Below are 144,179 nucleotides of genomic sequence, written 5' to 3' on the forward strand. Positions count from 1 at the left end.
AGCTTGCACCAGCCTCCTGACAGGCTTTGAGGTAAGTAATAAAAATTTGTGAAATTACCATCTGTAGGTAGTAGCCCCTGATACTCTTTTTGGTGTTCGGAAAGAAAAACCAAACGGAGGGTCAATTATAATCCGCAGGAGTCTAATAATAAGTGTGAATGTGAATAAGTAGGCTGTGCTGCTTGCCGCTGCTGTCCGCGTAGCCGAGATCGCCAGGCTAAAGCGGGATCTGGAGCAGGCGCAGGGAGAGCTCGACCTCACGAAGAGGCAGCTCGAAGAGAGGAAAGGTGAGTGATTCCCCGCTCTCAAATAATGAAGGGTATATAAAATTGGTTATTCTAATGACGAAGCATCGTGATTTTGTAATAGGGGCCACCATCGAAGTGGCCTCTCTAAGGAAAGCACTGTCCGAGGCCGAAGACAAGGTGGCCTTGGATCGCACAAAGCGCGAGAAGCAAGATGCCGGAGTCGGCGAGGTACAACAAGAGCTCCAAGAGCTCGACAAAAAGTTCGAGTCCGTGGAGCATGAGCTTAAGGCGAAAGAGGCCGAGCTTGTGAAGGCCCTTGCTAGTGTAAAAGACGCCAAGGCCGAAGCCGAGAAGGCACAACAGGAGGTCCAGGAGGCCAAAAATATAGCGGCGGGTAAGAAATTCTTTATGCTAAGCAAACATGTGGAGGAGGCGTTTCTTTTACTTACCTGAGTTCGGAGCTCTCCAGAGGCATTCATAGATCTGCCATGCAACATATCAGATGTCGCGGAGTTCTACCATGCCCAGGAGGGGAGCTCAATGGAGAAGCTGTTCTAGTCTCAGTATGCTGGGGCCGAACATCCAATGACTCTGAGTGACCAACTGAAGCAGTTGGTCGAACTCCACAGGGCGGCCGAAGCGGCTATGAAAGATTTCATAGTCCGGATGTGGCCTGGTGAGCCCCTGCCGGCTAGCTACTTCGGCCTGATCAAGCGGATGGTGAATGCCTGTCTGCAGCTCGAAGTCATCAAGCGATCTGTTTGCATTGAAGGTGCCCGCCGGGCCTTTCCCCGCGCGAAGGTGCATTGGGGCAAGCTGGATGCGGAGAAGCTGGTGAAGGACGGGCCGCCGGAGGGCAAGGCGCATCGCTATCCGGAGAAGTATTATGATGACGTTATGAAGGGCGCTTGTCTCGTGGCCGATGAATGTACCAAGGACACCATTTTAGAATTCACTTATGTCATGTTTGTAATTTAAGGACGAAGTTACTTGTGCTATGTAGCGCTTTTGTTATTTAAAATATTACCTTCTGTGCGGCTGTTTATAAAATTCTGAAAGTAGGCCAGTCGTCGGCTTCCGCCCCCACGTAACTAGTACTGGGGTGTTCGTGGAAAAGCCAAACACTCTTTATCCAAATGTTTGGTTCCTTAAGGAGGTGTCTGGCGTAGCGAACAAGGCAATCGGACTATGCGGCTTTATAACTTTCACTTAGCCATAGAAGTCTACAATTTTAAGTTTCCACGAAGCCCCTAGAATCCGGAAGGCCGAATTGGGGCGCTATATACGCCTAGATCGGACGAAGCCGATTTATCGCCTAAAGCGGAAAATTCTTTAAGGATTTTAAGACCTCTCGAACAGCGACCAGCTCTCGCCACATCATGCCGGTCATTTTTCGGCTTTCTCTACTGAGGTGCTCGTCCGGAAGAACCGGGACACAATCGCAGTAGTTCTCCCTGCGCTACCTTAGCCGATATAACATAACGTAAGGTACCAAAACAAGGGAGCCGGGCTAACCCAACTGTAGACCCAAGACATGATTCGGAGCTGATGCATATAGTGCTATAAGTTCGGGGTGCCACACTGTTGAAAGTGTTCGGACTTGTATTGCCATATTATGGGGCGCCATAGGAAGCCCCTGGTAGACTGAATGTACCAAGGTGTACGGATGCTATATCAAATAAACATTTGTGAGAAAAAAAAATTCTCAAATAAGACTGATAAGCTGACGCTATATGTGATCTCCCATTGATGAATAATACGTTTAAGCGTATGGTTACAATGAATGCATTAAGCGGAGATAAATAGGACTATTTGACATGTCCTATCCAGGGGCAGGTCGCGTATAGATAGATAAAACAGGTGTAACGATCGTAAATAGATTCCACCTGGGTGTGTCCTTCTGTGCGCAAAGCCTGTTGCCTCCTTGGTTTTCTCTCCTATGTAAGTCCGGCAATCCGGCCCTTCTGAAGAGGCTGCACTAAAGCAATATCCTGACAGGTAAAAGGGAAAGATTATGAAGGTATGTTGCGGTGATACCGCACTGTTGACTGAGTCACTGATGCGCCTCCGCCTGTGCCCATGGTATTTTGAGTGTGTAATTGTGTACGCGTGGCACGAATGCTGCTTTAATGGGGTTCGAGCGGAGACCGGACTGCTAATCGCGCTCTTGGCGTGCCTGATGATCCTGTTGCGGGGTGCTCCGGACTCGCTTGACAGTGCTTGAGGTTGTCATTGCCGGATTGGTGGTTTGCCGGAGGAGGCCGCATTGTACTTCTGCCGCGAGGGCTGCAATATGCTATTCTGTACGGAGAGAGCGGTCCATGTTTCCGTTGACTGTTATGACCCCGCGCGGGCCTAGCATCTTGAGCTTGAGGTATGCATAGTGTGGCACCGCACTGAATCTAGCGAATGCGGTTCGTCTGAGCAGTCCGTGGTAACCACTACGGAAAGGGACGATATCGAAGATTAACTCTTCGCTTCGGAAGTTGTCCGGAGATCCGAAGACCACTTCCAATGTTATAGAGCCCGTATAGCGGGCCTCTACTCCAGGAATTACACCTTTAAAGGTGATTTTGGTGGGCTTGATCCTTGAGGGGTCGATGCCCATTTTGCGCACTGTGTCCTGATAAAGCAGGTTCAGGCTACTACCGCAATCCATAAGGACTCGCGTGAGGTGAAATCCATCGATGATTGGGTCTAAGACCAATGTGGTTGAGCTGCCGTGACGGATGCTAGTAGGATGATCCCTACGATCAAAGGTGATCGGACAAGATGACCATGGGTTGAACTTGGGGGCGACTAGCTCCATCGCGTAGATGTCCCATAGTGCTCGCTTCCGTTCCCGCTTGGGGATGTGAGTGGCGTAGATCTTGTTGACCGTTTTCACATGGGGAGGAAATTTCTTCTGTCCTCCCGTGTTCGCACGCCGAGGCTCCTCGTCATCGTCGCTGTTCAGTCCCTTGTCCTTATTTTTGGTGTTTATTTTGCCGGCCTATTTGAATACCCAGCAGTTTCTGTTGGTATGGTTGGCTGGCTTGTCCGGGGTGCCATGAATTTGGCACGAGCGCTCCAGTATACGGTCCAGACTGGATGGTCCCTGATTGTTTCTTTTGAATGGCTTCTTCCGCTAACCGGACTTGTGTCCACTGAATCCGGCGTTTACTGCCGTGTCTTTAGTGTTGTCGCCATTGTTCCGTCGCTTATGTCTGTTGCGTCGTGGCTTGCCGTTATTGTCGTGCATATCCGAAGTGCCGGAATGTGGAGTGGTGCTGCTGCGAGCCAACCAGCTGTCCTCGCCTACGCAAAAGCGGGTCATTAGTGTTGTGAGGGCTGCCACGGACTTGGGTTTTTCCTGGCCGAGGTGTCGAGCGAGCCACTCGTCACGGATATTATGCTTAAAAGCCGCCAGGGCTTTGGCGTCTGGACAGTCGACTATTTGGTTCTTTTTAGTTAGGAACTGAGTCCAGAACTTCCTAGCTGACTCTCCGGGCTGTTGAGTAATGTGGCTCAAATCATCGGCGTCCGGTGGTCGCACATATGTGCCCTGGAAGTTATCGAGGAATGCATCTTCCGGGTTTTCCCAACTGCCAATGGAATTTGCTGGCAGGGTGTTTAGCCAGTGCCGGGCTGGCCCTTTGAGCTTAAGGGGAAGATACTTGATGGCGTGTAGATTGTCCACTCGAGCCATGTGAATGTGGAGAAGGAAATCTTCGATCCATACTGCGGGATCTGTTGTGCCATCGTATGATTCGATGTTTACGGGTTTGAACCCTTCTGGGAATTCATGATCCATCACTTCGTCAGTGAAGCAGAGGGGGTGTGTGGCGCCTCTGTGCCGGGCTATGTGGCCACACAGTTCGAATTGGTCTGGGTTGCTGTGTTCGGCCCGGCCAGACTTGTTGATGATGTATCCGGCGTGACGGTCATCGTCGCGCGCTAGGGAGCGTCCCCGCAATCTGTAGATCGATCTTGGCTGTCCTGCTTTGTATTCCAGAAATCTTGCGGGTCCTGCCTGTTGCCCCGGGCCGTAGTGTATTGGCATGCGGGTGCGGGCTGGTATTCGGGCTGATATCCCATTTTACCCCGGCCACGGGGTGGCCGGTCAGCCGTTTGGCGCTCAAGTCCGTATTCCTTGGCTGCCAGGACTTCAGTCCATCTATCTGTGAGCAGGTCTTGATCAGCCTGGAGTTGCTGCTGTTTCTTCTTCAGGCTCCTCGCTGTGGCAATAAGCCGGCGCTTGAAGCCCTTCTGCTCCACGGGATCCTCAGACACGCCGAACTCGTCGTCGCCGAGGCTAATCTCGTCTTCGGAGGGGGCATATAGTTGTACTCCTCCGGATATCCGTCAGTCGCCTGTTCGTTTGGGCTGACCTGCTCATCTTCCTGTTCAGCCTGCTCTAAGGCGGGCTGGTCAGGGTTGTATTCCTCTTCGGCACCATCCGGATTGTTTTCATCTCCGGGGCCGGTATTGCTGTGGCGGGGCTTGCAGCGGCACCGACGACGCCCATGCTTTGCTTTTCTCCCTGAGGGGTTATCCTCCGTTGCCTCGTCACCATTGGTTTCCTTCGGAGTGTTCACCATGTATATATCGTATGAGGAGGTGGCCGCCCACCGCCCTGTGAGCGGTGGCTCATGTAATTCTCCTGCATCGTCGTCCATACCGTCGATGTCTTCAGAGTCGAAGTCAAGCACGTCGGTTAAATCATCAACCGTGGCAATGAAGTGGGTGGTGGGTGGGCAGCGAATTCCTTCGTCGCCTACTTGCCACTCAAGCCGGACATAGTTCGGCCCAGAGCCTCCTGACAAAGAGATAGACTTTAATGAGTTTAGCATGTCGCCAAAGGGCGAGTGCTGAAAGATGTCCGCAGCAGTAAACTCCATTACCGGAGCCCAACCTGGCTCGGCTGGCTCAAGGGTGTGCGGACCGGAACCAACAACCGAATACGAGTCCGGGGGCCCGGGGTTATAGGCTTCCACAGAGGTGAGACCTGTGTTTGATTCCACCATCGATGAGTGTGCGGCCTGCAGGGCGGGGTCCATCCCTCCGTCCTTGGGCAACACAACTTGCTCCGGATTTAGATCCGAGACTACTACAGGGGTGATATCCCGAGCTTTGTCCGACAGTAGGTCTAAGTCGTGCTCATCATGACTATTCGGTGCTCCTGGCGCAAGCCCAAATCCGTCGAAGATTAAGTCTCCGCGAATATCCGCTGTGTAGTTCAAGTTTCCGAACCTGACCTTGTGGCCGGGGGCGTAGCTATCGATCTGCTCCAGATGGCCAAGCGAATTGGCCCGCAGTGCGAAGCCGTCAAACACGAAGAACTGTCCGGGGAGAAAAGTCTCCCCCTGGACCATGTTGTTGACGATTGAAGGCGCCATCAAGCCCTGCAGTAACGACACAGAGGAACTCTCAATGAAAGCAGCAATGTCGGTGTCAAAACCGGCGGATCTTGGGTAGGGGGTCCCGATCTGTGCGTCTTAGGCTAATGGTTACAGGAAGCGAGGGACACAATGTTTACCCAGGTTCGGGCCCTCTCGATGGAGGTAAAACCCTACTTCCTATTTGATTAATATTGAAGATATGAGTAGTACAAGAGTAGATCTACCACGAGATCATAGATGCTAAACCCTAGGAGCTAGCCTATGGTGGTATGATTGTAATTGTGATCGGCCTTCTAAGGACCAACCTCTCCGGTTTATATAGGGTTTACATGGAGTCGGTTACAAGGAAGGAAACACAATATCTGGATCGCCAAGCTTGTCTTCCACGCAAAGGAGAGTCCCATCCAGACACGGGCCAAAGTCTTGAGTCTTGTATCTTCATGCTCCAATGGTCCGGACGATGTATACAGTCCGGCTGTCTAGATACCCCCTAATCCAGGACTCCCTCAGAGAGAAAGGCCCCAAAGGGTGGCCGCACCCCTCCCCATGGACTAGTCCAAATTGGACTAGGGAAGGCGCCCCCTTCCTTCCTTCTCCTTCTCCCTTCCCTTTCCTTCTCTCCTACTCCTTCTACTTGGAAGGGCTCCTAGTTCTACTAGGAAAGGGGGAATCCTACTCCCGGTGGGAGTAGGACTCCCCTAGGGCGTGACATAAAGAGAGGACCGGCCCTCCCCCTCCTCCACTCGTTTATATACGGGGAGGGGGCACCCCTTGGAGACACAACAATTGATCTCTTGATCTCTTAGCCGTGTGCGGTGCCCCCCTCCACCATAGTCCTCCTCGATAATATTGTAGCAGTGCTTAGGAGAAGCCCTGCGACGGTAGAACATCAAGATCGTCACCACGCCGTCGTGCTGACGGAAATCTCCCTCGACACTCGGCTGGATCGGAGTTCGAGGGACGTCATCGAGCTGAACATGTGCTAGAACTCGGAGGTGCCGTAGTTTCGGTGCTTTATCGGCCGGGCCGTGAAGACATACGACTACATCAACCGCGTTGTTCTAATGCTTCCGCTTTTTGTCTACGAGGGTACGTGGACAACACTCTCCCCTCTCGTTGCTATGCATCACCATGATCTTGCGTGTGCGTAGGAAATTTTTTGAACACAAGTGGCATCCGAGCCAGGTTTTATGCGTAGATGTTATATGCATGAGTAGAACACAAGTGAGTTGTGGGCGATACAAGTCATACTGTTTACCAGCATGTCATACTTTGGTTCGGCGGTATTGTTGGATGAAGTGGCCCGGACTGACATTACGCGTACGCTTACACGAGACTGGTTCTACCGACGTGCTTTGCACATAGGTGGCTGGAGGGTGTCAGTTTCTCCAACTTTAGTTGAACTGAGTGTGGGTATGCCTTGTCCTTGCGAAGGTTAAAACAACACTAACTTGATGAACTATCGTTGTGGTTTTGATGCGTAGGTAAGAACGGTTCTTGCTCAGCCCGTAGCAGCCACGTAAAATTTGCAACAACAAAGTAGAGGACGTCTAACTTGTTTTTGCAGGGCATGTTGTGATGTGATATGGTCAAGACGTGATGCTATATTTTATTGTATGAGATGATCATGTTTTGTAACCGAGTTATCGACAACTGGCAGGAGCCATATGGTTGTCGCTTTATTGTATGAAATGCAAGCACACTGTAATTGCTTTACTTTATCACTAAGCGGTAGCGATAGTCGTATAAGCAATAGATGGCGAAACGACAACGATGCTACGATGGAGATTAAGGTGTCGCGCCGGTGACGATGGTGATCATGACAGTGCTTCGGAGATGGAGATCACAAGCACAAGATGATGATGGCCATATCATATCACTTATATTGATTGCATGTGATGTTTATCCTTTATGCATCTTATCTTGCTTTGATCGACGGTAGCATTTTAAGATGATCTCTCACTAAATTATCAAGAAGTGTTCTCCCTGTGTATGCACCGTTGCGAACGTTCTTCGTGCTGAGACACCACATGATGATCGGGTGTGATAGGTTCTACGTTCAAATACAACGGGTGCAAAACAGTTGCACACGCGGAATACTCAGGTTAAACTTGATGAGCCTAGCATATACAGATATGGCCTCGGAACACAGAGACCGAAAGGTCGAGCATGAATCATATAGTAGATATGATCAACATAGTGATGTTCACCATTGAAAACTACTCCATCTCACGTGTTGATCGGACATGGTTTAGTTGATTTGGATCACGTGATCACTTAGATGACTAGAGAGATGTCTGTCTAAGTGGGAGTTCTTAAGTAATATGATTAATTGAACTTAAATTTATCATGAACTTAGTCCTGGTAGTATTTTGCAAATTATGTTGTAGATCAATAGCTCGCGTTGTTGCTTTCATATGTTTATTTTGATATATTCCTAGAGAAAAATTGTGTTGAACGATGTTAGTAGCAATGATGCGGATTGGATCCGTGATATGAGATTTATCCTCATTGCTGCACAGAAGAATTATGTCCTCAATGCACTACTAGGTGACAGACCTATTGCAGAGCAAATGCAGACGTTATGAACGTTTGGCTAGCTCAATATGATGACTACTTGATAGTTTAGTGCACCATGCTTAACGGCTTAGAATCGGGACTTCAAAGATGTTTTGAACGTCATGGACCATATGAGATGTTCCAGGAATTGAGGTTAATATTTCAAGCAAATACCCGAGTTGTGAGATATGAAGTCTCCAACAAGTTCTATAGCTAAAAGATGGAGGAGAATCGCTCAACTAGTGAGCATGTGCTCAGATTGTCTGGTTACTACAATCGCTTGAATCAAGTGGGAGTTAATCTTCCAGATAGATAGTGATTGACAGAGTTCTCTAGTCACCATCACCAAGTTACTAGAACTTCGTGATGAACTATAGTATGCAAGGGATGACGAAAACAATTCCCGAGCTCTTCGTGATGTTGAAATCGACGAAGGTAGAAATCAAGAAAGAGCATCAAGTGTTGATGATTGACAAGACCACTAGTTTCAAGAGAAGGGAAAAGGGAAAGAAAGGGAACTTCAAGTAGAATGACAAGCAAGTTGTCACTCCCGCAAAGAAGCCCAAAGCTAGACCAAAGCTTAAAAGCGAGTGCTTACGCTGCAAAGGAAATGGTCACTAGAAACGGAAATGCCCTGAATATTTGGTGGATAAGAAGGATGGAAAAGTGAACAAGGGTATATTTGATATACAGGTTATTGATGTGTGCCTTACTAGTGTTTATAGTAGCCCCTGAGTATTTGATACTTGTTCGGTTGCTAGGATTAGTAACTTGAAACAGGAGTTACAGAATAAACAGAGACTAGTTGAAGGGGAAGTGACGATGAGTGTTGGAAGTAGTTCCAAGATTGATATGATCATCATGACACACACCCTATATTTTCGAGATTAGTGTTAAACCTAAATAAATGTTATTTGGTGTTTGCTTTGAGCATAAATATGATAGGATCATGTTTATTGCAATACGATTATTCATCTAAGATAGAGAATAAATTGTTATTCTGTTTACATGAATAAAACCTTCTATGGTCATACACCCAATGGTGATGGTTTATTGAATCTTGATCATAGTGACACACATATTCATAATGTTGATCCCAAAAGATGCAAAGTTAATAATGATAGTGCAACTTATTTGTGGCACTGCCGTTTGGGTCATATCGGTGTAAAGCGCATGAAGAAACTCCATAAAGATGGATTTTCGGAATCACTTGGTTATGAATCATTTGATGCTTGCGAACCGTGCCTTTTGGGCAAGATGACTAAAACTCCGTTCTCCGGAACAATGGAACGAGCTACTAACTTGTTGGAAATAATACATACCGATGTATGCGGTCCAATGAGTGTTGATGCTCGTGGCGGGTATCGTTATTTTCTGACCTTCACAGATGATTTGAGCAGATATGCGTATATCTACTTAATGAAGCACATGTCTGAAACATTTGAAAAGTTCAAAGAATTTCAGAGTGAAGTGGAGAATCAATGTAACAAGAAAATAAAGTTTCTACAATCTGATCGTAGAGAAGAATATTTGAGTTACGAGTTTGGCCTTCATTTTTAAACAATGTGGAATAGTTTCACAGCTCACACCACATGGAACACCATAGCATAATGGTGTGTCCGAACGTCGTAACCGCACTTTATTGGATATGGTGCGATCTATGATGTATCTTACCGATTTACCACTATCGTTTTGGGGTTATGCATTAGAGATAGCTGCATTCACTTTAAATAGGGCACCATCTAAATCCGTTGAGACGACACCGTATGAACTATGGTTTAGCAGTAAACCTAAGCTGTCGTTTCTTAAAGTTTGGAGTTGTGATGCTTACGTGAAAAAGGTTTCAACCTGATATGCTCAAACCCAAATCGGAGAAGTGCGTCTTCACAGAATACCCAAAGGAAACTATTGGGTACACCTTCTATCACAAATCCGAAGGCAAAACATTCGTTGCTAAGAATGGATCCTTTCTAGAGAAGGAGTTTCTCTCGAAAGAACTGAGTGGGAGGAAAGTAGAGCTTGATAAGGTAATTTGTACCTTCTCCCGAATTGGAAAGTAGTTCATCACAGAAATCAGTTCTAGTGATTCCTACACCAATTAGTGAGGAAGCTAATGATGATCATCATGAAACTTCAGATTAAGTTACTACAAAACCTCATAGGTCTTCCAAAGTACAGCCCGCACCAGAGTGGTACGGTAATCCTGTTTTGGAAGTCATGTTAATAGACCATGATGAATCTACGAACTATGAGGAAGCGATGATGAGCCCAGATTCCGCGAAATGGCTTGAGGCCATGAAATCTGAGATGGGATCCATGTATGAGAACAAAGTGTGGACTTTGGTGGAGTTGCCCGATGATCGGGAAGCCATATTGTATAAATGGATTTTCAAGAGGAACACAGATGCTGATAGTAGTGTTACTATCTACAAAGCTCGACTTGTCGCAAAAAGGTTTTCGACAAATTCAAGGTGTCGACTACAATCTGTCCGAATCATGTTAGCAATTGTCACATTTTATGAAATCTGGCAAATGGATGTCAAAACTGCATTCCTTAATGGTTTTCTTAAAGAAGAGTTGTATACGATGCAACCAAAAAGTTTTGTCAATCCTAAAGGTGCTAACAAAATGTGCACGCTCCAGCAATCCATCTATGGATTGGTGCAAGCATCTAAGAGTTGGAATATACGCTTTGATAAGTTGATCAAAGCATATAGTTTTATACAGACTTGCAGTGAAGCCTATATTTATAATAAAGTGAGTGGGAACACTACCGCCTTTCTGATAAATATATGTGAGTAACATATTGTTGATCAGAAATGTTGTAGAATTTTTCTAGAAAGCATAAAGGAGTATTTGAAAGGAAGACCTCAGTAAAGCTACTTACATATGGAGCATCAAGATCTATTGAGATAGATCAAGACGCTTGATAAGTTTTTCAATAAGTACACACCTTGTCAAGTTTTTGAAGTAGTTCAAAATGGAACAGTCAAAGAAAGAGTTCTTGCCTGTGTCGCAAAGGTGTGAAATTGAGTAAGACTCAAATCTCGACCACGGCAGAAAATAGAAAAGAGAATGAAAGTCATTCCCTAGGCCTCAGTCATAGGTTCTATAAAGTAAGCTATGCTATGTAGCATACCTATTGTATACCTTGCTTTGAATTTGGCAAGGGAGTACAATAGTGATTTAGAAGTAGATCACTGAACATTGGTCAAGAATATCCTTAGTAAGGACTAAGGAAATATTTCTCGATTATGGAGGTGATAAAAGAGCCCGTCGTAAAGACTTACATCGGTGCAAGCTTTTACACCGATCCAGATGACTCTAAGTCTCAATCTGGATACATATTGAAAGTGGGAGCAATTAGCTATAGTAGCTCCGTGCAGAGCATTATAGACATAGAATATTTGCAAAATACATACGGCTCTGAATGTGACAGACCCGTTGACTAAACTTCTCTCACGAGCAAAACAAGATCATACCTTAGTACTCCTTGGGTGTTAATCACATAGAGATGTGAACTAGATTATTGACTCTAGTAAGCCCTTTGGATGTTGATCACATAACGAAGTGAACTATGGGTATTAATCATATACAGATATGAATGTTGGTGTTAAATCACATGATGATGTGAACTAGATTATTGACTCTAGTGCAAGTGGGAGACTGAAGGAAATATGCCCTAGAGGCAATAATAAAGTTATTATTTATTTCCTTATTTCATGATAAATGTTTATTATTCATGCTAGAATTGTATTAACCGGAAACATGATACATGTGTGAATACATAGACAAACATAATGTCACCAGTATTCCTCTACTTGACTAGCTCATTAATCAAAGATGGTTATGTTTCCCAACCACCTAAGTTGTCATTTGATTAACGGGATCACATCATTAGTAGAATGATGTGATTGACATGGCCCATTCCGTTAGCTTAGCACTTGATCGTTTAGTATGTTGATATTGCTTTCTTCATGACTTATACATGTTCCTTCAACTATGAGATTATGCAACTCCCGTTTACCGAAGGAACACTTTGTGTGCTACCAAACGTCACAACATAACTGGGTGATTATAAAGGAGCTCTACAGGTGTCTCCAAAGGTACATGTTGAGTTGGCGTATTTCGAGATTAGGTTTTGTCACTCCGATTGTTGGAGAGGTATCTCCGGGCCCTCTCGGTAATGCACATCACTATAAGCCTTGGAAGCAATGTGATAAATGAGTTACTTGCAGGATGATGCATTACATAACGAGTAAAGAGACTTGCCGGTAACGAGATTGAACTAGGTATTGAGATACTGACGACCGAATCTCGGGCAAGTAACATACCGATGACAAAGGGAACAACATATGTTGTTATGCGGTTTGACCGATAAAGATCTTCATAGAATACATAGGAGCCAATATGAGCATCCAGGTTCCGCTATTGGTTATTGACCGGAGACGTGTCTCGGTCATGTCTACATAGTTCTCGAACCCGTAGGGTCCGCACGCTTAAGGTTTCGATGACAGTTATATTATGAGTTTATGAGTTTTGATGTACCGAAGGAGTTCAGAGTCCCGGATGAGATCGGGGACATGACGAGGAGTCTCGAAATGGTCGAGACATAAAGATCGATATATTGGACGACTATATTCGGACATCAGAAAGGTTCCGAGTGATTCGGGTATTTTTCAGAGTAGCGGAGAGTTACGGGAATTCGTATTGGCCTTAATGGGCCATACGGGAAAGGAGAGAAAGGCCCCAAAGGGTGGCTGCACCCCTCACCATGGACTAGTCCGAATTGGATTAGGGAAGGGGGCGCCCCCTTCCTTCCTTCTCCTTCTCCCAACCCTTTCCTTCTCTCCGACTCCTTCTACTTGGAAGGGCTCCTAGTTCTACTAGGAAAGGGGGAATCCTACTCCCGGTGGGAGTAGGACTCCCATAGGGTGCGCCATAGAGAGAGGGCCGGCCCTCCCCCTCCTCCACTCCTTTATATATGGGGAGGGGGGCTCCCCTTGGAGACACAACAATTCATCTCTTGATCTCTTAGCCGTGTTCGGTGCCCCCCTCCACCATAGTCCTCCTCGATAATATTGTAGCGGTGCTTAGGCGAAGCCCTACGATGGTAGAACATCAAGATTGTCACCGCGCCGTCGTGCTGACGGAACTCTCCCTCGACACTTGGCTGAATCGGAGTTCGAGGGACATCATCGAGCTGAACGTGTGCTAGAACTCGGATGTGCCGTAGTTTCGGTGCCTCATCGGTCGGGTCGTGAAGACGTACGACTACATCAAGCGCGTTGTTCTAACGCTTCCGCTTTCAGTCTACGAGGGTACGTGGACAACACTCTCCCCTCTCGTTGCTATGCATCACCATGAACTTGCGTGTGCGTAGGATTTTTTTTGAAATTACTACGTTCCCAACAATTATTATACCCAGACTTTTTGAGTATATGTTCACTGACAGAACTATTCTCCTCCGTCTTGCAGCTATAGAACTTATTGGAGACTTCATATCTCTCAATCCGGGCATTTGCTTGAAATATTTACTTCAACTCCTGGAACATCTCATATGCTCCATGACGTTCAAAACGTCGTTGAAGTCCCGGTTCCAAGTCGTAAAGCATGGCACACTGAACTATCGAGTAGTCATCAGCTTTGCTCTGCCAGACGTTCTTAACATCGTCAGTTGCATCTGCAGCAGGCCTGGCACCCAATGGTGCTTCCAGGACATAATTCTTCTGTGCAACAATGAGGATAATTCTCAAGTTACGGACCCAGTCCGTGTAATTGCTACCATCATCTTTCAACTTAGCTTTCTCAAGGAACGCATTAAAATTCAACGGAACAACAGCACGAGCCATCTATCTACAACAAACATAGACAAGCAAAATACTATCAGGTACTAAGTTCATGATAAATTTAAGTTCAATTAATCATATTACTAAAGAACTCCCACTTAGACAGACATCTCTCTAGTCATCTAAGTGATCACGTGATCCAAATCAACTAAACCATGTCCGATCATCATGTGAGATGGAGTAGTTTTCAATGGTGAACATCACTATGTTGATCATATCTACTATATGATTCATGTTCGACCTTTCGGTCTCCGTGTTCCGAGGCTATATCTGTATATGCTAAGCTTGTCAAGTTTAACCTGAGTATTCAGCGTGTGCAATTGTTTTGCACCCGTTGTATTTGAACGTAGATCCTATCACACCCGATCATCACATGGTGTCTCAGCACGAAGAACTTTCGCAATAGTGCATACTCAGGGAGAACACTTCTTGATAATTATTGAGAGATCATCTTATAATGCTACCGTCAATCAAAGCAAGATAAGATGCATAAAGGATAAACATCACATGCAATCAATATAAGTGATATGATATGGCCATCATCATCTTGTGCTTGTGATCTCCATCTCCGAAGCACCGTCGTGATCACCATCATCACCGGCGTGACACCTTGATCTCCATCATAGCATCGTTGTGATTTTGCCATCTATTGCTTCTACGACTATCGCTACCGCTTAGTGATAAAGTAAAGCAATTACAGGGCGCTCGCATTTCATACAATGAAGCGACAACCATATGGCTCCTGCCAGTTGCCGATAACTCGGTTAGAAAACATGATCATCTCATACAATAAAATATAGCATCACGTCTTGACCATATCACATCACAACATGCCCTGCAAAAACAAGTTAGACGTCCTCTACTTTGTTATTGCAAATTTTACGTGGCTGCTATGGGCTGAGCAAGAACCGTTCTTAAGTACGCATCAAAACCACAATGATAGTTCGTCAAGTTGCTATTTTAACCTTCACAAGGACCGGGCGTAGCCACACTAGGTTCAACTAAAGTTGGAGAAACTGACACCCGCCAGCCACCTATGTGCAAAGCACGTCGGTAGAACCAGTCTCGCGTAAGCGTATGCGTAATGTCGGTCCGGGCCGCTTCATCCAACAATATCGCTGAACCAAAGTATGACATGCTGGTAAGCAGTATGACTTGTATCACCCACAACTCACTTGTGTACTACTCGTGCATATAACATCTACGCATAAAACCTGGCCCTGATACCACTGTTGGGGAACGTAGTAATTTCAAAAAAATTCCTACGCACACGCAAGATCATGGTGATGCATAGCAATGAGAGGGGAGAGTGTTGTCCACGTACCCTCGTAGACCAAAGGCGGAAGCATTAGAAAAACACGGTTGATGTAGTCGTACGTTTTCACGGCCTGACCGATCAAGCACCGAAACTATGGCACCTCCGAGTTCTAGCACATGTTCAGCTCGATGACGTCCCTCGTACTCCGATCCAGCCGAGTGTTGAGGGAGAGTTCCGTCAGCACGACAGCATGGTGACGATCTTGATGTTCTACCTTTGCCTAAGCACCGCTACAATATTATCGAGGAGGACTATGGTGGAGGGGGGCACCGCACACGGCTAAGAGATCAAGATATCAATTGTTGTGTCTAGAGGTGCCCCCCTGCCCCCGTATATAAAGGAGCAAGGGGAGAGGGGCGGCCGGCCTAGGAGGTGGTGCACCATGGGGAGTCCTACTCCCACCGGGAGTAGGACTCCCTCCTTTCCTTGTTGGACTTTGAGAAGGGGGGAAAGAGGAGGGAGAGAGAGGAAGGAAAGGGGGGGGGGGGGCGCCGCCCCCTCTCCCTATCCTATTCAGACTAGGGGGGAGGGGCGCGCGGCCCAGCCCTGGCCGCCTCTCCTCTCTTCCACTAAGGCCCATGTAGGCCCATTAAGCCCCCGGGGGGTTCCGGTAACCCCCCGGTACTCCGGTAAAATCCCGATTTCACCCGGAACCTTTTCAATATCCAAATATAAGCTTCCAATATATCAATATTCATGTCTCGACCATTTAGAAAATCCTCGTCATGTTCGTAATCACATCTGGGACTCCGAACAACCTTCGGTACATCAAAACTCATAAACTCATAATATAACTGTCATCGAAACCTTAAGCGTGCGGACCCTACGGGTTCAAGAACTATGTAGACATGACCAAGACACGTTTCCGGTCAATAAAAAATAGCGGAACCTAGATGCTCATATTGGGTCCTACATATTCTACGAAGATCTTTATCGGTCAAACCGCATAACAACATACGTTGTTCCCTTTGTCATCGGTATGTTACTTGCCCGAGATTCGATCGTCGGTATCTCAATACCTAGTTCAATCTCGTTACCAGCAAGTCTCTTTACTGGTTATGTAATGCATCATTCCGTAACTAACTCATTAGTTATAGTGCTTGTAAGGCTTATAGTGATGTGCATTACCGAGAGGGCCCAGAGATACCTCTCCAACAATCGGAGTGACAAAACCTAATCTCGAAATGCGCCAACTCAACATGTACCTTTGGAGACACCTGTAGAGCTCCTTTATAATCACCCAGTTACGTTGTGACGTTTGGTAGTACACAAAGTGTTCCTCCGGTAAACGGGAGTTTCATAATCTCATAGTTGTAGGAACATGTATAAGTCATGAAGAAAGCAATAGCAACATACTAAATGATCAAGTGCTAAGCTAACGGAATGGGTCATGTCAATCACATCATTCTCCTAATGATGTGATCCCGTTAATCAAATGACAACTCATGTCTATGGTTAGGAAACATAACCATCTTTGATTAATGAGCTAGTCAAGTAGAGGCATACTAGTGACTTTAAGTTTGTCTATGTATTCACACATGTATCATGTTTCCGGTTAATACAATTCTAGCATGAATAATAAACATTTATCATGATATAAAGAAATATATAATAACTTTATTATTGCCTCTAGGACATATTTCCTTCACTTGCCGACTTCAAATTTGTCGGTGAGGTGCAACAGGAGGAGGTGCTCGACATCATTGCAAAAAGCATCTCCTCTATGTTGGAATCATCTGACTCTGATGACGAGGACGAACTCCAAATATCATCCATTTACAAAAATGAATTCGGGACTACATCAAAATCCGCCCATCGGCCGGTTTGAAAAATGGTCGAAAAGCAGCAAATCTTACCTTTCACCAAAATCAAATCCGGTGCAAAGCAGTCACAGCCCCCTTCTCCCCCACCATTGGCCAAAAGTGTAACCCCCTTCTTCTCCATCATTGCCTCTCCCCCTACTTCGCCTCGCCTCTCTACGGCAGGTGCGGATGACAGCTGCTCAATCATGCTCGGAGCAGCCGGATCCGCCCGCAACGTGGCAACCATCAAAGCTTCAAGTTGGATCCATGGCGATGGCGGCTGCAGCCGCCCACGACAAGAAAAGGTGCCCCCGAGATTGAATCTTGGTGGAGGAGATGCATTCGAGGACGGACGAAGCTCTCCATGGTGCGGGGTGGCCGGAGGATGCAAGATTTGTCAGAGATTTGGGGAGGGGCGGCGGCGGAATGGCGGGCGCGCATGGAACTTTCCCTCCTGCCGAAATGAGTGTGGGATAGACGAAACCACAAAGAAGGAGGGGAAAACACAAGATTTGACAGCCGAAGGACGATTTTTAGAGCTCGCCGTAAAAAAATTGCGGGACAACCGGATATACGTTACCTGTTCGGGAAGTTTTTCGGCCCGGTACCATATATCGGTAGTTAATTTACGGGTCGGGAGGATATAGCGGCTTTGATGCTCTTAAGGCAACTCCAATGTGACCAAAACGGACACACTGTGTCTGTGGACAACGGATATACGGTTGTCCAACTTGATGCACCAAATGCGCGCACAAGTTTAAATAGACTATTCAAAAATACAGATGAAATTCATGTACACATGATTATATTTGTTGAATTTCATTATATTTATAAAAAAGAAAAAAAAATTAAAATTTTAATTAGACCAAGGAAATTCAAACTAAATCTAATAAAGTAACTAAAAGGGGTATTGGGCGGTGACCTCGTAGGCATGCCCTCAAGGCAGTTGGCACCTGCGTCGTCGTTCCTTCCGCTGTTGCCACTAAAAATTTAATCTAGGACGTGTATATGCTGCAACCCAAGGGTTTTGTCTATCCAAAGAATTATGACTTTAAAGGATGCTAGAGTACCCGCCTCCTGAAGATCATCTGCGTTTGCACCACCGGATGTAACATTGTAGATGTGTTGAACATCAGATCCATCGTGGGTCATTTTTTACAGTGTTCACTGTCGGGTGATTGATTCTGAGCCACGGGAAATCCTTCAAAACCTCGGTTCGAGATCTGAGGGCTTAGTTCACATCTATGAAGATTCGAGCTAGGCAAGTCAAAAACAGAGCAAGATACTCAGGTTCGGGCGACCGTGCGGTGTAAAACCCTGCTCCTGCTTGGTCGGATTTCTTGTAGATAGTGCTCTTGGAGCTACAAGATGAGCTAGAGCTCTTGGGGGTCTTCAATGGTGCAAAGAGTTGATCATATGCTACAGTGGCTGCACTCCCCCTTTTATAGGTGCCTTGGGCATCTTCCTTGAAAATATGAGCGGGCAAGGGCTACCGAAGGGCGTCAATTTTGAAAGGGGACAGGCGCTGGTGCTTATCCTTACAAAAGGCGATCTTCGCCTACTAAAGTGTTATCCATGATGCGTAGGGGGCTCCATGATGATCTCCGTCCTACCACACCACTGTCTTGGTCTTCTTTCACCAAAGCGGAAGGCTTTGGGACTTGCTTTGGGGGCAGGTAGGCGCAACTGCTCCCTTAGCATGAAAGGGGAAACTGCCTCGGCCGCACAGGTTGGCGCTTGCCATGATGACGTTACCCATGTGATGGACACGTGACTCGCGCCGCACGGACCCCTCGGGAGGCCTCGCAGAATGGCGCCTCACAAGGGGGGCTTCACGAGGCCACTCAATGTGGTGGTGGTCTTGATGAAGTCCTTCGATGGGAAGCCCCTCGCGGGGCTGCTGGCTTCGCGGCGCCCGCTGGTGGGCAGCCACCTGAGTTGGGCCAAGGGGCCCTTCCTAGATCATAGGTAGATGGACCATGGTACCCTGGTTCCCACTGGGCCGACAGTAGCCCCCGGGCCCGCGACACGCATCTTCCGCCCGTTGAATAACGAAACAACACGGGGCCTAAGACTATTGGGCCAAGGCAAAGACGCGTGGCAGCACGACAGGACGGGGACACCCCCACATCCCCACGATGTCTCGGTAACTGTGGCTCTACCATAAAACTGCCCGCGCGGGACGCCGGTGCCATCATTGCCTTCTCGCATGCCTCGCCTCCTTGTGCACTGCTCCTCTGCTCCTTCTTCCTCCTGCGCCCAATCTGCCTCATCTTTCCCCCATCGCCATGGCTCCCAAAGCAGCCAAGAAGTCCACCGATGTGAAGGGCAAGGGGCCGGCAGAGCCGGCGCTGATGAGGTCCTCCATCCAGGACGAGCAGGGCTTGGCCATGGCGTGCCCGATGGTGGCCGGTGCTCATAACGAATGGGGGAGGGGGGCACGCGCATCTAGCCAGCTTGGCTGCCGCTGGAGGAGATGGAGGAATCGATGATCCTCACCTTCTTCCGCTCCATCTTTGCGAGCCTGGTGCCGCCCTTCCCTGACTTCCTCTACGCCATCCTCAGCCATTATGGGATTCATCTCCTGCACCTGCAGACCAACTCTGTTCTCCTCCTCTCCATCTTCATCTACCTTTATGAGGGATTCCTTGGAGTGCTGGCATCAGTGGCGCTCTTCAAGAACTTCTACAGCATGCGGATCACCGCGGGCTACCAGCGCTCGGGGTGCGCCTCATTCCATCTTAACGACAAGATGGCCGACAACATTATCGACATGAAGATTCTAAAGAAGGTTGAGGGCTACAGGTCACGTTGGGTCTATGTGGATGCCAAGCTGTTCAACCCTCTCTTATAGATCCCAACCACGGTTGCCGAGAAGGGTCCCGGGTGGGAGCACTACGAGATCGTCTACATGAGGTTGAGGTCGCTCATGAAGAGGATGGCGAAGGTGAAGGCCCCCAAAGTGACGACGACGATAGTGGCAAAGGAGTTCCTGCGCCGGTGCATCGCGCCCCTCCAAGCACGCTCATGTACGGCGTGGGAGAGCTCTAGCGTCGAGGACCGGATGCGGCCGGCCAAGGTAAACCATGAGACATCGGAGCTGCATGAGATCGTGAGGGTCTTGTTCCCCACAGATGTGAACAACCTCCCCAAGGATATGTACTCGGTGTACCACTTTACGAACAGGCACAAGTTCATCGCGGGCATGCCGCAGTTTGACCAATGGGGGTTGGTTTCGCCGAACCGCGACGGGCCTCGTAAGAACCCAGCCGTGGTGCTGTTTGATATGTCCATTTTGCATCATGTTTTCCTACTGCTATTTATAGTGTTTTAATCAACATAACACTTTTTGGAGTAATTCTAATGCCTTTTCTCTCTTAATATGCAAGATTTACATGAAGAGGGAGATTGCCGGCAGCTGGAATTCTGGACCTGAAAAAGCTATGTCAGAGATACCTATTCTGCACATCTCCAAATGAGCTGAAATTTCACGAAGATTTATTTTGAATAAGTAAAAAATATTAGAGAAAAGAAGTACCAGAGGGGGCCACCCAGGTGCCCACGAGGCACCAGGGCATGCCCACCCCCAAGGCGCGCCTTGGTGTCTTGTGTGGCCCCTGGCCAGCCCTCGGTGCCCATCTTTTGGTATATAAGCCCATTTGCCCTAGAAAAAATAAAGGAAGAGAGGACTATCGGGAGAAAGCACCATCATCTCGAGGTGGAACTTGGGCCAGAGCACTTTTGCTCTCCGGCAGAGCGATTCCGCCGGGGATACTTCCCTCCGGGAGGGGGAAATCAAAGCCATCATCATCACCAACAACCCTCTCATCATGGGAGGACCAATCTTCATCAACATCTTCACCAACACCATATCATGTCAAACCCTAGTTCATCTCTTGTATTCAATCTTTGTATCAAAACCTCAGATTGGTACCCGTGGGTTGCTAGTAGTGTTGATTACATCTTGTAGTTGATGCTAGTTGGTTTATTTGGTGGAAGATTATATGTTCAAATCCATTATGTTATTCAATACCCCTCTGATATTGGACATGAATATGATGTGTGAGTAGTCACTTTTGTTCATGAGGACATGGGAGAAGTCTTGTCATAAGTAATCATGTAAATTTGGTGTTCATTCGATATGTTGATGGTATGTATGTTGTTGATTCCCTTAATGGTGTTATGTGAACATCGACTACACGACACTTCACCACCTTTGGGCCTAAGGGAATGCATTGTGGAGTAGTAATTAGATGGTGGGTTGCTAGAGTGACATAAGCTTAAACCCTAGTTTATGCGCTATTCCGTAAGGGGCTGATTTGGATCCATATGTTTCATGCTATGGTTAGATTTATCTTAATTCTTCTTTCGTAGTTGCGGATGCTTGCGAGAGGGGTTAATCATAAGTGGGAGGCTTGTTCAAGTAAGAATAGAACCCAAGCACTGGTCCATCCACATATCAAATTATCAAAGTAGCAAACGCGAATCAAACAAACATGATGAAAGTGACTAGATGAAATTCCCATTGTCCTCAAGAATGCTTAGCTTATTATAAGAGACCATTCCATCATATCCTTTGTAACAAAAAGGATTGGGATACCTTGCTACACTTTAGTTACTATTGCTACTTGTCACTTGTTACAAATTCTCTTGGTATCAAACTACTCGTTAGCAATAATTTCAGTGCTTGTAGAAAATACCTTGCTGAAAACTGCTTTTCATTTCCTTCTGCTCCTCGTTGGGTTCGACACTCTTATTATCATAAGGACTATGATTGATCCCCTATACTTGTGGGTCATCAAGGCTCTTTTCTGGCACTGTTGCCGAGGAGTGAAGCGCTTTCGGTAAGGAAACATTTATATTACGTGCTGAAATTTACTGTTACTTGCTACTATGGAAAACAATCCTTTGAGGGGTTTGTTCGAGGTATCTTCACGTCGACTGGAAGCACAAAGAGTTGCTCCTCAACCTACTGCACCTACTGAAAATATTTATTGTGAGATTCCTTCGGCTTCGGGTATGATAAAGAAACTGCTAGCTGGTCCTTATGCAGGAGATTGAACACTACATCCTGATATGGACCTAATCTATGTGGATGAAGTTTGTGGATTATTTAAGTTTGCAGGTTTACCTAGAGATGAAGTTAAGAAGAAGGTTTTCGCTTTATCTTTGAAGGAAAGGCATTGACATGATATTGGAATGTGGGATTGGAATTGGAATTTCATCAAAAGTTTTATCCTACGCATCTGGTTCATCGTGATCGGAATTATATATATATATATATATATATATATATATATATATATATAATTTATGTCCTCATGAAGGAGAAAGCATCGCTCAAACTTGGTGGAGGCTTAAGTACATGATGTACACATGCCCCAGTCATGACCTCCCGAAAGAAATTATCTTACATGATTTTTATGCTCGGCTTTCTCATGATGATTAAACCATCAGTACAAAAAAAAGACACATCCGTGACATTATGGCGTGAATGAAAACTTTTTCTGTCATGGTTATGGCACTTCTATGATAATAATTGTGACAAAAACACGTACCATCACAGATGTGGTGGGCTCCTTCTTCTGTGACAAAAAATCATGACATAAATTGGGCTTTTCATCCTGGGCGGGCCGAAGACGCACCTGCATGACATTCTTTGGGCCATCCATGACGGAAAAAAAATTCACGAGTTCCCGGCTATGATGGGTGGTCGGGCTGAGCGATGCAGTGTGGTTTGCATGTTTCTCTCGTATGTAGGCGTGTGTGTGTGCGAGGCATTGGTCCTAACTAAACACGAGCGAGGCATTCACTTACTAAACCCGAGCAATTGCAGTAGCTACATTACTGAACCTGAGTGATCGATCCCTTGGCTGTAAATTGAGCCCGAATATTCCTACGCTGCTGACTGAACCCGAGCGATTCCTTCGCTGCTGCTGCTAACTGAACCCGAGCGATCGATCGCTGCTGCTGCTTACTGAAGCCGATCAAGGCGCTATGCAAGACATAGCCAGCCGGTGTTGGGTCGCCTCTCGATGAAGAGTGACCATTGTACCGCGCGCACGATACATAGAATGAGTCGAGACATGGTGGTTCGAGTCGGTTGGTTGGTTGTGGATAAACAGTTCCTGGTGGGGGTTGGATGAATAGGACCCCGTGGTAGTATAGGCGGTTACCGTTGGATGAACATGAAGGAAATATGCCTTAGAGGCAATAATAAAGTTGTTATTTATATTTCCTTATATCTTGATAAATTTTTATTATTCATGCTAGAATTGTATTAAATGGAAACTTAGTACATGTGTGAATACATAGACAAACAGAGTGTCCCTAGTAATCCTCTACTTGACTAGCTCGTTAATCAAAGATGGTTAAGTTTCCTAGCCATAGACATATGTTGTCATTTGATGAACAGGATCACATCATTAGAGAATGGTGTGATGGACAAGACCCATCCATTAGCTTAGCATTATGATCGTTTAGTTTATTGCTATTGCTTTCTTCATGACTTATACATGTTCCTCTAACTATGAGATTATGAAACTCCCGAATACCGAAGGAACACCTTGTGTGCTATCAAACGTCACAATGTAACTGGGTGATTATAAAGATGCTCTACAGGTGTCTCCGAAGGTGTTTGTTGGGTTGGCATAGATCAAGATTAGGATTTTTCACTCCGTGTATCAAAGAGGTATCTCTAAGCCCTCTCGGTAATGCTCATCACTATAAGCCTTGCAAGCAATGTGACTAATGAGTTATTTACGGGATGATGCATTACGAGACGAGTAAAGAGACTTGTCGGTAACGAGATTGAACTAGGTATGATGATACCGACGGTCGAATCTCGAGCAAGTAACATACCGATGACAAAGGGAACAACGTATGTTGTTATGTGGGTTGATCGATAAAGATCTTCGTAGAATATATAGGATCCAATATAAGCATCCAGGTTCCGCTATTGGTTATTGACCAGAAATGTGTCTCGGTCATCAACACATAGTTCTCGAACCCGTACGGTCTGCACGCCTAATGTTCGATGACGATTTATATTATGAGTTATGTGATTTGATGAACCGAAGTTTGTTTAGTGTCCTGGATGAGATCATGGATGTGACGAGGAGTCTTGAAATGGTCGAGACATAAAGATTGCTATATTGGAAGGTTGCATTTGGACATTGAAATGGTTTCGGGATGTTAGGGCATTTTTCTGGAGTACCGGGAGGTTACCGGAACCGCCCGAGGAGTTAATGGGCCTTCATGGGCCCTAGTGGAGAGAGGAGGCAGCGGCCAGGTGGAGGCGCCCCCCCAAGCCCAAAATGAATTGGACTAGGGTTGGGGGGGCGCCCCCCTTTCCTTCTCCCCTCTTCTCCCTTCCCTCCTTCTCCTAGGTGGAATAGGAAAGGGGGGGGGGGCGAATCCTACTTGGACCGGGAGTCCAAGTAGGACTCCCCTCTAGGGCCGACCTCCTCTCCCCCTCCTTTATATATGTGGTAAGGGGGCACCCCAGAGGCACACAAAAGTTTCTCTTAGTCGTGTGCGGTGTCCCCCTCCACAGTTACACACCTCGGTCATATCGTCGTAGTGCTTAGGCAAGGCCCTACGCCGGTAACTTCATCATCACCGTCGCCACACCGTCGTGCTGACGGAACTCCCCCCTCGCCCTCAACTGGATCAAGAGCTCGAGGGACGTCATCGCGCTGAACATGTGCTGAACACGGAGGTGCCGTATGTTTGGTACTTGGATCGGTTGGATTGCAAAGACGTTCGACTACGTCAACCGCGTTACTAAAAGCTTCCACTTTCAGTCTACGAGGGTACATGGACACACTCTCCCCGCTCATTGCTATGCTTCTCCTAGATAGATCTTGCGTGATAGTAGGATTTTTTTTGAATTACTATGTTCCCCAACAGTGGCATCAGAGCCAAGTTTATGCGTAGATGTTATATGCACGAGTAGAACACAAAGAGTTGTGAGCGATAATAGTCATACTACTTACCAGCAACATCTTACTTTGATTCGGCGGTATTATTGGATGAAGCGGCCTGGACCGACATTACATGACCGCATTCATGAGACTGGTCCTATCGACGTGCCTTGCACACAGGTGGCTAACAGGTGTCGGTTTCTCCAACTTTAGTTGAATCAAGTTTGACTACGCCCGGTCCTTGTTGAAGGTTAAAACATCACACTTCACGAAAAATCGTTGTGGTTTTGATGCATAGGTAAGACCGGTTCTTGCTAGAAGCCTTTAACAGCCACGTAAAACTTACAACAACAAAGTAGAGGACATCTAACTTGTTTTTGCAGGGCATGTTGTGATGTGAGATGGTCAAGACGTGATGAGATATAAATTGTTGTATGAGATGATCATGTTTTGTAAGCATTATCAGCAACTGGCAGGAGCCTTATGGTTGTTGCTTTATTGTATGAAATGCAATCGCCATGTAATTGCTTTACTTTATCACTAAGCGGCAGCGATAGTCGTAGAAGCAATAGTTGGCGAGACGACAACGATGCTACGATGGAGATCAAGGTGTCAAGCCGGTGACGATGGAGGTCATGACGGTGCTTTGGAGATGGAGATCAAAGGCACAAGTTGATGATGGCCATATCATGTCACATATTTTGATTGCATGTGATGTTTATCTTTTATGCATCTTATTTTGCTTAGTTCGGCGGTAGCATTATAAGATGATCCCTCACTAAATTTCAAGGTATAAGTGTTCTCCCTGAGTATGCACCGTTGCTACAGTTCGTCGTGCCGAGACACCACATGATGATCGGGTGTGATAAGCTCTACGTTCACATACAATGTTCCCAAATTCTACATCCCCGATGATAAGCCAAGAAATTGTTTCATACTTAAATAATCTCAAACTTTTTCAACTTTCACACAATACATGAGCGTGAGCCATGGATATAGCACTATGGGTGGAATAGAATATTATGATGGGTATTGTGTGGAGAAGGCAAAAAAGGAGAAAGCTCACATTGACGAGGATAATCAACAGGCTATGGAGATGCCCATCAATTGATGTCAACATGAGGAGTAGGGATTGCCATGCAACAGATGCACTAGAGCTATAAATGAATGAAAGCTCGACAAAAGAAAACTAGTGGGTGTGCATCCAACTTGCTTGCTCACGAAGACCTAGGGCATTCGAGGAAGCCCATCGTAGGAATATACAAGACAAGTTCTATAATGAAAAATTCCCACTAGTATATGAAAGTGACAACATATGAGACTCACTATATGAAAAATATGGTGCTACTTTGAAGCACAATATATGAGACTCGCTATATGAAGAACATGGTGCTACTTTGAAGCACAAGTGAGGAAAAAGAGATAGTAACATTGCCCCTTTTTATTTATTCTCTTTTATTTCTTTTTTCTTTCTTTTTCTTTTCTTTTTTTCTTTGGCCTTTCTTTTTTTCTTTTGGCCTTTCTTTTTTTTTCTTTGGGACAATGTTCTAATAATGATGATCATCACACTTTTTATTGATTACAACACATGAATTACAACTCGAAACGAGAATAAGATATGACTCTATGTGAATGCCTCCGATGGTGTACCGGGATGGTGCAATGAATCAAGAGTGACATGTATGAAAAATTATGCATGGTGGCCTTGCCACAAATACGATGTCAACTACATGATCATGCAATGGCAATATGACAATAGTAATGTATGTCATGCTGATAAACGGAACAGTGGAAAGTTGCATGGCAATATATCTCGGAATGGCTATGGAAATGGCATAATAGGTAGGTATGGTGGCTGTTTTGAGGAAGATATAAGGAGGTTTATGTGTGATAGAGCGTATCGTATGACGGGGTTTGGATGCAACGGCGAAGTTTGCACCAACTCTCAAGGTGAGAAAGGGCAATGCATGGTACCAAAGAGGCTAGCAATAATGGAAAGGTAAAAGTGCGTATAATCCCTGGGCTCAACATTAGTCATAAGAACTCATATACTTATTGCAAAAATTTAGAAGTCATCAAAAACCAAGCACTATGTGCATGATCCTAGAGGGATAGATTGGTAGGAAAAGACGGTCGCTCGTCCCTGACCGCCACTCATAAGGATGCACAATCCAAGTACACTTCATGTTTCAAATTTGTTACACAACTTTAACCATATGTGCATGCTACGGGACTTGCTAACTTAAACACAAGCATTCTTTAAATCCATAACCACCCAACTAGCATGACTTTAATATCACTACCTCCATATCTCAAAACAATTATCAAGTATCAAATTGATCATAGCATCCAATTCACTTCCTATGATAGTTTTTATTATACCCAACTTGGATGCCTACCATTATAGGACCAATTTTATAACCATAGCAAATACCATGTTGTTCTAAAGGACTCTCAAAATGATATAAGTGAAGCATGAGGGACTAGCAATTTCTACAAAATTAAGCCACCGCTGTGCTCTAAAAGATATAAGTGAAGCACTAGAGCAAAAAATTATCAAGCTCAAAAGATATAAGTGAAGCACATAGCATATTCTAATAAATTTCAATCAAGTAGGCTTCTCCCAAAAGGTGTGTACAGCAAGGACGATTGTGGAAAATTAAAAAGCAAATATAAATATCATACACGACGCTCCAAGCAAAACACATATCATGTGGCGAATAAAAAAATAGCTCCACGTAAAGTTACCGATGAACGAAGACGAAAGAGGGGTTGCCTTTCCGGGGCATCCCCAAGCTTAGGCTTTTGGCTACTCTTTAACATCTTGGGGTGCCATGGGCATCCCCAAGCTTAGGATTTTGCCACTCCTTATTCCATAGTCCATCAAATCTTTACCCAAAACTTGAAAACTTCACAACACAAAACTCAACAGGAAATCTCATAATCTCTGTTAGTGAAAGAAAACAAAACCACCACATAAGGTACTGTAATGAACTCATTATTTATTTATTTTTGTGTTAAACCTACTGTGTTCCAAGTTCTCTATGGTTTATAAACTATTTACTAGCCATAGATGCATCAAAATAAGCAAACAACACACGAAAGGCAGAATCTGTCAAAAACAGAACAATCAGTAGCAATCTGTAACTAACGCGAACTTCTGGAACTCTAAAATTCCTACCAAAATAGGAAGTCCTGCAAAATTTGTCTATTGATCAGCAACAAAAAGAATCAACGCAAAAACACGTTTCTGTGATTTAACAAAACTAATTTCATGCGTGCAAAGTTTCTGTTTTTCAGCAGAATCAAATTAACTATCATCAGAGGTTATCCTATAGGTTCTATTTGGCACAAACACTAATTAAAACATAAAAACACATCTAAACAGAAGGTAGATGCAAAATTTATTACTAAACAGAAACAAAAACAAAAAACACAAATAAAATTGGGTGCCTCCCAACTAGCGCTATCGTTTAACGCCCCTAGCTAGGCATAAAAGCGAAGATAGATCTAAGTAGTGCCATAATAATAAGATAGATCTTGAAAACTCATCTCATATTCTCTACGTTCAGCAGCAAGTTTTCTTTGAGGCAAGAAAAATTAATCAAAAGGGCTAAAATTGGCGGGACAAAAGTCCCCAAGAACAATCACAGGAGGAACGGGTTCCTCCTTTGGCCCTTCATAATGAACAACTAATTCATCACTATAAGCATTCTTTTGGCAAAATCTCGTGAGCCTATACTCAAGAGAGTATCCTAGCTCACTATTTCGAAAAGCAAAATCATTATTAAGTTCGGAAATTCTATCAACTAGTACATTGGTAGGAACCTTTTTTCTAAGGTTTTCATTGAAAGCAACATAGTCCGAAGATTGAAAACGCCTAATTTCCTCTTGATCGAAGAGGACCGCCTCTATGGGAGGACGACCGGCGTCCACCCTATAGTGCGCAAAGATTTATTTGGCCTCTCTTATTATAAATCTAGACTCATGAGCCAAAAAATAGTAACAGCGTGCTTAACAGAAGAATGCTCAATATTGGAAAATTCTAGGAAAATTCTTTGTATGCAAGGATGCATATGCATAAATTGTCTTTCAAGTTCAACTGCAAGCATAGTGATAGCATCCACAAGACTACTAGTTCTATGAAGAATGGAACCACCCATGGAAGGTAAAGCACCGGCATAAGTAAAGAAATCTTGAATAACACCTTTTCCAATAGTGTTACCAGTACCGATTTGAAACTTTTTAGTATGCAAGATAGGGGGTTCTTCAGCCGGAGCCTCAGAATTTTCCATGTTATCATTATTTTCCATATCAACAATAATCTCCCCAATTTCAGACATAACGGCAAACAAAAGCGAGGGAGAAGAAGAAGGCTAATGAAAGAGAGAGAGAAGGTTGGGAAAGAGAGGGCAAATAAAACGGCAAGGGTGAAGTGGGGGAGAGGAAAACGAGAGGCAAATGGCAAATAATGTAAATGCGAGGGAGATGAGTTTGTGATGGGTACTTGGTATGTCTTGACTTGAGCGAAGACCTCCCCGGCAATGGCGCCAGAAATCCTTCTTGCTATGTCTTGAGCTTGCGTTGGTTTTCCTTGAAGAGGAAAGGGTGATGCAGCAATAGTAGCGTAAGTATTTCCCTCAGTTTTTGAGAACCAAGGTATCAATCCAGTAGGAGGATCCTCAAAAGTCCCACACACCTACACAAACAAACAAAGAACTCGCAACCACCGCAATAAAGGGGTTGTCAATCCCTTCACGACCACTTGCGAAAATGAGATCTGATAGAGATAGTATGATAAGATAAATATATGTTTGGTATTTTATAATATAGTGCTACGTCTTGAGCTTGCGTTGGTTTTGCTCGAAGAGGAGAGGGTGATGCAGCAAATTGTAGCGTAAGTATTTCCCTCAGTTTTGAGAACCAAGGTATCAATCCAGTAGGAGGCTCCTCAAAAGCCCCACGCACCTACACAAACAAACTGAGAACTCGCAACCAACGCAATAAAGGGGTTGTCAATCCCTTCTCGGCCAATTGCGAAAGTGAGATCTAATAAAGATAGTATGATAAGATAAATATATTTTTGGTATTTTGTAATATAGATGCAAAAAGTAAAGATGCAAAGAAAGTAGATGGAAAACAAATATGATAAGAGATAGACCCGGGGCCATAGGTTTCACAAGAGGCTTCTCTCAAGATAGCATAAGTATTACAGTGGATGAACAAATTACTATCGAGCAATTGATAGAAAAGCACATAGTTATGAGATTATCTAGGCATGATCATGTATATAGGCATCACGTCCATAAAAAGTAGACCGACTCCTGCCTGCATCTACTACTATTACTCCACACATCGACCGACTCCTGCCTGCATCTAGAGTATTAAGTTCATAAGAACAGAGTAACACATTAAGCATGATGACATGATATAGAGGGATAAACACATGCAATATGATATAAACCCCATCTTGTTATCCTCGATGGCAACAATACAATACGTGTCTTGCAACGCTTTCTGTCACTGGGTAAGAACACCGCAAGATTGAACCCAAAGCTAAGCACTTCTCCCATGGCAACAAAAGACCAATCTAGTAGGCCAAACCAAACTGATAATTCGAAGAGATTTGCAAAGATAACTCAATCATACATAAAAGAATTCAGAGAAGATTCAAATACTATTCATAGATAAACTTGATCATAAACCCACAATTCATCGGATCTCGAAAAACACACCTCAAAAATAGTTTACATCGAATAGATCTCCACAAGAGAGGGGGAGAACATTGTATTGAGATCCAAAAAGAGAGAAGAAGCCATCTAGCTAATAACTATGGACACATAGGTCTAATGTAAACTACTCACAACTCATCAGAGGGGCAAGGATGTTGATGTAGAGGCCCTCCATGGTTGATCCCCCTCCGGCAGAGTGCCGGCGAAGGCTCCAAGATGGGATCTCGCAAATACAGAAGGTTACGGCGGTGGAAATTGTGTTTCGTGGTGCTCCTGGATGTTTTTGGGGTACATAGGTATATATAGGAGGAAGAAGTACGTCGGTGGCCGCCCGAGGGGCCCACGAGAGAGGGGGGCGCACCTTACAGGGGGGCACGGCCCCCTATCTCGTGGGGCCCTCGGGAGCTTCTTGACTTGCACTCCAAGCTCTTTGGATCATGTTCGTTCCAAAAATCACCCTCCCGAAGGTTTCATTCCGTTTGGACTCCGTTTGATATTCCTTTTCTTCGAAATACTGAAATAGGCAAAAAAAAACAGCAATATGGGTTGGGCCTCCGGTTAGTAGGTTAGTCCGAAAAATGATATAAATGTGTAAAATAAAGCCCATAAACATCCAAAAGGGGTAATATAATAGCATGGAACAATAAAAAATTATAGATACTTTGGAGACGTATAAAGCATCCCCAAGCTTAATTCCTGCTCGTCCTCGAGTAGGTAAATGATAAAAAAGAAATTTTTGATGTGGAATGCTACCTAGCATATTTCTTAATGTAATTTTCTTTATTGTGGCATGAATGTTCAGACCCAAATGAATACAAAATAAAAGTTCATATTGACATAAGAAATAGTAATACTTCAAGCATACTAATCAAAGTAATCATGTCTTCTCAAATTAACATGGCTAAAGAAAGTTATCCCTACAAAATCATATAGTCTGGCTATGCTCTATCTTCGTAACATAAAGTATTTAATCATGCACAACCCCGATGACAAGCCAAGCAATTGTTTCATACTTCAATAATCACAAACTTTTTCAACTTTCACGCAATACATGAGCATGAGCCATGGACATAGCACTATATGTGGAATAGAATGGTGGTTGTGGAGAAGACAAAAAGGGAGAAGATAGTCTCAGATCAACTAGGCGTATCAACGGGCTATGGAGATGCCCATTAATAGATATCAATGTGAGTGAGTAGGGATTGCCATGCAACGGATGCACTAGAGCTATAAACATATGAAAGCTCAATAAAAGAAACTAAGTGGGGTGCATCCAACTTGCTTGCTCACGAAGACCTAGGGCACTTCGAGGAAGCCCATCATTGGAATATACAAGCCAAGTTCTATAATGAAAAATTTCCAGTAGTATATGAAAGTGACAACATATGAGACTCTCTATCATGAAGATCATGGTGCTATTTTGAAGCACAAGTGTGGAAAAAGAGATAGTGGCATTGTCCCTTCTCTCTTTTTCTCTCATTTTATTTTTTCTTTTTTCTTCTTTTCTCTTTTTTTCTTTGGCCTATCTTTTTTTTCTTTTTGGCCTTTGTCCTTTTTTTTGTAAAGTCCGAAGTCTCATCCCGACTCGTGGGGGAATCATAGTCTTCATAATCCTTTCCTCACTAGGACAATGCTCTAATAATGAAGATCATCACACTTTTATGGATTTACAACTCAAAGCTAGAACAAGATATGACTCTATATGAATGCCTCCAGCGGTGTACCGGGATATGCAATGAATCAAGAGTGACATGTATGAAAATTATGAAGGTGGCCTTGCCACAAATACAATGTCAACTACATGATCATGCAAAAAGCAATATGACAAAAGTAATGTGTGTCATATGAACGGAATGGTGGAAAATTGCATGGCAATATATCTCGGAATGGCTATGGAAATGCCATAATAGGTAGGTGTGGTGGCTGTTTTGAGGAAGGTAAATGGTGGGTGTATGGTACCGGCAAAATTTGCACAATACAAGAGAGGCTAGCAATGGTGGAAGGGTGAAAGAGTGCGTATAATCCATGGACTCAACATTAATCAAAAGAACTCATATACTTGTTGCAAAAATTTAGAAGTCTTCAAAAACCAAAGTACTACGCATATGCTCCTAGGGGGATAGATTGGTAGGAAAAGACCATCGCTCGTCCCCGACCGCCACTCATAAGGAAGACAATCAATAAATAAAATTGTGCTCCAACTTCATCACAAAGCGGTTCACCATACGTGCATGCTACGGGAATCACAAGCTTCAACACAAGCATTCTTTAAATTCATAATCACCCAGCTAGCATGAATTTAATATTACTACCTCCATATCTCAAAACAATTATCAAGCATCAAATTGATCATAGCATCCAATTCACTTTCTATGATAGTTTTTATTATACCCAACTTGGATGCTCATCATTCTAGGACCAACTTTATGATCATAGCAAATACCATGCTGTTCTAAAAGACTCTCAAAATGATATAAGTGAAGCATGAGAGACTAGCAATTTCTTCAAAATTAAGACACCACCGTGCTCTAAAAGATATAAGTGAAGCACTAGAGCAAAAACTATCAAACTCAAAAGATATAAGTGAAGCACATAGAGTATTCTAGCAAATTCTAATCAAATAGGCTTCTCCCAAAAAGTGTCTACAGCAAGGATGATTGTGGTAAACTAAAAAGCAAAGACTAATATAATGCATGACGCTCCAAGCAAAACACATATCATGTGGCGAATAAAAATATAGCTCCTAGTAAAGTTACCAATGAACGAAGACGAAAGAGGGGATGCCTTCTCGGGGCATCCCCAAGCTTAGGCTTTTGGCCATCCTTGAATATCTTGGGGTGCCATGAGCATCCCCAAGCTTAGGCTCTTGCCACTCCTTATTCCATAGTCCATAAAAGCTTTACCCAAAACTTGAAAACTTCACAACACAAAACTCAACAGGAAATCTTATAAGCTACGTTAGTGAAAGAAAACAAAACCACCACATAAGGTACTGCAATGAACTCATTCTTTATTTATATTGGTGTTAAACCTACTGTATTACAACTTCTTTATGGTTTATAAACTAATTTACTAGCCATAGATGCATTGGAATAAGCAAACAACACACGAAAAACAGAATCTGTCAAAAACAGAACAGTCTGTAGCAATCTGTAACTAACGCAAACTTCTGGAACTCTAAAACTCCTACCAAAATAGGAAGTCCTGGACAATTTGTTTATTGAACAGAATCAAAAAGAATCAACGCAAAAGCACGTTCCTGTGATTTAATAAAATTATATTCGTGCGTGCAAAGTTTCTGTTTTTCAGCAGAATCAAATCAACTATGATCGTAGGTTATCCTATAGGTTCTACTTGGCACAAACACTAATTAAAAATAAAAACACATCTAAATAGTAGGTAGATGCAAGATTTATTACTAAACAGGAGCAAAAACAAAAAAACATAAAGAAAATTGGGTTGCCTCCCAACTAGCGCTATTGTTTAACGCCCTTAGCTAGGCATAAAAGCAAGGATCGATCTAATGAGTGTCATCTTTGGCACTAAATTCATAAGTAGCACGCATGATAGATTCATAAGGTAATTTGAATTTCTTTCTTGGAAAGTGCTCGATGCCTTCCTTTAAGGGAAATTGGAATCTAATGTTCCCTTCCTTCATATCAATAATCGCACCAATCGTTCTAAGGAAAGGTCTACCAAGAATAATAGGGCAAGAAAGATTGAAATCTATATCAAGAACGATAAAACCTACGGGCACCAAATTTCTATTTGCAACAATAAGAACATCATTGATCCTTCCCATAGGCTTTTTAATGGTGGAATCCGCAAGGTGCAAATTTAAAGAGCAATCATCAAGATCATGGAAACCTAGAATATCACATAAAGTTTTCGGAATCGTGGAAACACTAGCACCCAAATCACACAAAGCAAAACACTCATAATCTTTAATTCTAATTTTTATAGTAGGTTACCACTCATCATTAAGTTTTCTAGGTATAGAAACTTCCAAATTAAGTTTTTCATCATAAGACTGCATCAAGGCATCAACAATATGTTTGGTAAAAGCTTTATTTTTACTATAAGCATGAGGAGAATTAACAACAAATTGTAACAAGGAAATACAACCTTTTAAAGAGCAATTATCATAATCAAATTCCTTGAAATCCGAGATAGTAGGTTCAATATTATTAGAAGTTGAGGATTCTCCAATCTCACTTTTACCAAATTTAGCATCAAGATCTAAAGACTCCGAATTTTTGGGACGCCTTCTAGGCAAAGTGGATTCATCATCACTCCCATAATCATCAAAATTCATATTGCAAAACATAGATCTAATCAGAGACGCATCAATAACTTTAAGATCCTCATCATTATTTTCATGTAATTTTTCTGGTTTAGCGGCCATCTTATTGACTAAGGTGGCTTGCTTGTCAGAAATTTTGGCTATAGCATTTTCAAGCCGGGTAATTTGAGCGTTAACTCCATAGAGTTCTTTGTTCATATCATCAAGCTCTTTATTCATAAAACCCAAAAAACTCTTTTGTTCCTTAAGCTCTTTTCTAAAGAAATTATTATGCTCAAATTGCAAATTCATAAAGCTTCTAATATTTGATTCAATCTCATCCATCCTTCTGAGAAGGTGGTCAGGACCCTTAGGCGCGGCCATAAGGTCAAACAAGCAAACGAGCACACAAAAGAAGGGAAGCGAAAAGAGAGGAGGAGATTGGGAAAGAGAGGTTAAATAAAACGGCAATGGTGAAGTGGGGGAGAGGAAAACGAGAGGCAAATGGCAAATAATGTAAATGCGAGGGAGATGGGTTTGTGATGGGTACTTGGTATGTCTTGACTTGAGCGAAGACCTCCCTGGCAATGGTGCCAGAAATCCTTCTTGCTACGTCTTGAGCTTGCGTTGGTTTTCCTCGAAGAGGAGAGGGTGATGCAGCAAAGTGTAGCGTAAGTATTTCCCTCAGTTTTGAGAACCAAGGTATCAATCCAGTAGGAGGCTCCTCAAAAGTCCCACGCACCTACACAAACAAACTGAGAACTCGCAACCAACGCAATAAAGGGGTTGTCAATCCCTTCACAGCCACTTGCGAAAGTGAGATCTAATAAAGATAGTATGATAAGATAAATATATTTTTGGTATTTTGTAATATAGATGCAAAAAGTAAAGATGCAAATAAAGTAGATGGAAAACAAATATGATAAGAGATAGATCCGGGGGCCATAGGTTTCACTAGAGGCTTCTCTCAAGATAGCATAAGTATTACAGTGGGTGAACAAATTACTGTCGAGCAATTGATAGAAAAGCGCGTAGTTATGAGATTATCTAGGCATGATCATGTATATAGGCATCACGTCCATAACAAGTAGACCGACTCCTGCCTGCATCTACTACTATTACTCCACACATCGACCGACTCCTGCCTGCATCTAGAGTATTAAGTTCATAAGAATAGAGTAACGCATTAAGCAAGATGGCATGATGTAGAGGGATAAACACATGCAATATGATATAAACCCCATCTTGTTATCCTCAATGGCAACAATACAATACGTGTCTTGCAACCCTTTCTGTCACTGGGTAAGAGCACCACAAGATTGAACCCAAAGCTAAGCACTTCTCCCATGGCAAGAAAGACCAATCTAGTAGGCCAAACCAAGCTGATAATTCGAAGAGACTTGCAAAGATAACTCAATCATACATAAAAGAATTCAGAGAAGATTCAAATATTATTCATAGATAAACTTGATCATAAACCCATAATTCATCGGATCTCGAAAAACACACCACAAAAAGAGTTTACATCAAATAGATCTCCACAAGAGAGGGGGAGAACATTGTATTGAGATCCAAAAAGAGATAAGAAGCCATCTAGCTAATAACTATGGACCCGTAGGTCTGTGGTAAACTACTCACAACTCATCAGGGGGGCAAGGATGTTGATGTAGATGCCCTCCGTGGTTGATCCCCCCTCCGATAGACTGCCGGCGAAGGCTCCAAGATGGGATCTCATGGATACAGAAGGTTACGATGGTGGAAATTGTGTTTTGTGGTGCTCCTGGATGTTTTCGGGGTACGTAGGTATATATAGGAGGAAGAAGTACGTCGGTGGCCGCCCGAGGGGCCCACGAGATTGGGGGCGGCCCCCTATCTCGTGGGGCCCTCGAGACCTTCTTGACTTGCACTCCAAGCTCTCCGAATCATGTTCGTTCCAAAAAATCACGCTCCCGAAGGTTTCATTCCGTTTGGACTCCGTTTGATATTCCTTTTCTTCGAAATACTGAAATAGGCAAAAAAACAGCAATATGGGCTGGGCCTCCGGTTAGTAAGTTAGTCCCAAAAATGATATAAATGTGTAAAATAAAGCCCATAAACATCCAAAAGGGGTAATATAATAGCATGGAACAATAAAAAATGGGACAATTGCATTTTTGTCCCTAGTTGGTTCCTACCCACGGGTTTTGCCCTTACTTTTTGAGTCTGCTCAGTTTTGCCCTTAGTTTTTTCTACGAGGTCATCTGAATACCCTTCCGTCATGGCTCCATTCGGTCAACGCCGTTTGACCACGGCGGAGTGCCGTTTTGGACATTTGTGCCCCTGTCTTGTGGGTCATCAAGGCTCTTTTCTGGCACTGTTGCCGAGGAGTGAAGCGCTTTCGGTAAGGAAACATTTATATTACGTGCTGAAATTTACTGTTACTTGCTACTATGGAAAACAATCCTTTGAGGGGTTTGTTCGAGGTATCTTCACGTCGACTAGAAGCACAAAGAGTTGCTCCTCAACCTACTGCACCTACTGAAAATATTTATTGTGAGATTCCTTCGGCTTCGGGTATGATAAAGAAACTGCTAGCTGGTCCTTATGCAGGAGATTGAACACTACATCCTGATATGGACCTAATCTATGTGGATGAAGTTTGTGGATTATTTAAGTTTGCAGGTTTACCTAGAGATGAAGTTAAGAAGAAGGTTTTCGCTTTATCTTTGAAGGAAAGGCATTGACATGATATTGGAATGTGGGATTGGAATTGGAATTTCATCAAAAGTTTTATCCTACGCATCTGGTTCATCGTGATCGGAATTATATATATATATATATATATATATATATATATATATATAATTTATGTCCTCGTGAAGGAGAAAGCATTGCTCAAACTTGGTGGAGGCTTAAGTACATGATGTACACATGCCCCAGTCATGACCTCCCGAAAGAAATTATCTTACATGATTTTTATGCTCGGCTTTCTCATGATGATTAAACCATCAGTACAAAAAAAAGACACATCCGTGACATTATGGCGTGAATGAAAACTTTTTCTATCATGGTTATGGCACTTCTATGATAATAATTGTGACAAAAACACGTACCATCACAGATGTGGTGGGCTCCTTCTTCTGTGACAAAAAATCATGACATAAATTGGGCTTTTCATCCTGGGCGGGCCGAAGACGCACCTGCATGACATTCTTTGGGCCATCCATGACGGAAAAAAAATTCACGAGTTCCCGGCTATGATGGGTGGTCGGGCTGAGCGATGCAGTGTGGTTTGCATGTTTCTCTCGTATGTAGGCGTGTGTGTGTGCGAGGCATTGGTCCTAACTAAACACGAGCGAGGCATTCACTTACTAAACCCGAGCAATTGCAGTAGCTACATTACTGAACCTGAGTGATCGATCCCTTGGCTGTAAATTGAGCCCGAATATTCCTACGCTGCTGACTGAACCCGAGCGATTCCTTCGCTGCTGCTGCTAACTGAACCCGAGCGATCGATCGCTGCTGCTGCTTACTGAAGCCGATCAAGGCGCTATGCAAGACATAGCCAGCCGGTGTTGGGTCGCCTCTCGACGAAGAGTGACCATTGTACCGCGCGCACGATACATAGAATGAGTCGAGACATGGTGGTTCGAGTCGGTTGGTTGGTTGTGGATAAACAGTTCCTGGTGGGGGTTGGATGAATAGGACCCCGTGGTAGTATAGGCGGTTACCGTTGGATGAACATGAAGGAAATATGCCTTAGAGGCAATAATAAAGTTGTTATTTATATTTCCTTATATCTTGATAAATTTTTATTATTCATGCTAGAATTGTATTAAATGGAAACTTAGTACATGTGTGAATACATAGACAAACAGAGTGTCCCTAGTAATCCTCTACTTGACTAGCTCGTTAATCAAAGATGGTTAAGTTTCCTAGCCATAGACATATGTTGTCATTTGATGAACAGGATCACATCATTAGAGAATGGTGTGATGGACAAGACCCATCCATTAGCTTAGCATTATGATCGTTTAGTTTATTGCTATTGCTTTCTTCATGACTTATACATGTTCCTCTAACTATGAGATTATGAAACTCCCGAATACCGAAGGAACACCTTGTGTGCTATCAAACGTCACAATGTAACTGGGTGATTATAAAGATGCTCTACAGGTGTCTCCGAAGGTGTTTGTTGGGTTGGCATAGATCAAGATTAGGATTTTTCACTCCGTGTATCAAAGAGGTATCTCTAAGCCCTCTCGGTAATGCTCATCACTATAAGCCTTGCAAGCAATGTGACTAATGAGTTATTTACGGGATGATGCATTACGAGACGAGTAAAGAGACTTGTCGGTAACGAGATTGAACTAGGTATGATGATACCGACGGTCGAATCTCGAGCAAGTAACATACCGATGACAAAGGGAACAACGTATGTTGTTATGTGGGTTGATCGATAAAGATCTTCGTAGAATATATAGGATCCAATATAAGCATCCAGGTTCCGCTATTGGTTATTGACCAGAAATGTGTCTCGGTCATCAACACATAGTTCTCGAACCCGTACGGTCTGCACGCCTAATGTTCGATGACGATTTATATTATGAGTTATGTGATTTGATGAACCGAAGTTTGTTTAGTGTCCTGGATGAGATCATGGATGTGACGAGGAGTCTTGAAATGGTCGAGACATAAAGATTGCTATATTGGAAGGTTGCATTTGGACATTGAAATGGTTTCGGGATGTTAGGGCATTTTTCTGGAGTACCGGGAGGTTACCGGAACCGCCCGAGGAGTTAATGGGTCTTCATGGGCCCTAGTGGAGAGAGGAGGCAGCGGCCAGGTGGAGGCGCCCCCCCAAGCCCAAAATGAATTGGACTAGGGTTGGGGGGGCGCCCCCCTTTCCTTCTCCCCTCTTCTCCCTTCCCTCCTTCTCCTAGTTGGAATAGGAAAGGGGGGGGGCGAATCCTACTTGGACCGGGAGTCCAAGTAGGACTCCCCTCTAGGGCCGACCTCCTCTCCCCCTCCTTTATATATGTGGTAAGGGGGCACCCCAGAGGCACACAAAAGTTTCTCTTAGCCGTGTGCGGTGTCCCCCTCCACAGTTACACACCTCGGTCATATCGTCGTAGTGCTTAGGCAAGGCCCTACGCAGGTAACTTCATCATCACCGTCGCCACACCGTCGTGCTGACGGAACTCCCCCCTCGCCCTCAACTGGATCAAGAGCTCGAGGGACGTCATCGCGCTGAACATGTGCTGAACACGGAGGTGCCGTATGTTTGGTACTTGGATCGGTTGGATTGCAAAGACGTTCGACTACGTCAACCGCGTTACTAAAAGCTTCCACTTTCAGTCTACGAGGGTACGTGGACACACTCTCCCCGCTCATTGCTATGCTTCTCCTAGATAGATCTTGCGTGATAGTAGGATTTTTTTTGAATTACTATGTTCCCCAACAGTGGCATCAGAGCCAAGTTTATGCGTAGATGTTATATGCACGAGTAGAACACAAAGAGTTGTGAGCGATAATAGTCATACTACTTACCAGCAACATCTTACTTTGATTCGGCGGTATTATTGGATGAAGCGGCCTGGACCGACATTACATGACCGCATTCATGAGACTGGTCCTATCGACGTGCCTTGCACACAGGTGGCTAACAGGTGTCGGTTTCTCCAACTTTAGTTGAATCAAGTTTGACTACGCCCGGTCCTTGTTGAAGGTTAAAACATCACACTTCACGAAAAATCGTTGTGGTTTTGATGCATAGGTAAGACCGGTTCTTGCTAGAAGCCTTTAACAGCCACGTAAAACTTACAACAACAAAGTAGAGGACATCTAACTTGTTTTTGCAGGGCATGTTGTGATGTGAGATGGTCAAGACGTGATGAGATATAAATTGTTGTATGAGATGATCATGTTTTGTAAGCATTATCAGCAACTGGCAGGAGCCTTATGGTTGTTGCTTTATTGTATGAAATGCAATCGCCATGTAATTGCTTTACTTTATCACTAAGCGGCAGCGATAGTCGTAGAAGCAATAGTTGGCGAGACGACAACGATGCTACGATGGAGATCAAGGTGTCAAGCCGGTGACGATGGAGGTCATGACGGTGCTTTGGAGATGGAGATCAAAGGCACAAGTTGATGATGGCCATATCATGTCACATATTTTGATTGCATGTGATGTTTATCTTTTATGCATCTTATTTTGCTTAGTTCGGCGGTAGCATTATAAGATGATCCCTCACTAAATTTCAAGGTATAAGTGTTCTCCCTGAGTATGCACCGTTGCTACAGTTCGTCGTGCCGAGACACCACATGATGATCGGGTGTGATAAGCTCTACGTTCACATACAATGTTCCCAAATTCTACATCCCCGATGATAAGCCAAGAAATTGTTTCATACTTAAATAATCTCAAACTTTTTCAACTTTCACACAATACATGAGCGTGAGCCATGGATATAGCACTATGGGTGGAATAGAATATTATGATGGGTATTGTGTGGAGAAGGCAAAAAAGGAGAAAGCTCACATTGACGAGGATAATCAACAGGCTATGGAGATGCCCATCAATTGATGTCAACATGAGGAGTAGGGATTGCCATGCAACGGATGCACTAGAGCTATAAATGAATGAAAGCTCAACAAAAGAAAACTAGTGGGTGTGCATCCAACTTGCTTGCTCACGAAGACCTAGGGCATTCGAGGAAGCCCATCATAGGAATATACAAGACAAGTTCTATAATGAAAAATTCCCACTAGTATATGAAAGTGACAACATATGAGACTCACTATATGAAAAATATGGTGCTACTTTGAAGCACAATATATGAGACTCGCTATATGAAGAACATGGTGCTACTTTGAAGCACAAGTGAGGAAAAAGAGATAGTAACATTGCCCCTTTTTATTTATTCTCTTTTATTTCTTTTTTCTTTCTTTTTCTTTTCTTTTTTTCTTTGGCCTTTCTTTTTTTCTTTTGGCCTTTCTTTTTTTTTCTTTGGGACAATGTTCTAATAATGATGATCATCACACTTTTTATTGATTACAACACATGAATTACAACTCGAAACGAGAATAAGATATGACTCTATGTGAATGCCTCCGATGGTGTACCGGGATGGTGCAATGAATCAAGAGTGACATGTATGAAAAATTATGCATGGTGGCCTTGCCACAAATACGATGTCAACTACATGATCATGCAATGGCAATATGACAATAGTAATGTATGTCATGCTGATAAACGGAACAGTGGAAAGTTGCATGGCAATATATCTCGGAATGGCTATGGAAATGGCATAATAGGTAGGTATGGTGGCTGTTTTGAGGAAGATATAAGGAGGTTTATGTGTGATAGAGCGTATCGTATGACGGGGTTTGGATGCAACGGCGAAGTTTGCACCAACTCTCAAGGTGAGAAAGGGCAATGCATGGTACCAAAGAGGCTAGCAATAATGGAAAGGTAAAAGTGCGTATAATCCCTGGGCTCAACATTAGTCATAAGAACTCATATACTTATTGCAAAAAATTAGAAGTCATCAAAAACCAAGCACTATGTGCATGATCCTAGAGGGATAGATTGGTAGGAAAAGACGGTCGCTCGTCCCTGACCGCCACTCATAAGGATGCACAATCCAAGTACACTTCATGTTTCAAATTTGTTACACAACTTTAACCATATGTGCATGCTACGGGACTTGCTAACTTAAACACAAGCATTCTTTAAATCCATAACCACCCAACTAGCATGACTTTAATATCACTACCTCCATATCTCAAAACAATTATCAAGTATCAAATTGATCATAGCATCCAATTCACTTCCTATGATAGTTTTTATTATACCCAACTTGGATGCCTACCATTATAGGACCAATTTTATAACCATAGCAAATACCATGTTGTTCTAAAGGACTCTCAAAATGATATAAGTGAAGCATGAGGGACTAGCAATTTCTACAAAATTAAGCCACCGCTGTGCTCTAAAAGATATAAGTGAAGCACTAGAGCAAAAAATTATCAAGCTCAAAAGATATAAGTGAAGCACATAGCATATTCTAATAAATTTCAATCAAGTAGGCTTCTCCCAAAAGGTGTGTACAGCAAGGACGATTGTGGAAAATTAAAAAGCAAATATAAATATCATACACGACGCTCCAAGCAAAACACATATCATGTGGCGAATAAAAAAATAGCTCCACGTAAAGTTACCGATGAACGAAGACGAAAGAGGAGTTGCCTTTCCGGGGCATCCCCAAGCTTAGGCTTTTGGCTACTCTTTAACATCTTGGGGTGCCATGGGCATCCCCAAGCTTAGGATTTTGCCACTCCTTATTCCATAGTCCATCAAATCTTTACCCAAAACTTGAAAACTTCACAACACAAAACTCAACAGGAAATCTCATAATCTCTGTTAGTGAAAGAAAACAAAACCACCACATAAGGTACTGTAATGAACTCATTATTTATTTATTTTTGTGTTAAACCTACTGTGTTCCAAGTTCTCTATGGTTTATAAACTATTTACTAGCCATAGATGCATCAAAATAAGCAAACAACACACGAAAGGCAGAATCTGTCAAAAACAGAACAATCAGTAGCAATCTGTAACTAACGCGAACTTCTGGAACTCTAAAATTCCTACCAAAATAGGAAGTCCTGCAAAATTTGTCTATTGATCAGCAACAAAAAGAATCAACGCAAAAACACGTTTCTGTGATTTAACAAAACTAATTTCATGCGTGCAAAGTTTCTGTTTTTCAGCAGAATCAAATTAACTATCATCAGAGGTTATCCTATAGGTTCTATTTGGCACAAACACTAATTAAAACATAAAAACACATCTAAACAGAAGGTAGATGCAAAATTTATTACTAAACAGAAACAAAAACAAAAAACACAAATAAAATTGGGTGCCTCCCAACTAGCGCTATCGTTTAACGCCCCTAGCTAGGCATAAAAGCGAAGATAGATCTAAGTAGTGCCATAATAATAAGATAGATCTTGAAAACTCATCTCATATTCTCTACGTTCAGCAGCAAGTTTTCTTTGAGGCAAGAAAAATTAATCAAAAGGGCTAAAATTGGCGGGACAAAAGTCCCCAAGAACAATCACAGGAGGAACGGGTTCCTCCTTTGGCCCTTCATAATGAACAACTAATTCATCACTATAAGCATTCTTTTGGCAAAATCTCGTGAGCCTATACTCAAGAGAGTATCCTAGCTCACTATTTCGAAAAGCAAAATCATTATTAAGTTCGGAAATTCTATCAACTAGTACATTGGTAGGAACCTTTTTTCTAAGGTTTTCATTGAAAGCAACATAGTCCGAAGATTGAAAACGCCTAATTTCCTCTTGATCGAAGAGGACCGCCTCTATGGGAGGACGACCGGCGTCCACCCTATAGTGCGCAAAGATTTATTTGGCCTCTCTTATTATAAATCTAGACTCATGAGCCAAAAAAATAGTAACAGCGTGCTTAACAGAAGAATGCTCAATATTGGAAAATTCTAGGAAAATTCTTTGTATGCAAGGATGCATATGCATAAATTGTCTTTCAAGTTCAACTGCAAGCATAGTGATAGCATCCACAAGACTACTAGTTCTATGAAGAATGGAACCACCCATGGAAGGTAAAGCACCGGCATAAGTAAAGAAATCTTGAATAACAGCTTTTCCAATAGTGTTACCAGTACCGATTTGAAACTTTTTAGTATGCAAGATAGGGGGTTCTTCAGCCGGAGCCTCAGAATTTTCCATGTTATCATTATTTTCCATATCAACAATAATCTCCCCAATTTCAGACATAACGGCAAACAAAAGCGAGGGAGAAGAAGAAGGCTAATGAAAGAGAGAGAGAAGGTTGGGAAAGAGAGGGCAAATAAAACGGCAAGGGTGAAGTGGGGGAGAGGAAAACGAGAGGCAAATGGCAAATAATGTAAATGCGAGGGAGATGAGTTTGTGATGGCTACTTGGTATGTCTTGACTTGAGCGAAGACCTCCCCGGCAATGGCGCCAGAAATCCTTCTTGCTATGTCTTGAGCTTGCGTTGGTTTTCCTTGAAGAGGAAAGGGTGATGCAGCAATAGTAGCGTAAGTATTTCCCTCAGTTTTTGAGAACCAAGGTATCAATCCAGTAGGAGGATCCTCAAAAGTCCCACACACCTACACAAACAAACAAAGAACTCGCAACCACCGCAATAAAGGGGTTGTCAATCCCTTCACGACCACTTGCGAAAATGAGATCTGATAGAGATAGTATGATAAGATAAATATATGTTTGGTATTTTATAATATAGTGCTACGTCTTGAGCTTGCGTTGGTTTTGCTCGAAGAGGAGAGGGTGATGCAGCAAATTGTAGCGTAAGTATTTCCCTCAGTTTTGAGAACCAAGGTATCAATCCAGTAGGAGGCTCCTCAAAAGCCCCACGCACCTACACAAACAAACTGAGAACTCGCAACCAACGCAATAAAGGGGTTGTCAATCCCTTCTCGGCCAATTGCGAAAGTGAGATCTAATAAAGATAGTATGATAAGATAAATATATTTTTGGTATTTTGTAATATAGATGCAAAAAGTAAAGATGCAAAGAAAGTAGATGGAAAACAAATATGATAAGAGATAGACCCGGGGCCATAGGTTTCACAAGAGGCTTCTCTCAAGATAGCATAAGTATTACAGTGGATGAACAAATTACTATCGAGCAATTGATAGAAAAGCACATAGTTATGAGATTATCTAGGCATGATCATGTATATAGGCATCACGTCCATAAAAAGTAGACCGACTCCTGCCTGCATCTACTACTATTACTCCACACATCGACCGACTCCTGCCTGCATCTAGAGTATTAAGTTCATAAGAACAGAGTAACACATTAAGCAAGATGACATGATATAGAGGGATAAACACATGCAATATGATATAAACCCCATCTTGTTATCCTCGATGGCAACAATACAATACGTGTCTTGCAACGCTTTCTGTCACTGGGTAAGAACACCGCAAGATTGAACCCAAAGCTAAGCACTTCTCCCATGGCAACAAAAGACCAATCTAGTAGGCCAAACCAAACTGATAATTCGAAGAGATTTGCAAAGATAACTCAATCATACATAAAAGAATTCAGAGAAGATTCAAATACTATTCATAGATAAACTTGATCATAAACCCACAATTCATCGGATCTCGAAAAACACACCTCAAAAATAGTTTACATCGAATAGATCTCCACAAGAGAGGGGGAGAACATTGTATTGAGACCCAAAAAGAGAGAAGAAGCCATCTAGATAATAACTATGGACACGTAGGTCTAATGTAAACTACTCACAACTCATCAGAGGGGCAAGGATGTTGATGTAGAGGCCCTCCATGGTTGATCCCCCCTCCGGCAGAGTGCCGGCGAAGGCTCCAAGATGGGATCTCGCAAATACAGAAGGTTACGGCGGTGGAAATTGTGTTTCGTGGTGCTCCTGGATGTTTTTGGGGTACATAGGTATATATAGGAGGAAGAAGTACGTCGGTGGCCGCCCGAGGGGCCCACGAGACAGGGGGGCGCACCTTACAAGGGGGCATGGCCCCCTATCTCGTGGGGCCCTCGGGAGCTTCTTGACTTGCACTCCAAGCTCTTTGGATCATGTTCGTTCCAAAAATCACCCTCCCGAAGGTTTCATTCCGTTTGGACTCCGTTTGATATTCCTTTTCTTCGAAATACTGAAATAGGCAAAAAAAACAGCAATATGGGTTGGGCCTCCGGTTAGTAGGTTAGTCCGAAAAATGATATAAATGTGTAAAATAAAGCCCATAAACATCCAAAAGGGGTAATATAATAGCATGGAACAATCAAAAATTATAGATACTTTGGAGACGTATAAAGCATCCCCAAGCTTAATTCCTGCTCGTCCTCGAGTAGGTAAATGATAAAAAAGAAATTTTTGATGTGGAATGCTACCTAGCATATTTCTTAATGTAATTTTCTTTATTGTGGCATGAATGTTCAGACCCAAATGAGTACAAAATAAAAGTTCATATTGACATAAGAAATAGTAATACTTCAAGCATACTAATCAAAGTAATCATGTCTTCTCAAATTAACATGGCTAAAGAAAGTTATCCCTACAAAATCATATAGTCTGGCTATGCTCTATCTTCGTAACATAAAGTATTTAATCATGCACAACCCCGATGACAAGCTAAGCAATTGTTTCATACTTCAATAATCACAAACTTTTTCAACTTTCACGCAATACATGAGCATGAGCCATGGACATAGCACTATATGTGGAATAGAATGGTGGTTGTGGAGAAGACAAAAAGGGAGAAGATAGTCTCAGATCAACTAGGCGTATCAACGGGCTATGGAGATGCCCATTAATAGATATCAATGTGAGTGAGTAGGGATTGCCATGCAACGGATGCACTAGAGCTATAAACATATGAAAGCTCAATAAAAGAAACTAAGTGGGGTGCATCCAACTTGCTTGCTCACGAAGACCTAGGGCACTTTGAGGAAGCCCATCATTGGAATATACAAGCCAAGTTCTATAATGAAAAATTTCCACTAGTATATGAAAGTGACAACATATGAGACTCTCTATCATGAAGATCATGGTGCTATTTTGAAGCACAAGTGTGGAAAAAGAGATAGTGGCATTGTCCCTTCTCTCTTTTTCTCTCATTTTATTTTTTCTTTTTTCTTCTTTTCTCTTTTTTTCTTTGGCCTATCTTTTTTTTCTTTTTGGCCTTTGTCCTTTTTTTTGTAAAGTCCGAAGTCTCATCCCGACTCGTGGGGGAATCATAGTCTTCATAATCCTTTCCTCACTAGGACAATGCTCTAATAATGAAGATCATCACACTTTTATGGATTTACAACTCAAAGCTAGAACAAGATATGACTCTATATGAATGCCTCCAGCGGTGTACCGGGATATGCAATGAATCAAGAGTGACATGTATGAAAATTATGAAGGTGGCCTTGCCACAAATACAATGTCAACTACATGATCATGCAAAAAGCAATGACAAAAGTAATGTGTGTCATATGAACGGAATGGTGGAAAATTGCATGGCAATATATCTCGGAATGGCTATGGAAATGCCATAATAGGTAGGTGTGGTGGCTGTTTTGAGGAAGGTAAATGGTGGGTGTATGGTACCGGCAAAATTTGCACAATACAAGAGAGGCTAGCAATGGTGGAAGGGTGAAAGAGTGCGTATAATCCATGGACTCAACATTAATCAAAAGAACTCATATACTTGTTGCAAAAATTTAGAAGTCTTCAAAAACCAAAGTACTACGCATATGCTCCTAGGGGGATAGATTGGTAGGAAAAGACCATCGCTCGTCCCCGACCGCCACTCATAAGGAAGACAATAAATAAATAAAATTGTGCTCCAACTTCATCACAAAGCGGTTCACCATACGTGCATGCTACGGGAATCACAAGCTTCAACACAAGCATTCTTTAAATTCATAATCACCCAGCTAGCATGAATTTAATATTACTACCTCCATATCTCAAAACAATTATCAAGCATCAAATTGATCATAGCATCCAATTCACTTTTCTATGATAGTTTTTATTATACCCAACTTGGATGCTCATCATTCTAGGACCAACTTTATGATCATAGCAAATACCATGCTGTTCTAAAAGACTCTCAAAATGATATAAGTGAAGCATGAGAGACTAGCAATTTCTTCAAAATTAAGACACCACCGTGCTCTAAAAGATATAAGTGAAGCACTAGAGCAAAAACTATCAAACTCAAAAGATATAAGTGAAGCACATAGAGTATTCTAGCAAATTCTAATCAAATAGGCTTCTCCCAAAAAGTGTCTACAGCAAGGATGATTGTGGTAAACTAAAAAGCAAAGACTAATATAATGCACGACGCTCCAAGCAAAACACATATCATGTGGCGAATAAAAATATAGCTCCTAGTAAAGTTACCAATGAACGAAGACGAAAGAGGGGATGCCTTCTCGGGGCATCCCCAAGCTTAGGCTTTTGGCCATCCTTGAATATCTTGGGGTGCCATGAGCATCCCCAAGCTTAGGCTCTTGCCACTCCTTATTCCATAGTCCATAAAAGCTTTACCCAAAACTTGAAAACTTCACAACACAAAACTCAACAGGAAATCTTATAAGCTACGTTAGTGAAAGAAAACAAAACCACCACATAAGGTACTGCAATGAACTCATTCTTTATTTATATTGTGTTAAACCTACTGTATTACAACTTCTTTATGGTTTATAAACTAATTTACTAGCCATAGATGCATTGGAATAAGCAAACAACACACGAAAAACAGAATCTGTCAAAAACAGAACAGTCTGTAGCAATCTGTAACTAACGCAAACTTCTGGAACTCTAAAACTCCTACCAAAATAGTAAGTCCTGGACAATTTGTTTATTGAACAGAATCAAAAAGAATCAACGCAAAAGCACGTTCCTGTGATTTAATAAAATTATATTCGTGCGTGCAAAGTTTCTGTTTTTCAGCAGAATCAAATCAACTATGATCGTAGGTTATCCTATAGGTTCTACTTGGCACAAACACTAATTAAAAAATAAAAACACATCTAAATAGTAGGTAGATGCAAGATTTATTACTAAACAGGAGCAAAAACAAAAAAACATAAAGAAAATTGGGTTGCCTCCCAACTAGCGCTATTGTTTAACGCCCTTAGCTAGGCATAAAAGCAAGGATCGATCTAATGAGTGTCATCTTTGGCACTAAATTCATAAGTAGCACGCATGATAGATTCATAAGGTAATTTGAATTTCTTTCTTGGAAAGTGCTCGATGCCTTCCTTTAAGGGAAATTGGAATCTAATGTTCCCTTCCTTCATATCAATAATCGCACCAATCGTTCTAAGGAAAGGTCTACCAAGAATAATAGGGCAAGAAAGATTGCAATCTATATCAAGAACGATAAAACCTACGGGCACCAAATTTCTATTTGCAACAATAAGAACATCATTGATCCTTCCCATAGGCTTTTTAATGGTGGAATCCGCAAGGTGCAAATTTAAAGAGCAATCATCAAGATCATGGAAACCTAGAATATCACATAAAGTTTTCGGAATCGTGGAAACACTAGCACCCAAATCACACAAAGCAAAACACTCATAATCTTTAATTCTAATTTTTATAGTAGGTTCCCACTCATCATTAAGTTTTCTAGGTATAGAAACTTCCAAATTAAGTTTTTCATCATAAGACTGCATCAAGGCATCAACAATATGTTTGGTAAAAGCTTTATTTTTACTATAAGCATGAGGAGAATTAACAACAATTGTAACAAGGAAATACAACCTTTTAAAGAGCAATTATCATAATCAAATTCCTTGAAATCCGAGATAGTAGGTTCAATATTATTAGAAGTTGAGGATTCTCCAATCTCACTTTTACCAAATTTAGCATCAAGATCTAAAGACTCCGAATTTTTGGGACGCCTTCTAGGCAAAGTGGATTCATCATCACTCCCATAATCATCAAAATTCATATTGCAAAACATAGATCTAATCAGAGACGCATCAATAACTTTAAGATCCTCATCATTATTTTCATGTAATTTTTCTGGTTTAGCGGCCATCTTATTGACTAAGGTGGCTTGCTTGTCAGAAATTTTGGCTATAGCATTTTCAAGCCGGGTAATTTGAGCGTTAACTCCATAGAGTTCTTTGTTCATATCATCAAGCTCTTTATTCATAAAACCCAAAAACTCTTTTGTTCCTTAAGCTCTTTTCTAAAGAAATTATTATGCTCAAATTGCAAATTCATAAAGCTTCTAATATTTGATTCAATCTCATCCATCCTTCTGAGAAGGTGGTCAGGACCCTTAGGCGCGGCCATAAGGTCAAACAAGCAAACGAGCACACAAAAGAAGGGAAGCGAAAAGAGAGGAGGAGATTGGGAAAGAGAGGTTAAATAAAACGGCAATGGTGAAGTGGGGGAGAGGAAAACGAGAGGCAAATGGCAAATAATGTAAATGCGAGGGAGATGGGTTTGTGATGGGTACTTGGTATGTCTTGACTTGAGCGAAGACCTCCCTGGCAATGGTGCCAGAAATCCTTCTTGCTACGTCTTGAGCTTGCGTTGGTTTTCCTCGAAGAGGAGAGGGTGATGCAGCAAAGTGTAGCGTAAGTATTTCCCTCAGTTTTGAGAACCAAGGTATCAATCCAGTAGGAGGCTCCTCAAAAGTCCCACGCACCTACACAAACAAACTGAGAACTCGCAACCAACGCAATAAAGGGGTTGTCAATCCCTTCACAGCCACTTGCGAAAGTGAGATCTAATAAAGATAGTATGATAAGATAAATATATTTTTGGTATTTTGTAATATAGATGCAAAAAGTAAAGATGCAAATAAAGTAGATGGAAAACAAATATGATAAGAGATAGATCCGGGGGCCATAGGTTTCACTAGAGGCTTCTCTCAAGATAGCATAAGTATTACAGTGGGTGAACAAATTACTGTCGAGCAATTGATAGAAAAGCGCGTAGTTATGAGATTATCTAGGCATGATCATGTATATAGGCATCACGTCCATAACAAGTAGACCGACTCCTGCCTGCATCTACTACTATTACTCCACACATCGACCGACTCCTGCCTGCATCTAGAGTATTAAGTTCATAAGAATAGAGTAACGCATTAAGCAAGATGGCATGATGTAGAGGGATAAACACATGCAATATGATATAAACCCCATCTTGTTATCCTCAATGGCAACAATACAATACGTGTCTTGCAACCCTTTCTGTCACTGGGTAAGAGCACCACAAGATTGAACCCAAAGCTAAGCACTTCTCCCATGGCAAGAAAGACCAATCTAGTAGGCCAAACCAAGCTGATAATTCGAAGAGACTTGCAAAGATAACTCAATCATACATAAAAGAATTCAGAGAAGATTCAAATATTATTCATAGATAAACTTGATCATAAACCCATAATTCATCGGATCTCGAAAAACACACCACAAAAAGAGTTTACATCAAATAGATCTCCACAAGAGAGGGGGAGAACATTGTATTGAGATCCAAAAAGAGATAAGAAGCCATCTAGCTAATAACTATGGACCCGTAGGTCTGTGGTAAACTACTCACAACTCATCAGGGGGGCAAGGATGTTGATGTAGATGCCCTCCGTGGTTGATCCCCCCTCCGATAGAGTGCCGGCGAAGGCTCCAAGATGGGATCTCATGGATACAGAAGGTTACGACGGTGGAAATTGTGTTTTGTGGTGCTCCTGGATGTTTTCGGGGTACGTAGGTATATATAGGAGGAAGAAGTACGTCGGTGGCCGCCCGAGGGGCCCACGAGATTGGGGGCGGCCCCCTATCTCGTGGGGCCCTCGAGACCTTCTTGACTTGCACTCCAAGCTCTCCGAATCATGTTCGTTCCAAAAATCACGCTCCCGAAGGTTTCATTCCGTTTGGACTCCGTTTGATATTCCTTTTCTTCGAAATACTGAAATAGGCAAAAAAACAGCAATATGGGCCGGGCCTCCGGTTAGTAAGTTAGTCCCAAAAATGATATAAATGTGTAAAATAAAGCCCATAAACATCCAAAAGGGGTAATATAATAGCATGGAACAATAAAAAATGGGACAATTGCATTTTTGTCCCTAGTTGGTTCCTACCCACGGGTTTTGCCCTTACTTTTTGAGTCTGCTCAGTTTTGCCCTTAGTTTTTTCTATGAGGTCATCTGAATACCCTTCCGTCATGGCTCCATTCGGTCAACGCCGTTTGACCACGGCGGAGTGCCGTTTTGGACATTTGTGCCCCTGTCTTGATGCTCCAGTCAACAAGGACTAGTCAACATGAAGGCTGGGGTCCACATGTCATTGAAACTGGGCCATGCTAATGCTAGAACTAATTTAAACAACTTTTTTTGAGTAACTTTTCTGCTGACTAATTTAAACAACTAACCTAATACTAACGGAGGCCCACTTGGCAGTGGGCTATTAACCCTGCTAACTAAACTAAACACCTAACACTAACGGGCCCGCTTGGCATTGGGCTATTAGCCTAAACTAATTAGGCCGGCAAAACCATGACAAGGACACGATGGCGGCTCCGATATGGCCACCGCCGGCGTGCACGACCAATCGTGGGAGCTCGCCGGAGCTCGACCTGAGGGCCTGGAACCTCCCGCGCTGGAGGCGCACGGGATCCGCAGGGCGCACGTGTAGCGCGGTCGACGAGGCGCCACCGGAGCCACTACGAGGGCAGCCAGCGAGGCGCCACCGGAGCTCAGCGTGCGGCCGAAGAACTTCGCGCGAGGCTGCCGGGAGGAGCATGGGAACCGTGGGTCGCACGCATGGCCCAGTGGATGAACCTTAGGAGGGCGCGCGCGTGCACATCCAGGAGGGGGATCTCGCCGGAACTGCAGGCAAGTTGGTCGTCCGCGTGGCCAACGGCTTCCCCGTGCCCCCAATAAGGTGTCTCAGAGGTTCACAACCACTACATGAGTATCTCCGCAAAGAGAATCAACGAAGGGAGGCTGGAACCGCTGACCTAGTCATCATCTTCCCCACCTCCGATTGCCGGCGGTCGCCGCTCGATCTCCGTATCCTGCAAGCCCCCGCCGTCTTTGCGTACATCATGGGCTTCAGGACGTCCCCACAAAGCTTCTGGTGCCTCCCCATTGAGTTCCTTGACCTGGACATACCTCCCCTGCGTGGCCCATGCTTCGGCCATCGCCACCGAGCTCCGTCCCCTCGCTTTCGGACCTTACGGCCTCCCTTAACTCTCCATCGTATACATGGGGATCTCCTCGTGCGAGTCCCGGCCTCCCGGCCACTCCCCCGCAGCCCTTACGGAGCGCCGCCGGCCGCCGACCGTGAGACGCACTCCGGTGAGGTACATGTAGGAGATAGAGTGTGTTTTTTTTACTTTTTTTATTTACTCATGTTCCCCGCATGTAAGGAGAGAGAGAGTCTGTTTTTTCTTTTTTCTTTTTCTCAACGGGTCCCGCATGTAAGAGAGAGAGTGTGTGTATTTTTAACAGGGGTAAAAATGTCCAAAACAGCGCACCGCCGTGGTCAAACGGCATTGACCGGATGGAGCCGTGACAGAAGGGCATTTGGACGACCTCGAAGGAAAAAGTAAGGGTAAAACTGAGCAGGCTCGAAAAGTAAGGGCAAAACCCGTGGGTAGAAACCAACTAGGGACAAAAATGCAATTGTCCCATCAAAAATTATAGATACGTTGGAGACGTATCATATAGATGCAAAAGTAAAGACACAAATAAAAGTAGATTGAAAGCTTATATGATGAAAGATAGACCCGGGGGCTGTAGGTTTCACTAGTGGCTTCTCTCAAGATAGCATAAGCATTACGGTGGGTGAACAAATTACTGTCGAGCAATTGATAGAAAAGTGAATAATTATGAGATTATCTAGGCATGATCATGTATATAGGCATCACGTCCATAACAAGTAGACCGACTCCTGCCTGCATCTACTACTATTACTCCACACATCGACCGCTATCCAGCATGCATCTAGAGTATTAAGTTCATAAAAATAGAGTAACGCATTAAGAAAGATGACATGATGTAGAGGGATAAACTCATGCAATATGATATAAACCCCATCTTTTTGTCCTCGATGGCAACAATACAATACGTGCCTTGCAACCCCTGCTGTCACTGGGTAAGGACACCACAAGATTGAACCCAAAGCTAAGCACTTCTCCCATGGCAAGACAGATCAATCTAGTAGGCCAAACCAAACTGGTAATTCGAAGAGACTTGCAAAGATAACTCAATCATACATAAAAGAATTCAGAGAAGATTCAAATATTTCTCATAGATAAACTTGATCATAAACCCACAATTCATCGGATCTCGACAAACACACCGGAAAAAGAGTTTACATCGAATAGATCTCCACAAGAGAGGGGGAGAACATTGTATTGAGATCCAAAAAGAGAGAAGAAGCCATCTAGCTAATAACTATGGACCCGAAGGTCTGTGGTAAACTACTCACAACTCATCGGAGGGGCTATGGTGTTGATGTAGAAGCCCTCCATGGTCGATTCCCCCTCCGGCAGAGCGCCGGCGGAGGCTCGAAGATGGGATCTCGCGGATAAAGAAGGTTACGGCGGTGGAAATTGTTTTTCGTTGGCTCCCTGGATGTTTTCGGGGTACGTGGGTATATATAGGAGGAAGAAGTTCGTCGGTGGCCACCTGAGGGGCCCAGGAGACAGGGGGCACGCCTAGAGGGGGTGGGCGCGCCCTCCTATCTCCTGGCCGCCTCGATTGCTTCTTGACTTGCACTCCAAGTCCTCTGGATAATGTTCGTTCCAAAAATCACGCTCCCGAAGGTTTCATTCCGTTTGGACTCCGTTTGATATTCCTTTTCTTCAAAATACTGAAATAGGCAAAAAAACAGCAATACGGGTTGGGCCTCCGGTTAGTAGGTTAGTCCCAAAAATGATAAAAATGTGTAAAATAAAGCCCATAAACATCCAAAAAGGGTAATATAATAGCATGGAACAATCGAAAATTATAGATACGTTGGAGACGTATCAGGTGGCGCGCCCACTCTTACAGGGCACGCCCCCTGCCTCGTGGGCCCCCTGGTGGCCCTCCGGTGCCGATCTTGTGCTATATGAGGTCTTTTACCCTGGAAAAAATCATAAGCAAGCTTACGGGACGAAACTCCACCGCCACGAGGCGGAATCTTGGCGGAATCAATCTAGGGCTCCGACGGAGCTGTTCTGTCGGGAAACTTCCCTCCGGGAGGGGGAAATCATCACCATCCTCATCACCAACGATCCTCTCATCGGGAGGGGGTCAATCTCCATCATCATCTTCACTAGCACCATCTCCTCTCAAACCCTAGTTCATCTCTTGTATCCAATCTTTGTATTCAAAACCTTAGATTGGTACTTGTGGGTTGCTAGTAGTGTTGATTACTCCTTGTAGTTGATGCTAGTTGGTTTATCTGGTGGAAGATCATATGTTCAGATCCTTAATGCATATTAATACTCTTCTGATCATGAACATGAATATGCTTTGTGAGTAGTTACGTTTGTTCCTGAGGACATGGGTGAAGTCTTGCTATTAGTAGTCATGTGAATTTGGTATTCGTTCGATATATTGATGAGATGTATGTTGTCTCTCCTCTAGTGGTGTTATGTGAATGTCAACTACATGACACTTCACCATTATTTGGGCCTAGAGGAAGGAATTGGGAAGTAATAAGTAGATAATGGGTTGCTAGAGTGACAGAAGCTTAAACCCTAGTTTATGCGTTGCTTCGTAAGGGGCTGATTTGGATCACTAGTTTCATGCTATGGTTAGGTTTACCTTAATACGTATTTTGTAGTTGCGGATGCTTGAAATAGGGGTTAATCATAAATGGGATGCATGTCCAAGAAAGGGCATCACCCAAGCACCGGTCCACCCACATATCAAATTATCAAAGTAACGAACGCGAATCATGAGCATGATGAAAACTAGCTTGACGATAATTCCCATGTGTCCCCGGGAGCGCTTTTCTCATTATAAGAAATTGTCCAGGCTTGTCCTTTGCTACAAAAAGGATTGGGACACCTTGCTGCACCTTATTTACTTTCATTGCTTGTTACCCGTTACAAATTATCCTATCACAAAACTATCTTTTACCTACAATTTTAGTGCTTATAGAGAATACCTTACTGAAAACCGCTTGTCATTTCCTTCTGCTCCTTGTTGGGTTCGACACTCTTACTTATTGAAAGGACTATGATAGATCCCCTATACTTGTGGGTCATCAAGACTCTTTTCTGGCGCCGTTGCCGAGGATTGAAACACCTTTGGTGAGTGGAACCTGCTAAGGAAAGATTTATATAGTGTGCTAAAATTTACTGTCACTTGTTACTATGGAAACTAATCCTTTGAGGGGCTTGTTTGGGGCATCTTAACCCCAACCAATAGAGCAAAGAGTTGCTCCTCAACCTATTGAACCTACTCAAAATGTTTACTTTGAAATTCCTTCGGGTATGATAGAGAAACTGCTAGCTAATCCCTTTGCAGGAGATGGAACATTGAATCCCGATTTACACCTTATCTATGTGGATGAAGTTTGTGGATTATTTAAGCTTGCAGGTATTCCCGATGATGTTGTTAAGAGGAAGGTCTTCCCTTTATCTTTGAAGGGAGACGCATTGACATGGTATAGGCTATGTGATGATACGGGATCTTGGGACTATAAACGATTGAAATTGGAATTTCACCAGAAGTTTTATCCTATGCATCTTGTTCATCGTGATCGTAATTATATATATAATTTTTGGCCTCGCGAAGGAGAAAGTATCGCTCAATCTTGGGGGAGGCTTAAATCAATGTTGTATTCATGCCCCAATCATGAGCTCTCAAGAGAAATGATTATTCAAAAATTTTATGCTCGGCTTTCTCTCAATGATCGCACCATGCTCGATACTTCTTATGCTGGTTCTTATATGCTGAAGACTATTGAATTCAAGTGGGACTTATTGGAAAGAATTAAACACAACTCTGAAGATTGGGGTTCAGACGATGGTAAGGAGTTAGGTATGGCACCTAAGTTTGATTGTGTTAAGTCTTTTATGGATACCGATGCTTTTCGTGGATTTAGCACTAAATATGGACTTAACTCTGAGATAGTAGCTTCTTTCTGTGAATCATTTGCTACTCACGTTGATCTCCCTAAGGAGAAGTGGTTTAAATATAATCCTCCCACAGAAGTAAAATTAGTTTCACCTATTACAGCTGAAGAAAAGACTATCACTTATAATGATCCTATTGTTCCTTCTACTTATATTGAGAAACCACCTTTCCCTGTTAGGATAAAGGATCATGCTAAAGCTTCAACTATGGTTTGTAAGAGTAATACTAGAACATATACACCTCCTGAGCAAATTAAAGTTGAACCTAGTATTGCTATGGTTAAAGATCTCTTGGCTGATAATATTGATGGGCGTGTTATTTATTTATGTGAACAGGCTGCTAACATCGCTAGACCCGATGCTAAGATACATAAACCTGTTGTAGGCATGCCTGTTATTTCTGTTAAAATAGGAGATCATTGTTATCATGGCTTATGTGATATGGGTGCTAGTGCTAGTGCGATACCTATTTCCTTATATAAAGAAATTGTGCATGATATTGCACCTACTGAGTTAGAAGATATTGATGTTACAATTAAGCTTGCCAATAAAGATACTATTTCACCATTTGGCATTGTTAGAGATGTGGAAGTCTTGTGTGGGAAAGTTAAATATCCTGCTGATTTTCTTGTTCTTGGTTCCCCACAAGATAGCTTTTGTCCCATTATATTTGGCAGACCCTTCGTAAATACTGTTAATGCTAGGATATATTGCGAAAAGGATGTTGTTACTATTGTTCTGGGGGATACGACACATGACTTTAATTTTGCCAAGTTTCATAGACAACCCCATGATAAAGAATTTCCTAGTAAGGATGAAATTATTGGTCTTGCTTCTATTGCCGTGCCTCCTACTGATCCGTTAGAACAATATTTGCTAGACCATGAAAATGATATGTTTATGAATGAAAGAAGGGAAATAGATGAAGTATTCTTTAAGCAGGGTCCTATTCTGAAATACAACTTACCTGTTGAAATCCTAGGGGATCCTCCTCCACCTAAGGGTGATCCCGTGTTTGAGCTTAAACTTTTACCTGATAATCTTAAATACGCTTATCTTGATGAAAAGAAGATATATCCTGTTATTATTAGTGCTAATCTTTCAGAGCAAGAAGAGGAAAGATTATTGAAAAACTCTAAAGAAGCACCATCCTGCTATTGGATATACACCGGATGATCTTAAGGGCATTAGTCCCACTCTATGCCAACACAAAATTAAATTGGACGAAGACGCCAAACCAGTTAGAGATCATCAACGATGGTTAAATCCTAAGATGAAAGAAGTGGTAAGAAAGGAAATACTAAAGCTCCTTGAGGCAATTATAATTTATCCCGTTGCCGATAGTGAATGGGTAAGTCCTGTCCATTGTGTCCCTAAGAAGGGAGGTATTACCGTCGTTCCTAATGATAAAGATGAATTGATCCCGCAAAGAATTATTACAGGTTATAGGATGGTAATTGTTTTCCGCAAATTAAATAAGGCTACTAAGAAAGATCATTACCCTTTACCTTATATTGATCAAATGCTAGAAAGACTATCCAAACATACGCATTTATGCTTTCTAGATGGTTATTCTGGTTTCTCTCAAATACATGTGTTAGCGGACGATCAAGCAAAGACTACTTTTACTTTCCCTTTTGGTACTTTTGCTTATAGACGTATGCCTTTTGGTTTATGTAATGCACCTGCTACCTTTCAAAGATGCATGATGGCTATATTCTCTGACTTTTGTGAAAAGATTTGTGTGGTATTCATGGACGATTTCTCCGTTTATGGATCCTCTTTTGATGATTGCTTGAGAAACCTTGATTGAGTTTTGCAGAGATGTGAAGACACTAGTCTCGTCTTGAATTGGGAAAAGTGCCACTTTATGGTTAATGAAGGCATTGTCTTGGGGCATAAGATTTCTGAAAGAGGTATTGAAGTTGATAAAGCTAAAGTTGATGCTATTGAAAAGATGTCGTGTCCCAAGGACATCAAAGGTATAAGAAGTTTCCTTGGTCATGCTGGTTTTTAAAGGAGGTTCATTAATGACTTTTCTAAAATTTCTAATCCTCTGACTAATTTATTATAAAAAGATATTCCTTTTGTCTTCGATGATGATTGTGTAGAAGCATTTGAAATACTTAAGAAGGATTTGATCTCTGCACCTATTGTTCAGCCACCTGATTGGAATTTACCCTTTGAAATTATGTGTGATGCTAGCGATTATGCTGTAGGTGCTGTTCTAGGGCAGAGAGTTGATAAGAAATTGAATGTTATTCAATATGCTTGTAAAACTCTAGACACTGCATAGACAAATTATGCTACTACCAAAAAAGAATGCTTAGCAGTTGTATTTGCATGTGATAAGTTCAGACCTTACATTGTTGATTCTAAAGTAACTATTCACAGTGATCATGCTGCCATTAAATATCTTATGGAAAAGAAAGATGCTAAACCTAGACTTATTAGATGGGTTCTGTTGCTACAAGAATTTGATTTGCATATTATAGATAGAAAGGGAGATGAGAACCCCGTTGCAGACAACTTGTCTAGGTTAGAGAATGTTCTTGATGACCCAATACCTATTGATGATAGTTTTCCTGATGAACAATTAGCAGTCATAAATGCTTCTCGTACTGCTCCATGGTATGCTGATTATGCTAATTACATTGTTGCTAAATTTATACCACCTAGTTTCACATACCAGCAAAAGAAAAAAGTTCTTTTATGATTTAAGACATTACTTCTGGGATGACCCACGCCTTTATAAAGGAGTAGATGGTGTTATTAGATGTTGTGTACCTGAGCATGAACAGGAACAGATCCTACGCAAGTGTCACTCTGAGGCATATGGAGGACACCACGCTGGTTTTGCAATCCGGTTTTTATTGGCCTACTCTCTTCAAGGATGCTCGTAAGTTTGTCTTGTCTTGTGATGAATGTCAAAGAATTGATAATATTAGTAGACGTCAAGAAATGCATATGAATTATTCTCTTGTTATTGAACCATTTGATGTTTGGGTCTTTGTTTATATGGGACCTTTTCCCGCCTCTAATGGATATACACATATTTTAGTTGCTGTTGATTACGTTACTAAGAGGGTAGAAGCTATTCCAACTAGTAGTGCTGATCATAACACCTCTATTAAGATGCTTAAAGAAGTTATTTTTTCGAGGTTTGGAGTCCCTAGATACTTAATGACTGATGGTGGTTCACATTTTATTCATGGTGCTTTTCGTAAAATGCTTGCTAAGTATGATGTCAATCATACAATTGCATCTCCATATCACCCGTAGTCTAGTGGTTAAGTAGAACTTAGCAATAGAGAGCTCAAATTAGTTTTGCAAATGACTGTTAATAGATCTAGGAAGAATTGGTCCAAGAAACTTGATGATGCATTATGGGCCTATAGAACTGCATATAAGAATCCTATGGGTATGTCTCTGTGACGCCCCCGGTTCGATCGTACACTAATCATACACGCAAATGTGTACGATCAAGATCAGGGACTCACGGGAAGATATCACAACACAACTCTAGACACAAATAAAAATAATACAAGCTTTATATTACAAGCGAGGGGCCTCGAGGGCTCGAATACATAGCTCGATACACAAGAGTCAGTGGAAGCAACAATATCTGAGTACAGACATGAGTTAAACAAGGGTGCCTTAAGAAGGCTAGCACAAAAGCAACACGATCGAAGAGGCAAGGCCTCCTTCCTGGGACCTCCTAACTACTCCTGGTCGTCGGCGGTCTCCACGTAGTAGCATCCATCGGCGGTGGCATCTAGCTCCAAGGATCCACCATCTGGTTGCATCAACCGGAAATAAGAAAGAAGGGGGAAAAGGGGAGGTAGCAAAGCAACCGTGAGTACTCATCCAAAGTACTCGCAAGCATCAGATCTATACTAAGTATGCATTAGTATCAAATGGAAGGGTTGTATCTGTGGACTGAACTGCAGAATGCCAGAATAGAGGGGTAAGGCCTAGCCTATCGAAGACTAGCATCTTCACGTAGCTCCGAGCATCTTGCAGCATGTAGAAGAGTAAAGATATAACAATTTAATATTTAACAAGCATGTTGTAACATTAATGCCCAAAGATCCTTCCTCGACTCCCTGCGAGAAAGCAATCCCAGAGCCACATATCCAAGTATCCATTTATAGTTGTATAAGATCAGGATATAAGTCTGAATGTCCGTTACCGTGGACACGGCTATTAATAGATAATCTTCCCTGCAGGGGTGCACCACGTTACCCAACACGCTCGATCATTCTGGCCGGACACACCTTTCTGGGGTCAATGCCCGCCCTTGGAAGATCAACACGTCGCAGCCCGACCTAGGCTCAGCAGAGAGGTCCCCTCCGGTCTACCTCCTAAGCACTCCGGGGTCTGGGCCCATCGCCCGTTGCACTCCGGGTCGTTGCCCGCAGTGCGGGTCCAGGCTCCACCTCTACATGGATGGTGCCGGCCCAGCCGTGCCGCACTGCTGAACTGGACGTCTGACAAAGCTTCGGCTGATACCACGACGTCGAGGCCCATATCTATTCTCGCGTGGTGGTTAGTGCGTAAATGTCACATCCCTAGTTCTGACCTGACCTATGCTTGCTTCCATGTGTGCATCATGTTTAAATTTAAATGAAATTTGAATTGAGGAATTTTCAAAGCCTCAGAAACCTTCTAAAAATGATCAACATTAAAATCTTCTCAAAGAAGTCCAAGAAAATGTTCCTCTTAGTCTTTGAAAATATTGCAAAGAGGTAAAACTCAAAACAATATTTTTGGTATCTCAGAGTTAATTATTTTGGGCCTTTGAATTAAATAAATAACTATTTGTTGGAAATATGCCCTAGAGGCAATAATAAATAAGTTATTATTATATTTCTTTGTTCATGATAATAGTCTTTTATTCATGCTATAACTGTATTATCCGGAAATCGTAATACACGTGTGAATACATAGACCACAGTATGTCCCTAGTGAGCCTCTAGTTGACTAGCTCGTTGTGATCAACAGATAGTCATGGTTTCCTGGCTATGGACATTGGATGTCGTTGATAACGGGATCACATCATTAGGAGAATGATGTGATGGACAAGACCCAATCCTAAGCATAGCACAAAGAACGTGTAGTTCGTTTGCTAGAGCTTTGCCAATGTCAAGTATCTCTTCCTTTGACCATGAGATCGTGTAACTCCTGGATACCGTAGGAGTGCTTTGAGTGTATCAAACGTCACAACGTAACTGGGTGACTATAAAGGTGCACTACAGGTATCTCCGAAAGTATCTATTGTTTTATGCGGATCGAGACTGGGATTTGTCACTCCGTGTAAACGGAGAGGTATCTCTGGGCCCACTCAGGTAGGACATCATCATATGCGCAATGTGACCAAGGAGTTGATCACGGGATGATGTGTTACGGAACGAGTAAAGTGACTTGCCGGTAACGAGATTGAACAAGGTATCGGTATACCGACGATCGAATCTCGGGCAAGTAACATACCGATAGACAAAGGGAATTGAATACGGGATCGATTGAGTCCTTGACATCGTGGTTCATCCGATGAGATCATCGTGGAACATGTGGGAGCCAACATGGGTATCCAGATCCCGCTGTTGGTTATTGACCGGAGAACGTCTCGGTCATGTCTGCATGTCTCCCGAACCCGTAGGGTCTACACACTTAAGGTTCGATGACGCTAGGGTTATAAAGGAAGCTTGTATGTGGTTACCGAATGTTGTTCAGAGTCCCGGATGAGATCCCGGACGTCACGAGGAGTTCCGGAATGGTCCGGAGGTAAAGATTTATATATGGGAAGTCCTGTTTTGGTCACCGGAAAAGTTTCGGGCGATATCAGTATTGTACCGGGACCACCGGGAGGGTCCCGGGGGTCCACCAAGTGGGGCCACCTGCCCCAGAAGGTTGCGTGGGCCAAGTGTGGGAGGGGACCAGCCCCTAGGAGGGCTGGTGCGCCCCTCACAAGGAGTCCAAGGCGCAAGGGAGAGTGGGAGGGGGCAAACCCTAGTCCAGATGGGCCTTAAGGCCCATATTGGTGCGCCTCCCTCTCCTCTCCCCCCTTGGCCGCCTCCCCTTTGCCATCTAGGGCTGGCCGCACCCCTTGGGGGTGGGAAACCCTAAAGGGGGCGCAGCCCCCCCTTCCCCCTATATATAGTTGAGGTTTGGGGCTGCCATACACATGAGTTCTCTCCCTCTTGGTGCAGCCCTACCTCTCTCCCTACTCCTCCTCTCCCGTAGGTGCTTGGCGAAGCCCTGCAGGATTGCCACGCTCCTCCATCACCACCACGCCGTTGTGCTGCTGCTGGATGGAGTCTTCCTCAACCTCTCCCTCTCTCCTTGCTGGATCAAGGCGTGGGAGACGTCATCGGGCTGTACGTGTGTTGAACGCGGAGGTGCCGTCCGTTCGGCACTTGATCATCGGTGATCTGAATCACGACGAGTACGACTCCATCAACCCCGTTCACTTGAACGCTTCCGCTTAGCGATCTACAAGGGTATGTAGATGCACTCTTCTTTCTACTCGTTGCTGGTCTCTTCATAGATAGATCTTGGTGTTACGTAGGAAATTTTTTGAATTTCTGCAACGTTCCCCAACAGTGGCATCATGAGCTAGGTCTATTGCGTAGATTCTTTGCACGAGTAGAACACAAAGTAGTTGTGGGCGTTGATGTTGTTCAATATGCTTACCGTTACTAGTCCAATCTTGTTTCGACGGTATTGTGGGATGAAGCGGCCCGGACCGACCTTACATGTACTCTTACGTGAGACAGGTTCCACCGATTGACATGCACTTGGTGCATAAGGTGGCTAGCGGGTGCCAGTCTCTCCCACTTTAGTCGGAACGGATTCGATGAAAAGGGTCCTTATGAAGGGTAAATAGCAATTGGCATATCACGTTGTGGTCTTGCGTAGGTAAGAAACGTTCTTGCTAGAAACCCACAGCAGCCACGTAAAACATGCAACAACAATTAGAGGACGTCTAACTTGTTTTTGCAGGGTATGCTATGTGATGTGATATGGCCAAGAAGAATGTGATGAATGATATGTGATGTATGAGATTGATCATGTTCTTGTAATAGGATTCACGACTTGCATGTCGATGAGTATGACAACCGGCAGGAGCCATAGGAGTTGTCTTTATTTTTTGTATGACCTGCGTGTCATTGAAGAACGCCATGTAACTTACTTTACTTTATTGCTAAACGCGTTAGCCATAGAAGTAGAAGTAGTCGTTGGCGTGACAACTTCATGAAGACACGATGATGGAGATCATGATGATGGAGATCATGGTGTCATGCCGGTGACGATGATGATCATGGAGCCCCGAAGATGAAGATCAAAAGGAGCAAAATGATATTGGCCATATCATGTCACTATTTGATTGCATGTGATGTTTATCATGTTTATGCATCTTGTTTACTTAGGACGACGGTAGTAAATAAGATGATCCCTTACAAAATTTCAAGAAGTGTTCTCCCCTAACTGTGCACCGTTGCTACAGTTCGTCGCTTCTAAGCACCACGTGATGATCGGGTGTGATGGATTCTTACGTTCACATACAACGGGTGTAAGACAGTTTTACACAGCGAAAACACTTAGGGTCAACTTGACGAGCCTAGCATGTGCAGACATGGCCTCGGAACACGGAGACCGAAAGGTCAAGCATGAGTCGTATGGTAGATACGATCAACATGAAGATGTTCACCGATGATGACTAGTCCGTCTCACGTGATGATCGGACATGGCCTAGTTGACTCGGATCATGTAATCACTTAGATGACCAGCGGGATGTCTATCTGAGTGGGAGTTCATAAGATGAACTTAATTATCCTGAACATAGTCAAAAGACCTTTTGCAAATTATGTCGTAGCTCGCGCTTTAGTTCTACTATTTTAGATATGTTCCTAGAGAAAATATAGTTGAAAGTTGATAGTAGCGATTATGCGATCAGTAGAAAGCTTATGTCCTTAATGCACTGCTCAGTGTGCTGAACCCCAACGTCGTTTGTCGATGTTGCGAACATCGGACATACACGTTTTGATAACTACGTGATAGTTCAATTAAATGGTTTAAGTAGAGGCACCAAAGACGTTTTCAAAACGTCGCGGAACATATGAGATGTTTCGAGGGCTGAAATTGGGATTTCAGGCTCGTGCCCACGTCAAGAGGTATAAGACCTCCGACGATTTTCTTAGCCTGCAAACTAAGGGAGAAAAGCTCAACCGTTGAGCTTGTGCTCAGATTGTCTGAGCACAACAATCACTTGAATCGAGTGGGAGTTGATCCTCCAGATGAGATAGTGATGTTTCCCCAAAGTCATTGCCACCAAGCTGCTAGAGCTTCATGATTAACTATAACATATCAGGGATAGATATGATGATCCTTGAAATATTCATGATGTTTGACACCGCGAAAGTAGAAATCAAGAAGGAGCATCAATTGTTGATGGTTGGTGAAACCACTAGTTTCAAGAAGGGCAAGGGAACAAAGGGATACTTCATGAAACGGCAATTCAGCTGCTGCTCTAGTGAAGAAACCCAAGGTTGAACCCAAACCCGAGACTAAGTGCTTCTATAATAAGGGGAACAACCACTGGAGCAGCATTACCCTAGATACTTGGTAGATGAGAAGGCTGGCAAGGTCGATAGAAGTATATTGGATATACATTATGTTAATGTGTACTTTACTAGTACTCCTAGTAGCACCAGGGTATTGGATACCGGTTCGGTTGCTAAGTGTTAGTAACTCGAAATAAATGCTACGGAATAAACGGAGAATAGCTAAAGGTGAGCTGACGATACGTGTTGGAAGTGTTTCCAAGTTTGATGTGATCTAACATCGCACGCTCCCTCTACTATCAAGATTAGTATTAAACCTGAATAAGTGCTCTTGCACCTAAAGGAATGGTTTATTAAATCTCGATCGTAGTGATACACATTTTCATGCCAAAAGATATAAGATAGTAATGATAGTACCACTTACTTGTGGCACTGCCATGTAAGTCATAATGGTATAAAACGCATGAAGAAGCTCCATGTTGATGGATCTTTGGACTCACTCATTTTTGAAAAGTTTGAGACATGCGAACCATGTCTATTGGTATATATGCATGAAGAAACTCCATGCAAATGGACCGTTTGAACTCACTTGATTTTGAATCACTTGAGATATGCAAATCATACCACTTAGGCAAGATGACTGAAAAGCCTCGGTTTCAGTAAAATGGAACAAGATAGCAACTTATTGGAAGCAACACATTTTGATGTGTGCAGTCCAATGAGTGCTGAGGCATGCAGTGAATATCGTTATGTTCTTACTTCACAGATGATTCGAGTAGATGTTGAGAATATTTACTTGATGAAACACAAGTCTGAATTATTGAATGGTTCAAATAATTTCAGAGTGAAGTAGAAGATCATTGTGACAAGAGGATAAAATGTCTGTGATATGATCATAGAGATGAATATCTGAATTACGAGTTTGGCACAGAATTAAGACATTGTGGAAATAGTTTCACAACTAATACAGTCTGGAACACCATAGTATGATGATGTGTCCGAACATCATAACTGCACCCTATTGGATATGATGCATACCATGATGTCTCTTATCGAATTACCACTGTCATTCATGGGTTAGGCATTAGAGACAACCACATTCACTTTAACTAGGGCACCACGTAATTCCGTTGAGATGACACCGTATGAATTATGGTTTAGAGAAACCTAAGTTGTCGTGTCTTAAAAGTTTGGGGCTGCGACGCTTATATGAAAAAGTTTCAGGTTGATAAGCTCGAACCCAAAGCGGATAAAATGCATCTTCATAGGAAACCCAAAACAGTTGGGTATACCTCCTAATTCAGATCCGAAAGCAATATGGATTGTTTCTTGAATCGGGTCCTTTCTCGAGGAAAAGTTTCTCTTGAAAGAGTTGAGTGGGAGGATGGTGGAGACTTGATGAGGTTATTGAACCGTCTCTTCAACTAGTGTGTGGCAGGGCACAGGAAGTTGTTCCTGTGGCACCTACACCAATTGAAGTGGAAGCTTATGATATTGATCATGAAACTTCGGATCAAGTCACTACCAAACCTCGTGGGATGACAAGGATGCGTACTACTTCAGAGTGGTACGTAATCCTGTCTTGGAAATCATGTTGCTGGACAACAATGAACCTATGAGCTATGGAGAAGCGATGGTGGGCCCGGATTCCGATAAATGGCTCGAGGCCATAAAATCCGAGAACGGATCCATGGACTTTGGTGGACTTGCTTGATGATCGGCAAGCCATTAAGATAAATGGATCTTTAAGAAGAAGACGGACGTGGATGGTAATGTCACCGTCCATGAAGCTCGACTTGTGGCGAAAAGTTTTTCACAAGTTCAAGGAGTTGACTACGATGAGATTTTCTCATCCGTAGCAATGCTTAAAGTCCGTCGGATTCGTGTTAGCATTAGCTGTATTTATGAAATCTGGCAGATGGATATCAAAACGAGTTTCCTTACCAGTTTTCGTGAGGAAAGGTTGTATGTAATACAATCAGAAAGTTTTTGTCAATCCTAAGGATGCTAAAAGGTATGCTAGCTCCAGCGATCCTTCTAAGGACTGGAGTGAGCATCTCGGAGTTGGAATGTATGCTTTGATGATGATCAAAGAATTTTGGTTTGTACAAAGTTTATGAGAAACTTGTATTTCCAAAGAAGTGAGTGGTAGCACTATAGAATTTCTGATGAATACATGTTGATCAGAAATGATGTAGAATTTCTGGAAAGCATATAGGGTTATTTTGAAAGTGTTTTTCAATAGAAAGCCTGGATTAAGCTACTTGAACATTGAGCATCAAGATCTATAAGGATAGATCAAAATGCTTAATAATATTTTCAAATGAGCACATACCTTGACATGATCTTGAAGGTGTTCAAGATGGACCAGTCAAAGAAGGAGTTCTTGCCTGAGTTGTAAGGTACGAAGTTAAGACTTAAAGCTCGACCACGGCAGAATAGAGACGTAGGCTCTTCAGTATGCTATGCTGTGTACCGCACCTGAAGTGTGCCTTGCCATGAGTCAGTCAAGGGGTACAAGAGTGATCCAAGAATGGCTCACAGGACAGCGGTCAAAGTTATCCTTAGTAACTAGTGGACTAAGGAATTTTCTCGATTATGGAGGTGGTAAAAGAGTTCGTCGTAAAGGTTACGACGATGCAAGCTTGACACCTATCCGGATAGCTCTGAGTAGAGAGACCGGATACATATAATGGAGCAATAATTTAGAATAGCTCCAAGTAGAACAGTTGTTTGGAATAGTTCCAAATAGAGCGTGGTAGCTGCATCTAGGAGATGACATAGAGATTTGTAAAGCACACACGGATCTGAAAGGTTCAGACCCGTTGACTAAAACCTCTCTCACAAGCAACATGATCAAACATAAAACTCATTGAGTGTTAATCACATAGTGATGTGAACTAAACTACTGACTCTAGTAAACTCTTGGGTATTAGTCACATGGCGATGTGACCTGTGAGTGTTAATCACATGGCGATGTGAACTAGATTATTGACTCTAGTGCAAGTGGGAGACTGTTGGAAATATGCCCTAGAGGCAATAATAAATAAGTTATTATTATATTTCTTTGTTCATGATAATAGTCTTTTATTCATGCTATAACTGTATTATCCGGAAATCGTAATACACGTGTGAATACATAGACCACAGTATGTCCCTAGTGAGCCTCTAGTTGACTAGCTCGTTGTGATCAACAGATAGTCATGGTTTCCTGGCTATGGACATTGGATGTCGTTGATAACGGGATCACATCATTAGGAGAATGATGTGATGGACAAGACCCAATCCTAAGCATAGCACAAAGATCGTGTAGTTCGTTTGCTAGAGCTTTGCCAATGTCAAGTATCTCTTCCTTTGACCATGAGATCGTGTAACTCCTGGATACCGTAGGAGTGCTTTGAGTGTATCAAACGTCACAACGTAACTGGGTGACTATAAAGGTGCACTACAGGTATCTCCGAAAGTATCTATTGTTTTATGCGGATCGAGACTGGGATTTGTCACTCCGTGTAAACGGAGAGGTATCTCTGGGCCCACTCAGGTAGGACATCATCATATGCGCAATGTGACCAAGGAGTTGATCACGGGATGATGTGTTACGGAACGAGTAAAGTGACTTGCCGGTAACGAGATTGAACAAGGTATCGGTATACCGACGATCGAATCTCGGGCAAGTAACATACCGATAGACAAAGGGAATTGAATACGGGATCGATTGAGTCCTTGACATCGTGGTTCATCCGATGAGATCATCGTGGAACATGTGGGAGCCAACATGGGTATCCAGATCCCGCTGTTGGTTATTGACCGGAGAACGTCTCGGTCATGTCTGCATGTCTCCCGAACCCGTAGGGTCTACACACTTAAGGTTCGATGACGCTAGGGTTATAAAGGAAGCTTGTATGTGGTTACCGAATGTTGTTCAGAGTCCCGGATGAGATCCCGGACGTCACGAGGAGTTCCGGAATGGTCCGGAGGTAAAGATTTATATATGGGAAGTCCTGTTTTGGTCACCGGAAAAGTTTCGGGCGATATCAGTATTGTACCGGGACCACCGGGAGGGTCCCGGGGGTCCACCAAGTGGGGCCACCTGCCCCAGAAGGTTGCGTGGGCCAAGTGTGGGAGGGGACCAGCCCCTAGGAGGGCTGGTGCGCCCCTCACAAGGAGTCCAAGGCGCAAGGGAGAGTGGGAGGGGGCAAACCCTAGTCCAGATGGGCCTTAAGGCCCATATTGGTGCGCCTCCCTCTCCTCTCCCCCCTTGGCCGCCTCCCCTTTGCCATCTAGGGCTGGCCGCACCCCTTGGGGGTGGGAAACCCTAAAGGGGGCGCAGCCCCCCTTCCCCCTATATATAGTTGAGGTTTGGGGCTGCCATACACATGAGTTCTCTCCCTCTTGGTGCAGCCCTACCTCTCTCCCTACTCCTCCTCTCCCGTAGGTGCTTGGCGAAGCCCTGCAGGATTGCCACGCTCCTCCATCACCACCACGCCGTTGTGCTGCTGCTGGATGGAGTCTTCCTCAACCTCTCCCTCTCTCCTTGCTGGATCAAGGCGTGGGAGACGTCATCGGGCTGTACGTGTGTTGAACGCGGAGGTGCCGTCCGTTCGGCACTTGATCATCGGTGATCTGAATCACGACGAGTACGACTCCATCAACCCCGTTCACTTGAACGCTTCCGCTTAGCGATCTACAAGGGTATGTAGATGCACTCTTCTTTCTACTCGTTGCTGGTCTCTTCATAGATAGATCTTGGTGTTACGTAGGAAAATTTTTGAATTTCTGCAACGTTCCCCAACACTATTTGCATTGGATATATATTTCTTAATTACTTAATATATGTCCAATAATTCTGATCTTTGATGAAGGGTTTTGGAATAATCCTACCAGTCCCTACCATAATTATCAGAAGCAATAAAAATGATTTAGTGTCTAAAACTAAATCAAAAGAAACTACAGAAAATAGAAAACAGAATTAAATAGAAATAAAAGAGAGAGAGAGAGAGAGAAGGACTTATCTGGCGCTCACCTGGTAGCCAAACCGGCCCAGCACTGCAGCTGGCCGGCCCAGCCCGCCACCGCTACCCCCCCTGTCGTCTTCCTCCCTCGCCAGAAGGACACGGGCACGCGCCCGGCGCGCGCGGCCACGCGCCCCGGCCACCTCCTCCCTCCTAGCCTTCCTGGCTTCCCCTCGTCGCGCCTAGACGACGCCAGCGCGACCCACTGGACCCCCTCGCCCTCTCCCTCTCCCTCGTTTCTCTCCTCTGCTTCCTCTCTCTCACTCGCCGAACGCAGCCATCGCCGCCGATGAGCTCCCTCGCGGCCACCCCCACCCCCACGCCTCACCGACAACCCAGGAAGCTCCGCCTCGACCCCCTCTCCCCCCCCACCGATCCACGGCCCTCCGGAAGCCCTGCAGCGTCGCCCTCAAGCTCGCCCCCAACCTTCGGCCGCCGGCGAACTTTCGAGGATTCGCGAGCTCCAGCCCCTCCCCGGCCTCGCCGTTGCCTCCACCCGATCCGCTGTCAGCTACTCTTCCATTCCCCCTCCTCCTCGCGCTCGTTCCCGTACTCTAGCCGCCCTTTTCACCGGAGCCGATTGCTCCTCGCCGCCGGCCATGGCGTGGCTGTGGCCACAGCCACCGTAGCTCGCTCCCGAGCCCACCAGCGTGCTCACCGCAACCTTAGGAACCCAAAGCACCTAACCACTCGTCCTCCCGTGCACCGCAGCGCCGGTCCCACGAACCCCTGAGCTCCGGCCGCCGCCTCGGGCTCCACTCCGGCGAACCCCGGCCACCCCCGCACCTCCCGTTGGTCCCCCTAGATGCGCACGGGCACGGGCTACCTCCTGGTGCCCTTGGCGCGTCGATCTGTCGTCTCTGTCGCAACTCCGGCGAGCCACCGCCACGTCTGGTCGTTGCCGGCGGCTAGACGCCGGTGGATTAGCCCCGGTTGACCAGGGATTTGACCCCCCTGGGTCACTGACGTGTGGGCCCGTCCCCTGCTAACTTTTGGTTAAGTTAATAACTAATTCTAATTAAGCCACTGACTCACTGACATGCGGGCCCCGCCCGGCTAACCAAGTTAGTTAGGGTTAATTTTAATTAGGTTAGTTAGTCCAGACACTGACACGCAGGGCCCACAGGTCAGTTTGACCTGGACGGCGCCCGTTAACCTGCTGAGGTCAGCATGAGGTCATGCTGACGCAATAATTCCTTCCTGGAATTTAAATAAATCTTAAATGATTTATTATTTTCAGAAAATGTCCAAAACTTCTAAAATTCATAGAAATTCAACCGTAACTCCAAATTAAATAATTTGTATATGAAAAATTATCAGAAAAATTCAAGGAATCCATCTGTACCATTTTCATGCATGTTTGAACAATGTTTGTCCTCTGTTTTGGACAAAACAAATAAAGGGCATTTAAATAATCATATATGGAGTTGGAATTTGAATCTTGGATTCAAACCAACTTCATTTAATCTGGTTTTAGTTGCATTAGCACAAATCACATCATATTGCCATGTCACATTCATGCATCATATTGTCGCATTGCATTGATTGTGTTCTTCCTTGTTTGCCGGTAATTGTCCCCTCTCGATAGACGTGTACCGGCGATGTGATCATTGACACTGATGAAGACTCAATGCTATCTTCAGAAGTGCCAGGCAAGCAAAACCCCCTTGTTCATTCCGATAAAATCCCAGTCTCTCGCTCCTGCTCTCTATTACTGCATTAGGACAACAACGATTCAACTGTTACTTGCTGCGGTAGCTGAACCCCTTTATCCTTTGCATGACCTGTCATTCCACAGTAAATAGATGAAACCCACTAGCATGAGTAGGAGTTGTTTGAGCCCTATTGCGCCTACTCATTCATGTTTGTTTGTCATGCCTGCTACTGCTTAGAGTTGAGTCAGGTCTGATTCATCGGGGATGAATCAGAGGTGTGTGAACATGTCCTACTGTTGAGTGCTAAGTGTGTGAACATGATTTGGTAAAGGTAGCGGTGAGAGGCCATGTAGGAGTACATGGTGGGTTGTCTCATTGCAGCCGCCCTCAGGAACTGAGTTTTGTGTTTGTGATCCATGAACAGCTACTACCACACATTGGGCTCCGGGCGCTCCAAGCTCTCTCGACTTATTAATCAACTTGATCTCTGTCCAGGAGTTGCAACTAGTTTCTGGTGTTTGTAGGTAGTGTTAGTAGTCTACCAAGTGGCACCCGGTATAGGTGGGCTTGGGACAGACTAGGCACAGTGGCCCGGTGTACCAAGTGGCACCCGGATGGTGGGCTTGGGAACCCTGCTCACATCGTTTGGGGCCGTAAGCGACACCCCGGCCGGATCTCCTTGCGGATGGAACCCGAATAGGCGATAAACCTGGACTAGAGACTTGTTCGGTTAGTCAGGTCGTGGCCGACTTCCTCGCCCGGCTTCCGCTTGAAGGTTGCCGAGATAGATGACGTGTATAGGGCGATAAGTGGCGAAAGCGTGTGTGAAGAAGTACACCCCTGCAGGGTTATCTTTATCTATTCGAATAGCCGGATTCCTCGGATATGGAAACTTGGACCCCTTGCATAGTTCATAGACAAGTGAAGGTGAATACTCTAAAATACGCAAGATAAGCGTGAGTGCTATGGATGGCGTTCTCGTAGGGAGACGGGAGCGGATCCATAGTGGTGTATTGATATGGTGAATATGTGGACTCGTGTGCGCCACCTCAAAAGAGTTACTTGCAGTCGTAGTTCAGGTTAGCCACCGAGTCAAAGCTGGCTTGCTGCAGTTAAACTCCACCACCCTTTTGTTGATAATGATGCATATGTAGATAGATCTGATGTAAGTCTTGCTGGGTACATTTGTACTCATGTTGCTTAATTTATGTTTTTGCAGAGAGACTTTAGTCTCACTAGTAGTTCCACGTGGACTTCGACGTTTAGCTTGTTACCTCAGCTACGATCTTGTGCCCTCGGCAGGATCTGGTAGATAGTCAGCTTCTCAGCCTTTTTCATTTATAGTTGTCTGTACTCAGACATGTTAAGCTTCCGCTTGTGCTTTGACTTGTATGCTATGATTGTTGGGTCATGAGACCCATGTTTGTAATATCTCGCTCCTCGGAGCCTATTGAATAAACTACTTGAGTCGTAGAGTCATTTTGTGATGCCATGTTGTATTGCACATATCGAGCATATTGTGTGTATGTTATTGAAATGCTTGGTATGTGTGGGATCTGACTATCTAGTTGTTTATCTTTAGTAGCCTCTCTTACCGGGAAATGTCTCCTAGTGTTTCCACCGAGCCATGGTAGCCTGCTACTGCTCCGGAACACTTAGGCTGGCCGGCATGTGTCCTTCTTCGTTCCTGTGTCTGTCCCTTCGGGGAAGTGTCACGCGATGAATACCGGAGTCCTGTTAGCCCGCTACAGCCCGGTTCACCGGAGTCCTGCTAGCCCAGTGCTACAGCCTGGATTCACTCGCTGATGACCGACACGTTCGATGCTGGGTCATGGATGCCTGTCCCTGTAAGTTTGTGCCACTTTGGGTTTACGACTAGCCATGTCAGTCCGGGCTCCTTATCATATGGATGCTAGCGACTCTGTCATATACGTGTGCCAAAAGGCGCAAACGGTCCCGGGTAAAGGTAAGGCGACACCCGTGGGAATACCGTGCGTGAGGCCGCAAAGTGATATGAGGTGTTACATGCTAGATCGATGTGGCATTGAGTCAGGGTCCTGACAGCGTTGGTATCAGAGCTTGACTGCCTGTAGGATTACCAAGCCAAACTGGTCGAAGTTGAGTCTAGAAATTCTTTAGTTATATAAGGGAATTGATTGTGGGATGGAACGTAAGGCTATTTTTACTCCTTATAACTTATGCCCTTCTGATCTGAGTCATCTTATCTTTCCGACGGGGATTAAGAACTAGGCTATCTCTTCTTTCTATCAGGATCACGTGTTACTAATCCGTAGACTTATAAGATTGTTGGATTTAAGCTTGAGTTCATTTTCTACTACTTCCGTACGTTAACTATTGATCTCGAAACCTTGATATTGTGCTTCTGGGTGGTTATGCCACCATTTTTGTGAATGTCTCAAATCTTTTCTGAGCATTTACAGCCGTTATGCTGTCCGAGTCATCCCAGGTTTCTAAACAGTCTGATGCATTTGCAAAATCCTTTTCCTATAGTTTCAATGTCTTTTTAGGCCAGGTTAATCACACAAATTGTTGAGTTGAGGTACTCTACTGCCTCGACCTTTATGTTGGAGTTATTATTATGACCCTAGGTGTCTTAGGGGATCATCTAGTAATTCAGCCATGATTTGTGTCCCAGTGTGATGATTCTGGCCATCATTCTCGTAAGCATCATGTGATGCCAACTAGTTAGTAGGTATTCTATTCCTGGGTTCTTGAACCCGAGATTCACCCTACTTACTTCATGTTGATAGTAATTGCTAGCTCCCTTAGGTTATTAGTAACCTTTGCGATAGTCCTTGAAGTCCGTGGTATCTTCTTCTTCCAAATACCATGAACTACTTATGGCAGAAGTTCCTCGTTGAACTGAACGATCACAACCAGAGTGCTCTTGATGAGTTCTCTATTATATATTGTGGCTCTGCCAGTTCTACCTTTCTGCGTGGGTTATCCGGAAGAAATATGTCGAACTTCGTTCGACATGCTAAACCATGCATCCACAACTCAGAAAATTGTATGTTCCTTTGAGTTGTCCCTCTTTAGTTGTCTTCTGACCCTTGTTTATCAATTGATAGTCAAGAGTATGCGTGCAATCGTTCATCGATACCTATTACTCTTGTGGTCCGTCAAGCCATTCTATTCCGGAATGACTAGGAGAAACAAACTCCAGTACCTCATCCATATCTAGGATTGGGTCAAAACAATTGTACTCCGCAGATCAAAATGCCAATCCAGCTTTTGCTCTGTTCTACCTTGGAGTATTACCATCTTTTATATCGGGATTATTGTAGGAATTGCACACCATCCTATGAACTCTTGGTACAGTGATACTTCTTGCCATCATTGTTCATTCCTCGGTTCCTATGTTATTGTAACTGGAATGCCGACAAGTGAATCGTGGTGTGTGAAATCAATACTGCTAGCAACTCTGTTGCTTGGTAGTTAAATGGACAATAACCTCATTCTTAACGTGTTGGTTCTTGAATCATCATTCTAAGATTGATCGTGCTACCTTGTCCATCTTCCTGGTGCACATTTCGATTGATGAGTTAGGATTTTGTCAAGTCCTCGCTCATTTGATCATATCGTCTTACCCTGAAAAGCAGGATTGTCCTCGATCTTAGTAACATATCGGTGGTTCGTGATTTTCCGTATATCTTCTCGGAAGTATTACCAGGTTGTCACCTGACCGCTATGTTGAGTTCGTGATCAAGTTGGTTTATTCCTGTAAACCACCCCTTCTCTAAGAATCCGTGTTGGATACCCTGAGCTAGTTGGATAAGCTAAACAACAACTTGTAGAGTTGGAAGATAAAAGCTTGTCCGACTTAGTTCATGTTAAGGGATATCTTTTTGTGTGTGTGTGTGTTGAAGAAAGATGATATCTTCATCAATTGGTCCTTGTGATCAATTATTGGATCTATTATCTTACCCAAACCTTTGATTGAGTATGGGCTATCGTCAAATCAAATCAGAACCAACGATATTCGTAATCTTGTCTTACTCGTGGTTGTTCCTCGAGCATACACCATTATATCTTTCGGGTCTGACCAATACTACCACCGTGTTCACATGATGGTGGAAGTCCAGTGATATGGAAATTCCGATGAGTTGTTGTTGAGCCCATCAACAAGATATTTAACCTCTCCATGATTATGTTGAACATCCATCTAGTATTGGAAACTCTTGTAAACATTACCTTCGTGTTCCATTCATGAGGTATATGTTCGGAGGAAAGAAGTGACTTTCTTTAATTCACATGCACTTGGTGTAAGTTGCCGCCATGGATTCGAGAAAGATTGTTTTTGTTTCCTTTGGAATCATCCCAAGTCAGTCATGCATGTGCGAAGTATACATTGGACTGTGAGATTAGCTACCTCCATTCCATATGTGTCCCTAGCACGCCAAGCCACTGATTGACTTGCTCAAGGATAAGAAGTTCATCGATAAGTGCACAAGGACTTCGATATCCTCGATGCTGGTTCCCCGCCGGAACTCGGTAGTGTTTTATTGTAAGACTACCATGTGATCATGTTTTGTCTGGGACAACATGTTCACATGTTTGTAGCAGAACCAGCTCATGTTTTGGAGCTTGCTATCGCAGTTCGTCCCTCGAGAATCTCGCAACGTCATCTCGTTGATTTGTGTTGCAAACTTTCATTTTTCTTCCTAGACTCGATGAGTCTGGAATATCCTGACACCAACCAGATCTGAATCTCAGGCAGATATGATGGTTGGAACATTTCCCAAGAACTATAATATTGGTCCCTCGATAACCGGTAAAGTGGATGTCGTGGCCAACACACCCAGCCGGAAGACCTATTATTGTAGTATCTTGTTTGAGGAAGTTGGCCACCTCCCCATAAGGATTTCGTAGGATTTACCTCCGTAACTGTTCCTTATGGATTCTATTGCTCCCGAAGTCCGACCTTTACTTGATGTTCTACTTATCAAACCATATCTATGAATGGGATACACTAGCACATCAAGGAGAACATTAGAAGCGGAGTGCTAAATGTCTCTCGGTCGATCATCCAGATTTCATTCCCTTGGCCTCGCTAAGGTGAAATCTGAGAAAGTGTTATCTTCCTTTGCATCTCCATCGTCCATCGCTATTCATCATGGTAGTATGTTGTATTGTCAGCACCCTTGATGCGGTTGTTGATAAACCTTGATGATTGTGGAATTGCTCAAGTTCTTGAGAGCACGCACAAGCGATACGTGTTATCATCGGCACGAACTGGGATTCCTCTCAGTTTCCTCGGCAATTCTATGACCTTTTCAAACAGTGAATTCACCCTCTATTGTTGGGTTCTTCCCCAGTTACCAGAATCATTCCCAGCATTTGCATTTTGTTCCCAGCTTGCACCGCCAATGTGCCATTCTACCATGGGTCTCTTCCATTTCCGGTGATAAGCAAATTCATCCATTACGTTGTCTTCAACAAGGTAATCCACATCATCCAAGTTCGAGTATGCCATTCTACCGAACCCCTCTAAATGATCGATTATCAATTGCCTTAGGCTGGTTTAAAGAGTTTCAATGATCTCTGAATCAAAGGTAATTCTTTTTGCCACTTAAGGGGATATATCTACGAGTCACGGTTCCTAAGGTGTCTCGTTGTGGTATCATGGCAACTCAACTCCTCGCTACGTTGACAATCGTTTACCACCTTTTTAAGTGTGAAATTGTTGTCTACTTAGTGAGCCCTCGTCATCTGTCTCACTCCATTTCTTCAGATGTATGCTTCGTGTCTCAGCTCAAGAGATGTTGCTATGACTCACCTTGTGAGCTGATCCTAAGTTGATTGATCTTCGAGAAGATCGATTCTTCCGGAGTTTTCCTTTTCCTCTTGCTGTCATGCTAGCTGGAGTTCTCAGAGCTAGACGATAAGACAAAGATGGTGATTGAATCAACGTTCATTTGAAGTGCAACCTGGATCGTGAAGATTATACTAGTTTGCGTTTCCCCTTCATCTTACCCTACGCTTGAATCTCGAGACGAGATTCTTGTTTAGTGGGGGTGAGTTGTCACATCCCTAGTTCTGACCTGACCTATGCTTGCTTCCATGTGTGCATCATGTTTAAATTTAAATGAAATTTGAATTGAGGAATTCTCAAAGCCTCAGAAACCTTCTAAAAATGATCAACATTAAAATCTTCTCAAAGAAGTCCAAGAAAATGTTCCTCTTAGTCTCTGAAAATATTGCAAAGAGGTAAAACTCAAAACAATATTTTTGGTATCTCAGAGTTAATTATTTTGGGCCTTTGAATTAAATAAATAACTATTTGCATTGGATATATATTTCTTAATTACTTAATATATGTCCAATAATTCTGATCTTTGATGAAGGGTTTTGGAATAATCCTACCAGTCCCTACCATAATTATCAGAAGCAATAAAAATGATTTAGTGTCTAAAACTAAATCAAAACAAACTACAGAAAATAGAAAACAGAATTAAATAGAAATAAAAGAGAGAGAGAGAGAAGGACTTATCTGGCGCTCACCTGGTAGCCAAACCGGCCCAGCACTGCAGCTGGCCGGCCCAGCCCGCCACCGCTACCCCCCCTGTCGTCTTCCTCCCTCGCCAGAAGGACACGGGCACGCGCCCGGCGCGCGCGGCCACGCGCCCCGGCCACCTCCTCCCTCCTAGCCTGCCTGGCTTCCCCTCGTCGCGCCTAGACGACGCCAGTGCGACCCCCTGGACCCCCTCGCCCTCTCCCTCTCCCTCGTTTCTCTCCTCTGCTTCCTCTCTCTCACTCGCCGAACGCAGCCATCGCCGCCGACGAGCTCCCTCGCGGCCACCGCCACCCCCACGCCTCACCGACACCCCAGGAAGCTCCGCCTCGACCCCCTCTTCCCCCCCACCGATCCACGGCCCTCCGGAAGCCCTGCAGCGTCGCCCTCAAGCTCGCCCCCAACCTTCGGCCGCCGGCGAACTTTCGAGGATTCACGAGCTCCAGCCCCTCCCCGGCCTCGCCGTTGCCTCCACCCGATCCGCTGTGAGCTACTCTTCCATTCCCCCTCCTCCTCGCGCTCGTTCCCGTACTCTAGTCGCCCTTTTCATCGGAGCCGATTGCTCCTCGCCGCCGGCCATGGCGTGGCCGTGGCCACAGCCACCGCAGCTCGCTCCCGAGCCCACCAGCGTGCTCACCGCAACCTTAGGAACCCAAAGCACCTAACCACTCATCCTCCCGTGCACCGCAGCGCCGGTCCCGCGAACCCCCGAGCTCCGGCCGCCGCCTCGGGCTCCACTCCAGCGAACCCCGGCCACCCCCGCACCTCCCGTTGGTCCCCCTAGATGCGCACGGGCACGGGCTACCTCCTGGTGCCCTTGGCGCGTCGATCCGTCGTCTCTGTCGCAACTCCGGTGAGCCACCGCCGCGTCTGGTCGTTGCCGGCGGCTAGACGCCGGTGGATTAGCCCCGGTTGACCAGGGATTTGACCCCCCTGGGTCACTGACGTGTGGGCCCGTCCCCTGCTAACTTTTGGTTAAGTTAATAACTAATTCTAATTAAGCCACTGACTCACTGACATGCGGGCCCCGCCCGGCTAACCAAGTTAGTTAGGGTTAATTTTAATTAGGATAGTTAGTCCAGACACTGACACGCAGGGCCCACAGGTCAGTTTGACCTGGACGGCGCCCGTTGACCTGCTGAGGTTAGCATGAGGTCATGCTGATGCAATAATTCCTTTCTGGAATTTAAATAAATCTTAAATGATTTATTATTTTCAGAAAATGCCCAAAACTTCTAAAATTCATAGAAATTCAACCGTAACTCCAAATTAAATAATTTATATATGAAAACTTATCAGAAAAATTCAAGGAATCCATCTGTACCATTTTCATGCATGTTTGAACAATGTTTGTCCTCTGTTTTGGACAAAACAAATAAAGGGCATTTAAATAATCATATATGGAGTTGGAATTTGAATCTTGGATTCAAACCAACTTCATTTAATCTGGTTTTAGTTGCATTAGCACAAATCACATCATATTGTCATGTCACATTCATGCATCATATTGTCGCATTGCATTGATTGTGTTCTTCCTTGTTTGTCGGTAATTGTCCCCTCTCGATAGACGTGTACCGGCGATGTGATCGTTGACACTGATGAAGACTCAATGCTATCTTCAGAAGTGCCAGGCAAGCAAAACCCCCTTGTTCATTCCGATAAAATCCCACTCTCTCGCTCCTGCTCTCTATTACTGCATTAGGACAAGAACGATTCAACTGTTACTTGCTGCGGTAGCTGAACCCCTTTATCCTTTGCATGACCTGTCATTCCACAGTAAATAGATGAAACCCACTAGCATGAGTAGGAGTTGTTTGAGCCCTGTTGCGCCTACTCATTCATGTTTGTTTGTCATGCCCGCTACTACTTAGAGTTGAGTCAGGTCTGATTCATCGGGGATGAATCAGAGGTGTGTGAACATGTCCTACTGTTGAGTGCTAAGTGTGTGAACACGATTTGGTAAAGGTAGCGGTGAGAGGCCATGTAGGAGTACATGGTTGGTTGTCTCATTGCAGCCTCCCTCAGGAACTGAGTTCTGTGTTTGTGATCCATGAACAGCTACTACCACACATTGGGCTCCGGGCGCTCCAAGCTCTCTCGACTTATTAATCAACTTGATCTCTGTCCAGGAGTTGCAACTAGTTTCTGGTGTTTGTAGGTAGTGTTAGTAGTCTACCAAGTGGCACCCGGTACAGGTGGGCTTGGGACAGACTAGGCACAGTGGCCCGGTGTACCAAGTGGCACCCGGATGGTGGGCTTGGGAACCCTGCTCACATCGTTTGGGGCCGTAAGCGACACCCCGGCCGGATCTCCTTGCGGATGGAACCCGAATAGGCGATAAACCTGGACTAGAGACTTGTTCGGTTAGTCAGGTCGTGGCCGACTCCCTCGACCGGCTTCCGCTTGAAGGTTGCCGAGATACATGACATGTACAGGGCGATAAGTGGCGAAAGCGTGTGTGAAGAAGTACACCCCTGCAGGGTTATCATTATCTATTCGAATAGCCGAATTCCTCGGATTTGGAAACTTGGACCCCTTGCATAGTTCATAGACAAGTGAAGGTGGATACTCTAAAATACGCAAGATAAGCGTGAGTGCTATGGATGGCGTTCTCGTAGGGAGACGGGAGCGGATCCATAGTGGTGTATTGATATGGTGAATATGTGGACTCGTGTGCGCCACCTCAAAAGAGTTACTTGCAGTCGTACTTCAGGTTAGCCACCGAGTCAAAGCTGGCTTGCTGCAGTTAAACTCCACCACCCTTTTGTTGATAATGATGCATATGTAGATAGATCTGATGTAAGTCTTGCTGGGTACATTTGTACTCACGTTGCTTAATTTATGTTTTTGCAGAGAGACTTCATTCTCACTAGTAGTTCCACGTGGACTTCGACGTTTAGCTTGTTACCTCAGCTACGATCTTGTGCCCTCGGCAGGATCTGGTAGATAGTCAGGCTTCTCAGCCTTTTTCATTTATAGTTGTCTGTACTCAGACATGTTAAGCTTCCGCTTGTGCTTTGACTTGTATGCTCTGATTGTTGGGTCATGAGACCCATGTTTGTAATATCTCGCTCCTCGGAGCCTATTGAATAAACTACTTGAGTCGTAGAGTCATTTTGTGATGCCATGTTGTATTGCACATATCGAGCATATTGTGTGTATGTTATTGAAATGCTTGGTATGTGTGGGATCTGACTATCTAGTTGTTTATCTTTAGTAGCCTCTCTTACCGGGAAATGTCTCCTAGTGTTTCCACCGAGCCATGGTAGCCTGCTACTGCTCCGGAACACTTAGGCTGGCCGGCATGTGTCCTTCTTCGTTCTTGTGTCTGTCCCTTCGGGGAAATGTCACGCGATGAATACCGGAGTCCTGTTAGCCCGCTACAGCCCGGTTCACCGGAGTCCTGCTAGCCCAGTGCTACAACCTGGATTCACTTGCTGATGACCGACACGTTCGATGCTGGGTCATGGATGCCTGTCCCTGTAAGTTTGTGCCACTTTGGGTTTACGACTAGCCATGTCAGTCCGGGCTCCTTATCATATGGATGCTAGCGACTCTGTCATATACGTGTGCCAAAAGGCGCAAACGGTCCCGGGTAAAGGTAAGGCAACACCCGTGGGAATACCGTGCGTGAGGCCGCAAAGTGATATGAGGTGTTACATGCTAGATCGATGTGGCATTGAGTCGGTGTCCTGACAGTAAAGGCCAGAGGCCAACTCAGAATAAATACCCAAACCATAGTGTATTATTAGCTTGCAGAGACGAGCAGAGACTCACGATCGAAAGTGACCCCGTTGCCCCGGATCGTGGACTTACGACAAGGGCCTAGAATGCCCGGTCGTGCCACGTAACCATCTTGCAGGTGCTCTTCGGGCCCACCCGACTTTCACCAATGTCTCAAGTAAAGTCAAGGTAACCGTGTGTCCAAACATCAAGGGGAAAACCCGAGGAATCACCCCCGGTGGATTCCACTCAATGTAATCATCAAGGTGAACGTAAGAGGGACCACCCTCTCGAGGTTCACACTTGAGGTGTTGAACGACAGAGCCGTATCGGGAATGGTGAAAGAGGAAATCACCCTCGATGACCATGACCAAATAGCTACACTACAGAATTATCATTAGGAGTGCGTTATGAGGGATCACCCTCGGCACTCGATAGTAGCTCTGCAGAGTCGAGCAACTAAAGGGGGCGTGATGTGATGTGAGGTGTCGGGCTCTGGTCGTCGATCACGTCGATTGAGGCGTCGATGATGAAGCAAGGGCAACAAGGACAAGTGGGGGTCACTGATGGATCACTAGCCAACCTATACTAAGCAGTTTAGGATAAGAGGTAGGTAACAATAACAGGTACAAAAGCAGGCTATGCATCAGAATAGGAGCAAACAATAACAGTAGCAAAATCTAATGCAAGCATGAGAGTATAGAATGGGCGATATCGGGATGATCAAAGGGGGGGGGGGCTTGCCTGGTTTCTCAGACAAGAAGGAGGGTCGTCGTCGACGTAGTCGATCCCAGCGGCATCAGCAGCGGTCTCGGGGTCTACCAGAGAGAAGAGGGGGAAGAAACAGTAAATACACGCAAACATATGCACAACATGATTATAAGCGGGGCTAGAGGTGTTCTAACGTAGTGCTAGGCATTACTGGCGAAGGGGGAAACATCCGGGAAAGTATTCCCGGTTCCGGACGTCTGTCAGACACATGAACCGGAGGGGAAAAGTTGCATGTTTGCTATGCTAGGGACGTGTGGCGGACAAACGGACCACATAGTCGGATTCGTCTCGTCGTTCTGAGCAACTTTCATGTATAAAACTTTTCCATCCGAGTTACAGATTATTTACTATCATTTTTCAAAGTTTTAACAACACCCGGAAAAATCCCTGAAATTTCACTAAGTCTGAGAATTCGCCAGTTTTAAACATCACTTAGCTATTTTCAAAAGACTACAACTATTGTACTGTACATCCTATGAGTTAGTGCCTTATATCAATTTTGAGTACTTTTCTGTGATCTGCATGTTAGTAGCAAGTGCAGCTATGTTAGCATCCATTTTCTTGATCAAAACTTTGTTGGAAAAGTGCTACTGCAACATTTCTGCTTCTGCTTTTCTGTTAACAGAACGTAGCGATTTGTGATTTTTGTAGAAATTATTCCACGCATCGAAAGGATTTGGTCCAGTGGGATAAAATGAAGTTTGTCAACTATACTTTCTACTCATATTTGTTTTTGGCCTGCTAGTAGTTGTTTTGCCGCAGTTTAGGGGTTGTCTAAAGGGTTAGTCAATGTGATATTTGTAAAGCTAGCAATAGCTACAGTAACTGAATGTTACTTGTAGCAAACCGGCAGCAGAGTGCAACGGCACGGTGCGGGCGCTAGGCATCGGTGGCGAGGCCACGCGCGGGAGGAGCAGCAGCGGCATGGAGCAGCACAGCAGCAGGCGGCGCGGGAGGGCGTGTGCGGGCGCGCGACGCACGCACAAGGCGAGGCCGCGGGCGCTGAACGCAGTCGTGGCGGCAGGACCGGGCCGTGGAAGCCCGGGCACACACGCGTGGGCGTGCGCGGGGGCGCGGCCAGGCGAGCAGCCGCCGGCGACAGCAGGAGACAGGGAGTCGTGGCGAGAGGCTCTATCAGCAGCAGAGCAACAGCAACGACAACTAGTAGGAGCAACAGAGTAGGAGCAGCGGCGGCAGCTACGTTAATGGTGACGATGAGCTGCGGGCACGACGGGAGGCTAGGCTACGGGCACGAATTCAATGGGGAAACAGAGGGGTTCCGGGCATCTGCTCACATTGTTGACGAGGAGCTGCTCGGTGACGCTAGAGGGACTCGTGGTGGAGCGAATCGACGATGAGTGTGCGGTGTCCGTGGCGGAGGAAGACGTATTGACGGCATCGATGAAGCGAAGCCCAGCACCAGCCAGTGGTCGTAGTGGACGTAGGGGACGACGAGCCGACGGAAAGGCGAGGACCAACGGCGACGCGGCTCCGGGCATCCACGGGCGGGCTCGAGCTCGAGCTCGAGGGGTTGGGGGCGCAAGGGGGGAGTGGGGATTAGGGTTCGCGTGGACAGGGGGGCCGGTTAAGTAGGCGCCGGGGGGGGGGGGTGGCGGATGGGCGCCACGGTGTCGCCCTGTGCCGTGGCGGCCATCGCCGGTGTCCACGATCGCGTGAACAGGGGAGATGGGGAGGGAGTGTGTGCCTGGGCCAGCCTGGCGGTCCAGCGGGGCCGAGGCCCAGTGAGGGAGAGGGGGGGTTGTTTTCTTTTGTTGTTTAGTTTTATAATTCTATTGTTTATTTTCTGCTTTGTTTTCATTCAACATTTAATTTATTAGAGTTCTATAAAATATATAGTTTGCTCCTAAATTAGTATTCCTAATTATACAAATGCCACAAAAAGTTTCACTCACAAATAAATTAGGTTAACATTTTAGAAATTATAAAAGGCATTTATATAATTGTTTAGCTACTGTTTTATTTATTTAAGTGCATTTAAATGTTTTATAAAAGTGTGGTTTCTTCACCAATAATACTTGAAAATTATTTGCCACAGTTTACACATTTTACTTTTGACATTTGAAAACTTTTATTTTCGATTTTATTTTAAATTTGAATTTGGACCGGATTCGAACCACCGTGAGTTTAACAACAGTAATCGCGGTGATGTGGCATCACTAACTAGGGAATTACTGTAGCTTAATTATCCGGGCATCACAGTCTCCATATAAAATGGTTTATGGAAAAGCATGTCACTTACCTCTCGAACTAGAACATAAGGCGTATTGGGCTATTAAAGAGGGGAAATTTTTGTTTTTGCCACTCTAGATTTTGCCAATTTTCCTTATGCCACTCTAGATTTTGACATTTCAATTTTGCCACTCTTAGTTTTTGACAATTGTCACAATTTCCATTTTGTGGCAAAAACAAAAAAATTAGAGTGGCAATTGTGATAATTGTCAAAAGCTAAGAGTGGCAAAACTGAAATAAAATTATTTTGCTTTTGCCAGAAAGTGGCAATTGTGATAATTGTCAAAAACTAAGAGTGGCAAAAGTGAAGTGTCAAAAGCTAGAGTGGCATAAGGAAAATTGACAAAATCTAGAGTGGTAAAAACAAAATTTTCCCATTAAAAAGCTCAATTATGATTTCAAACTTGCCAGTGAGAAGAGGTTATTTGACATTAGCTCACTTGATGAATGGAGAACCCAAGCCTATGAGAATGCCAAGCTGTTTAAAGAAAAAGTTAAAAGATGGCATGACAAAAGGATACAAAAGCGAGAGTTTAGCGTAGGTGATTATGTGTTGCTATTCAACTCTCGTTTAAGATTTTTTGCAGGAAAACTTCTCTCTAAATGGGAAGGTCCTTACGTTATCGAGGAGGTCTATCATTCCGGTGCCATAAAAATCAACAACTTCGAAGGCTCAAATGCGAAGGTGGTGAACGGTCAAAGAATCAAACATTATATCTCAAGTAACCCAATAAATGTTGAAACTAATATTATTGAAATCGTAACCCTGGAGGAATACACAAGGGACACTTTCCAGAACGTTTCAGACTCCGAAAAGGAATAGGTATGTGGTATGGTAAGTAAACTGACTCCAAAACAATTCTAATAGCATTTTTTTCTCCCTTTTAGAATATTTAAGAAAATAGGAAAATAAGAAGTAGTCCGGGAAGGACACGAGGCCTCCACGAGGGTGGAGGGCGCGCCCCCTGCCTCGTGGGCACCTCGTGTGCTCCCCGGACTCTGTTTTCGTGCATGATACTTCTTTTGGTCGGTAAAAATTCATTATATAATCTCATGAAGGTTTTGACCATCGTATCATGCAAAAATCCTCTGTTTTTGTTTTGAACTATTTTTGTTACAGATTTAGAGCAAGATGTCTTCTCAAGAGTCAGTTGGGGAGAGTAGGGTGTCTCACCTGACGCCAGGTCCAGGAGCAAACAACGATGATTATCACCTTGGGCCAGAAACGGAGGATGAGATGGAGGCCGACTTGAAAAGGATAGATGCTATGGAGGAGGATCAAGAAGTTACCTATCGTTTCCAAGTCGGATTCACGATGGGGGAACTATAGAGCTCGGCTATTCCAAACTTGGTCATCCCTTCCGTTAAATTTCTTTCTTATGAAAAAATGAAAAAGAGTGTCACTTGTTCTCCAGAAGCTATGCAACATCCTTGGGTGAAAGGAGCTTTAGCCATTACGGGCAAGCTCCGCAAGGAAAATATGGACCTCAAGCAACAAGTCAATAAGCTCGAGGAGGAGAATCGTATCCTGAGGGGCATCATCGCCAAGAAGATCACAACACCAACTTTGAAGAAGGAGACATAATCACTTGGGTATGGGCACTCCCCTTGGCAACTGCCAAGCTTGGGGGAGTGATACGTCTCCAACGTCTCTATAATTTTTGATTGTTCCATGCTATTATATTACCCCTTTTGGATGTTTATGGGCATTATTTTACACATTTATGTCATTTTTGGGACTAACCTATTAACCGGAGGCCCAGCCCATATTGCTGTTTTAATGCCCGTTTCAGTATTACAAAGAAAAGGAATATCAAACGGAGTCCAAATGAAATGAAACCTTCGACAGCGTGATTTTTAGGAAGAATATGATCGGGGAGACTTGGAGTTCAAGCCAGGGGATCATCGAGGGAGCCACGAGACAGGGGGGCACGTCCACCCCCTGGGCGCGCCCTACCCTCTCGTGGGCCCCTCAAGGCTCCCCCGACCGACTTCTTTCGCCTATATAAGCCTACGTACCCTAAAAACATCAACAACGAAGATAGATCGGGAGTTCCGCCGCCGCAAGCCTCTGTAGCCACCAAAAACCTCTTGGGAGCCTGTTCCGGCACCCTGCCGGAGGGGGAATCCCTCACCGATGGCCATCTTCATCATCCCGGAGCTATCCATGACGAGGAGGGAGTAGTTCACCCTCGAGGCTGAGGGTATGTACTAGTAGCTATGTGTTTGATCTCTCTCTCTCTCTCTCGTGTTCTCTCTATGGCACGATCTTGATGTATCGCGAGCATTGCTATTATAGTTGGATCTTATGATGTTTCTCCCCCTCTACTCTCTTGTGATGAATTGAGTTTCCCTCTTGAAGTTATCTTATCGGATTGAGTCTTTATTTGAGAACACTTGATATATGTCTTGCCATGTTTATCTGTGGTGACAATGGGATATCACGTGCCACTTGATGTATGTTTTGGTGACCAACTTGCAGGTTCCGCCCATGAACCTATGCATAGGGGTTGGCACACGTTTTCTTGACTCTCCGCTAGAAACTTTGGGGCACTCTTTGAAGTACTTTGCGTTGGTTGGATGAATCTGAGATTGTGTGATGCATATCGTATAATCATGCCCACGGGTACTTGAGGTGACAATGGAGTATCTAGGTGACATTAGGGTTTTGGTTGATTTATGTCTTAAGGTGTTATTCTAGTATGAACTCTATGATGGATTGAGCGGAAATAATAGCTTTATGTTATTTTACTACAAACTCTTGAATAGATAGAACAGAAAGGATAACTTTGATGTGGTTTCGTACCCTACCATAATCTCTTCGTTTGTTCTCTGCTATTAGTGGCTTTGGAGTGACTCTTTGTTGCATGTTGAGGGATTGTTATATGAGCTATCTATGTTATCATTGTTGAGAGAACTTGCACTAGTGAAAGTATGAAGCCTAGGCCTTGTTTCCTGTCATTGCAATACCGTTCGTGCTCACTTTTATCATTAGTTACCTTGCTGTTTTTATAATTTCAGATTACAAAAACCTTTATCTACCATCCATATTGCACTTGTATCACCATCTCTTCGCCGAACTAGTGCACCTATGCAATCTACCATTGTATTGGGTGTGTTGGGGACATAAGAGACTCTTTGTTATTTGGTTGCAGGGTTGTTTGAGAGAGACCATCTTCATCCTACGCCTCCCACGGATTGATAAACCTTAGGTTATCCACTTGAGGGAAGGTGAGTGCTTGAAGGTATATCTTTAGATCTTGCAATCGAATTTTTTTGTTTCTTGTTTTATCACTAGTTTAGTTTATAAAAGAAAACTACAAAAAAATGGAATTGAGTTTGTCTCATACGCTTCATCTTTTTAATATCTTTCGTGAGTTTGATGGAAAGGAAAAATGTGCTCAAGTGCTAGAAGAAGAGTGCATTAAAATGCTTGGTACTGAATCTTTGAATGATGAGCATGATTGCAATGTTGTTAGTATGAACTCCTTGAATATCGATAGTACTAATGATGATTGCTCTAGTCATGATGAAAATATCTCTTATAAGCATGTCAACTTTTGTGGAATGCATGTTTGCATGAACACACCAAATAGAGAAGATATATATTGCAAGAGGCCTAAGCATTTATAAACTAAATTGTTGCAAGAAAAGTTAAATGGGAGTGCTGAAAATTTACACTTCCTTTGCCGTACTTGTGAACTATGCAATGAACGTGGTCATCTACATCTCCTATGCAAATTATTTCATGATCGAATCGTGTCCAAAAATTGTGATGATTTGATTTCCCTTGCACATTACAATGAACTTAGTTTACTTTTGGGTTATGAAGAATTGAAACATTTAATTAAGGACCTTCCAGAATTTGCCCATAAGAAATTCCTTGATATTGATCTAGAGAAGATTTATTTGTATTGTGCGGTGAATTGCATTGAAAATCCTTATATTGCCAATTACCTAAAGAAAAGAAAGCAAATAGAAGACGATGAGAATACTAATGAAAGGGAAGAGACTTCCCAATATCCTCCTATTATTTCTTATGATGAATCACGTAAGGAGGAGGAGCTTTCTATTCAACCAATCTCGTCAATAAGGAGCTCAAAGAGGAAGGTTGAACCCACACATAATGTGAAAAAGAAAATGAAAAGAATGGGCAACAAAGGTAAAAAGGTACCCCTCCCAAATGACTACTCATTGTGATGATGATAATTGCTATACTATTGGTGCTATCCATACTATCAATGATGAGAGTGATGAGAGTGAAGCTATGTTTGATGAGGATGAAATATTTGAGAATATATTTGCTGAAATTAATGTTTGTCCCAAGCTTGGGGATGCTATGTTTAATGAAGATGGTATTTTTAGCATCCCAAGTCTTGATATGCAAAGTTGTTATGATGATAGCATGCCTCTTACCTATGATGATTATATTGATGAAAGTGGGTTTGGAAGAGTGTCAACTTTAGGAAGTAGTGATCCCACTATTTTTGTGGATGTTGAATTTTATTGTGATGAATACAAAAGTGGATTTGGAAGAGTGTCAACTTTATTTAGTGATTCCACTATCTTGGGAGAGGTTTCAATCGATTATGATGAGAACGAAGTTGCAACTTATGATGATTATTGTGATGAAATTTATGCTATAAAAAGTAGTGATGATTATATTTATAAAACTTGTCATGATTATGATTACCCTTTTTCTGCACATTACTCTTTTAATGTGGAAACAATTTTTAGTGTTCAAGTCTCTTATGATACTCCCACTATTCCGAATGAGAAGAATTTTGCTTATGTGGAGAGTAGTAAAAATTCTATGCTTGTAGATCATGAAAGGAATGCTTTAGTTGCTGGTTATATTGTTGAATTCATTCATGATGCTACCGAAAATTATTATGAGGGAGGAACATATGCTTGTAGGAATTGCAATAATGTCAAGTTTCCTCTCTATGTGCTTCAAATCTTGAAGCTATGCTTGTTTTACCTTCCTATGCTAGTTGGTTATTGTTCCCATAAGTTGTTTGCTCACAAATCCCTATGCATAGTAAGTGGGTTAGAATTAAATGTGCTAGTCATATGCTTCATGATTCTCCCATTATGTTTCAATTCTTATCTTTTACGTGAGCATCATTGTCATCATCATGCCTAGCTAGAAAGGCATTAAAGAAAAGCGCTTGTTGGGAGACAACCCAATATTTATCCTTACTGTTTTTGTGTGTTCACATGATTATGCTACTGTAATAATCATGTTTTATAGCTTTTGTTTCAATAAAGTGCCAAGTAAGACCTTTAGGATAGCTTACGGTGATAATTGTGTTGATCCTGCTGAAAATCAGAAACTTTTGCACCCAGTAAATTAGTTTTTTTAATTCACATAAATGTGATTATGATCTTATTCGTTTTTCTCAGGATTTGTACACAAATTGCTTAGGACTTTCTAATTTGGTAGTATTTTTGGAGTTCCAGAAGTATACGTTTGATATAGATTACTACAGACTGTTCTGTTTTTGACAGATTCTGTTTTCTATGTGTTGTTTGCTTATTTTGATGAATCTATGGCTAGTATTAAGTGGTATGAACCATAGAAAAGTTGGAGTACAGTAGATATTACACCAATATGAATTTAGAATGATTTCATTACAGTACCCAAGTGGTGGTTTTATTTTCTTATACTAACGGAGCTTACGAGTTTTCTGTTGAGTTTTGTGTTGTGGAGTTTTCAAGTTTTGGGTAAAGATTCGATGGACTATGGAATAAGGAGTGGCAAGAGCCAAAGCTTGGGGATGCCCATGGCACCCCAAGGTAATATTCAAGGATAGCCAAAATCCTAAGCTTGGGGATGCCCTGGATGGCATCCCCTCTTTCCGTCTTCGTTCATCGGTAACTTTACTTGGAACTATATTTTTATTCACCACATGATATGTGTTTTGCTTGGAGAGTCATTTTATTTTGTTAGTATTTGCTTTCTGTTATTTAGAATAGTGTTTTGCATCTTTAGTTTCAATAAAAATGTCAAGGATAGCCTTTGCCATGCTTATTTTGCTAGTATACATGTTGCTGTTTGAATACAGAAAGTTTACCGCTGTTGAAAAAATTCCCTAGAAAAGTCAGATAATGGTATAATGTTGAAACGTTTTGCATACTGAGATATGATAAATTTATTACAGTGGGAATTTTATTTCATAATTTTTGGAGTTAGGTAAGTTTGATGAATCTTGCATTCTTTACAGACTATACTGTTTTGATAGATTGTTGTTATGGTTGCATTGTTTGCATATGTTTGCTTGTTTAATGATTCTATTTGAGGATAGTAGTATTAAATATGCAGAGGCATTTAGTATGCAATGTTGAATAATAATTTTAGATAATAATTTTAGTGATTTGTTACAGTAGAAAATGATAAGGTTTTGCATTGGTTTATACTAACCTATCTCACGAGTTCTTGTTGAGTTTGGTGTGGATGAAGCTTTTCCTAAAAAGAGAAACCATGATATGAGAGGAATTAAGGAGACACAAAAGTTCAAGCTTGGGGATGCCCAAGGCACCCCAAGATAATATTCCAAGAAGTATCAAGCATCTAAGCTTGGGATGCCCCGTTAGGCATCCCACCTTTTTTCTTCAACAACTATCGGTTAGTATCGGTCGAGCCTAAATTTTTGCTTCTTCATATGAGTTGTGATATCCTTGCAATGTCATTTTATTTTGTTTTGCGTGCTGTTTGAATACAATACCAAGATCTGAAATTCCTTAATGTTAGAGAGTCTTCACATAGTTGCACAATTATTCGACTACTCATTGATCTTCACTTATATCTTCCGGAGTAGTTTGTCATTTGCTCTAGTGCATCACTTATATCCTTTAGAGCACGACGGTGGTTATATTTAGTAGAAATTGCTAGTCTCTCATGCTTCACTTATATTATTTTGAGAGTCTTTTAGAACAGCATGGTATTTGCTATGGTTACAAAGTTGGTCCTAGAATGATGAGCATCGAAGTTGGGTATAATAAAAACTATCATAGAAAGTGAATTGGATGCCATGATCAATTTGATACTTGATAATTGTTTTCAGATATGGAGGTAGTGATATTAAAGTCATGCTAGTTGAGGTGATTATGAAAAATGCTTGTGTTGAAGTTTTTGATTCCCGTAGCATGCACGTATGGTGAACCGCTTTGTGATGAAGTTGGAGCACAATTTTATTTATTGATTGTCTTCCTTATGAGTGGCGGTCGGAGACGAGCGATGGTCTTTTCCTACCAATCTATCCCCCTAGGAGCATGCGCGTAATACTTTGTTTTTGATGACTTATAGATTTTTGCAGTAAGTGTATGAGTTCTTTTGACTAATGTTGAGTCCATGGATTATACACACCCTCACCCTTCCACCATTGCTAGCCTCTCTTGTGCCACGCAACTTTCGCCGGTACCATACACCCACAATATACCTTCCTCAAAACAGCCACCATACCTACCTATTATGGCATTTCCATAGCCATTCTGAGATATATTGCCATGCAACTTTCCACCGTTCCGTTCATATGACACGCATTACTTTTGTCATATTGCTCTTTGCATGATCCTGTAGTTGACATCGTATTTGTGGCAAGGCCACCTTCATAGTTTTCATACATGTCGCTCTTGATTCATTCCATATCCCGGTAAACCGCCGGAGGCATTCATATAGAGTCATATCTTGTTCTAGCTTTGAGTTGTAATTCTTGAGTTGTAAATCCATAAAAGTGTGATGATCTTCATTATTAGAGCATTGTCCCAGTAAGAAAGGATGATGGAGACTATGATTCCCCCACAAGTCGGGATGAGACTTCGGACTTTAAAAAGAAAAAAAGAAAAGAAAAAAAGAGAAAGCCCAAAAAGAAAAAAAAGGGAGAAGGGCCAAAGAAAAAAAGAGAAAAAGAGAAAAAAAGAAAAGAAAAAGAAAATAAAAAATAATAAAATGAGAGAAAAAGAGAGAAGGGACAATGCTACTATCTCCTTTTCCACACTTGTGCTTCAAAGTAGCACCATGATCTTCATGATAGAGAGTCTCATATGTTGTCACTTTCATATACTAGTGGGAATTTTTCATTATAGAACTTGGCTTGTATATTCCAATGATGGGCTTCCTCAAAATGCCCTAGGTCTTTGTGAGCAAGCAAGTTGGATGCACAACCACTTAGTTTCTTTTGTTGAGCTTTCATATATTTATAGCTCTAGTGCATCCGTTGCATGGCAATCCCTACTCACTCACATTGATATCTATTAATGGGCATCTCCATAGCTCGTTGATACGCCTAGTTGATGTGAGACTATCTTCTCCTTTTTGTCTTCTCCACAACCACCATTCTATTCTACATATAGTGCTATGTCCATGGCTCACGCTCATGTATTGCATGAAAGTTGAAAGAGTTTGAGATTATTAAAGTATGAAACAATTGCTTGGCTTGTCATCGGGGTTGTGCATGATTAAATACTTTGTGTGATGAAGATAGAGCAACAGCCAGACTATATGATTTTGTAGGGATAACTTTCTTTGGCCATGTTATTTTGAGAAGACATGATTACTTTGATTAATATTCTTGAAGTATCACTATTTCTTATGTCAATATGAACTTTTATTTTGAATCATTTGGATCTGAACATTCATGCCCAATAAAGAAAATTACACTAAGAGTTATGCTAGGTAGCATTCGACATCAAAAATTCTTTTTTTATCATTTACCTACTCGAGGACGAGCAGGAATTAAGCTTGGGGATGCTTGATACGTCTCCAACGTATCTATAATTTTTGATTGTTCCATGCTATTATATTACCCCTTTTGGATGTTTATGGGCTTTATTTTACACATTTATGTCATTTTTGGGACTAACCTATTAACCAGAGGCCCAGCCCATATTGCTTTTTTAATGCCTGTTTCAGTATTTCGAAGAAAAGGAATTTCAAACGGAGTCCAAACGGAATGAAACCTTCGGCAGCGTGATTTTTAGGAAGAATATGATCGGGGAGACTTGGAGTCCAAGCCAGGGGATCATCGAGGGAGCCACGAGACAGGGGGGCACGCCCACCCACCTGGGCATGCCCTACCCTCTCGTGGGCCCCTCGAGGCTCCCCCGACCGACTTCTTTCGCCTATATAAGCCTACATACCCTAAAAACATCGACAACGAAGATAGATCGGGAGTTCCGCCGCTGCAAGCCTATGTAGCCACCAAAAACCTCTCGGGAGCCCGTTCCGGCACCCTGCCGGAGGGGGAATCCCTCACCGGTGGCCATCTTCATCATCCTGGCGCTATCCATGACGAGGAGGGAGTAGTTCACCCTCGAGGCTGAAGGTATGTACCAGTAGCTATGTGTTTGATCTCTCTCTCTCTCTCTCTCTCTCTCTCTCTCTCTCTCGTGTTCTCTCTATGGCACGATCCTGATGTATCGCGAGCTTTGCTATTATAGTTGGATCTTATAATGTTTCTCCCCCTCTACTCTCTTATGATGAATTGAGTTTCCCTCTTGAAGTTATCTTATCGGATTGAGTCTTTATTTGAGAACACTTGATGTATGTCTTGTCGTGTTTATCTATGGTGACAATGGGATATCACGTGCCACTTGATGTATGTTTTGGTGACCAACTTGCGGGTTCAGCCCATGAACCTATGCATAGGGGTTGGCACACGTTTTCTTGACTCTCCGGTAGATAGTTTGGGGCACTCTTTGAAGTACTTTGTGTTGGTTGGATGAATCTGAGATTGTGTGATGCATATCGTATAATCATGGCCACAGATACTTGAGGTGACAATGGAGTATCTAGGTGACATTAGGGTTTTGGTTGATTTGTGTCTTAAGGTGTTATTCTAGTATGAACTCTATGATGGATTGAGCGGAAAGAATAACTTTATGTTATTTTACTACGAACTCTTGAATAGATAGAACAGAAAGGATAACTTTGAGGTGGTTTCGTACCCTACCATAATCTCTTCGTTTGTTCTCCGCTATTAGTGGCTTTGGAGTGACTCTTTGTTGCATGTTGAGGGATTGTTATATGATCTATCTATGTTATCATTGTTGAGAGAACTTGCACTAGTGAAAGTATGAACCCTAGGCCTTATTTCCTATCATTGCAATACCGTTTGTGCTCACTTTTATCATTAGTTACCATGCTGTTTTTATAATTTCAGATTACAAAAACCTTTATCTACCATCCATATTGCACTTGTATCACCATCTCTTCGCTGAACTAGTGCACCTATACAATCTACCATTCTATTGGGTGTGTTGGGGACATAAGAGACTCTTTGTTATTTGGTTGCAGGGTTGTTTGAGAGAGACCATCTTCATCCTACGCCTCCCACGGATTGATAAACCTTAGATTATCCACTTGAGGGAAATTTGCTACTGTCCTACAAACCTGTGCACTTGCAGGCCCAACAACATCTACAAGAAGAAGGTTGGGTAGTAGACATCAGGGAGTTGCCCTGGTATCGTATCACCATCACACTCCTATCTTTACCGTTTTACTATTTCGATCCTTTTGGTAATATCTTGATCTAGTAGAATAAAGTTTTGGTATGAATTAGTTTTGAGTTTTGCTTTGTGACCCCTCTATGTAATCGAGTCCGTGAGCTATATATAATAAATATTAGTGTTGAGTCAAGGGCTTTGCTATCTTTCTATGATCTTGAGTGCATAGAAAGAATAAAAAGAAATAAAAGAGTTCATATTGATCTTATGGAGAGTAAGGACTTCACATATAAAGAGTATGAGGCTTAAAAGTTGTTGAGAGTTGGCAAACGTAGTTTTGGTCATCTTTGCAATTAATAGGAAGTAATAAAGAAAGAGAGGTTCTCACATATAAATATACTATCTTGGACATATTTTATGATTGTGAGCACTCATTAAAGTATTATATGCTAAAGAGTTGACGTTGGACAAGGAAGACAATGTAATGAGTTATGTTTTCTCACATATTAGTTAAAATATATTGTCATGGATCGTCCAACATGTTGAGCTTGCCTTTCCCCCTCATGCTAGCCAAATTCCTTGCACCAAGTAGAGATACTACCCGTGCTTCCAAATATCCTTAAACCCAGTTTTGCCATGAGAGTCCACCATACCTACCTATGGATTGAGTAAGATCCTTCAAGTAAGTTGTCATGTTGCAAGTAATAAAAAATTCTCTCTAAATATGTATGACTTATTAATGTGGAGAAAATAAGCTTTATATGATCGTGTGATATGGAAGTAATAAAAGTGACGGACTGTATAATAAAGGTTCATATCACATGTGGCAATATAAAGTGACATTCTTTTGCATTAAGATTTCGTGCATCCAACCCTAAAAGCACATGACAACCTCTGCTTCCCTCTGCGAAGGGCCTATCTTTTACTTATGTCTTTTACATTATGCAAGAGTCAAGGTGATCCTCACCTTTCCCTTTTTCATTTTATCCTTTGGCAAGCACCTCATGTTGGAAAGATCCTGATATATATATCCAATTGGATGTAAGTTAGCATGGACTATTATTGTTGACATTACCCTTGAGGTAAAACATTAGGAGGCAACACTATAAGCCCCTACCTTTCTCTGTGTCCGATTAAAACTCCATAACCATAAGTATTGCGTGAGTGTCTGCAATTGTGGAAGACTAAATGATAGTTGAGTATGCGGGCTTGCTAAAAAGACTCTTTCCGATGTTATAATAAATTGCAATTGCTTCAGTGACTGAGATTATAGTTTGTTAGTTCTCAATGAAGTTTCTGAACCATACTTGACATTGTGAATAGATTGTTACTTGAGCATAAGAAATCATATGACAATATATATATATATATATATATATATATATATATATATATATATATATATATGTTGTTGTTATAAGAACGATCATGATGTCCTCATGTCCGTATTTTGTTTTTATTGACACCTCTATCTCTGAAAATGTGGAAATATTTTCGATATTGGCTTCTGCTTGAGGACAAGCGAGGTCTAAGCTTGGGGGAGCTGATACGTCCATTTTGCATCATGCTTTAATGTTGATATTTATTACATTATGGGCTGTTATTACACGTTATGCCACAATACTTATGGCTATTCTCTCTTATTTTACAAGGTTTATCATGAAGAGGGAGAATGCCGGTAGCTGGGATTCTGGGCTGGAAAAGGAGCAAATATTGGAAACCTATTCTACACAGCTTCAAAAGTCCTGAAACTCCACAAAAGTCATTTTTGGAATTAATAAGAATTTTTGAGCTAAAGAAGTACCAGAGGGGGCCCACACCCTGGCCACGAGGGTGGGGGCGCGCCCACTCTTACAGAGCGCGCCCACTCTTACAGGGCACACCCCCCTACCTTGTGGGCCTCCTGGTGGCCCTCCAGTGCCCATCTTCTGCTATATGAGGCCTTTTACCCTGGCAAAAAAATCATAAGCAAGCTTACGGGACAAAACTCCGCCGCCACGAGGCGGAACCTTGGTGGAATCAATCTAGGGCTCCGGCGGAGCTGTTCTGTCGGGGAAACTTCCCTCCGGGAGGGGGAAATCATCACCATCGTCATCACCAATGATCCTCTCATCGGGAGGGGGTCAATCTCCATCATCATCTTCACCAGCACCATCTCCTCTCAAACCCTAGTTCATCTCTTGTATCCAATCTTTGTATTCAAAACCTCAGATTGGTACCTGTGGGTTGCTAGTAGTGTTGATTACTCCTTGTAGTTGATGCTAGTTGGTTTATCTGGTGGAAGATCATATGTTTAGATCCTTAATGCATATTAATACTCCTCTGATCATGAACATGAATATGCTTTGTGAGTAGTTACGTTTGTTCCTGAGGACATGGGTGAAGTCTTGCTATTGGTAGTCATGTGAATTTGGTATTCTTTCGATATTTTGATGAGATGTATGTTGTCTCTCCTCTAGTGGTGTTATGTGAACGTCGACTACATGAAACTTCACCATTACTTGGGCCTAGAGGAAGGCATTGGGAAGTAATAAGTAGATGATGGGTTGCTAGAGTGACAGAAGCTTAAACCCTAGTTTATGCGTTGCTTCGTAAGGGGCTGATTTGTATCCACTAGTTTCATGCTATGGTTAGGTTTACCTTAAGACTTCTTTTTTAGTTGCGGATACTTGCAATAGGGGTTAATCATAAGTGGGATGCTTGTCCAAGAAAGGGCAGCACCCAAGCACCGGTCCACCCACATATAAAATTATCAAAGTAACGAACGCGAATCATATGAGCGTGATGAAAACTAGCTTGACGATAATTCCCATGTGTCCTCGGGAGCGCTTCTCTCATTATAAGAAATTGTCTAGGCTTGTCCTTTGCTACAAAAAGGATTGGGCCACCTTGCTGCACCTTATTTACTTTCATTGCTTGTTACCCGTTACAAATTATCCTATCACAAAACTATCTGTTACCTACAATTTCAGTGCTTGCAGAGAATACCTTACTGAAAACCGCTTGTCATTTCCTTCTGCTCCTCGTTGGGTTCGACACTCTTACTTATCAAAAGGAATATGATAGATCCCCTATACTTGTGGGTCATCAAGACTCTTTTCTGGCGCCGTTGCCGGGGAGTGAAGCGCCTTTGGTGAGTGGAACTTGGTAAGGAAACATTTGTATAGTGTGCTGAAATTTACTGTCACTTGTTACTATGGAAACTAATCCTTTGAGGGGCTTGTTCGGGGCATCTTCGCCCCGACCAGTAGAGCAAAGAGTTGCTCCTCAGCCTACTGAACCTACTGAAAATGTTTACTTTGAAATTCCTTCGGGTATGATAGAGAAACTGCTAGCTAAACCCTTTGCAGGAGATGGAACATTGCATCCCGATTTACACCTTATCTATGTGGATGAAGTTTGTGGATTATTTAAGCTTGCAGGTATTCCCGATGATGTTGTTAAGAGGAAGGTATTACCTTTATCTTTGAAGGGAGACGCATTGACATGGTATAGGCTATGTGATGATACAGAATCTTGGGACTATAAACAATTGAAACTAGAATTTCACCAGAAGTTTTATCCTATGCATCTTGTTCATCGTGATCGTAATTATGTATATAATTTTTGGCCTCGCAAAGGAGAAAGTATCGCTCAAGCTTGGGGGAGGCTTAAGTCAATGTTATATTCATGCCCCAATCATGAGCTCTCAAGAGAAATGATTATTCAAAAAATTTATGCTCGGCTTTCTCTCAATGATGGTTGACAAGACCACTAGTTTCAAGTAAAAGGGCAAAGGAAAAGAAAGGGAACTTCAAGAAGAATGGCAAGCAAGTTCCCACTCCCATGAAGAAACCCAAAGCTAGACCCAAGCCTGAAACGGAGTGCTTCTACTGCAAAGGAAATGGTCGCTGGAAGTGGAACTACCCTAGATAGTTGGTGGATAAGAAGGATGGCAAAGTGAACAAAGCTATATTTGATATACATGTTATTGATGTGTACTTTACTAGTGTTTATAGCAACCCCTTGGTATTTGATACTGGTTCAGTTGCTAAGAGTAGTAACACAAAAACAGGAGTTGTAAGATAAAGAGAGACTAGTAAAGGATGAGGTAACGATGTGTATTGGGAATGATTCCAAGGTTTATAAGATCACTAAGGAAGTCCTGGATTAGGGGGTATCCGGACAATCGGACTGTGCACAACGTCCGGACTATTGAAGCGTGAAGACTCAAGACATCTGCCCGTGTCCGGATGGGACTTTCCTTGGCGTGGAAGGCAAGCTTGGCGATCCGGATATTATATTTACTTCCTTGTAACCGACTCCATGTAAACCCTAGCCCTCTCCGGTATCTATATAAACCGGAGAGGTTGGTCCTTAGAAGGCCGATCACGATTACATTCATACCATCATAGGCTAGCTCCTAGGGCTTAGCCTCTACGATCTCGTGGTAGATCTACTCTTGTACTACCCATATCATCAATATTAATCAAGCAGGAAGTAGGGTTTTACCTCCATCCAGAGGGACCGAACCTAGGTAAACATCTGTGTCCCTTACTTCTTGTTACCATTAGCCTTGATGCACAGATCGGGACCCCCTACCCGAGATCCGCCGGTTTTGACACCGACATTGGTGCTTTCACGGAGAGTTCCTCTGTGACGTCGCCGTCAGGCTCGATGGCTCCTTCAATCATCATTAACGATGCTGTCCAGGGTGAGACTTTCCTCCCCGGATAGATCTTCATGTTCAGCGGCTTCGCGCTGCGGGCCAATTCGCTTGGCCACTTGGAGCAGATTGATAGCTACGCCCCCGGACATCAAATAAGGTTCGGAAACCTGAACTACACGGCGGATATCCGCGGAGACTTGATCTTCAACGGATTCGGGACAGCGCCAGAAGCGCCGGATAGTCGCGATGAGCACGGCTTAGACTTGCTGCCGGACATCGCTCAGGATATCGTCCTGGCAGAAGCCTCGGATATAAATCCGGGACAAGTTGCTTTGCCTAAGGACGGAGGGCTGGACCCCGCCCCGCAGGCCATACCATCATCGGTGATGGAGCCGAACACAGGTTTCACCTCTGAAGGAACCTGTGACTCCGAACCCCCGGATTCATATCCGGACGCAGGTTCCAGTCCGTGCGCCCCCGAGCCTACCGATCCTGGTTGGGCCCTAGTGATGGAGTTCACCACGGCGGACGTTTTCCAGCACTCGCCCTTTGGTGACATGTTGGACTTATTAAAGTCTCCCTCCTTGTCAGGAGACTCCGGGCCGAACTATGTCCGGCTCGAGTGGGAAGCAGGCAACGACGAAATTTCTTGCCCACCCACCACCCACTTCATTGCCCCGATCGATGATCTAACCGACGTGCTTGACTCCGACTCCAAAGACATCGACGGTATGGAAGACGATGTAGGAGAATCACAGGAACCACCGCTCACCAAGTGGTGGGCGGACTCCTCCTCATACAATATATACATGGTGGACACTCCGAAGGAAACTAATGGCGACGAGGAAATGGAGGACAACCCCTCAGGAAGAAAGGCACAACATGTGCGTTATCGGTACCACTCCAAACCCCGCCACACCAAAAACGGCCCCGGAAACGAGAGCAGTCCGGATGGTGCCAAAAAGGAATACAACCCGAGTCAGCCTACACTTAAGCAGGCCGGATCAATGACGACGGGATACTGGGAGAGGGACAATCACCCCCCCCCCTCCGACGACGAAGTAAGCCTGGGCAACGACGAATTCGGCTTACCAGAGGACCCAATGGAACAAGTTCGCTTCAAGCGACGGCTCATGGCTACAGCAAGGAGCCTGCAAAGGAAACAAGAGCAGCTCACAGCTGACAAAGATGCGCTAAAGGATAGGTGGACCAAGATACTGGCCGCCGAAAAATATGAACTCGAGAGCCCCAATAAAGGGCACATACGGCACAACTGGCTACCTCAACTCGAGCAGGAAAACCACAGGCACGCACGCAGACGCCCACGCATCACTACGGTCCAAGGCGGCAAGCGACAAATACGAAGAGGCACCCTCAGACCTCGGCATAAAGGTCATAAACATCAAGACAAGGAAGCTGGTGCCAAGTCCGGCAACGCTCAGTTTGACAAACAGGCAAAGAGTAGCACAAGCCTACTCGGTCTTAAATACACGATGGATCAGCCGTGTGAAATTCACGGTACCCCGAGAAGGACGGCAAATCATACCAATAGAGAATGCAGGATTCTCAAAACAAAGCGGCTGGTCGCACGCCGGAGGCAATAAAGGGGAAACACCTTGTCAAGAACCGCCCCCAGAGCATAATAGTACGGTCGATGGCCCAGTACCACCTAAACCACGACAAGTTAATTGCAGTGCCTCTAGACCTAGTAATCCAGGGGCTCCATAACACACAAAGCCCACAAGGGCATGACGCCACGGAAAACATCTCCTAAAAGATGTAAGGCGCAAAGGCCAAGTTCTGTTGGCCCACCACTCTAAATGTTGCCTTTGGACCATCCAAAAATGCTATGCCAAGGAATAAATCCTCGGCACCTTCCCATAAGATAGCTTACCGTATGCTAATGGGAAAAACCACGTCAACTAGATCCTACATGGCAAATTACCCAGGCCAACCATCCGGACATCCATTGCGGAGTCCGTGCCACCTCACGGTCTAGCGACTGGGCACACCAGGGCCTGATTAGGGACCCTGGGAGCAACAACAAGAGGACACCTTGCTGTCTTCAAACATTTTGCATTTGCAAACTAACGATTGACACAGAACAGAACTAGCGACATGGAATTATCCCAGACACACAAAGGAAGGAACGTGCAGGTAGAAGGCAGTTCGGCCTCATTCTCGACCCGCTCACAGCCCCCTCCAGTCCGGCCATAACAGGTTCCGTCAAACAACACCTCTTTCCATACATCATACTAATATGCATAGACATAAAATTCTACTACAATGCGTAAATAGCAATTACCGGCTGTCGTTTATCGCCGACGCCTCTTTGCCGAAAATGAAAGCCACGCTACGCGTTCGCCTGGTTGCACCAGGGGCTCCACAGTATGGCAAGAAAGTCCAACCACCTTTTCGCTCATTCGGCACCCTGAACTTATAGCACTATATGCATCTGCTTCGAATCATGTCTTGGGTCATTGGTTGGGTTTGCTCGGCTCCCATGTTTTGGTACCTTATGTTCCGGTCTATTGGCTAAGGTAGCGCTGGGAGAACTACTGCGATTGTGTCCCGGTTCAGCCGGACGAGCACCTCAGTAGAGAAAGCCGAAAACCGACTGTCATGATGAAGCGAGAGCCGGTCCGCTGTTCGAGAGGTCATAAAATCCTTAAAGATTTATTCCGCATAGCGCCATCATAAATGCTAAGTGCGATGGATCGGTCTTCTGATCAGGCGCCAATAGATCCCCTAGTTCGGCCTTCCGAACACTAGGGGTTACGCCGACCATACTCAAGTTCCTAGGGCTAAGTGAGAGTAATAAAGCCCTATAGTCTGATTGCCTGGTTCGCGGAAAGATACACCTCCTTAAAAGGACCCAACTATGGGATAAAGAGCGTTCAGATATATCCCGAACACCCCCGTATCCTTTTTACGAGGGGGCAGAAGCCGATGACTGGCCAACTCCCAGAACATGCATACAATAAACAGCCGCACAGGAAGAACACATGTTCAAATAAAACAGGCAATATATAACAAACATGCCATTATCCCATATTACAACAAGTGGCATAGATGCCCTCAGGGAAATATGATGTCTTTAGTAGACCTGTCCGCCACAAGGCGGGCCCCTTTCATCACACCTTCATAATATTGCTCGGGCTTGCGGTGCTCCTTACCCTCCGGCGGCCCCTCAGTTATCATCTTTTCCGAGTCAAGCCTCCCCCAATGCACTTTCGCATGGGCAAATGCCATACGCGCACCTTCTATGCAGACCGATCGCTTGATAGCATCTAGCCGAGGACAGGCACCCACGATCCGCTTGACGAGTGCGAAGTAGCTGCTAGGAATCGGATCCGTAGGCCACAACCGGACAACTAAGTCCTTCATGGCTAGTTCGGCCTCCTGGTGCAGTTCGATCAGCTGTTTCATCTGATCGATAAATGGCACTGGATAGTTCGGTGCCAGATACTGCGACCAGAAATCCCTCTCTGCAGTCTTCTTCTCCTCGGTGCGATAGAATTGAGCAGCATCTGATATGCTGCGAGGAAGATCCGCAAAAGCCCCTGGAAAAATAAGAATTCAGCCTACCGCTTGGATTCTTCACATTCTAACATAGACGAAGCTAAGGATATAGAAGGCCTTACCATCCGCCACTTTTCGGGCCTCCTGAATGTCCCGTGCAGCATCTGGGGCTTCTTCCCGAGCACCTTCTGCATCCTCGAGAGCTTGGGCGAGCTCGGATTCTTTCCCTTTTAGACTCTGCTCCAAGCTCTCGCTTTTCTCCACAGCTTCCTGGAGCTCCCGCTCAGCGGTGATAACCCTGGCCTCGTGTTTTTTATGAAGCGCATGTTCGGCCTCAGCCTTCTTCTTGGCATCAACCAAAGCTTTCTTTAGTGCCTCGTATTCGGCACACGCTCCTAGAGCACAAAATACTAAATTTTTTTATTCTGCACAACCATTTGTTCGTGCCAACTCCAAGACAAATGTTTTCAACATACCTTGCTTGTCTTCCAGTTGCTTCCTCACACGGCCGACTTCTTCCTTGGACCGTGCAAGGCTCTGCTTCAGTTCAGAAACTTCCGCCTTGCAAGAGGAAGTCCTCTCGACCTACTTTTATACCAAAGGGTATACGCCATTTGCACAGGCTCCTGCGAAGGTAGGGGGTTTGATCCCCTGCCCGGCTCTGTCTCCTTCGCCGGACAGTGTATCAGGGGCTACTACTTATATTATGACAATTCCTTAAGGATTTCCTAGGAGACATACCTCAAAAGCTTTTATAAGACTAAGGCAGGACGCATTCAGCCCGCTCTCGGCGGACTGAATCCTTTCAACCACCTCACCCACAAGGGCCCGATGCTCATCGACAATAGATGCATTCTTCAACGCTGTCAATAGACCGCCAGGCAGCTCTGCTTGAACAGAGGACGCCGGCGGCGTAGTCTGGCCCCCCGCCATCAGGGGGGCTGCTTGCTCGATCCCAGAACCCTAGAGGTCCCCGGGGCCGTATCCATCCCTGTGTGTTCGCCACCAGGGATGTGTCCTCCCTGGTCCGGGTCTTGTCGAGACGACACCTCGATGTCGCGCTCAGACTTGGGGGAAGGGGCCTGCGGAGGCATCTTGCTCGCCAAAGCGTCCGAGTCCAGTGAATCCTCCGACGAGGACCGGCCGACGCGGGACCTTGCCGGACTGTGCAATATGTAGGCAACAGTCAAAACCACTATACCCAAAAAACGATCCCGGACACATATGCATGCTCGGATACTTACGACTTCTCCAGGGGCTGGGCCCTGGGATCCCACTCCGGGCTGCTATTGACAGCCGTGGGGGATGCCCCTGGGAGGGAATGTTTCCCCCTCTCGGGCGATCCGGCCTCCAGAGATGCGGAGTCCATCCTCTTCCTCCCACCACCAGAGTGAGGCTCATCCTCCTCTGCTTCCTCCTCTTCGTCCTCAGACGAAGGGTCATCGCTGGAGTCTTCGGATCTGGCGTCTGAAACCCCGCGACCGCGAAGGCCACCCCGGGTCTTCTTGACCTTCTTGGAGGCCTCCTTCTTTGGTGCCTTGTAAGGCGCGGGGACCAACATCTTAGTCAGAAGAGGTCCGGCCGATTCCTCCGGCAGGGGAGCTGGACAGTGTAGCCACTCCACCTTCTTTATCCATCCCCGAGGTTGCAATAAAACATGATTAGGGTATCTCCCACATGATGTACCAATTAAAGCACGAATAGACAGAGTGCGGCTGTGACTTACCGAGTTGGGAGAATGGGCTGATTGATACCCATAGTCCTCGGTGGGGCCCGGCCACGATTTGCCGGACTTGAAGAGCGCCTTCCAAATATCCTTGTGGGTGGAGTCGTAGAGCTCCTGAAGGGTTTGGTGCTTTGTAACGCCCCGGATGCAACTTTCCATATTCGTAACTCCAACTCTTGCCTTTTCCGGAGATGCGATATGATATTTCCTCTGTGGTTGGGTTTTTGTCTGTTGTTTTGCATTTTGTTCTTGTTATGCATCTCGTCTCATGTCATCATTCACATTGCATCGACATCATTTTCATAAAACTTGCATCCGTTCGGAGTCCAGACCACACTCGCACGCGCCCGCGGCACCTCCGAAATATTATTTTATAAGTGGCATAAAAATGTTCTCGGAATGGGTTGCAACTTGTCGTGCGGTCTTATTATAGTGTAGACAGACCGCCTGCCATGTTTCGTCGCATTCGGAGTCCATTTGATAGCTCAACCGTTAAATATAGCGGTACCGTTGCCGGTACCTTCGTCGGTTGTTTCGATCTTCGAAACTGCCACCGGGCCTCTCTCTCTCTTCTCTCCACTCAGCCCTGGCCTTTCTAGCACAGCCCACCTAGGCCCACTCTACCTCTCCTCGCGGCCGGAACCGCCCGATCGCGATCGGAGGGTCCGAAAACCCCCCTAGACCAAACCCTAGCCAAAAACTGCTATATAAACCCCCCTCCCCTTTCCATTTTTGGCCTCCACCTACCTCCTCCCTCAATTTCCGTGCAGCCAGTCACCTCCCACCTCGGATCTGGCGCCGCCGCCCCTGCCCGCCACTTGGTGCTGCCGCCACCGTGCCCGAGCCACCAGCGCGCGCCACCTCACCCTGCAACGTCACCCCGACCAATCCCGCAGCGCCACCTCGTGCCCCAGCGCCTCAGCGAGCCGCGGCCCGCCCGAGCCCGCGCGCGGCCCGCGCGAGCCCATTGGCGCCCGACCGCGTCGCCTCCTGCTCCCTTGCCCCGATCTGGTTCGAAGGAGCTGAGCTCCTCTGCCCAGCGCCGCTCGACCCCGCTGCCTCGTCGGAGGAACACCGCCGCCGTCGGACTCCAGCAGCAGGCCGGCCTCGCCTCCCTTCTCCTCCGTCCCCTCCTTCCCTTTGCTTTTTCTCTCTCTCCCACTCATCTCCCTGCTTCCTCTCTCTCGCAGGGACTAGCAGGAGCGCCATGGCCGCTGCTTCAAGCCTTGCCGCCATCGTTTCGTGCCGGGAACGGATGGATCCATGCTCCCCGCGCCCGGATCTGCCCTGCCGTGTCATTCCAGCGCCCCGCCGCATCTCAGCCGCCCTTGTCCTCTGCTTTCCTGCTCGAGATCGTGCCGCCGCCGTGCCTGCTACCTCCTGCGCGAGGGAAACAAGCGCTCGACCGCGTGCGTTGACCGCGCACACGTGGACCAGGAGGCCTTCGATCGTCTCCAGCGCCTGGGCCAGCGCCTCCCCAAGGCCCAGTGCCCCTTCCCGGCCTAGCTCTCCACCGCCTGGGCCATGGCCCATGGTGAGCAGCGCCCCGCCCCCTCTTCTGTGCACTTTGGCCAGCCAGATTCGGCCCGCATGTGTCTTTTTCCCGTTCAGCGAATTTGTCCATTTATCCAGAGTTTGCCTGTTTTACAGAAAACCCCTTGCACTTCATGCATTTAATTACTCACAAACCGTGCATCGGATTAAAATGGTTTAAACATGTAAATTATTTAGAATTTTGTGTAGATTAATAATATGCCATTTTCATCCATGTTTAAAATGTTTAACTTGCTGTTTGTTTAAATTTGCTAATATGCCATGTTAAAATGATTTATTTCATAACTAAATAACCGTAGCTCCATTTTAAATAAACTTTATATGTAAATGGGGTGGAAAAATGCCTAGTTTAATATGTTGCACTTTATTTTCCTGTTTAACAACTCTAAAATTATGTAATAGGCAGAACAGTACCAAAACTAAAATATGCATATGGGGATTTATCGGATTTGTTGTTTGTTATATCCGGCCCCATTTAAATTGTTTAGATGGTATAGTTTTGTCATGCTTCACCTCTTGCCATGTTAACCAACATTTAATATTGTTGAGTACCTAACCGAGAGCGAACTAAATAAATGTTGTGAAGTTTCGTCAATATGCAACTCGTTGCATATTGAGGTCCACTTAAATTGTAGTGTTGTTGTTGTTGCATTTTGCCATGCCATGCCATGCTATTTAAACCGGACATGCATCATACTTGTTTGTGCATCATGCCATGTTTATGCTTGTGCATTTACCATGTTGTTTGTTTCTTTCCGGTGTTGCTTCTTAGTTCCGGTAATGTTGCGATTGTGAGGATTCGTTCGACTACTCCCGTTCGTCTTCTTCATGGACTCGTTCTACTTCCTAGCGGAAATTTAGGCAAGATGACCGCTACCCTGGATCTCACTACTATCATTGCTATGCTAGTTGCTTCATTCTATCGCTTTGCTGCGCTACCTGTCTTTTGCACTTCAAGCCTCCCAAATTGCCATGAACCTCTAACCTTTGACACACTTCCTAGCAAACCATTGCTTGGCTATGTTACCGCTTTTGCTCAGCCCCTCTTATAGCGCTGTTAGTTGCAGGTGAAGTTGAAGATTGCTCCATGGTGAACAGGATTTTGGTTGGGATATCACAATATCTCTTATATTATTAATGCATCTATATACTTGGTAATGGGTGGAAGACTCGGCCTTTTGCCTGGTGTTTTGTTCCACTCTTGCCGCCCTAGTTTTCGTCATACCGGTGTTATGTTCCCGGATTTTGCGTTCCTTACGCGGTCGGGTGATATATGGGACCCCCTTGACAGTTCGCTTTGAATAAAACTCCTCCAGCAAGGCCCAACCTTGCTTTTACCATTTTCCTCACCACCACCTACTTTTCCCTTTGGAGTCGCTCTCTCAAGGGTCATCTTTATTTTAGCCCCCCCGGGCCAGTGCTTGTCTAAGTGTTGGTCCGAACCGAGCCGCCTGCGGGGCCACCTCGGGGAAACTCGAAGTCTGGTTTTACTCGTAGCCTGTCTCATCCGGTGTTGCCCTGAGAACGAGATATGTTCAGCTCTGTCAGGACCCCGACTCAATGCCACATCGATCTAGCATGTAACACCTCATATCACTTTGCAGCCTCACGCACGGTATTCCCACGGGTGTCGCCTTACCTTTGCCCGAGACCGTTTGCGCCTTTTGGCACACGTATATGATAGTGTCGCTAGCATCCATATGATAAGGAGACCGAGCTGACATGGCTAGTCGTAAACCCAAAGTGGCACAAACTTACAGGGACAGGCATCCATGACCCAGCATCGAACGTGTCGGTCATCAGCGAGTGAATCCAGGCTGTAGCACTGGGCTAGCAGGACTCCGGTGAACCGGGCTGTAGCGGGCTAACAGGACTCTGGTATTTATCGCGTGACATTTCCCCGAAGGGACAGACACAGGAACGAAGAAGGACACATGGCGGCCAGCCTAAGTGTTCCCGAGCAGTAGCAAGCTACCATGGCTCAGTGGAACACTAGGAGACATTTCCCGGTAAGAGGGGCTACCAAGGATAAACAACTAGATAGTCAGATCCCACACATACCAAGCATTTCAATAACATACACACAATATGCTCGATATGTGCAAATACAACATGGCATCACAACATGACTCTACGACTCAAGTATTTATTCAATAGGCTCCGAGGAGCGAGATATTACAAACATGGGTCTCATGACCCAACATTCAGAGCATACAAGTCAAACACAAGTGGAAGCTATCATGTCTGAGTACAGACATCTATAAATGAAAAAGGCTGAGAAGCCTGACTATCTACCAGATCCTGTCGAGGGCACAAGATCGTAGCTGAGGTAACAAGCTAAACGTCGAAGTCCACGTGGAACTACTAGTGAGACTGAAGTCTCTCTCTGCAAAAACATAAATAAGGCAAACGTGAGTACAAATGTACCCAGCAAGACTTACATCAGAACTAACTACATATGCATCATTATCAACAAAGGGGATGGTGGGGTTTAACTGCAGCAAGCCAGCTTTGACTCGGTGGCTATCCTAAACTACGACTGCAAGTAACTCTTTTGAGGTGGCGCACACGAGTCCACATATTCACCATATCAATACACCACTATGGATCCGCTCCCGTCTCCCTACGAGAACGCCATCCATAGCACTCACGCTTATCTTGCGTATTTTAGAGTATCCACTTTCACTTGTCTATGAACTATACAGGCAACCCAGAAGTCCTTTTCCGCGGACACGGCTATTCGAATAGATGATGTTAACCCTGCAGGGGTGTACTTCTTCACACACGCTCTCACCACTTACCGCCGTTTACACGACATGTACTCGGCAACCTTCAAGCGGAAGCCCAACGTGGTTGTCGGCCATGGCCTACCTAAACACTCAAGTCTCTAGTCGAGGTTTATCGCCTATTCGGGTTCCATCCATGAGGAGATCCGGCGGGGGTTTCGCTCACAGCCCCAAACGATGTGAACAGGGTTCCGTGACACCAAACAGGCGCCCGGTATACCCGGCCACGTGCCTACCGCATCACAGCCCACCCCTCCGGTCAGCGCTGCCCACGGCCTCCAGCATACTACAAACACCAGAAACTACTTGCAACTCCTGTACAGAGGACAAGGGTGATCAAGAAGCCGAGAGGGTCCATTGGTTTCGGGCCCAGTGCGTGGTAGTAGCTGAATCATGGATCACAAACACAGAACTCAGTTCCTGAGGACGGCTGCAATGAGACAACCCACCATGTACTCCTACATGGCCTCTCACCGCTACCTTTACCAATTCGTGTTCACACGCTTAGCTCACACACCGTAGGACATGTTCACACACCTCTGATTCATCCCGGATGAATCAGACCTGACACAACTCTAAGCAATAGCAGGCATGACAAACAAACATGAATGAGTAGGCACAACAGGGCTCAAACAACTCCTACTCATGCTAGTGGGTTTCATCTATTTACTGTGGAATGACAGGTCATGCAAAGGATAAAGGGGTTCAGCTACCGCAGCAAGTAACAGTTGAATCGTTGTTGTCCTAATGCAGTAAAAGAGAGCAGGAGCGAGAGGGTGGGATTGTATCGGAATGAACAAGGGGGTTTTGCTTGCCTGGCACTTCTGAAGATAGCATTGAGTCTTCATCAGTGTCAACGATCACATCATCGGTATCACGTCTATCGAGAGGGGACAAATACCGGCAACACAGAAGGGAACACAATCAATGCAATGCACAATATGATGCATGCTATGACATGGCAATATGAATGTGTTTTGGGCTAATGCACCTAGCTATGATTTAAATGAAGTTGGTTTGAATACATGATTCAAATTCCAACTCCATATATGGTTATTTAAATGCCCTTTATTTGTGTTGTCCAAAACAGAGGACAAACATTGTTCAAACATGCATGAAAATGGTACAGATGGGTTCCTTGAATTTTTCTGATAATTTTTCATATATAATTTATCTCATTTGGAGTTACGGTTGATTTTATATGATTTTTAGAAGTTTAGGCCATTTTCTGGATTTTCAGAATATTAATAATTCCAGAAAATGACTTACTGCGTCAGCCTGACATCATCATGACGTCAGCAGGTCAACGAGGCACGGTTCGGGTCAAACCTGACACGTGGGTCCCGCGTGTCAGTGTAATTAGTTTAACTAATTCAATTAGTACTAATCCTAATTAACTAACAGGGCTGGGCCCCACCTGTCATTGAGTCAGGGGGAGTCCAACTGGGGTCAAACCCGGGTCAAACTCGCCGGAGTTGACCCGAGGCTTGTCGCCGGCGACGCTAGCAACGGCGGAGGGCGTCGGAAACGCTCCTCCGGCGACCAAATCGGTGACAGCGATCATCTACGCGTAGCTGGCGCTCAGCCGCATCCATCTAGGCAAGCGGGAGGGGCTGAGGTGGTCTACAGCATCGACGGCGTCGAGCTTTGCGGCGGTCGGAGTTCAGCGGGAAGGGGAGGAGGAGCTACGGTGCACTAGAGGAGAAACCGGAGGGTGCTACGTGCTCCTGGGGGTTCGCTGAGCACACTGACGTGCTCGTTTTCGAGCATTACGCGTCTGTGGCCATGACGGCGACATGGCCGGCGGAGCCGAGCTCTCGGCTGTGATGGCCAACAGGATTTGGGGGCAGCTCGAGCAACGTGACAAGGGGGAGAAGGAAGAGGAGCTCACGGGGAGTTGGCCGGTGCAGACGACAGGGCCGGGGAAGCGTCGGAGCGAGCGGGACGGCGAGGCGGATCTCCGGCGGCCAAGGAGGGGGAAAACATCGGGGGCGGCACTCCGGGGCTCCTCTGGTCGTGTGAGACGACGAGGAGGACGAGGGAGGACCGGCGGAGCTCGAGGGCGTGTCGGAGAGGCTTCGGGATGGCTGCGGCCGCGCGAGCGCTGGTCGGCGGCGACGGGCTCCGTTCGGTCGCGGGAGGGAGAGAGAGCAGAGGTGGATAGGGACGGAGGGAGAGACATGGGAGAGTGAGAGAGGGTCGAGGGGGCCGCGTGGCGTCTCCAGGGAGTAGCGGAGGCAAGCAGGGAGGCAGGAGGTGGCCGAGCGTGTGCCGGCGTGCGTCAGCCACGCGCGCTGCCTACTGGCGCGAGGAAGACGACATGGGGGAGTGGAGATGGGCTGGGTCGGCTTCTACAGCAGGCCGCACAGGTAGGCGCCAGGTAGGTCTTCTGCTCTTTCTTTTTATATTTCTGTTCTGTTTTTCTTTTATTTAATCTTTTGCCACTATTTAAAAATCAAAACAGATTCAAAAACAGTACCAAATATCCTCTGGATATTTTTATGTTGCTGAATGGGCTGATCCAAATGCACATAAAATGTTCTAGGGTATTTGAAAGTATATTCTATACATATTATGAATATAATTCCAAATGCAACTAGAATAATGATTTAAATTCAGTGCTCAAAATATTCCTCAAAAATGTTCATTATTTTTGGTTTGGTGCAAAACCCTTGCCAAAATATAACCAACATTATTTAAGGCCATTTTGGAAACATTGAATGCATTTTCCAGGGTTCTTTGCCCCTCTTTTATCTAAGTTTTTGAGGCTTCCAAAATTCCTCAGTTCAAGTTTCAAAAATTTAAACATGATGCAAGCAAGATGCAAACACTAGACAGCACCAGAAGCTAGGGATGTGACAGCTCACCCCCACTAAACAAGAATCTCGTCCCGAGATTCAAGCGTAGGGTAAGATGAAGGGGAAACGCAAACTAACACAATCTTCACGATCCAGGTTGCACTTCAATGAACGTTGATTCGATCACCATCATTGTCTTGAAGTCTTGCTCTGAGAACTCCAACTATCATGACAACGAGAGGAAGGAAAGACCCCAAAAGAATCGTTCTTCTCGAAGGTCGAACAACTCAGGATTAACTCACGGAATGAGACATAGCAACATCTCTTGAGCTAAGAGATGAAGCACACCTCTAGCGGAAAGGAGTGGAACAAATGATGGAGGTTTACCAGGTAGACTACAATTCCTCACTTAACAGGGTGGTAAACGGTTGTCAGCGCAACAAGGAGTTGAGTTGCCATGATACCACAACGAGGCACCTTAGGGATGGTGACTTGTAGATATATCCCCTTAAGTGGCAAAAAGAATTACCTTTGATTCAGAGAACATTGAAACTCTTTAAACCAGCCTAAGGCAATTCTCGAGCGATCGTTTGGAGGGGGTCGGTAGAATGGCATACTCGGACTTGGATGATGTGGATTACCTTGTTGAAGACAACGTAATGGATGAATTTGCTTACCACCGGGAATGGAAGAGACCCATGGTAGAATGGCACATTGGCGGTGCAAGCTGGGAACAAAATGCAAATGCTGGGAATGATTCTGGTAACTGGGGAAGAACCCAACAATAGAGAGTGAATTCACTGTTTGAAAAGGTCATAGCATTGCCGAGGAAACTGAGAGCATCCTAGTTAGTGTCGATGATAACACCTAGCGCTTGTGCGTGCTCTCAAGAACTTGAGCATTTCCATATTCATCAGGTTTTACCAACATCCGTGTCAAGGATCCTGGCAACACAACTTGCTACCATGATGGATGATGATGGATGATGCAGATGCAAAGGAAGATAACACTTTCTCAGATTTCACCCTTGGCGGGGCCAAGGAAATAAAATCTGGATGATCGACCGAGAGACATTTAGCACTCCGCTACTAATGTTCTCCTTGATGTTCTAGTGTAACCCATTAATTAAAATGTTTTGGTTCCCAGAACATCAAGTAAAAGGTCGGACTTCGGGAGCACAAAAGAAAATTCATAAGGAACAACTAGGGGGTAAATCCTACGAAATCCTTATGGGGAGGTGGCCAACTTCCTCCGTCAAGATACTATAATAATAGGTCTCCCGGATGAGTGTGTTGGCCACGACATCCACCTTACCAGTTATCGAGGGACCAATATTATAGTTCTTGGGAAATGTTCCAACCATCAAGTCTGCCTGAGATTCAGAACTGGTTGGTGTCAGGATATTCCAGACTCATCGAGTCTAGGAAGAAAAATGAAAGTTTGCAACACAAATCGACGAGATGACGTTGCGAGATTCTCGGGGAATGAACTATGATAGCAAGCTCCAAAAACACGAGCCGGTTCTGCTACAACATGTGAACATGTTGTCCAAGACAAGCATGACCACAAAGTAGTCTTATAATAAAACACTACCGAGTTCAGGTGGGGAACCATCATCGAGGATATTGAAGTCCTTGTATAAGCCTCGGGTCTTAAGAAGGAACTTCTTCTCCTTGAACAAATCAATCGGTGGCTTGGTGTGCTCGGGACACCTATGGAATGAAGGTTGCAAGTCTCCAGACCACAGAATTCTTCGCACGTGTGCATGACTGATTTGGAATGATTCCAAAGGAAGCAACATTGACTTTCTCGAATCCACGGCGGCAACTTGCATCAGATGCACATGAACTGGAGGAAGTCACTTCTTACGTCCGAACATATGCTTCATGAGCTAGCATGAACAAATGCTTTCAAAGTTTCCAACACTAGCTTAATGTTCAACAAAATCATGGAGGAGATAAGGATGTTGTCAATGGGCTCAACAACAATTCATCCGGGTTTCCTTTTAAAAGGAATTCCATAGTTAAGTGAACACGGTGATAGCATTGGTCAGACCAAAGAATATAATGGTGTATGCTCGAGGAAAAGCCACGAGTAAGACAACATTACGAACATCGTTGGTTCTGACTTGATTTGAGGATAGCCCACACCCAAATCAAAGGTTGGACAAGATGATAGGTCCATTAACTGATCACGAGGGTCAGACGATGAAATATCAACTTTCTTAAACACACACATACAAAGGGTATCCCTTGGAAATGAACTAAGTCAGGTAAGCTTTTATCTTCCAACTCTCCAAGTTGTTGTTTGGCTTAACAAACTAGCTCATGGGTATCCAACACAGACTCTTGGAGAAAAAGTGGTTTATAAGAAAACCAACTTGGTCACGAACTCAACATAGCGGTCAGGTGACAACCTGGTGATACTTTCGAGAAGATATTCGGAAAATCACGAACCACCGATATGTTACTAAGATCGAGAACAATCTTGCTTTTCAGGGCAAGACGATATGATCAAATGAGCGAGGACTTGACAAAATCCTAACTCATGAATCGAAATGTGCACCAGGAAGATGGACAAGGTAGCACGATCAATCTTAGAATGATGATTCAAGAACCAACACGTTAAGAATGAGGTTATTGTCCATTTAACTACCAAGCAACAAGGTTGCTAGGAGTATTGATTTCACACATCACGATTCACTTGTCGACATTCCGGTTATAACAACACGGGAACCGAGAAATGAATAATGATGGAGAGAAGTATCACTGCACCAAGAATTCATAGGATGGTGTGCAATTCCCATGATAATCTTAATATGAAGATGGTAACACTCCAGGGTGGAACAGAACAAAAACTGGATTAGTATTTTGATCTGCGGAGTACAACTGCTAAGACCCAATCCTGGGTATGGATGAGGTACTGGAGTTTGTTTCTCCTAGTCATTCTGGAATAGAATGGCTTGACGGACCACAAGAGTAATAGGAATGCACGCATATTCTTGACTCTCAAATGATAGACGAGGGTCAAAAGTCAACTAAGAGGGACAACTCAAAGGAACATATGACTTTCTGAGTTGTGGATGCATGGATTAGCATGTCGAACGAGTTCAACATATTTCTTCCGGATAACCCATGCAGAAGGTTAGGACTGGAAGAGTCACGATTTATGAATGGAGAACTCCTCAAGAGCACTCTGATTGTGATCTTTTGGTTCAACAAACTTCTGCCATAAGTGGTTCATAGTATTTGGAAGAAGGAAAATACCATGGACCTCGAGGACTAATGCAAAAGTTACTAATTTCCTAAAGGAACTAGCAACACTATCAACATGAGGTAAATGGGGTGAATCTCGGGTTCAGAACCCAGAAATAGAATGCCTACTAACTAAATGGCATCACGGGATGCTTTCGATAATGACGGCCAGAATCATCACACTGGAAACACAGATCATGGCTAGACCACTAGATGATCCTCTAAGCACTTAGGGTCATAATAGGAACTCCAACATATATGTCAAGGCAATAGAATACCTCAACTCAGCAATTAGTGTGATTAACCTGGCCCAAAGGAACATAAAAACCAGAGGGAAAGGACTTGCAAGTGCATCAGATTGTTTAGAAACCTGGGATGACTCGGACGGCATAACGACTGTAAATGCTCAGAAAAGATTTGAGGCATTCACAAAAAGGTGGCATAACCACTCGGAAGCACAATATCAAGGTTTCGAGATCAACAATTAACGTACGGGAGTAGTAGAAACTGAACAGAGGCTTAAGTCCAACAATTCTATAAGTCTACGGATTAGTAACACGTGATCCTGATAGAAAGAAGAGAAAGCCTAGTTCCTTAACCCCGTAGAAAAGATAAGATGACTCAGATCAGAAGGGCATGAGGTAAAGGAGTAAAAAGAGCCTTACGTTCCATCCCACAATCAATTCCCTTATATAACTAAAGAATTTCTAGACTCAACTTCGACCAGTTTGGCTTGGTAATCCTACAGGCAGTCAAGCTCTGATAGCAACGCTGTCAGGACCTCGACTCAATGCCACATCGATCTAGCATGTAACACCTCATATCACTTTGCAGCCTCACGCACGGTATTCCCATGGGTGTCGCCTTACCTTTGCCCGGGACCGTTTGCGCCTTTTGGCACACGTATATGATAGTGTCGCTAGCATCCATATGATAAGGAGCCCGGGCTGACATGGCTAGTCGTAAACCCAAAGTGGCACAAACTTACAGGGACAGGCATCCATGACCCAGCATCGAACGTGTCGGTCATCAGCGAGTGAATCCAGGCTGTAGCACTGGGCTAGCAGGACTCCGGTGAACCGGGCTGTAGCGGGCTAACAGGACTCCGGTATTCATCGCGTGACATTTCCCCGAAGGGACAGACACAGGAACGAAGAAGGACACATGCCGGCCAGCCTAAGTGTTCCGAGCAGTAGCAAGCTACCATGGCTCAGTGGAAACACTAGGAGACATTTCCCGGTAAGAGAGGCTACTAAGGATAAACAACTAGATAGTCAGATCCCACACATACCAAGCATTTCAATAACATACACACAATATGCTCGATATGTGCAAATACAACATGGCATCACAACATGACTCTACAACTCAAGTATTTATTCAATAGGCTCCGAGGAGCGAGATATTACAAACATGGGTCTCATGACCCAACATTCAGAGCATACAAGTCAAAACACAAGCGGAAGCTATCATGTCTGAGTACAGACATCTATAAATGAAAAAGGCTGAGAAGCCTGACTATCTACCAGATCCTGCCGAGGGCACAAGATCGTAGCTGAGGTAACAAGCTAAACGTCGAAGTCCACGTGGAACTACTAGTGAGACCGAAGTCTCTCTGCAAAAACATAAAATAGGCAAACGTGAGTACAAATGTACCCAGCAAGACTTACATCAGAACTAACTACATATGCATCATTATCAACAAAGGGATGGTGGGGTTTAACTGCAGCAAGCCAGCTTTGACTCGGTGGCTATCCTAAACTACGACTGCAAGTAACTCTTTTGAGGTGGCGCACACGAGTCCACATATTCACCATATCAATACACCACTATGGATCCGCTCCCGTCTCCCTACGAGAACGCCATCCATAGCACTCACGCTTATCTTGCGTATTTTAGAGTATCCACTTTCACTTGTCTATGAACTGATATAAGCAACCCAGAAGTCCTTTTCCGCGGACACGGCTATTCGAATAGATGATGTTAACCCTGCAGGGGTGTACTTCTTCACACACGCTCTCACCACTTACCGCCGTTTACACGACATGTACTCGGCAACCTTCAAGCGGAAGCCCAACGTGGGTGTCGGCCACGGCCTACCTAAACACTCAAGTCTCTAGTCCAGGTTTATCGCCTATTCGGGTTCCATCCATGAGGAGATCCGGCCGGGGTTTCGCTCACAGCCCCAAACGATGTGAACAGGGTTCCGTGACACCAAACGGGCGCCCGGTATACCCGGCCACGTGCCTACCGCATCACAGCCCACCCCTCCGGTCAGCGCTGCCCACGGCCTCCAGCATACTACAAACACCAGAAACTACTTGCAACTCCTGGACAGAGGACAAGGGTGATCAAGAAGCCGAGAGGGTCCATTGGTTTCGGGCCCAATGCGTGGTAGTAGCTGAATCATGGATCACAAACACAGAACTCAGTTCCTGAGGACGGCTGCAATGAGACAACCCACCATGTACTCCTACATGGCCTCTCACCGCTACCTTTACCAAATCGTGTTCACACGCTTAGCTCACACACCGTAGGACATGTTCACACACCTCTGATTCATCCCGGATGAATCAGACCTGACACAACTCTAAGCAATAGCAGGCATGACAAACAAACATGAATGAGTAGGCACAACAGGGCTCAAACAACTCCTACTCATGCTAGTGGGTTTCATCTATTTACTGTGGAATGACAGGTCATGCAAAGGATAAAGGGGTTCAGCTACCGCAGCAAGTAACAGTTGAATCGTTGTTGTCCTAATGCAGTAAAAGAGAGCAGGAGCGAGAGGGCGGGATTGTATCGTAATGAACAAGGGGGTTTTGCTTGCCTGGCACTTCTGAAGATAGCATTGAGTCTTCATCAGTGTCAACGATCACATCATCGGTATCACATCTATCGAGAGGGGACAAATACCGGCAACACAGAAGGGAACACAATCAATGCAATGCACAATATGATGCATGCTATGACATGGCAATATGAATGTGTTTTGGGCTAATGCACCTAGCTATGATTTAAATGAAGTTGGTTTGAATACATGATTCAAATTCCAACTCCATATGGTTATTTAAATGCCCTTTATTTGTTTTGTCCAAAACAGAGGACAAACATTGTTCAAACATGCATGAAAATGGTACAGATGGGTTCCTTAATTTTTCTGATATTTTTCATATATAATTTATTTCATTTGGAGTTACGGTTGATTTTATATGATTTTAGAAGTTTAGGCCATTTTCTGGATTTTCAGAATATTAATAATTCCAGAAAATGACTTACTGCGTCAGCCTGACATCATCATGACGTCAGCAGGTCAACGAGGCACGGTCCGGGTCAAACCTGACACGTGGGTCCCGCGTGTCAGTGTAATTAGTCTAACTAATTCAATTAGTACTAATCCTAATTAACTAACAGGGCTGGGCCCCACCTGTCATTGAGTCAGGGGGAGTCCAACTGGGGTCAAACCCGAGTCAAACTCGCCGGAGTTGACCCGAGGCTCGTCGCCGGCGACGCCGGCAACGGCGGAGGGCGTCGGAAACGCTCCTCCGGCGACCAAATCGGCGACAGCGATCATCTACGCGTAGCTGGCGCTCAGCTGCATCCATCTAGGCAAGCGGGAGGGGCTGAGGTGGTCTACAGCACCGACGGCGTCGAGCTTTGCAACAGCCGGAGTTCGGCGGGGAGGGGAGGAGGAGCTACGGTGCACTAGAGGAGAAGCCGGAGGGTGCTACGTGCTCCTGGGGGTTCGCTGAGCACGCTGACGTGCTCGTTTTTGAGCATTACGCGTCTGTGGCCATGACGGCGACATGGCCGGCGGAGCCGAGCTCTCGGCTGTGATGGCCAACAGGGTTTGGGGGCAGCTCGAGCAACGTGACTAGGGGGAGAAGGAAGAGGAGCTCACGGGGAGTTGGCCGGTGCAGACGACGGGGCCGGGGAAGCGTCGGAGCGAGCGGGACGGCGAGGCGGATCTCCGGCGGCCGAGGAGGGGGAAAACGTTGGGGGCGGCGCTCCGGGGCTCCTTTGGTCGCGTGAGACGATGAGGAGGACGAGGGAGGACCGGAGGAGCTCGAGGGCGTGTCGGAGAGGCTTCAGGATGGCTGCGGCCGCACGAGCGCTGGTCGGCGGCGACGGGCTCCGTTCGGTCGCGGGAGGGAGAGAGAGTAGAGGGGATTGGGCGGAGGGAGAGACACGGGAGAGTGAGAGAGGGTCGAGGGGCCGCGTGGCGTCTCCAGGGAGTAGCGGAGGCAAGCAGGGAGGCAGGAGGTGGCCGAGTACGTGCCGGCGTGCGTCGGCCACGCGCGCTGCCTACTGGCGCGAGGAAGACGACAGGGGGGAGTGGAGATGGGCTGGGCCGCCTTCTGCAGCAGGCCGCACAGGTAGGCGCCAGGTAGGTCTTCTGCTCTTTTTTTTTATATTTCTGTTCTGTTTTTCTTTTATTTAATCTTTTGCCACTGTTTAAAAATCAAAACAGATTCAAAAACAGTACCAAATATCCTCTGGATATTTTTATGTTGCTGAATGGGATGATCCAAATGCACATAAAATGTTCCAGGGTATTTGAAAGTATATTCTATACATATTATGAATATAATTCCAAATGCAACTAGAATAATGATTTAAATTCAGTGCTCAAAATATTCCTCAAAAATGTTCATTATTTTTGGTTTGGTGCAAAACCCTTGCCAAAATATAACCAACATTATTTAAGGCCATTTTGGAAACATTGAATGCATTTTCCAGGGTTCTTTGCCCCTCTTTTATTTAAGTTTTTGAGGCTTCCAAAATTCCTCAGTTCAAGTTTCAAAAATTTAAACATGATGCAAGCAAGACGCAAACACTAGACAGCACCAGAAGCTAGGGATGTGACAAACTCCTATCGGGATTGTCGGCGCATCGGGCGGTCTTGCTGGTCTTGTTTTACCATTGTCGAAATGTCTTGTAAACCGGGATTCCGAGTCTGATCGGGTCTTCCTGGGAGAAGGTATATCCTTCGTTGACCGTGAGAGCTTGTTATGGGCTAAGTTGGGACACCCCTGCAGGGTATAATCTTTCGAAAGCCGTGCCTGCGGTCATAGGCAGATGGGAATTTGTTAATGTCCAGTTGTAGATAACTTGACACCTGATTCGAATTAAAACGCATCAACCGCGTGTGTAGCCGTGATGGTCTCTTCTCGGCGGAGTCCGGGAAGTGAACACGGTTTCTGGGTTATGTTTGACGTAAGTAGGAGTTCAGGATCACTTCTTGATCATTGCTAGCTTCACGACCATTCCATTTGCTCTCTTCTCGCTCTTACTTGCGTATGTTAGCCACCATATATGCTTAGTCGCTGCTGCAACCTCACCACCTTACCCCTTCCTTTCCCTTTAAGCTTTGCTAGTCTTGATACCCATGGTAATGGGATTGCTGAGTCCTCGTGGCTCACAAATTACTACAACAATCAGTTGCAGGTACATGTTATGCGATGATCATGACGCGAGAGTGATGCTTGCTTGCGTTGAGTTCTTCTTCTGCTCCTTCGATCAGGGGATAGGTTCCAGGTTGGCAGCCTGGGCTAGGAGGGTGGATGTCGTTTGAGTTTCCGTTTGTGTTTCATCCGTAGTCGGATGTTGCTCTTATGTATTGTGATGTTGTATTCGTGTGGCATTGTATGCCTTATGTATGTATCCCCATCTATTATGTAATGTTGATGTAATGATATCCACCTTGCAAAAGCGTTTCAATATGCGGGTCTATCCTTGGTGGAACCTTCGAGTTCCTTTTGGATAGGGTCGCATATTGGGCGTGACAAGTTGGTATCAGAGCCTCGACCGACTATAGGAGCCCCCTTGATTGTTGGCCGTTGTTGAGTCTAGAAGAAAACTATTTTGAGTCTTAGGATTATATATATCGGAGAGTAGGAATTCTTTTTACTCCTCAGCCCCCTTCGTCGCTCTGGTGAGGTCTCCTGACGTAGATGTTTTGTCTTTCCTCTCCTCAAATTTCACTAATTTTTTTAGGATCACGCGGGTATCTTGGAATCATTCCGATGGTTTTGTGACGAGAACATTGTTCTTGGTGCCTCCTGTCTATTATGTGGCATTGACCCGGGGAGTTGAGCTCTGAGGTGTTGTCATCACAATTTTATCGTTGCAGTTCTGGAATACCTGAGTTTTGCCGACATCGAAAATCTCTTTTATGCAGTTGTTGGTGAGATAACCTCGACGTCACCCAGTACTAGGGAGTTCAGGAGTATTGCCATAACTCGTACAACGGATGCTTTTCTAAGGTTGAGGTACACGATTTCCGGAGTTTCTTGGTTATGTGTTGACGGATGGATACAGCTGGATGTAGGTATTGTTAGTTTGGGTGAGATATATTTCTTCCCCTGTATCCCCAACACCAGATTGCATAACCAGAAAGTTTCGGGAGTTTTATAGGTGGGAATTCAAGTAGCTCCTAGAATATCTTTCCGACAGATGCATGATATGGGATTGGGTAAATCTCTATCATATGTATTTGTTCTGGCTTATTTTGAAAGCCAATCCTTTGTTTTGTTTTGAGTTGTGGTATTCAAGTTGCTTCGATGTCAAGTGTTGATCCATACCTTTCCTAAACGGCGTTCTCATATTTCTATGTGATTTCTAATCCTTCTTGATCACTGAGGTTATCATGTCAACTCTTTTCCAACCGGCGTGCTTCTCTTCAAGTGGATCCGATCATTTTCAACATCCGCAAGATCAACTCTAAAGTTTTCTCACTGGTGTTTGTTTCATCCGTCCCAAGTTGTCTTTGTTTTCCCCCCCTCCCACCCTTTTTCTTCTCGGAACCGGAGTCCGTAATCGAGTATCCATCCTACTGGTGCGAAGTCTTTGCTTTCTTTCCTCAATGATTTCAACCGGTGTTTTCTCTTCAAGATATTCGTTGGTTCCCCCTTCCAAGTTGCCTTTGTTTTTTCCCGCCCTCCCACCCTCTTCTTCCCGGAGTCTGAGTCTGTTTCGACCATCAATTTCATTCGTGCGGAGCCTCTTTAGTCTTCCATCATTCGTTTCAACCGGTGAATTCGCGTCTTGGTGGACATTCTTCATCTCTTTTTCTTCTCCGATGGATTCAATGCAAGTTTTTAGTTGTCGATCGTATTTTTTCCCTCAGCTCAAATATTTCCCTTTGCTCGTTCACCTCTCGCCAGTTTATCCTTCCGGAGTGACATCTCAGGAGATTCGTTTGTGTTCCAATTAATTCAAGGTCATCACCTCATTCAAATATTTCAATTGTTCCGGTGCATCATCTATATTTTCATCAATCCTTTTCCAACAGTGTTTTTCTCTTCAGTGGGCCCTAACCCACAGGTCTTTTCCCCAGGATCTTACCTGACTCTTCTAATTTTCCCAGAGCTTCTAAAATTCATTTCAAAGTTTGATGTAAGAATGAATTTTCATCAGTCTCATGCCTTCTCCAAGGTCGCTTTCAAATTCTTTTCATCTTTGGTTCAACCCTTCATTCTTCTGGAGTATCTCAGTAATTTTGGTGGTGTATGTCGTCGTCATTCTTGAATTTTGAAGACCGAAGAAGGATTTCTCTTAAATCTTGGTCCATTCTCTTGAATATTCATGGTTCTAGCTTCATGTTATCCTCATAATTGTTTTGGTTGTGACAATTCTTTTCTTACCATCTGGAGCATTTCATGAGTTGTTTCCATTTTTTTCCTCCGAAGGCCATCATGTCATAATTCTTCATTCTCAGCGTGTAGCTATCATTCTCCAAATCTTACCGGTGCATCGTTCAGATAACCTCTAGTAAGTTCATGGCCTCTTCGTTCTCTTGTATCTAAATCCCTTCAAGTATCTTCATTCATTTTTCAATTCTTTCCGGTGAATTGTGCCTTTGCTACTTTCATTTTCAATCCTTACGGTGGTTCGTTCCAGATTTCTCTTCCTTCGTCATCGTATCAATTCATTCGTTCTTTCGTTGTTTCAATCCTACCGGTGGCTCATTGAAGACCTTCCCAAGTTTGCGCCATATCTCTCTTAATCCTTTCTACGGGAATAAGTAGTATGCCAAATCCAATGTTTGTCATCAATTTAAATTGGTGAAGGATAGGCATAACGTAATTCTTATTATTGTTTCATCCAATGATCTAGTTTCTTCTTTCCAGAGTTGTTCATCATGTCACATTTCTCGGTTCGAGATGTTTCATTTTTCTTTTCCGGAGTTCCAAGTTTTCTGCATTATCGTCGCGAAGCTCCATCTAAATCATTGCAAGGCTTCACCTTGTGTTTTCAACTTCTCTTCCTTTCTATCATCCTTTTATTACCAGAGTTCTTCATGGAGGCTCTACATGGTGGTTCATCTAGGATTCTCTTCATTCTTCAATTGTTCTTCAAGATTCCTCTCGAAGTTATGACCCGCCAAGCTATACTCAAAATTAAACATGGTGCTCAACACATGTTTTGTTTTGAGGAGTTCAAGAATTCTTCATCTTGTATTTCGAAGTGCAACTCCTTCTATATTATCCTTTGAGGTGGTGTTATGTCATTCTTGATAATTTCCCTTCAAGTTTTTATGGTTCACAAGTTGTCAAGAATTAGATCGTGAAACCATCATTTTCTCTGCGATCGTGAATTGTTTCAACCCATTTTAATCTCTTCGTTGGAGTTATCTTGTGTCATATTTCACCTAAAGCCTTCCCTAAGGAATGTTGCTATTGTGGTGCTTATCAATGATCCAAGTTTTCTCCTATCCTCTCGGCAAAAGCAGTTTTCATCCCTTCATTGATCTCAAGCAAGCAATTGTTTCAGTTAGTGGCCGGTTGTCACCTCATAATTTTGAGAAGTTTTCCATAAGCCCACTACAAGCTTATTCTTTTCATTGTTGGTTTTTCCGACAACTCCATTATAACCTTCTCGGAAGGATGCTTTCCAAGCTCACTTGTGGCAGAAGTTGGCATTTTCTCCTCCATTCTGTTATTCCAATGATCTATCTTCTATTCTTTCTTCCGGAGGCATTGTGATGTTGCTCTTTTCACTCATCATCTTGATTGTGAGGATCGTGTTCTTTCGTGCTCATCCATTTAACCGGAGTGTTGTGTTCGCATTCAAGTTCTTTTCATCTTATCAAGTTTTGCATCTCGTTTCAACCGGAGTGCTTGCATGTACTTCTTGTCCCTTGTAACCCTTTTATAATGTCTTCAACCCCTAAGGTTCACATGGTGTTCCTTGTTTCTATTTTCTACCGTAGTGCTGTCAATTGTGTTCAACTCCGTTGTGTTCCTTCTTTCAACTTTTCAACCTCTCAAGGTTCTTTGGTTTCACTCTTTTGTCGAAGAAGCAACCTTAGTTTTACCTCTTCTCTTCCTCTTCTGTTTTCCCTCCGGTGCCATCCTAGATCTCGGGACGAGATCCTCTCGTAGTGGTGGAGTGTTGTAACAGCCCAGATGCAACTTTCCATATTCGTAACTCCAACTCTTGCCTTTTCCGGAGATGCGATATGATATTTCCTCCATGGTTGGGTTTTTGTCTGTTGTTTTGCATTTTGTTCTTGTTATGCATCTCGTCTCATGTCATCATTCACATTGCATCGACATCATTTTCGTAAAACTTGCATCCGTTCGGGTTCCGCCGGTTCTCTTCGTTGTCCGTTCGGAGTCCAGACCACACTCGCACGCGCCCGCGGCACCTCCGAAATATTATTTTATAAGTGGCATAAAAATGTTCTCGGAATGGGTTGCAACTTGTAGTGCGGTCTTATTATAGTGTAGACAGACCGCCTGCCAAGTTTCGTCGCATTCGGAGTCCATTTGATAGCTCAACCGTTAAATATAGCGGTACCGTTGCCGGTACCTTCGTCGGATGTTTCGATCTTCCAAACTGCCACCGGGCCTCTCTCTCTCTTCTCTCCACTCAGCCCTGGCCTTTCTAGCACAGCCCACCTAGGCCCACTCTACCTCTCCTCGCGTCTGGAACCGCCCGATCGCGATCGGAGGGTCCGAAAACCCCCTAGACCAAACCCTAGCCAAAAACTGCTATATAAACCCCCCTCCCCTTGCCATTTTTGGCCTCCACCTACCTCCTCCCTCAATTTCCATGCAGCCAGTCACCTCCCACCTCGGATCTGGCGCCGCCGCCCCTGCCCGCCACTTGGCGCCGCCGCCACCGTGCCCGGGCAACCCAGCACGCGCCACCTCACCCCGCAGCGTCACCACGACCAATCCCGCAGCGCCACCTCGCGCCCCGGCGCCTCAGCGAGCCGCGGCCCGCCCGAGCCCGCGCGCGGCCTGCGCGAGCCCATAGGCGCCCGATCGCATCACCTCCTGCTCCCTCGCCCCGATCTGGTTCGAAGGAGCTGAGCTCCTCTGCCCAGCACCGCTCGACCCCGCTGCCTCGTCGGAGGAACGCCGCCGCCATCGGACTCCAGCAGCAGGCCGGCCTCGCCTCCCTTCTCCTCCGTCCCCTCCTTCCCTTTGCTTTTTCTCTCTCTCCCTCTCATCTCCCTGCTTCCTCTCTCTCGCAGGGACTAGCAGGAGCACCATGACCGCTGCTTCAAGCCTTGCCGCCGTCGTTTCGTGCCGGGAACGGATGGATCCATGCTCCCCGCGCCCGGATCTGCCCTGCCGTGTCATTCCAGCGCCCCGCCGCATCTCAGCCGCCCTCATCCTCTACTTCCCTGCTCGAGATCGTGCCATCGCCGTGCCTTCTACCTCCTGCGTGAGGGAAACGAGCGCTCGACCGCGTGCGTTGACCGCGCACGCGTGGACCAGGAGGCCTTCGATCGTCTCCAGCGCCCGGGCCAGCGCCTCCCCAAGGCCCAGTGCCCCGTCCCGGCCTACCTCTCCACCGCCTAGGCCATGGCCCATGGTGAGCAGCGCCCCTCCCCCTCTTCTGTGCACTTTGGCCCAGCCAGATTCGGCCCGCATGTGTCTTTTTCCTGTTCAGCGAATTTGTCCATTTATCCAGAGTTTGCCTGTTTTATAGAAAACCCCTTGCACTTCATGCATTTAATTACTCACAAACCGTGCATCGGATTAAAATGGTTTAAACATGTAAATTGCTTAGAATTTTGTGTAGATTAATAATATGCCATTTTCATCCATGTTTAAAATGTTTAACTTGCTGTTTGTTTAAATTTGCTAATATGCCATGTTAAAATGATTTATTTCATAACTAAATAACCGTAGCTCCATTTTAAATAAACTTTAGATGTAAATGGGGTGGAAAAATGCCTAGTTTAACATGGTGCACTTTATTTTCCTGTTTAACAACTCTAAAATTATGTAATAGGCAGAACAGTACCAAAAATAAAATATGCATATGGGGATTTACCGGATTTGTTGTTTGTTATATCCGGCCCCATTTAAATTGTTTAGATGGTATAGTTTTGTCATGCTTCACCTCTTGCCATGTTAACCAACATTTAATATCGTTGAGTACCTAACCGAGAGCGAACTAAATAAATGTTGTGAAGTTTCGTCAATATGCAACTCATTGCATATTGAGCTCCACTTAAATTGTAGTGTTGTTGTTGTTGCATTTTGCCATGCCATGCCATACTATTTAAACCAGACATGCATCATACTTGTTTGTGCATCATGCCATGTTTATGCTTGTGCATTTACCATGTTGTTTGTTTCTTTCTGGTGTTGCTTCTTAGTTCCGGTAATGTTGCGATTGTGAGGATTCGTTCGACTACTCCCGTTCGTCTTCTTCATGGACTTGTTCTTCTTCCCAGCAGAAATTCAGGCAAGATGAACGCTACCCTGGATCTCACTACTATCATTTCTATGCTAGTTGCTTCGTTCTATCGCTTTACTGTGCTACCTGTCTTTTCCTCTTCAAGCCTCCCAAATTGCCATGAACCTCTAACCTTTGACACCCTTCCTAGCAAACCATTGCTTGGCTATGTTATCGCTTTTGCTCAGCCCCTCTTATGGCGCTGTTAGTTGCAGGTGAAGTTGAAGATTGCTCCATGGTGAACAGGATTTTGGTTGGGATATCACAATATCTCTTATATTATTAATGCATCTATATACTTGGTAAAGGGTGGAAGACTCGGCCTTTTGCCTGGTGTTTTGTTCCACTCTTGCCGCCCTAGTTTCCGTCATACCGGTGTTATGTTCCCGGATTTAGCGTTCCTTACGCGGTCGAGTGATTTATGGGACCCCCTTGACAGTTCGCTTTGAATAAAACTCTTCCAGCAAGGCCCAACCTTGGTTTTACCATTTGCCTCACCACCACCTACTTTTCCCTTTGGAGTCACTCTCTCGAGGGTCATCTTTATTTTAGCCCCCCACGGGCTAGTTCTTGTCTAAGTGTTGGTTCGAACCGAGCCGCCTGCGGGGCCACCTCGGGGAAACTCGAAGTTTGGTTTTACTCGTAGCCTATCTCATCCGGTGTTGCCCTGAGAACGAGATATGTGCAGCTCCTATTGGGATTGTCGGCGCATCGGGCGGTCTTGCTGGTCTTGTTTTACCATTGTCGAAATGTCTTGTAAACCGGGATTCCGAGTCTGATCGGGTCTTCCTAGGAGAAGGTATATCCTTTGTTGATCGCGAGAGCTTGTAATGGGCTAAGTTGGGACACCCCTGCAGGGTATAATCTTTCGAAAGCCGTGCCTGCGGTTATAGGCAGATGGGAATTTGTTAATGTCCGGTTGTAGATAACTTGACACCTGATTCGAATTAAAACGCATCAACCGCGTGTGTTGCCATGATGGTCTCTTCTCGGCGGAGTCCGGGAAGTGAACACGGTTTATGGGTTATGTTTGACGTAAGTAGGAGTTCAGGATCACTTCTTGATCATTGCTAGCTTCACGACCGTTCCATTTGCTCTCTTCTTGCTCTTACTTGCGTATGTTAGCCACCATATATGCTTAGTCGCTGCTGCAGCCTCACCACCTTACCCCTTCCCTTCCCTTTAAGCTTTGCTAGTCTTGATACCCATGGTAATGGGATTGCTGAGTCCTCGTGGCTCACAGATTACTACAACAATCAGTTGCAGGTACAGGTTATGTGATGATCATGACGCGAGAGCAATGCTTGCTTGCGTTGAGTTCTTCTTCTGCTCCTTCGATCAGGGGATAGGTTCCAGGTCGGCAGCCTGGGCTAGCAGGGTGGATGTCGTTTGAGTTTCCGTTTGTGTTTCATCCGTAGTCGGATGTTGCTCTTATGTATTGTGATGTTGTATTCGTGTGGCATTGTATGCCTTATGTATGTATCCCCATCTATTATGTAATGTTGATGTAATGATATCCACCTTGCAAAAGCGTTTCAATATGCGGGTCAATCCTTGGTGGAACCTTCGAGTTCCTTTTGGATAGGGTCGCATATTGGGCGTGACATGCTTGGCCGGATCGAACTCCCACAAGGTACAAGCTCGGCACTGACAAGGGAGAACCAGGAGAACTAGCATCACCTGGACTACATCGACGAGTTTGATGTCCCTATCGATCACGCCCTGGAGGCGTGTCTGGAGCAATAACAGCTCGTCAGACGAGCACCAGTTCGGGCCCTTCTCGGGCTAGGACGTGAGCCGCTAGGGAGCTTCAGATCTAAACTCCGGAGCTGCCGCCCACTTCTTTCCGCGTGGTTCGGTGATATAGAACCACTGCTGATGCCACTCCTTGACGGAGTCGTTGAAAGCGCCTTTCGGCCAGACAGCCTTGGGCATCTTGCTTACCATGGTGTCGTCGCACTCGGCGTGTTCGCCACTCACCACCTTGGGCTTCACATTGAAAACCTTCAGCCATAGGCCGAAGTGAGGTGGGATCCGGAGAAAGGCCTCGCACACGACGATGAACGTCGAGATATTGAGGTAGGAGTTGGGGGAAAGATCATGAAAATCGATCCCGTAGTAATACATGACTCCCCGGACGAACGGGTGAAGGGGAAACCCGAGCCCACGAACGAAATGGGGAAGGAACACAACTCTCTCATGAGATTCCGGAGTAGGGACGACCTGTCCCGCCAGGGGAAGACGGTGGCCGATATTCTGGGCCAGATACCTGGCTCCCCGAGCTTCTTGATGTCCTTCTCCTGGACAGTTGAGGCCATCCATTTGCCTCCTGCTCTAGACATCTTCAGAAAACTTCCCTTTGGTGGGGGAGGAGAGTGCTTGGGTGTTAGGGCTCGCGCAAAGGAGAATGAGCTAGAAGGAGAGGGAGGCGTGGGTAAAAGAAAAAGGAACCTGACCTCCTTATAAAGGCGATAAAGGCTTTTTGTGCTTTCCCACTTGCCTGGTGGAACCTGTCCGCCTCCCACTCGCCGCGGTTAACGGCATAGTTAGATTACCCATGCCCGTATTGATGAGAATCTCATAATAAGGGGACATGATCTCTTCTTTGACAAGACGTGTCACAGAAACCGCCTCGTGATATGCGTTGTAGCTGGTTGTGTGGAAACGGTTCGAATAACGGGTCCGATCATAATAACGTGTCATGTCATCAGGAAAGGTTGTCAGAAGATTGCATTTGTGGAATATCACTCTCTCTATGGTGGTATGCGAAGATCATTTTTTGGATCCGGACATGATTTGAGTGTTCAATAATTACCTTTGGAGTATTCGGTGGAGGAACCGCCTTGCAATGCCGAAGACAATACTGTGCGCTGGACTCATCATCATTGAAGCCTGGTTCAGGGGCTACTAAGGGAGTCCTGGATTAGGGGGTATCCGGACAGCCGGACTGTGCACAACGTCCGGACTATTGAAGCGTGAAGACTCAAGACATCGGCCCGTGTCCGGATGGGACTTTCCTTGGCGTGGAAGGCAAACTTGGCGATCCGGATATTATATTTCCTTCCTTGTAACCGATTCCATGTAAACCCTAGCCCTCTCCGGTGTCTATATAAACCAGAGAGGTTGGTCCTTAGAAGGTCGATCACGATTACAATCATACCATCATAGGCTAGCTCCTAGGGTTTAGCCTCTACGATCTCGTGGTAGATCTACTCTTGTACTACCCATATCATAAATATTAATCAAGAAGGAAGTAGGGTTTTACCTCCATCGAGAGGGCCCGAACCTGGGTAAACATCTGTGTCCCTTACTTCTTGTTACCATCAGCCTTGACGCACAGATCGGGACCCCCTACCCGAGATCCGCCGGTTTTGACACCGACAATCACCATAGCACACTCCTTTTACCTTCGGGATTAGTGTTGAACCTAAAATAAATGTTATTTAGTAGTTGCGTTGAGCATGAATATGATTGTATCATGTTTATTGCAATACAGTTATTCATTTAAGTCAAAGAAAAATTGTTGTTTTGTTTACATGAATAAAACCTTCTATGGTCATACACTTAATATAAATGGTTTACTGAATCTCGATCATAGTGATACACATATTCATAATATTGAAGCCAAAAGATGCAAGGTTAATAATGATAGTGCAACTTATTTGTGGCACTGCCGTTTAGGTCATATTGGTGTAAAGCGCATGAAGAAACTCCATGCTGATGGGCTTTTGGAATCACTTGATTATGAATCACTTGATGCTTGCGAACCATGCCTCATGGGCAAGATGACTAAGACTCCATTCTCCGGAACAATGGAGTGAGCAACTGACTTTTTGGAAATAATACATACTGATGTATGCGGTCCGATGAGTGTTGAGGCTCATGACGGGTATCATTATTTTCTGACCTTCACAGATGATTTGAGCAGATATGGGTGTATCTACTTGATGAAACATAAGTATGAAACATTTGAAAAGTTCAAAGAATTTCATAGTGAAGTGGAAAATTATCGTAACAAGAAAATAAAGTTTCTATGATCTGATCGTGGAGGTGAATATTTGAGTTATGAGTTTGGTCTTCATTTGAAACAATGTGGAATAGTTTCACAACTCACGCCACCTGGAACACCACAGCATAATGGTGTGTCCGAACGTCGTAACCGTAACTTTATTGGATATGGTGTGATCTATGATGTCTCTTACCGATTTACTAGTATCCTTTTGGGATTATGCATTAGAGACAGCCGCATTCACGTTAAATAGGGCACCATCTAAATCCGTTGAGACGACACCTGATGAACTGCGGTTTAGCAAGAAACCTAAGCTGTCGTTTCTTAAAGTTTGGTGCTGCGATGCTTATGTGAAAAAGCTTCAACTTGATAAGCTCGAACCCAAATCGGAGAAATGCGTCTTCATAGGATACCTAAACAAGACTATTGGGTACACCTTCTATCACAGATCCGAAGGGAAGATATTCGTTGCTAAGAATGGATCCTTTCTAGAGAAGGAGTTTCTCTCGAAAGAAGTGAGTGGGAGGAAAGTAAAACTTGATGAGGTAATTGTACCTTCTCCCCAATTGGAAAGTAGTTCATCATAGAAATCAGTTCCAGTGATGCCTACACCAATTAGTGAGGAAGTTAATGATGATGATCATGAAACTTCAGATCAAGTTGCTACTAAACCTTGTAGGTCAACCAGAGTATGTTCTGCAGCAGAGTAGTACGGGAATCCTATTCTGGAAGTCATGTTACTGGACCATGACGAACCTATGAACTATGAGGAAGCGATGATGAGCCCAGATTCCGCGAAATGGCTCGAAGCCATGAAATCTAAGATGGGATCCATGTATGAGAACAAAGTATGGACTTTGGTGGACTTGTCCGATGATCGGCAAGCCATAGATAATAAATGGATCTTCAAGAGGAAGACGGACGCTGATAATAGTGTTACTATATACAAAGCTAGACTTGTCGAAAAAAGGTTTTTCACAAGTTCAAGGTGTTGACTATGATGAGATTTTCTCACTCGTAGCGATGATGAAGTCTGTCCGAATCATGTTATCAATTGCCGCATTTTATGAAATCTTGCAAATGGATATCAAAACTACATTCCTTAATGGATTTACTAAAGAAGAGTTGTATATGATGCAACCAGAAGATTTTGTCAATCCTAAAGGTGCTAACAAAACGTGCAAGCTCCAGCGATCCATCTATGGACTGGTGCAAGCATCTCGGAGTTGGAATATATGCTTTGATGAGTTGATCAAATCATATAGTTTTATACAGACTTACAGTGAAGCCTGTATTTACAAGAAAGTGAGTGGGAGCACTTCAGCCTTTTTGATAAGTATATGTGAATGACATATTGTTGATCGGAAATGATGTAGAATTTTCTGGAAAGCATAAAGGAGTGTTCGAAAAGAGTTTTTCAAAGAAAGACCTCGGTGAAGATGCTTACATATTGAGCATCAAGATCTATAGAGATAGATCATTAAGCTTGATAAGTTTTTCAATGAGTACATACGTTGATAAAATTTTGAAGAAGTTCAAAATGGATCAGTCAAAGAAAGGGTTCTTGCATGTGTTACAAGGTGTGAAGTTGAGTGAGACTCAATGCCCGACCACTGCAGAAGATAGAGAGAAAATGAAAGTCATTCCCTATGCCTCAGCCATAGGTTCTATCATGTATGCAATGCTGTGTACCAGACCTGATGTGTGCCTTGCTATAAGTATGGTAGGGAGGTACCAAAGTAATCCAGGAGTGGATCATTAGACAACAGTCAAGAACATCCTGAAATACCTGAAAAGGACTAAGGATATGTTTCTCATTTATGGAGGTGACAAAAAATTCATCGTAAAGGGTTACGTCGATGCAAGCTTTGACACTGATCCGGATCACTCTAAGTCTCAATCTAGATACATATTGAAAGTGGGAGCAATTAGATAGAGTAGCTCCGTGCAGAGCATTGAAGACATAGAAATTTGCAAAATACATACGGATCTGAATGTGGTAGACCAGTTGACTAGACCTATCTCACAAGCAAAACATGATCACACCTTAGTAATCTTTGGGTGTTAATTACATGGCGATGTGCACTAGACTACTGGCTCTAGTAAACCCTTTGGGTGTTGGTTGCATGTCGATGTGAACTATGGGTGTTAATCACATGGTGATGTGAACTATTGGTGTTAAATCACATGGCGATATGATCTAGATTATTGACTCTAGTGCAAGTGGGAGACTGAAGGAAATATGTCCTAGAGGCAATAATAAAGTTGTTATTTATATTTCCTTATATCATGATAAATGTTTATTATTCATGCTAGAATTGTATTAAACGTAAACTTAGTAAATGTGAGAATACATAGACAAATAGAGTGTCCCTAGTATGCCTCTACTTGACTAGCTCGTTAATCAAAGATGGCTCAGTTTCCTAGCCATAGACATGTGTTGTCATTTGATGAACAGGATCACATCATTAGAGAATGATGTGATGGACAAGACCCATCCGTTAGCTTAGCATTATGATCATTTAATTTATTGCTATTGCTTTCTTCATGACTTATACATGTTCCTTTGACTATGAGATAATGCAACTCCTGAATACCGGAGGAACACCTTGTGTGCTATCAAACGTCACAACATAACTGGGTGATTATAAAGATGCTCTACAGGTGTCTCCGAAGGTGTTTGTTGGGTTGGCATAAATCAAGATTAGGATTTGTCACTCCGTGTATCGGAGAGGTATCTCTGGGCCCTCTCGGTAATGCTCATCACTATAAGCCTTGCAAGCAATGTGACTAATGAGTTAGTTACGGGATGATGCATTATGGAACGAGTAAAGAGACTTGCCGATAACAATATTGAACTAGGTATGATGATACCAACGATCGAATCTCGGGCAAGTAACATACCGATGACAAAGAGAACAACGTATTGCGTTATGCGGTTTGACCGATAAAGATCTTCGTAGAATATGTAGGAGCCAATATGAGCATCCAGGTTCTACTATTGGTTATTGACCAGAGATGTGTATCGGTCATGTCTACATAGTTCTCGAACCCGTAGGATCCGCACGCTTAACGTTTGATGACGATTTGTATTATGAGTTATGTGATTTGATGAACCAAAGTTTGTTCGGAGTCCCGGATGAGATCACGGACATGACGAGGAGTCTCAAAATGGTCGAGACATAAATTTGATATATTGGAAGGTTGCATTTGGACATCGGAATGGTTCTGGGATGTTTTGGCATTTTTCGGGAGTACGTGGAGGTTACCGGAACCACCCGGGGAGTTAATGGGCCTTCATGGGCCCTAGTGGGGAGAGGAGGCAGCGGCCAGGTGGAGGCGTGCTCCCCCCAAGCCCAAACAAAGTTTGACTAGGGTTTGGGGGGTGGCCCCCCTTTCCTTCTCCCCTCTTCTCTTCCCTCCTTCTCCTAGTTGAAATAGGAAAGGGGGGGGGGGCGAATCCTACTTGGACCAGGAGTCCAAGTAGGACTCCCCCCTTTGGCGCGCCCCCTCTAGGGCCGGACTCCTCTTCCCCCCTCCTTTATATACGTGGGAAGGGGGCACACCAAAGTTTCTCTTAGCCGTGTGCGGTGCCCCCCTCCACAGTTACACGCCTCGATCATATCGTTGTAGTGCTAAGGCGAAGCCCTGTGCCGGTAACTTCATCATCACCGTTGCCACGCCATCATGCTGACGGAACTCTCCCTCGCCCTCAACTGGATCAAGAGCTCAATGGACGTCATCGTGCTGAACGTGTGATGAACATGGAGGTGCCGTACGTTCGGTACTTGGATCGGTTGGATCGTGAAGATGTTTGACTACATCAACCGCGTTACTAAACTCTTCCGCTTTCGGTCTATGAGGGTACGTGGACACTCTCTCCCCGCTTGTTGCTATGCTTCTCCTAGATATATCTTGCATGATCATAAGAATTTTTTTGAATTAGTATGTTCCCCAACAAAATAGGACCCCGAGGAGGCCACCACACCCTCAACCGGTTGGGGGTGGATGAACAGGACCCTGTGGAGGCTAAATGAACAATAGTCGGTGGAGGCTGGAGGAAGTTGACAGTGGATGAGCATTAGCCTGTGGAGGCTGGAGCACGGCAGTAGACGGTGAATGAACAATAGCCCATGGAGTCCCATTTTGCGGTATGCCACGCCCCCCCGATCAATAGGACCACATTTTGACCATAGGCGGTTGGAGAGAAGTTTGATTCCTCTGTTTTGCGGTATGCCACACCCCTCCTGATGAACATGATCCTGTTTCGACCATAGGCGGTCGAACAGAAGGTCATTTCCTCTGTTCTGTGGTACGCCAGACCCCGTTTCGGTTGTTCTGTCAGAGCCGGCTAGCTCCTGTTGAACACGACACATTCTGACCCAGTCAGTTGCCTCCCGATGAACACTATGTTGTTTCCTCCATTCCAACCCAGCCGGTTGGCCGCCGATGAACATTATGCCGTCCTTGTACGCATTCGAGGACCTGCCAGTATGTACGCATGTAATCGTATTTACGTTCTTGCAGCATGTTTGTACCTACGTGTACACAATATAGACGGAACTGTGTGACATGCCACATTGGCGGCTCTACTATGACACTTGTCGCGCCTTACTCGGCCACGGTTCATTGCTACAAGAGACCGATCAACCGCTATGTACATACACGTTCCCGACCACATAGATAACACTACGTATGCTTCGACCTGGTGGGTCCCAGCTGTCAGGGGTCATCAACTTTTTTTCCACGTAATAGGGAGGCACTTCCTTGTGTGCGAATATAAAGTGGGTGGGTCCCAGCTATGAGGGGGGAACTTTTTTTCACAAAATACAGAGGCCCTTCCGGTGGGTCCAAGCTGTCAGGTGGAGGAATCATTATTTTGCATGTAAGAAGGAGACACTTCCTTGCGTGTGGCCATGGTCCCAGCTATCAGCCTCTCAACGTACAATCCTCTTCTGATGGCCGTCATTCGTTGACTGTGTTGACAACGCTGTACCATCCGTGAGCACCAAGGTGGTGGACAACGACGCGACCTATGAAGGGAACGAGCCGAAGCCGGGGAATACGCAGTAGTGGATGCCCACGCGGAGGGGAGTACGAGGGTTGACTGGCTCAGCTACGGGTTGAGGCTATTGTTGCTGGATAATAACAGGGGGTGTGGGTGAGTAGAGGGAAGGCCTAGCTAGCGGTGGGAGTAGGGTGGGGCGGTGAGGCCTACGCGTCGGCATCGCCGGCCACTGGTGGCAGGAGCAGATGGTCCTGTCGGCGCTGGTTTGGGCGACTGGTGTAAGAAGATCAGAGATTGAAGAAGCGACATGGCCGTTCGATTAACATCCAACAGTCACTGCTGCTAGAATTGTTTGTTAACTAAGTTGACAAAGCCCTCCATATGCGTCAACTTAGTAGGCCCACAGGTCAGCCTCTGAATCCGGTGAGTCCCAGTTGTCATGGGGAGGAATCATTTTTGTGCATAATAAGGAGGCAATTCCTTTCGCGTGAAGATATAGCTGGTGGGCCCCAGATGTCAGGGGGAGGAATCTTTTTTCGCGTAATAATGAGGCAGTTGCTTGCGTGCGGCCATGGACCATGGGGGTCCCTACTTTCAGCCTCTCCACGTACATCCCTATTCTGATGGTTGTCGTTTGTTGAATGTTGACCACGTTGGGCACGGTGCGCCTAGAGTACCAACGCGGTGGATGACGGTGAGGCCTTGGAATGGAATAACCCGGAGCCGGCGAAGACACATCAGTGGATGCACACACTGAGGGGAGTATGACAGTTGACTGGTTTAGCTACCGCATGAGGCTGCCATCGTCAGAGAATAACAGGAGGTGCGGGTGGGTAGAGGGATGGCCAGGTCAGCGGAGGGAGTAGGGTGGGCTGGTGAAGCCTACGGGGCATCACAACCGGCCATAAGAGGAGGGAGCAGGCAGTCCTGCCAGCGCTGGTTTAGGCGGCTGTAGCAGGAAGATCAACGATTGAAGAAGCACGTCGGCCATTGGATGGACATCCAACAATCACTGCAGTTAGAATCGTGTGTTGACTATAACTTGACAAAGCCTTGCGTAAACAAGTCAGCCGCAAAATCTGTGGCGTTTACAATCCATTTTCTATTATTTTTATAATTTACAACCCATTTGCTAATTCATATGGAATTTATTGCAACACATTTTCCATTTTTAGAATTGCTGCCCATTTTCTGGTCAGTACCAGGGTTAAAATTTGAACTAAAAATATGCGAAATTTTAAAAAATTCACATATTTTTGTTGGCGTACAAATTTTTTAATACCAAAATTAGAGCGATACTAAAACTAATTTATAAATAAAATAATATTATGTTATGTTAAAATCCAATGAAACATAAAATATCAGTGAAGAACAAAAACCAAAAACGAAACTAATTGCCCATTTGCTATATATATATATATATAGGAATTTGCAACCCATTTCATATTACTTTTAAGCTTTGCTGCCCATATTCTGGTCAGGAAGAAATGCATCCCTCCTCGTCTTGAAAGATTTGCAGCCCAGTAAGTCGGAAAAAACAAATAGGCCCAGGTTGGGTATTCTTCAAAAAGAAATGGTGGGCTACCTATTTTCCTAAAGCAAAAAACTGTTGGGCTGGTCATGTTGTTAGACGGGCCATATAGACCACGCAACCCAGTTTATACCCTGCTTCGTCTAAACAAATCCTCAAAAAATAATGAATTGTGCAATTATGTCATTAATAGACTATACATTGTGCAATTCTGTCGTTAAATGACTATACATTGACAATGATGTGGGTCTCAGATATCAGTAGGGTGGATTAGAGGAAAAAAATCAAGGGGGTGCATCTGAGTAGTAAAGAGGCACTTGCTTGCGTTCGAGAGTGGACCTGGTGGGTCCGTACTGTAATACTCTGTCGGTGCAACAAACCCTATGCATGTGTTGCCCGGACTATACACACGCTCGGGAGCAAAGTTGCAACATCCAAGACATGACCGAGCCGGAGAGATAGCCCTTTGAGAAACCAAAGGGCGGATCAAGAAGACCAAGTCAAGCTGAAGGAGCAAGATATCACTAAGGAAAAACCTCCCTTGCCAGGCAGGCGAGCCTGGCGAGGTCGAGGTTGCCCCAAACACAAGTCTCAGGACTGCCGCGGCAAGCTTGCCAGGGACGCCGAGGGTGGAATACCCTGCCAAGGCTCCACCGCTCCACCTCACAGCAGCGCAAGTCACCAATCGATGCGGTGTCGAGCCCCCAAGTGATTAAGTGGCTGTTATTTGGCATGTGGCAACCATTTCCAAGGGAAATCACCTCCAAATGACACCCGTCTAGGGACGTGTCATGTAGGCAGGCAAAAAGGTGGCTGAACGGCATAACAAGGCTTGCCGGTTTACGCCACGATGTGACACTTAGCAGTGCATTTAATGCACCTTGTCCTATCTACAGAGTTAGGTATGACAACACTACTTGCTATGTAATCAGTATGCAATGACTGATTTGCCATTGTGGTGACCCCTTAACCTATAAAAGGAGGGCCTTGGCAACCTTAGAAAGGATTCAGACCTTTGTACTGTCATATGCGTGTAGCTGCTCTCGTCTCAAGGCGACCTTGCCGGGCAAGAGCGCTGCATCTCCACACGGTCCTCTCATAAATCCACCAAAGCAGGAGTAGGGTTTTACGCCTCGCGGCGCCCGAATCTGGGTAAAAACTGCACGTGTGATTGTTGCCGTGCTGCTCTACACCCTCCGCTCTTTGTGCAATGTGCTCTTCCCCCTGTCGAACCAAAAGGGGCCAATTGCCCCATAGGTGGTCGTGTTTTCCCATGACATCTTTGGCGCGCCAGGTAGGGGGAAGCGCTTGCGTGAACCCGAGAGTGTAAGAACTGCGTCATCTTCATTGTCATTTTCTCCATCAATGGCTTCATCATGCATGGCGCCCAAGAAAAAGTCCGGTGCCGCAGCTCACCCATCCACCTCGAAGGCTCCTTTGCATGCAGTCACCGAAGACGTGGGGGCTATGGGGATGCACGGGGACATGGACGCCACGGGGGACGTGGCTGGCCCGGGCGGCGTCGTCACCACTCCCCCTGCGACCGAAACGGGAGCAGGAGGCACCGGAGAAGGACAGTGCCAACAACATCCCGGTGGCCACATGATGACCCACAAGTATAGGGGATCAATCATGGTCCTTTCCATAAGTAAGAGTGTCGAACCCAACGAGGAGCAGAAGGAAATGACAAGTAGTTTTCAGTAACGAGTAGTTTGATAGCAAGATAATTTGTAACGAGCAAGTAATGATAATAGTAACAAAAGTGCAGCAAGGTAGCCCAATCCTTTTGAGGCAAAGGACAGGCCAAAACGGTCTCTTATGATAAGCAAAGTGTTCTTGAGGGTACACGGGAATTTCATCTAGTCACTTTCACCATGTTGGTTTGATTTGTGTTCACTACTTTGATAATTTGATATGTGGGTGGACCGGTGCTTAGGTGCTGTTCTTACTTGAACAAACCTCCTACTTATGATTAACCCCCTGATGCGGCTTGAAGCTACGTTGGTATTTCCCCAAAGAGGAAGGGATGATGCAACACAACGACGGTAGGTATTTCCCTCAGTGATGAAACCAAGGTTATCGAACCAGTAGGAGAACCAAGCAACAATACATAACGACACCTTCACACAAATAACAAATACTCACAACCCGATGTATTAAAGGTGTTGTCAATCCCTTTCGGGTAGCGGTGCCACAAATTGGCAAACGGATGTGAATAAATTGTAGTAGATTGATAGATCGAATGCCAAATAAAATAAATTGCAGCAAGATATTTTTGTATTTTTGGGTTTAATAGATCTGAAAATAAAAGGCAAATAAAATAGATCACAAAGGTAAATAATATGAGAAAGAGACCCGGGGGCCGTAGGTTTCACTGGTGGCTTCTCTCGAGAATAATAGCAATGATGGGTAAACAAATTACTGTTGGGCAATTGATAGAACTTCAAATAATCATGACGATATCCAGGCAATGATCACTATATAGGCATCACGTCCAAGATTAGTAGACCAACTCCTGCCTGCATCTACTACTATTACTCCACACATTGACCGCTATCCAGCATGCATCTAGTGTATTAAGTTCATGGAGAAACAGAGTAATGCAATAAGGACGATGACATGATGTAGACAAGATCTATTTATGTAGAAATAGACCCCATAGTTTTATCCTTAGTACCAATGATACATACATGCCGGTTCCCCTTCTGTCACTGGGATCAAGCACCATAAGATCGAACCCAGTACAAAGCACCTCTTCCATTGCAAGATAAATAGATCAAGTTGGCCAAACAAAATCCAAATATCGAAGAAGAAATACGAGGCTATAAGAAATCATGTATATAAGAGATCAAAGAAGCTCAAATAATTTCCATGGATAAAAAGATAGATCTGATCATAAACTCAAAGTTCATCGGATCCCAACAAACACACCGCAAAAGAGTTACATCATACATATCTCCAAGAGACCATTGTATTGAGAATCAAACGAGAGAGAGGAAGCCATGTAGCTACTAACTACGGAACCAAAGGTCTACAAAGAACTACTCACACATCATCAGAGAGGCACCAATGGAAGTGGTGAACCCCTCCGTGATGGTTTCTAGATTGGATCTGGTGGTTCTGGACTCTGCGACTACTGGAATTGATTTTCGTCGACTCCCCTAGGGTTTCTAGATTATTGGGGTATTTATAGAGCAAAGAGGCATTCCTTGGGGAACCGAAGTGGGTACAACCCACCAGGGCGCTTCTCCAGCCCACTGGGTGTCTTATGGTCCAAAAAAATCCACAAAAAGTTTCGTTGCATTTGGACTCCATTTGATATTGATTACCTGCGATGTAAAAACATGCAAAAAACAACAACTGGCACTTGGCACTATGTTAATAGGTTAGTACCAAAAATGATATAAAATGACTATAAAATGATTATAAAACATCCAAGAATGATAATATAATAGCATGGAACAATAAAAAATTATAGATACGTTGGAGACGTATCACCCCCTCGCAAGCATCCACAACTACGAGAAAAGTATTAAGAAAAATTCTAACCATAGCATTAAACTTTTGGATCCAATCGGTCCCTTACGGAATAGTGCATAAACTAGGGTTTAAACTTCTGCCACTCTTACAACCCATCATCTAAGAACTACTCCACAATGCATTCTATTAGGCCCAAATATGGTGATGTGTCATGTAGTCAACATTCATGTGACACCACTAAGGGAATCACAACACACATGCCATCAAAATATCGAACACATATAAAATTCACATGATTACTTGCAACAAGATTTCTCCTGTGACCTCAAGAACAAAAGTAACTACTCACAAATGATAATCATGCTCAAGATCAGAGGGGTATTAAATAGCATATTGGATCTGAACATATAATCTTCCACCAGATAAACCATATAGTAATCAACTACAAGATTTAAACAACACTACTAGTCACCCACAAGTACCAATCTATAGTTCAGGTACAAAGATTGAACACAAGAGATGAACTAGGGCTTGAGAGGAGATGGTGTTGTTGAACATGTTGATGGAGATTGCCCTCCCCAAGATGGGAGAGTTGTTGGTGATGATGATGACGATGATTTGCCCCTCTGGGAGGGAAGCTCCCCCGGCGGAATTGCTCCGCCGGAGGGCAAAAGTGCTCCTACCCAACTTTCACCTCAAGACAGTGGTGCTTCATCCCAAAAGTCCTCCCCTTATTTTTTCTAGGTCAAAATGACTTATATACCAAAAGAGGGGCACCGAAGGTGGGCCGAGGAGGGCAGAACCCAACAGGGCGCGCTTGGGCTCCTGGCGAGCCCATGTGGGTTGTACTCACCTGGTGAGCCCCCTCTGGTACTTATTGGCTCCAATATTTCTTATATATTACGTAAAAAATCCCCATAAAGTTTCAGCTCATTTGGAGTTGTGCAGAATAGGTAGCTTGATGTAGCTTTTTTAGGTCCAGATTTCCAGCTACCGGAATTCTCCCCTTTTGTGTGTACCTTGCATATTATGAGAGAAAGGGCATTAGAATTACTCCAAAAAGCACTGTTGTGCATAAAAACAATATAAATAACAATAGATAAACACGATGCAAAATGGATGTATCAACTCCCCCAAGCTTAGACCTCGCTTGTCCTCAAGCGAAAACCAAAATTGAAAAACATGTCCACATGCTTATAGAGAGAGGTGTCCATAAAAACAAAATACGGGCATAGAAGCATCATGTATATTATTATAACAAAAAAACTTTAACATAAACCTTTTATCATAGACTTCTCATGAATAAGTAATGATTCATCACAGCATCAAAGCATAAAGCATAAACTCTATTGGAAACCAACAAACTATGTTCTCAGTCACTTTGCAACTACAATTCATCATCTTTTTATGAAGGGTCACGTATTGGAGCCTTTAGGCAAGTCCACATACTCAACCATCATATAGTCTTC

This window comes from Triticum aestivum, chromosome 2B (genome assembly GCF_018294505.1).
Source record: "Triticum aestivum cultivar Chinese Spring chromosome 2B, IWGSC CS RefSeq v2.1, whole genome shotgun sequence".
In the NCBI taxonomy this organism is placed as follows: Eukaryota; Viridiplantae; Streptophyta; class Magnoliopsida; order Poales; family Poaceae; genus Triticum; species Triticum aestivum.